Below are 144179 nucleotides of genomic sequence, written 5' to 3' on the forward strand. Positions count from 1 at the left end.
TGATTACCATTGCTGTAAACTACACCCGTATTATTGAAATCAGGCGCACAAAGGGACGGGTCATGCTCCGACTTACACTCTCGGGATTGCACATGTAGCGCCAGATTAGAACTCGCCTTCCCTCCCAGAGAATTAGAGTGCTCCGTCAGGCGCACATTTAGACATCTGCCTGTCTGCCCGTAGTAGCACCGGCCACAATTGAGCGGAACGCGGTAGACCACATTCTTTCTGCAGGTGGTGAACTTTTTCTTATGTGACACTGCACAACGAAAACTATCATGAGGTACATTGTCGAGCCCCTTTCTAACTCTGGCGCACAAGCCTCCTATCTTGTTTCTCGCTGTAAGTACAATGTCAACGTCGTACCTTGCCGCCAGTTTCTTAAGTCGGTGAGAAACGCCGTGGAGGTAAGGTATGGCAGCCACCTTCTTTCGCCGCGTCGCCACACCAACATCACCCTGCACCGTTTTGATCTTCCTCGACCGTGTTAAAACACGTTCTTACAGACGAGCGAGATGAACAGTTGGAAAGCCTGCCGCCAACAACTTCGAAATTTGTTGTGAAAATGCATCTTCAACACGGTGATGGCAAGATTTACGTAATGCGGACTTGATGCATGCGACCGCCAACCCATCCTTTACCAACCTCGAGTGGTCCGATTCAAAGCTAAGCAGAGGCTTGCCTGACCTGGGGCTGTAACTCCAACTCACGTGATTGTCTTCAAAGCACAGGTTCAAATCCAGAAACTGTATATGGTGATCTTTAGGAAACTCATACGTAAAAGACAGGAACTGACCTTGCTCTTTGAACATTCGTAACACATCTTGCGCCAAACTATCGAAACCATCCTTATCCTAGAAAATAAGGTAGTGATCAACGTAGCGAAACGCTACTATACCGATGGCATCCAAACCTGGCTCCAATGCAGTGTCAACTTTAGATAGAAAAATGTCGCTGAGCACAGGAGCGACCTGCGACCCAATGCATACCCCTGGCATGCTTTCTTCAGTGCGATGCTAATTCCGCTGCAGCATGTTCGAACTTTTCGACGTGCCGTGCAGATATTTTTGTAGTTTTTGGTGAACTATTTTCAGTTGAAAAACCACATTGAGGGAGCGCGATTCCTAGCGCCCGCGGAGTTGCCTGCCACGACGAGCTTGCTGGTACTGTAGGTCAGCACCGGATGTTCCGACGCTATCCGGGACGGTGGCCGGCGCCGACTGCAAATCCTACTTCGTGCGGTGAGCGGAGTAAGACCCTCCCCCCCGAGCCGATGTTTCCTTGCGACTGTGTGCACGTAACACTTTCTCGTGTAGTTGTTTGTTTCTTGGAGGTGGTCTTTGTCATAGTGGTTGTTAGGTCTAAGGCTTTCGTTGCTGTCCGCGACCGCGATGACCGTGATGTTTCAGAGCGGGAGCACTTAGGTGCCCGCTCGTTATTTTTACCGAACGTTTCAAATTACTGACCGTCAGTAATAGTTATTGCAGCGTCATAACATATTGGTGGCGATTGAGTAAAATTATTAGTCTCCATTCTTAAATTTGCACGTATAACCATCACTATAATCATACTCGAAACGAAACAGTGCTTTATAACACACAGAAGAAGTGCTTTCATTATTTTTTTATCTTCGTACCACGGAATTAATGTTTTCTAGCAATTTCATGTGTAGTTGCACTTTCCACTGCGGTATTTGCAGCGCGAATTAGTACTCAATATGGTGCGTACGTGCTTTTATAGTGCTAGCAAAACAAGCAAGCAAACAAACAAACAAACAAACAAACAAACAAACAAACAAACAAACAAAGAAACAAACAAACCCTATGTTTGATTATCTTTTGCCTATACCTTAATGTATTCGAGCGGAACGAAAGTGAAGTGTTCAGACAATATTGGTGGTTGCTTGTGTACCTAATTACAGAATGGGCTGCACAGGGGGGTTTATATGGGGTCTATAAAATAAATATTTTATAGACCCCCAATATTGTTTCTGCCAACAATATTGCTTTATCTGTACACTGAACTCGTAAACAGGAATTAGGATTATTTGTCCATAAGAAGGCGTCAATCCAATGAAAGGCATGAGCGAAATGAGCGGTGCCTTGTTGTATACACGCAATGAGGAAGAAAAAAATATTTAACTGTAACTTGTATATCGAACTGTGCAATAAATTTAGATGACAGCTGGCTCGCAGAAAACGAACTGAAATATCCCTTCCAGCTTTTACGCTTTCGGCGAACTCGACCCTTCGATCGAAATCCGCTTAGTGTGTTAAATCCCACTGGGGCCATTTTATCACTAGGTGGCGTCCCTAATTTGCCAAGCATTACAATCCATATAAACTGAGCACCAGGAGAATGCTTGTATACCCATTATATCAACGACAACACGCAGGCTGCCCTGTAGATTGGACACAGCAGCTCCCGCTCACAAGCCGAATGCTCCTACCACAACACCACCACTGACTGAATGCCGGCTGGTTTAAACACACACACACACACACACACACACACACACACACACACACACACACACACACACACACACACACACACACACACACACACACACACACACACACACACACACACACACACACACACACACACACACACACACACACACACACACACACACACACACACACACACACACACACACACACACACACACACGCACACGCACACGCACACGCACACACACACACACACACACACACACACACACACACACACACACACACACACACACACACACACACACACACACACACACACACACACGAGGAGGTGGAAAAAGAACTTTACATTTTTTACACAAAAGCTGAGCCATGTTTGTGACGTCGAGGCCCCTCGCGTATGAACCACCCTTCCTCCAAGAATTGACGAGGCGAACGGGAACACAGGCGTTGGTTCTTCCTGTTGCATTGATTGGTCGACCTTCTTCATTATACTTTAGGAAGATTCCGAATCGCCGGGACACTTGGCCTCTTGTGCACATTCTGCCTCTTCGAGGAGTGGCCCAGGAACAGAAGGCGAAGATGCGACATATTGCGGACGCTTGTCCTCAGCGCTTCTATAGGTGTGCATAATGATTCTCAGCACCAGCCGAAGTCGGATAGTCTGCTTTTGCACCGACGCTTGATGTCCTGGATTTCGCCAGCGCCGGGCTCCTCCTTGTGCCATTGCTGTCGGAGCCGGTCGACTTCCTCCATGCGATGGCTGGGACCTGCAGCTTCCAAGAAATTCGCGTGCCAGGTGATATGCCTTCCCCGGACGCACATGCGCTATCTTTGTCATCCAAACGGTTTTCTTTCTGGCGCTCGAAGAATCAGCGTCCTGAGCTGCTGACCAGCACTTGCGTGGTGGCAATTATTTGAAAAGTGACCCCAGTTCTTCGATTGCAGCTGCTCTATTCTGTGCACGTGGCAAGCACCCTTATTCGAGCGCTTTTTCATTTTCTTTCAGGTCGCTCCGCTGCGCTTAACGTCAGTGATGTGCATCACTATGTCAGTGTCAGTCGTTAGAAGAGCTGCGCAGTCAGTCAGTCAATTGAATAACCACACAGTTGTTTTCTACAGAACAATATCACTCATTAAGGCCCGTTTACACTAGGCCGATCTACGTCGGCCGACCATCGCCAGACGCGTTTTTTGCGTGGTCGTCGTGCTTGTCACACGGCGCCGACGCCGACAGCGCACCGATGGCCGACCGACGGGGATGTTGGTCTGCCGACGCTGAGAGCGAAGTCATTGCGTAGTCACACTACCCTACGACGACGCGATGCCTCACTGCCCACGCCGACCAATAGCAGTCGCTGCCTTCACCTCGCCCCGCCCACAGCCGCGTCTCTCGTCTGCTGCAGACCCCAGGGCTACTGATTTCGATACCTGCTTCTCGCTTTTTAGCACTTGTTCACCAAATAGCGCCCGCATTCGCTAAATGAATACTTCATGATAATAGTAAACGCTTTGCCATTTTTCCGCTTGAGCGAGAAATTTTATCGAGAATGCGCCGATGACGATGAGTGCATGCCATCGCTGCTGCAGTTTTACATCTCTTTGCATACACACAGGCTGCTAGTTTTCATGGCAAAACAACCGCCTGTCGGGCTGTACTTTACTCGGGTTTTTTCTCTTCTCGCACTACGGCTGCACATTGCGCATTTACGCAATGCGACAACTCCGCAAGAACCACCGATGAGGCGATATACCGCATGCGAAATGTTTGGAATTTGGTTGTTGACATCGCACGAGAGCGGCGCTTCCTGCTAATTGTATTTGCTTTCTTCGATGCCATCAGTGCTGGATTCTGGTTCCTTTTAACCGGAAGTATCTTCTTCAACAATTTGCATGAATTAAAACGGTGTTATTTGTGTCCCAAGAGTACCGCCGACTACTACCAGCCGCCCTCAACATTGCTCGGCAGACCGGATTACCCCAGCGCTTACCGCTTTCTGTACCGGCGTCCCGTGAAAAAAACAAACGTCGGTCTTAGGTCACTATAACCAAACTTACCCTCGATGACCGTTTGCACTCGTTAAAACATAATAATGTGCTGCCCACGATCGTCGAAGTACGATTCCTGCGGGCTCGCTAGGCCTACTCGCCTTCGACGAGGCCGGCGTCGACTCATGTTCAACGAAAAAAAGCACACCCGCGAGTGTCGAAGTGTGATAATATGAACCGCCATCCTTCATTGCCTATATTTTAGCATGTATATGACACAGGTAAGCGAAGGCATGCACAGTACATCATTCATCGGCATTTCATTTTCGCTTGCTCGACAATCTGCCGAGGACTGATTGGGCGACCGTCGGCCGATGCGTTTCGTCGGCGTCGCTGGTCTGGGAACTTGTCACACTACGGCGACAGCGGTCGTTGGTCGTGCTGGCGTCGTTGTCGGCCTAGTGGGACTGACCGGTGCATCAACGACAGGATCGGCCGACCGACCCGCTGACCACCGACGTCGCCGTCGCGTCGGCATCGGCGTCGCGTCGGCCTTGTAAACGGGCCTTAACGAAGCTCGTAGCGTCCTCGTGGTTGCGTGTTAGCCATAATGCGTCACATCTGGGATGCGAACGAAAATGAGTGCCTTTAAAAGTAACGCTCGCTTAAGAATAAGGCTTTATTTATTTATTCGTGCGTAGTTTCAGCTGTCGATGCTTATTACACATACATTCATACACACAGGCACTCATACACACACGCACACACACGGCTTGCAGTGGAGACAGGAGATTGGGTTGGCAGATGAGGAATGGCGACAATCCAAGAAGGGAAGGCAAGGAAAGTAGGTTGAGTAGGATGGTTGGGGAAGCCAGGGCAGGTGTGGTAGCGCAGTTGGGGGCAGGACTGGCACAGATCCAAGGTCTGCGAATATAGTAGGAACACAAACATGTGTGTTTCAAGCTGACAGCCTGAAGTTGCCTTTACCTTCCGTAGCATTCCATGCAGTTTGTGAAATGGATTATAAGGCAGACATGGATTGGGCGACATTAGGGTCTATAATTAGGTGGTCTAGAGTTGGGTTTTTCCTTTTGACATTTCGGCGGGCTTTTTAGGTGCCTATCTCAGCACAAAGATCTCGGTGCTTTTGGTTCATTTTGTTAACCAGGGATGAATTAGCGGTGCTTTCCAATGCGATGTGTGATTGAAACTCTCTGAAACTTTACCTTTTCATTTCTCTCCATATGAGCATTCGATCTGGCAGTAATTTAAGCAAGACTGGTTTTCCATTACTGTAAAAACACCTGTAGTTGTATGCTGGAGGAAGCAAATGCAATCCCCCCCCCCCCAAAAAAAAAAAAAAACAAAAACAAAAAAAACACCTGATATACATTCAAAAAGAAAAACGCAAGGCGAAGTTGATTTTCAAACGGTGGATTACAATATTGCATCGCTGAGTGTTTACACTGCGTAGGGCATCACGTGGTGAGCGCTTTGAAGTCAGTGACTGAAATGTCGCTTTACCCACCGAGTAGCCGAGACATGACACTTATTCGCTTTGCTTATGCTCGGTTTCAATTGTCCTTGCTGTGGAGAAAACTGCTTAACCTAGTCAATGCCCTAAGCGGTTGATGACAGTGACTGAAAATGAACGGCGACGCACAAGGACACAGACACAAAAGGGACACCACATGTCTTTGTCCTTTCTCGCCCCCCAGGCCGTTACAGTGATTGAACAATGCTGCGATGGCACACGATGTTTAGTGGCGAGATAAATCCTCCCAGACTTAGAGACATGCAATACAGTGCAGCAGTGCGTCAAAAGCACAGCCGCGCTACTTAATCCAACGATACACCAGCTCGCAGAACCCGTAGCTTAGGCGCTTATTTAATTTTCGGGTTTGATGTAAGTGTTTCTCTTACTGAAAGGCAGCAAATTACGGCACGAAAGTCAATTATACTGAATGCTTTTCTGTTGAAAACCATAATTAAAAAAATTAATTTGGAGTGCTTTTTTTAATTTATTAAACAAAGAAGTACAATCGCGGTGTAAAATCGACAAGCACCTGCAGAAGTGCCAGTGCATTTGGCTTTCCGCTGCCGATCCCAAGGTTGTGGGCTCGATGCCGGCTGTGGCGTCGTAATTCGCTACGAAACCGCATACGCTAGGAAAGCCCAGGTAGAGCCCAAATTAATATCGCTTCCTTCATTATAGTGGCCTTATGCACCACTTGGAGACGTTAAAGTTTAAACTCTGCAGTGTTCAAAAAATTAAGATTGAGCATAGGCGCCCAGAAACTCTCACTACCCCCCTCCTCTATCGCCTGTCCATCTTCCCCAGTTGTCTGCAGCGCGCTGAATAGAGTGCAGGTGGCAATGTCATCTCCTGTAGATTTTATGATTCAAATTCGTCGCCTTGTGACAATGAATAGATTTTGGGTAAGTGATTATCTGTCACAGTCGTGCGAGGAAGATCAGACTGTGCGCCACAAGACATTGGCAGTATTTTGAGCTTTGTCCGTGATGACCGTTGCATGGTCGCTGCACTCAAGATAGGTGAAATCCCCAAATAATGTATAGAGATGCGGATGCACTTGTGTCCACCCGGTACGCCTACTGCGTTAATTAGGTTCGACTTCGATGTGTCACAGAATATTGCCGCTCTGGGCTGGGTCTCTTCCATACAGTAGTAGTAGCAGTGTAGGAGTATACGTAATTTTGAATTCAACAATTTCTGCGGTTTTGCTTGACAATAAATGTAAATGAAATCGCTTAAGTGGTTACAAACGTCAGCTTTTGAGGCTAGGTTTCTTGGTACGCGAATACTTCGGTGAAGCATATTTCATAATTGTGAATAATTTATTCCTCGAGATGGTATAATCAGGGTTCTAATAATTTCAAGTAGCATGCGTAAAATAAAGTAGCTGGATATGGCTGGATATGTATTATGTTTGGAGCAATATATTCTAAACTCAATGGCTTTGTGAACAGGCATTTACTCGTAATAAGCGAGTGGCTGTAACTCCTTGTAGGACCGGCCACGCATGGTGTCAACGTATACTGATTAGTTTGGGGACCTTTGTGAAAGCAATCTGCCCCACGATATGGGATTAATCATTTTGTGGGCAGGCTGTAATCTCTGTATGGCCTACTATATCGCGCCGCGAAAGAAAACGAAGAGTTTAGCATTGCAATGGCTGCCCGGGGGAGATGACGTACGACCCATTTTGCATAGAAAAATTGCATATTTTGATGCTGTTCCAGCTGTGCTCCCTGGTTTGACATGGGCAAGTTCATGTGGCGGAGTTTGAATTGGGACATTAGCAAATCAATGCCAATTTTTTATTACAGCATCATGCTCTATTATGCTCAAGATCGGATCCGCTGAAATCGAGAAGAGGGAAAGGAAAAAAGGGGTGAAAAATGTCTAAAGTTCAGAAAAGTCTCTTCTTAACGAGCATACTCTCGCATATGGAAGTGCAACTAGAGCGGCAAAGTGCGGCCCAAATGAAGTCATCTCCATAACGTTTTTGTGAAAATGGCGGTGAGAGCTTCGTGCCTGAGATTACGTGGCTTTACAGCTGGGATTTTGATCGACAGCATTGTTCCAGCAGGCTGCGCAGCCTTACGAACCATGATCGTGTTGACCCAGCAGCAATTCTGTGATGTGGCTGGCCTTTTGAGGGATCATACGGGCTTGGAACGCGAGTTAGACCCCCTTATTTACACCGAATGTCGTTTATTATCCTCAGTTAGGGATCTCAAATCTTCATAAATTAGTGCTTTCGTCAATGTGCAACATGTTCTTGGTCCTTGGAGGACCTCATCTGTTGCGTTCAGTGCTAAGTATGTAGGCGCTGCTGCGCTAGCCTCCACGTTTCTGCCCGGAAGGTATGTACCTGTAAGAGAGATATTATTTTCTGTTGAAGGATACTGATACCTGTTATTGACCTGAGAGCACCTATGGTTAACGAGCTTTAATCATTTCGTGGTTTGGTTTGGCTTTGGGGTTTAACGTGTCAAAGCGACTCAGGCTATGAGAGATGCCTTAGTGGAGGACGCCGAAAATTTCGCCCACCTGGGGTTCGTTAACCTGCACTGACATCGCACAGCACACGTGCAGCTTGCTTTAGTTCCGCTGTCACGCGTGAGTGGATGAATAGGGTGCTGGTTTTGGGACGGCTCAACTGGCGCTTTATGGCGTGAGAAACGCTTTGGTGTCAGTGGTGGGTTTATCGAAGAGGGGGGGGGGGGGGAAGGGTGCGGAGAGTGCCCGCTTCGTTTAAGACGTTTCATTTAAGTACAATGGGAAACGTACCTAATAATTTTTCCGCCCTAGAGACCCAAATATTCCTTCGCAGCTATGAACGAAAAACGAAAATAAGTAAAGTGAGACTGGACTTACCACTGGCAGTACCGCCTCATGTCGATGGGGGAACCAAATGAGAATTCTTCTTCTGAGTCCACTGGAGTCGCTGCCAGCTGACTCGCCGACGGAGAACCCCCGGTGGCCTCTGGTAGTTCCTGACTGTCATCTCCCGCGCTGTCAAATAGCTCCCTTTGCTTACTCTCCTCGTCCATGTCATCTTCATGCGAAATAGGCCGAGTTCCGGAGCATCCAGGAGCATCGTGTTGCAAACCTGCCACCCCGGCTTTTCTGGACCGCTTGCCTAGCCGTGGCGGATGTGGAGAAACGGCTGGGTGTTGATTGCCGTCTCTGTTTCTTTTCATCTTCGGCGATCCTCGATTGACTGTCGCGGTGGTCATAGCCGGTTCCTCCAGCCCAGGTGCTGCAGATGCTGCGTCCCGAGCTTGTGAACGAGTCCACGTGCTCGTTGGCTGTTGGCTTTCCACACTCACAGAAGGCTTCTTTCTTTCGGCATCTTCTGAGACTAAGTCGAGTACTATCAACAGCAAAAAGGAAGACTCTTGGCTTAGGTGCGCGCTCGTTTTCGGGTGCTTTCACTTCCTCGCTTTACCCGTGACACTTACCTCCGATATTGATGGTAAGCGTGTAAAAAAGCTTGGTGGGTTATTCAGGGAGCCTGATGAGGAACTACTCAGTTAACTGCATTGGGGCATGATTTAAAAAAAAAAGAATGCAGGCTAACAGGCACAAATTTTAAACCGGCGGTATTCGTGCGCAGGCTTCTGAATTTTCAATAACAGCACGCGAACATCGACTGCCCAGCGCTCGTGTGGCGTAAGAAGAAGTAGAGGAGAAATAATTGCTAAGGCAAGGACATGCCTACGATTCGTGCTATAATATATAATTGCATAAATGACATGTTGCGACTATATCTCGAATATGTATATTTATCGATAGTAGGTAATATGTATATCTTATATGAATGAATATAAAGAAATCAGATTGATTTCCTCTGCTAGAATAATAATCTATTGATTCTTATTTTACTATTTTATTTTTCTGTTCAAATTCTAGTGGGAGACGCAAAATTATCCAAACTCCACTTTTTGCCCAAGAGTGTTTTTGTACCTGCAGTACACCCTGGCTCCGTGGCCAATCCCCCGCCGTGAGTACGTGGTGCTACGACTGATGACATCATCATCATCAATTTTTCTGATCTGGAAGGCTTCTTAACATTATTAAGAAGCAATTCCTGCCAGTCATCAGCTGATGCGCAGACGATCCCCAAGAAGTCACATTTTTACCGTTGCACGCAGTGTGGTTGATATCCCAAAAAGAATACCAATTTGCGATAAACAGCCTATGATGCCCAGAAAATGAGTCTGAATCATCACATGCTCAAAACTAATTGCACAGAAGACTCGTTTTCAGAACTATTATATAGTTCTAAAGGAGTAATTGAGCATTAGCGCACACTTAAAGGGCCACTGTCCAGGGAAGGACCTTTTAAGCAAAGGAACCCAGTGTTTCGATCAGGTACCGGAGATAGTCTGTGCAAAATGCTACTGTGACACGCGCGCCGCAAAGCAACTAAAATGCAAATCAAAGCTCTCTCATGCTCTCCTTCGGGAAGCCAGCTTCCCCGTTTCCTGCGCTGGCCCGTCGAGCCACAGTTACGACGTACTTCCTGAGAACGACGTCCATTGGTCCGTCTCGCTGACTGACGGGAGAAGGATGGGTGTCTACCGCTCGCTGCGCGCTTTTTCCTCGCCACGGCCAGACTGAATCCAGGGGCGCGCACTCCCTCCCCCGTTTTTTTTTCTTCTTCTTCTTTTTTTATTTTTTTTTTTTGGCGCACGCGGAGTGCCACGCCCCACCTCCCGCCAAACGCGGAGGAGGAAGGGGAATTTGCGAGGGAACGGAAGGAGAGAAGCGTGACAGAATCGGGTGATTGCGGTGGCTGTAACTGCGTTATTAGTTACTTTTTTCCAAAACATTTTGCGGCCTTGCGTTCTAGGGGCGAAGTCTCACAGTCACCGGGGAAGAAAATATTTTCGAGCGGAGGATGAACAGTGAGCCTTTAAGTGCGGCCATACGGCTGCAAAGGCAATGCATATCTATACGACCTTCGCAGAAAATTTGCACTGAAAGAAAAACTCCGTCAGAGGCGAGCATTGAACCCGAAACAATCGCCTATTCTGAGCAGTCGTTCTGCCATTTGAGCGAACCACATTGGCTTTGCAGCCGTATGGCCGCGCTGAAGTGTGCACTAAGTACATGATAGCGCTGCGAGAGCGACGTGACAAAATAAAAGTGAGAAGGGTGTTATTCTAAAGTCTAGCATGTCCATCACAGTAGAGTATGTTCTTAGTAAGGAGTAATTAATAACGTTAGCAGAAACAAACGCTCCGAATATGCTGTCCGTAAACGGATTGTAAAGTTCCTCGTTTGCATCAATCCAGAGCCCCTAAACACTCAGAAGATAAAAAAAAAAAAGAGAAAAAAAAATGATCTAGGATCTCACCGCGGCAGAGAAAGCAGGAGTGTCAAAGCAAACCTGTATATTCTGCACATAACTTGGACGCTTGTAATCGGTCGCATTCGGGTCGGCTATCGGTTATATAGTCTCTCTGTGAATCGGTTTCGTCTCTATACTGCAATACACAGTCCCCGGAGATTTGAGGGTTTTCGCCGTCGTTTCAGTCAACAGTACGCTGAGAGCGCCGGGCTTCGTCAAGCCGCAAACCTTAGCAGAAGAAAGGGGCCATCGAGATATAGTTTTGGTTGCAGTGAACTAAAATCGACAATTGCTTACATCGCACGACGCGCGTACAATAGACAGGAAGCGCCGGTGTGACCCGTTGCGAAGAGCAATTCTGCAAGCGGCCCGCAACAGTCGTCGGCGCTGCTTGGAGAGAGCGAATTAGGTCGATGGAGACGGTCGCCGAACACGCGTTTTATCGAGCTTACATTAGTAGGAGATGGGTGGCGTAGTCGGTTAACGCGCTCGGCTGGTAATCAGAGGGATATCAGTTCGATTCATTGTGAAGGATGGTTTTTTGTATTAATGTTTAGTCAGAACTTTAGTGAGCTAGACAGAACCCCGACACTATATTCCGCGAAATCTCGCGGACAGATCTTGCCCACGCGAAATTTTCACCTTGAGCAAAGTAAGGCTTTCGCCCAGCGGAGGAGTACTCGGCTGGCACCTATGTGTCTGGAACGTAAAAGTACTTCATATTCACCTGATGAAATGGCGCTGTAAAGCTTTGAACAGACGTAAAAAATATAAAGGGTTACCGTTTCTTCCCTGCGGCAGTAAATCTATAGGTTCTGACGAACTATTAGTTCTGAGTAAGAGATCTCGGTTGAGTGCTCCTGCATGATGACTTCGCTCCTGGAAAGCGCAAGAGGGCTTCCCGCCGTAGTTTTTCTAGAAACCGCCTGCTGTCCCGGAGATACAGCAGCGTGATAAACCGGGATTCTTGACGTTTGCTAGCTTAGATATTGAACCAAACAAGTAATGACTTGATGTGAGTTTGCTGAAGCCAATTATATTCGGTCCTTTAGTCGTGGTTGCAGGATTTTGCGAGAGCTGTTATATTTTCTTATTCATGACAGTCTACTCTTATGAGAGGGAACGCACTTTCGAAACACGGAATTATCCGCAGCGATTTTAACAAATTCCCATTGTGCTTTCGCAGCTCTTGTGCAGTACCGCAGACGACAGAAAAGGCCATAGAAGTGGCAATGTCAGACACCCACATCTTGGCCTAACAAATAAGAAGTTAACCTAACTTAACTGTGCATAAGATTGCCTCAAAAATCGCGTAACCTTAAAGCCATGAAGCTTTAGACTAAGCCTATCCTTCATTTTAATGACACAATTACGGGAAGGCTCCTGCATGACGCCGTTGCTTCAGGAAAAGCAGAGTATATGACTTCTCTTGACACTATACCTCCTATCTAGAAGGTGCAGCGGCAGGACTGCTTTCTCGACATTCATCGGCTTAATTGCTGAACCACAAAACACAATGGCCTGGTTTGAGTTTGCTGAACCCAAATATGATTGTTGCTTTAGTCATGGGTCCAGCAGTGTTGCAAGAGCTGTTACCTGTTTTTATTCACTAGAGTTTTTTGTTCACGACGCCGGCAGGGTCGGAGCCGAATGTGCCGAAGGCCAGCGAGGCCAGACGACGAGGCACCACGGAAGCGAGGAGCTGTGCAAATTTATTTACATGATGGTTGAGACTTCAGCGAAAGTCGCCCAGTGTCCCCAGCAATGGTCAGACCCCTGTTTTTCTACACTGTCTTGTCCCTAGGTGCTTAGATAGGGAATCCTTTGTCCTTGAGCACCGGCGAATGGAAGAACACCAACTGGCATTTTTGTACAGAGCAACATAAGGAACCGCCTTCTGGATTCTTCCACGTAGGCCCCGGCACGTCGACGAATACGTTACCGGCTTCCCACGGGTAAACATGGTTTTGACGCTGTGGAAGCGAGGGTATCATATTGTCGGTGAGTCTGTTCTCACAGGCGTGCTCTTGGAAACTGTAAACCGACCGCAATGCTGGGCAGGCGATGCATGCCTCTTTCTTCTACCGCTGCCCTTGGGAAGAGCGTAATTTCAAGGGCAGACTCCTGGAGCGTTCGCCGCAGCTGGGTATCCGATGCCACGCGAGCTTGTTGCGGCGCGCAGGGCCTTGCTGCGGAACCGCTGTCGTCGAGGCAGGCCTGTTGCTATGGCCAGGTTGATATCCGCTTCCTCAAGTGCCCCTGGCAATGAAGACACGCTGGCGCCTTCACAGACGTGACCGCACAGACATCACAATTGCTTTAGAGCAATCAAATTTTAGAACATTTCATTGTCAGCTAATGTCTTGCGCAAATGACGAATTTCTCTCTTATGTGGTACCACAGGCGACGGGAAAGGCCGAAAAAGTGATAATGTAGAAGGCACCTATTTTCGGTCTCGCCAAATGGTCCCAGTACTTGCACAGTATGTTATATGCTCTGCTCATAGCGGTCTTGGTGCCAGAGTGAGGGTAATAATGACTCAACGTAATGAATAATTTGGTGTCATTTTTGCTAACGATAACCCGCGCACAAAGGCCTGACACCTTGGAAGCCAAATCGATTGCGCCAGCCACTGTTGCCACGGCTAGAAGGGATTACGAGGTACTGTGAAGCTTTCATTCAGAGAAACAGAGCCTGATCATAATTATCAACACCGGCATGGGGCGTGCTTGGCACACTCCGGGGAATATGGCAACGTTTAGGCTTCATTTATTTCGCGCGGCACATGACGATGCGTTATGCTGCAGATAGTACGATTTGTAGTACTCTAGACGTTTTTTTTTTTTTTTCTCTTTCCATCGACGAATCGATACTGACTTACTTATTGCTCGTTTCAGCAGTACTACGGCAGTTTTGCGCCTCCAGCTGGAATGCATGGATGCTTTCGTTAATATGAAGTAATTCGCCGAATTAGTAAATGGGGTTCAGAGGGTGACAGGGGGAGGGGATACTGTGTCCTGAGATCTCTAATATGAACTGTCATTCTTTACGGTTTTCCCGCGCCAGCGACAAGCACCGCCATCTCGTGGATGACATTTGCTGCTTTCTCTCACAAAAGTGTTCGGCCTTATAACTTTAGCAACTCTATCGATTGATTCTGGAGGGGGAGTGCGTTTAGGGGCTGAATGGGCAGCTCAGATCACTGCGCAAATATACACGATCTCGTAAATGAAATTTGCTGCCGATCGGAACTTTCCACGAGCCGCTTTCTCCAGACGGCTTAGAGTGACCGCGTCATGGAATGCTGTCGCCAGGCTCGCTCATTCTGATCCTGGCTTCTAGCCGCTCTTTCTTTATAGGAACACTGTGGGGAATCCTGACGAATATAGCTCTGAGCAAAAATGTTTTTTTATAGCTTCCCATTTATAGGGTCATTCATCGCAAAGAAACTGTGGCTAAAAAAATCAAATGACAGTTAGCCCTGTGAACCTACCACTTTCCCATCAGCGGGGGAAGAATTTGTTTCTTCGATATATTAAAACAAGGGATTTACAGTCACATGAATCCTGAATAGTGCGTTAAAACGCACTATTTTACGCTTCCATTAATAATTACACAGTGAGGAGAAAACAAGGTTATGGGGCTTGAACTGCCGCCGTTTGGAACTGAGATAGGTCTCTAGCCTCCGTCAGCGCATGTCACCTCTCTCGCCATACCTTCATCCTGGCGCTGCAATATATTGCTTATCAGAGTTTTTCGCTCGCATCGAGTAGTTAAGACTGCTATAAAGAATCAATATAAAATGTTTTTGATGGTGGAAAAAACTGCGCATATATATTGGCTACTACAGTGTAACCATTAACATGCGGACAAATTGTGATAATAAAGAACTTAGCCTTAAATTATGCTCTTCTTATGAGTTGTGGGGTACGAGCAAATCCTCCTGCGATATTAAATAGATTTTTCTTGATTGCTCTTTGTAGTAGAATTAACTTATATAACGACTAAAGTAGAGTATGCCGTCATTGTATGGGATCCGTACACATCAACAACATAAACGCACTAGAGCGAATCCAAAGGAAAGCTGTCTGATTCATGTTTTCGCAGCACACTCGAACTGTCTCTATCTCTGCATTAATGCCATCGAATCTAATTCAATAGACAGCCTTCAATCCCGGCGAAAATTTATTCCATTCAAATTTTTATATTTATTATTTAAATATAATATTGGAAAAAATTCTTGACCGTACTTGATACTATCCAACACCAGACAAACCCGACACTCCCACCCCTTTCTCTGACCCCCTACTTTCCTAACACTAGCTTATTTCAGCACGATTTCTTGCCGCAGATCACCAGTGCTTGGAACAGCTTACCAGCCTCCGGCACCTTGACCTAATAAATGGCCATGTTAAGCGTTATTTCATGCTCTGCCATTATCAGTCTCATTACCTGCTGCTTGTGCTCTGTTTTGTTCGCTATTTGGTATTACTGCATACTTGTAATAATTTGTTTTTAACCTACTCTTGCTTGGGCCTCACGGCCTGCAGCATGCATTAACATAAAATATATACGACGATGGGGGGGCACTCAGACAGATCCGCGAAAGCCTTTCTGGACTCATGCGTGACGTCAGCGTTCTTCGCACTGGTACTTAACGAAACTATAACGTCTCCACCGGAAATTAAACTGCTATCGCTCCTACCCCCAGCCGAACGCGCAAATACCTACTCCACGCCGGGGTCGTATCAAACAAATCCTAATTCTTGTCTAGCATACGGATGATAGTAGCGACGACAATGACGATGTGGTTTGTGCTAATGGTGATAGTAGCAATGGAAAGGACGGAGAATTTGTTGATAAGAATAACGATGTTAGCAGCAGTAGTCATGATTATTATTATTATTGTAGATATGGTAATGACGAGGCAGTTAGGGATAATGATAATAGGTATAGTACCGATGACAATGACGGCACATTTAGTGCATAATGATAATGATGATGGTCATCGGTGGTGATGATAGCGATAACAATGAGATATCAATTAACGGAAACAGTCTTTTGAAATGGCTTTCGCAATTTCTGCTCTTTAGCAGACTTGACCGCACTCTTTTATTTTTTTTTTTTCCACCTGAGTTTAAAATAGTGTACACGCCAAAAATATTTGCTTGCGGGTTTACATCTTCCAAATAATACAATAAAGTGCCAATATATGCGCGAATCATGCCATGGTATTTGTTTACTGCAGGATAATAGCATTAATTGCATTTAATTTGACGCTGGTTCGGCTGACGTCGGAAATGATTACTGTGATGCGTTTGGAATGTACAAGTTGTGTGTGGCGTAAAAATAATTGCTATACAGTCACTGCTACTTCGTTGTAATTCAGTGCAATGCTGAAGCTAATATTCTTTGGGAACTGGAATGTCAACGAATAACACGTGGGCTCTTTATCGCAGCTGATTACACACCTCAAGGGACCTAAAGACACCTTAGACGCCATATGCAGCTTACAGGCGTAGTGTGTTTCATCTTCTCCTCTGCGTTACGTTTAGATCGCCCTGTTTTTCACGCAGAATATTAGTCAACTAGTCGAACCTCCTTCTCTAGTCAGAGCTGCCGTTCAGCTGCTGAAACTGAAACACTACGACAATAAGGGATAAAATATTTATCACTGACTATTTAGGAGGCGCAAGCAGTTTTCACCAGTGTGATCACTGCATCCCAAATTCTTACACACCGTTCGAGAGAAAGAGAGCCGCGACAGAAGATTTAATGTCCCTTGTTGCGTTTCGAGAGTCCTGTAGTGGCTGTGGCTCGGGGCCTCTGGGGCACTGACCCGCAGTAGCAAAGAAGACATGGGCTCAGTAACAGACAGTATTACAAGATCAATATTTTCATCATTAAAACAAAGAGTAGCTTAGAAGTAGACGTCACATGGAAACGACAGAGACCACATAAGGGAAAGAGAAGAACAATGGAGTCGGTCGCTGTTATATAGAGTTCAGCCCTTCACTTCACGCCCTTTTTCACCAATTAGCGGGGCTCCCTCGTCGGCGCTGGCGCTGCGAACCGTCGAAGAGGCGGATGGGGCTCTTGTTTAGAATTTATTGTTTTCATAACGAACACACGCGCAGCCATCTTGAGCCTCAAGCATTTCACGCCGGGAGGCAATCGCAGCTCAGGCACGTATCCGAGTTTCGTAGGTCCATGACGAAGGGAGAGGGGGGTGTGTTGTACCGCTTCCGTCTCGACGGCACACATCGTCCCAAGTTCTCCCAACATTTGTATACCCGTCTCGGATGGCTTTGTGGATGCGCTGCTGGAGAACGCAGCCATGAAGAATGGTGTTTTCGCTGCAGCCGCAAGTACCGGCCGCTGCTTCCACGCCGCCGCCTCGGTATCGACGGTAACGCTTGCCGGGAACGCTCGGGTTTCCGGGTGGAATTCGTCCGGCAAACAGCGGGGTCCACGAACTAAACACCCTGCTCGTTAAGGAAACGTTTTCTCCGAACAGCTCACGACTGCACTTGTGTGAAAACAGTAGCAGAAATGCTTTTAGTTTTTTTTTTTTTCATTTTCAAAAGATAACAGCCTGCACAAACGTGCTCGTTGAGTAAATGAGCTGTGTGGCAACATCAAGTCCAGTGAGTTCACGAAGTCACTTGGAAGCTTCTCACGGAAATTTAAAAAAAAAAAAAATGGAGTTCACCTGGTTAACTAGGTATACTACTCGCTGAGAAGTCAGCTAAAATAAACTCACGATGCTTTACAGAACGGCTCTTTCATTTTTATAACAAAGTTGCGTGAAAGTTTCCAATATATTGCTACCCCAACCACCACTAGAAATGCTACTATTAGGAATTTTGGGGCATAGCACGCGAATAATTCCGAAGGAAGATGAAAAGGCAGTAAATCAGGCATCACATTCAGAAGACGACGCCGAGTGCAACGAACATTCAGCGACGGTGATGAAAAAGAAACAATAATGTTTTCTGGGGATTTCGTGCGTAGTTGCACTTTCCGCTGCTGTATTCGCAATGCGATTTAGTATTCAATATGGTGATTGCATGTTTTTGTTAGTGCAAACAAAACAAACAAACCCCATGTTTGATTCTCTTTTGCCTATACCTTAATGTATTAGAGTGGCATGAAAGTGAAGTGTTCAGACAATGTTGGTGGTTGCTAGTGTACCTAACTACAGAATGGGCTGCATGCACAGGCATTTATTTAATAGACTTCATGTCAAAAGGAAAAAGAAGAAAATGGCGCTTCGTAGATTCGCCGTTTTTGTCCCATATGTCACATGCGCTGTTATTACCAGCAATATTGCTTTGATTTGTACACTGAACTCGTAAACAGGAATTCGGATACTTTGCACATAAGAAGGCTTAAATCCAATGAAAGGAATGAGCAAAATGAGCGGTGCGGATGCACCGCTCATTTTGCTCATTCGGATGCGGATGCACCTACCACTGCACCACCACAATAAGCCAGCTGGTGTAAAAAAAAAAAAGAATAGGAGAGGAAGTAGAAAGAGAACTTTACATTTTTTACACAAAAGCTCAGCCATATTTGTGACGTCGAAGCCCCTTGCGCATGAACCACCCTTCCTCCAGGACTTGACGAGGCGAACGGGAACACAGGCGGCGGTTCTTCCTGCAGCACTGATTGGTCGACCTTCTCCATTATGCTTTAGGAACATTCCGAATCGCCGGGAAACTTGGCCTCTTGTGCACATTCTGCCTCTTTGGGCTGCGGCGCAGGAACAGATGTGGCAAAGATGTAGCATATTGCCGACGCTTGTCATCAGCGCTTCTATAGGTCTGCATAAGAATTCTCAGCACCAGCCGAAGTCGGGTGCTATGCTGTTGCAGCGGTGCTTTATTTCCTTCATTTCGCCGGCGCCGGGCTGTCGGAGCCGATCGACTTTCCCCATGCGGTGGCTGGGACCACCACTAGAAATGCTACTATTAGGAATTTTGGGGCATAGCACGCGAATAATTCCGAAGGAAGATGAAAAGGCAGTAAATCAGGCATCACATTCAGAAGACGACGCCGAGTGCAACGAACATTCAGCGACGGTGATGAAAAAGAAACAATAATGTTTTCTGGGGATTTCGTGCGTAGTTGCACTTTCCGCTGCTGTATTCGCAATGCGATTTAGTATTCAATATGGTGATTGCATGTTTTTGTTAGTGCAAACAAAACAAACAAACCCCATGTTTGATTCTCTTTTGCCTATACCTTAATGTATTAGAGTGGCATGAAAGTGAAGTGTTCAGACAATGTTGGTGGTTGCTAGTGTACCTAACTACAGAATGGGCTGCATGCACAGGCATTTATTTAATAGACTTCATGTCAAAAGGAAAAAGAAGAAAATGGCGCTTCGTAGATTCGCCGTTTTTGTCCCATATGTCACATGCGCTGTTATTACCAGCAATATTGCTTTGATTTGTACACTGAACTCGTAAACAGGAATTCGGATACTTTGCACATAAGAAGGCTTAAATCCAATGAAAGGAATGAGCAAAATGAGCGGTGCCTTGTTGTATGTGCACAACGAGGAAGAAAAAAGTATGTTACTTGTATATCGAACTGCGCAATGAATTTAGATGACAGCTGGCTCGCAGACAACCGATTGAAATATCCCTTCCAGCTTTTACGCTTTCGGTGAACCCACCCCTTCGATCGAAATCCGCTTAGTGTGTTAAAGCCCACTGAGGCTTTTTTATCACTAGGTGGCGTCATAGCACCAATTAACAAGCATTATATCCATAAAAGAGCACCAGGCCAGGAGAATGCTTGTATACCCGTTATATCAACGATGACATGCAGGCTGCGCTGCAGATCGTATACAACAGCTCCCGTACACAGGGCGGATGCACCTACCACTGCACCACCACAATAAGCCAGCTGGTGTAAAAAAAAAAAAGAATAGGAGAGGAAGTAGAAAGAGAACTTTACATTTTTTACACAAAAGCTCAGCCATATTTGTGACGTCGAAGCCCCTTGCGCATGAACCACCCTTCCTCCAGGACTTGACGAGGCGAACGGGAACACAGGCGGCGGTTCTTCCTGCAGCACTGATTGGTCGACCTTCTCCATTATGCTTTAGGAACATTCCGAATCGCCGGGAAACTTGGCCTCTTGTGCACATTCTGCCTCTTTGGGCTGCGGCGCAGGAACAGATGTGGCAAAGATGTAGCATATTGCCGACGCTTGTCATCAGCGCTTCTATAGGTCTGCATAAGAATTCTCAGCACCAGCCGAAGTCGGGTGCTATGCTGTTGCAGCGGTGCTTTATTTCCTTCATTTCGCCGGCGCCGGGCTGTCGGAGCCGATCGACTTTCCCCATGCGATGGCTGGGACCTGCCGCTTCCAAGAAATCCGCGTGCCAGATTATGTGCCTTGCTTGAACGCAAATGCGTCATCTTTGCCATCGAACGGGTTTTCCTTCTGGCGCCCGAAAAATCAGCGTCCTGAGCTTCTGACCAGCTCTTGCGTGGTGACATTAATTCGAAAAGTGATCCCAGTTCTTCGATTGTAACTGATCTATTCGTGCACGGGGCAAGCACCCTTATTCAAGCGCTTTTTCGTTGTCCTTCAGATGTCTCCGCTTACCGTCAGTGATGTCCATCACTATGCAGCATCAGTCTTTAGCAGAGCTGCGCGGTCAGTCAGGAAGAAAAATAACAAGGCTAATTGAATAACCACAGAGTTATTTTCTACAGAACAATATCACTCATTACGATTTGATGTTCCTAGAAAATTTTATCAGAAATTTGATACGAAATTTGTTCCATCTGCGTCGATTGGTTGGAATATGGGAGCGCTACTTTTTCAAAATTTCGGCATGGGCCAACGCGGCCGCATTGTAGCAACCACTAACGAAGCTCGCAGCGTCCTTGTGGTTGCGTGTTAGCCATAATGCGTCACATCTGGGATGCGAGCGAAAATGGGTTGCTTTAAAAGTAACGCTACGCTTTAATAATAAAGGCTTTATTCATTCATTCGGGCGTAGTTTTCCTCAATGCTTCTTACACATACATTCATACACATAGGCACTCATACACACACGCACACAAACGGCTTGCAGTGGAGACAGGAGACTGGGTTGGCAGATGAGGAATGGCGACAATCCTAGAAGGGAAGGTAGGGAAGGTAGGTTGGGTAGGATGGATGGGGAAGGCAGGGCAGGTGTGGCAGGCATCGCAGGTAGGGGGCAGGACAGGCTCCACTCCAAGGGTCCCACGGTCTGCGAATGTGGTAGGAATGCAAAGATATGTGCTTAAGCTGACAGCCTGAAGTTGCCTTTACCTTTTGTAGCGGTGTATGCAGTTTGTGAAATTGATTATAAGGCACACAAGGATTGGGCGACGTTAGGGTCTACAATTAGGTGGCCTAGTTTTGGGTTTTTCTTTTTGATATTTCGGCGTCCTTTTTTAGGTGCCTATCTCAGCACACAGCTCTCGGTGATTTTGGCTCATGTTGTTAACCGGGGATGAATTAGCGATGCTTTCCAATGATACATGGGATCGAAAGTTGCTGACTCTTCATCTTTTTGTTTTCTTTTCCATATCAGCATTCTATCGGGCAGTAATAAAGTAAGAATGGTTTTCTATTTGCTGGAGGACGCAAATGCAATCCCCAATAAAAACACCTGATTGGCTTTCAAAAAAAAAAAAATAAAAACGCAAGGCGAATTTAATTTTCAAAATTGTGGATTACCATGTTATATCGTTGAATGTTTAAAGTGCGTAGGGCATTACGTCAGTGATTGAAGCACCGCTTTTCCCAGTAGTAGCCGAGACATGACACTTATTCGTTACGCTTTTGCACGATTTCAATCGTCCTTCCTGTGGAGAAAACTGTTTAACCCAGTCAATGCCCTAAGCGAGTGATGTCAGTGATTGAAAATGAACGGCGGCGTAACAAGGACACAGACAGGAAAGGGACACCACATGTCCTTGTTGCACCGCCGTTAATTTTCATCATGCACCAACTCGCCTTCCAGGCCGTTACAGTGACTGAACAATGCTGCGCTGGCAGATGTTTAGTGGCGAGATAAGTCCTCCCAGTCTTCAGAGGCATGCAAGATAGCAAAGAAATGCGTCAAACGCACAGCTGCGCTACTTAATCCAACAATACACCAGCTCGCAGAACCCGTATAGCTTAAGCGCTTATTGAATTTTCTGCTTTGAGTGAGTTTCTCTCATTGGAAGCCAGCAAATTACGGAACGACTGTCAGTTATACTGAATGCTTTTCTGTTGAAAACCATACTTCAAACAATTATTTCCGAGTGCATATTTATCTTGTTAAACAAAAAAATACAATCGCGGTGTAAAATTGACAAGCACCTACAAAAGTGCCAGTGCCGTTGGCTTTCCGCTGCTGATCCCACGTTTCTTGGCTCGATGCCGGCTGCGGCGTCATATTCCGCTAAGAAACCCTAGGTAGAGCCCAAATTAATCTCTAGCCCTTCATTATAGTGGCCCTATGCATCACTTCGAGACGTTAAAGTTTAAACTCCGCAGTTTTCAAATAATAAACATAGAACATAAGCGCCCGGAAACTTTCACTACCTCCTCCTCTATCGCCTCTCAATCTTCCTCAGTTGTCTGCAGCGCGCTGAATAGAGTGCAGGTAGCAATGCCATGTGCTGTTCATTTTATGATTCAAATTCGTCGCCTTATGACAATGGAGAGATTTCGGGTTAGTGAATATCTGCCACAGTCCGTGCGAGGAAGATCAGACTGTGCGCCACAAGACATAGGCAGTATTTTGAGCTTTGTCCGTGATGACCGTTGCATGGTCGCTGCACTCAAGATGGGTGAACTCCCCGAATAATGTAGAGAGATGGATGCCCATCCGGTACGCCTACTGCGTTAATTTATAAGTTCGGCTTCGATCTGTCAGTTACAGAAATTGCAGCTCTGGGCTGGGCCCCTTCCATGCAGTAGTAGTTGTAGGTGTACACGTAATTTTGAATGCAGCAATTTCTGCGGGTTTGCTTGACATCTAATAAATGAAAATGAAATCGCTTAAATAGTTACAAATTCAGCATTTGCGGTTAGGTTTCCCGTAACGTGAATACTTCGGCGATGCATATTTCATAATTGTGAATAATTTATTCCTCGAGATTGTATAATCGGGGTTCTAATAATTTGAAATAGCATGCATTCTAATAATTTGAAGGTTCTAATAATATGAAGCAGCATGCGTAAAATAAAGTAGCTGGGGTTGGATATGTATTATGTTTAGAGCAATATATTCTAAACTCAATGGCGTTGTGAACAGGCATTTACTCGTAATAAGCGAGTGGCTGGAGCTCCTTGTAGGACCGGCCACGCACGATGTCAATGTATACTGATTAGTTTGGGGTCCTTTGTGGAAGCAATCTATTCCACGATATGGGATTAATCATTTTGTGGATAGACTGTGATCTCCGTATGGAAAACTAGCTCGCGCGAAAGAAAATGAAGAGTTTAGCATTGCGATAGCTGCCAGATGACGTACGACCTATCCTGTACGGAAAAATATTTGGATGCTGTTCCAGCTATGCTCCCCGCCTTGACATATATAGGCAAGGCCGTGCGGCGGAGTTTGAATTGTGACATTAGCAAATAAATGCCAACTTTTTATTACAGCATCATGTTCTGTTATGCCCAAGATCGGATTCGCTGAAATCGAGAATACGGAAAGGAAGAAAAGGGGTGAAAAATGTCTAATGTTCAGAAAAGTCTCTTCTTAACGAGGATACTCTCGCTTATGGAAGTGCAACTACAGCGGCAAAGTGCGGCCAAATGAAGTTATCTCCATAACTTTTTTTCTGAAAGTGGTGGTGAGAGCTTCGTGCCTGCGATTACGTGGCTTTACCGCTGGGATTTTGATCGACAGCATTGTTTCAGCAGGCTGCACAGCCTTACGAACCATGATCGTGTTGACCCCAGCAGCAATTCTGTGAATGTGGCTGGCCTTTTGAGGGATCATATGGGCTTGGAACGCGAGTTCGACCCCCTTCTTTACACCGGATGTCGTTTATTATCCTAAATTAGGGATCTGAAATCTTTATAAATTAGTGCTGGCGTCAATGTGCAACATGGTCTTGGTCCTTGGAGGACCTCATCTGTTGCGTCCAGTGCTACGTATGTAGGCGCTGCTGCGCTAGCCTCCACGTTTCTGCCCGGTAGGTGTGTACCTGTGAGAGAGATATTATTTTCCGTTGAATGATACTGTTACCTGTTATTGACCTGAGAGCACATTCTTAACGAGCTTTCATCCTTTCTTAGTTTGGTTTGGTTTTTTGGTTTAACGTCTCAAAGCGACTCAGGCTATGAGAGACGGTGTAGTGGAGGACTCCGGAAATTTCGCCCACCTGGGGTTCTTTAACGTGCACTGACATCACACAGCACACGGACATCACTGCGTGTCGCTCCTATCGATACGCAGCCGCAGAGGCCGGGATTCGCTCCTGCTTCTATACCCAGAGTAGTCGAGCGCCGTAACCGCAGCGCCACACCGGCGGGTTTAATCCATTCTTATTCTTCCTGTTATTTGCGCGCCGTAGACCCGGATATGCGGTATCTGGCCTATCTAATGCATTACTTTAAGCCATGCAGCGCGCCGTTACACTCCGGATAATGTAGGGTTTCCTTTAGAGGCTGTTGAACATTACCTTTGGCTAGTTACTTCGGTTACCGCACGCCTACACTCTTAATCTGGTTCCACATACGTTCCGCTTATAAGTGGAACTTTTAAAAAAGTTCCAATTATTAAGCGGAACGTTTTTGAAACCTATGTGGAACGAGATTAAGAGTGCAGTTACAAATCTGATAGCTCTGCCAGTTATATTCTGCTTGTTTGGGCAGAGGCCTTCTTGCTTTGGTGCCCCCCTGTTAGATACTTTGTCTTCCGAGGTAACGCATTCGTATCCTGATTAGCTATATCCTAGCCTCTGATTCTATTGCGTGCTAAGTAAATATATCAGTGAGATTATCGTTCATTGTTCGCATTCTAAGGTCGTCGCCCAAAATTAAAGCCGGTTATATATTCTGAAGCGACATTCTGAGTTGTTCACCTTTCACTCAGTCCGCTAACTGACCAACGGGCCACATGTTTGCTAGTTTATTCCCTTTCTTGTTCACGTTCAAACAAATGCGATACCTGACAGTCATGTGGTCAATACATCTCACATTGCCGAGCGCCTGCTCATCCTGCAGGTTGCCAGGACGAGTGCCCAATATATCGTCTATCTTCTTTTACTCTACCCTTTCAAGCTCTTCTAGAACCTCTGTCGTTCTCTCACTTGCAAGAGACGGTATTTTTAAATATTTTTTAAAAAGAATACACTCAAATGGACTCCTTGATCACAAAGCCACACTATACAGCACTACCACCCAGGTTGACACTTTTACCCGTGCAGCAGCGCATACGTTAATTCCGACGCGTTTCATTGTCACCAATTCCAATTTTGAGATAAAAAGATGTCCCAATGATATCACGTGAGCGAGATTTTTTTTTTTTGTTAAAACCTAGAATTAAGAGGCACTTTCAGTGAGAACGGCAGACTGCTTTCCAGATTTATGTGCCTACAAGCAGTCTCCACTCGCTGCAGAGAATAAACAGGTTTCATGTTCAGAGCAAAATGTTTCATAGCGAAAATGGAGGATCAGTTATGGACAGTGCATTAATCTGATTTCTCCGTACACAGTGTACAGTTATCCAGGTTTGCTTAATTCTGCCGCTTTCGTGGAGGAGTAGACAGTGCCTGCTGTTCCAGCTCTGAGGCTGCTATGGGGCCAAAATCAGCAAAGTGATGCAACTTGGTGGGCAGCTGCTCTGCAGGAATTTTGTAGGAGCAATCAATCACGGGCACGCAACACGGCCGCTGCGGTTTACTGCTGTGAAGCTGTGCAGAAACGTCTTGTCGCCATATAGGAACCAATATGAATACCCTCCATGCGGCTAGTAGTAAGCTGGAGCTATGTATACCACGATAAATTCTGTGTTACTGAGCTTAAAGAAACTGAGTAGACCACATATAATTAATAATAAAAGTGTGCTTCCGCCCAGCTCTACCAGCGAAAAAGGAGAAGCTGCTGAATTTCAGGGAGAAAAATAATATTCAGTTTGAAACTTGGGAAACTATCACACTATTGGGTTCATTATCAGTGGCACTAACGACCTGAAAATTTTCCTATTGGCATCACCCATGCAGTTTAGAACAGGACTCTCAAATGAAGGCGAATGACGTGCCACCAACAAAGGCGAAAGTGTGAGAATGGAGTCAGCGAACCGAGCTTTAATGATGTCTCCATATGCTAGTGTTAAGAGTTTGAAATAAGCTATAGCGGCTTGAGTCCACCGCGTGCAATGTTTCCGCTTGAGGTTTCAGGTCAGAGAGCTCGTCGAATGTTGGGAGTCAGTGGGCCACAAGCGAAAACCCTTGCGGCTTGCGATGTATGTTTGGCTCCCCGTGCGTCGTTTGTGTCGGGGGGATGGATGATGCTGTATGTTTTGAGCTTTTTTCGCACCCCTTGGGATAATGCGCTTTCTTGGCAGCAGATACCCTGAAATGCGACTGGCGTATACTCGGGCAGCCATCTGTGGTACGTAATGAGAACCGCAATGGGAGACTCCAGATGGTGTTAAAAGATCTCGATTGTCTGTCATGTTCCACCCTCTTAATGTCCATTTGACTGAAAGGTGTGGTTTGGTCAATATGTTTTGATGAAATTAGATATCACAACGTTTCCAATATTTCGTATTTAAAGGAAAAGTCTGTTTCCCTGGGTCTATTATGGCTGATCCCATTTACTGAGGCCGATCAGGCTCACTTGTACAACAACTTCGCTTGCTTTGAGTTCTGCTGTCACGCATGAGTGAATTAACATGGTGCTTGTTTTCGGACGGCTCAATTGACGCTTATGGCGTGAGAAACGTGTTGCCATCAATGGTGCGTTTATTGAAGATGGGAGCTTCTTTTCAGATGTTTTATTTGAGTATCATGAGGAACGTGCCTAATAATGCTTTCCGCTCTTAGAGGCCCAAATATGCATTCGCAGTCGATGAACGAAAAACAAAAATAAGTAAAGTGAGACTGAACTTACCACTGGCAGTACGGCCTCATGTCGATGGGGGAACCAAATGAGAATTCTTCTTCTGAGTCCACTGGAGTCGCTGCCAGCTGACTCGCCGACGGAGAACCCCCGGTGGCCTCTGGTAGTTGCGTACTGTCATCTCCCGCGCTGTCAAATAGCTCCCTTTGCTTACTTTCCCCGTGCATGTCATCTTCATGTGAAACAGGCCGAGTGCCGGAGCATCCAGGACCATCCTGTTGCGACCCGTCCGCCCCGGCTTTTCTGGACCGCATGAGCCGCTGTGGCGGCTGCCGTGGTACAGTGGCTGGCTGTTCCAGGTGGTAGCCTTCCTCTTGCTTCTGCGGCGGAACTCGTTTGACCTCAGCGCTAGTTTCAGGTAGTGCCTGCAGCGCAGCTGCTGCAGAGGCCCTTGCATAGGACCGAGTCCAAATTCTTCTCGGAGGCTCGCCTTCCTCGTCTGAAGGCTTCCTTCGCTTCGGGGGCATTTTTCCAGTCCAAGGAACGAAGGAAAGGACGGGAAGGAACGCAAGCCGTTTGGCGTGCCACGCGCTTGTATATTGGCCCTTTCTCTTCCTCGTTTCACCCACGACGATGACCCGCGATATTGATGGTAAACCCGTAACAAAGTTTGGTGGGTTATTCATGAAGCCTGATGTGAAACCAAATCTTTCGAATTTTAAATCACTGAATTAACTAATATGGGGCGCAGTTTTAAAAAACGAATGCAGGTAAACAGGCACAATTTTTAACCCAGCGGTATTCATGCGCAGGCTCCTGAATTTTCAATAACAGCGCGCGAATGTCAACTGCCAGGCGCTCATGTGGCGTACGTAAGACGAAGTAGAGGAGAAATAATTGCTAGGGCAAGGACATGCCAACGATTCGTGCTATAGTATATAATTACATAAATGACATGCCGTGACTATATGTGGAAGAATATAATATTATCTATAATAGATAATATGTAATTCTATGTAATATGGTGGCGTCATAGCACCAATTCACAAGCATTAAGGACGCCACGTGGCGTCCCTAATTTCCCAAGCATTACAATACATATAAACTGAGCACAAGGAGAATGCTTGTATAGCCATTATATCAACGATAAAGCGCAGGCTGCACTGTGGATCGGACACAGCAGCTCCCGCACACAAGGCGCATGCTTCTACCATTACACCACCACTGAAGGCCGACTGGATTAAAAAAAAACACACACTAGAGAGGAGGTGAAAAGAGAACTTCAAATTTTTTTTACACGAATGCTGAGCCATATTTGTGACGTCAAGGCCCCTTGCGCATGAACAACCCTTCCTCCAGAAGATGACGAGACGAACGGGAACACAGGCGTCTGTTCTTCCTGCTCCATTGATTGGCCGGCGTTGTCCAATATACTTTAGGGACATTCAGAATCGCCGGAAAACTTGGCCTCTTGTGCACATTCTGCCTCTTTGGGGAGCGTCGCAGGAACAGAAGGCGTAGAAGCGGCATATTCCGGACGCTTGACCTCAGCGCTTCTATATGTCTTTATAAGGATTGTCAGCATCAGCCGAGGTCGGCTGCTCTGCTGTTGCAGCAGCGGTTTAGTTCCTCGATTTCGCCAGCGGCGGACTCCTCCTCGTGGCATCGCTGTCGGGGCCGGTCGACTTCCTTCATGCGATGGCTGGGACCAGCCGCTTCTAAGAAATCCGCGTGCCAGGTCCTATAACTTGCCCGGACGCAGATGCGCTATCTTTGTCATGCAACGGCTTTTCTTTCTGGTGATCGAAAATTCAGCGTCCTGTGCTGCTGATCTCTTGTGCTGGCACAATATCGAAAGATGGCCCCAATTCTTGTCTTGTAGCAGCTCTATTCCGCGCACGTGGCAAGCACCCTTGTTAAGTACTTTTCCTTTTCCTTCAGGTAGCTACGCTTATCATATGTGATTCTGTTTATCAGTATGCAGCACCAGTCGTTATAGGGCTTAGCTGTCAGTCACAAATAAAAGTAACAAAGACAATTTCATAACCACTCAGTTATTTTCTATAGAACAATATCACTCATTCCGCTTTAATGTTCCTAGAATATTTGATCGGATGCTTTGCCTCTGCCTCGATTGGCTGGAATAGAGGAGCGCTACCTTTTCTACGAAAGCAATACTACGCTAGGTAGCACCGTTCTTAACGGTAGTCCGTGTCCCTTAGCGCCGCGCGCCGCATGACCTTGAGCCACCGCCGCGCTTAACGGATGGCGCGCAGTCGCTATGGCAACGTGATGACGTTTGCTCCATTGTCTCCTCTCAGCCTTGCACTCGCTGCATAGCGGTTTCGTGTGTGTGTGTGGGGGGGGGGGGGGGGGGGGGCTCTGCGGGTATAGGAGCGAATGAGCCTGCCATGACATTTGAATCCACGTTGCCTCTATGCCACGGGCAGGAGCTGCCAACTCGGGTCGCTCCTTTCATATGAGAGGGTGATAGCAGAGCCTGCCACAAACGTTTGGATTCTCGTTACCCCTGCGACACGCAGGCACGTCCATGCGGCTTGGATGAAGCGTGACTTTATATGTGTGCTGGTAGCTTACGCTCTCGCGTCATACCCTTAAAGGAGGCACTGAAGTGTACCCAATAATATAGCACCTTAAACTGATAGGATGTGACAGGGGGAAAATGTTACAGGCAAAAGAAGATTCCACCGTTGCTTTCGCAATTCAACTAGGGTTCACCACAGCATATGTTTTCTAGAAACAGCAACCACTAACGAAGCACGTACCGTCTTCTTGGTGGCGTGTTGCCATGATGCTTTACATCTATGATGCGGACTAATATGGGCAGCTTTATGAGGAAAGAAAAAAGCCACGAAGTGAATGGATTTACAACACGGTGACATTTTATTTGAGACGTGCAGAACAAACGATTTCTTCGTGGGCAAACACACACACACACACACACACACACACACGCACGCACGCACGCACGCACGCACGCACGCACGCACGCACGCACGCACGCACGCACGCACACACACACACACACACACACACACACACACACACACACACACACACACACACACACACACACACACACACACACACACACACACACACACACACACACACACACACACACACACACACACACACACACACACACACACACACACACACACACACACACACACACACACACACACACACACACACACACACACACACACACACACACACACACACACACACACACACACACACACACACACACACACACACACACACACACACACACACACACACACACACACACACACACACACACACACACACACACACACACACACACACACACACACACACACACACACACACACACACACACACACACACACACACACACACACACACACACACACACACACAGGCTCGCGCTCGCGGAGGATTGCCAGTGCAGGAAGGGAGGCAGTCCCAGAAGTGAAGGCAGGTATAGCAGGTTGGGGTAGGGCGATTGGGGAAGGCAGGGCCGGAATGGAAGGCATGGCGGGCGGGGGGCAGGGCAAGGTCCACTCCATACGGCCGCAGTCGACCACGGTCTGCGAATGTGGTAGGAACACAAACATGCGTGCTTCAGTCTGACAGGCCGAGTTTTCCCTTACCTTTCGTAACGGTGCAAGCAGTTCGTGAAATGAATTATAAGGCACACATGGGTTGGGCGATATTAGGGTCAATCGATCTAGTTTTTGGTTTTTCTTTGTAACATTTCGTCGGGCTTTTTAGGTGTCTCTCTCAGCAAGCCAGCAAGTAGCTCTCGGTGCTTTTGGCTCATGTTGTTAGCCGGGGATGAATTAGCGTTTTTTTTTTCTCCAATAATATGTGTGATCAAAAGTTGTGTACTTTTCATCTTTTTTTTTCTGTCCCTATGGGCGTTCGATCGGGCAGTAAGCAAGCAAGAATGGTTTTCAATTACTGTAAAAACACCTGTAGTTATATGCTGGAGGATGCAAATGCAATCGCCGACAAAAAGAATCTGTTTTGCCTTCAAAAAAAAAAAAACGCAAGGCAACGTTGATTTCCAAAAGGTGGATTACCATGTTATATCGTTGAGCGTTTACACTGCGTAGGGCATCACGTGGTGAGCGCTTTGAAGTCAGTGACTGAAATGCCGCTTTACCCACGCAGTAGCCGAGACATGACACTTATTGGTTATGCTTATGCACGGTTTCAATTGTCCTTGCTGTGAAGAAAACTACTTAACCTAGTCAATGCCCTAAGCGGGTGATGACACTGACTGAACAATGCTGCGCTGGCACACGATGTTTAGCGGCGAGATAAATCCTCCCAGACTTCAGAGGCATGCAATACAGCGCAGCAATGCGTCAAACGCACAGCCGCGCTACTTAATCCAACGATGCACCAGCTCGTAGAACCGGTAGATTAAGCGCTTATTTAATTTTCTGCATTGAGTGAGTGTTTCTCTTACTGGCAACAAGCAAATTATGGCACGACTGTCAATTATACTCAATGCTTTTTTATTGAAAACCATACTTCAAACTTTTAATTCGGAGTGCTTTTATATCGTTTTAAACAAAAAAAGTAGAATCGCCGTGTAAAATTGAAAAGCACCTGCCGCAGTGGGGATCCCAAGGTTGTGGGTTCCATCCCGACTGTGGCGACGTATTTTGAGGGAGGCAGAACAAATCAACGTCCGTTTGCTGTGCGATGCTCGCCCACGCTAGGAAACCTCAGGTAGAGCCCAAATTAATCTCGAGCCCCGCATTATAGTGGCCCCATGCACCACTTCGGGACGTTAAAGTTTAAACTCTGCAGTCTTCAAATAATAAATCATAAGCGCCTGGAAACTCTCACTACCTCCTCCTTTATCGCCTCTCCATCTTCCTCAGCTCCCTTCAGCGCGCTGAATAGCGTCCAGGTACCAGTGTCATCTGCTGTACATTTTATGATCCAAATCCGTTGCCTTATGAGAATGGAGGGATTTTGGATTAGTGAATATCTGCCACAGTCCGTGCGAGCAAGATCAGACTGTGCGCCACAAGACGATGACAGTATTTTGAGCTTTGCCCACGATGTCCGTTGCAGGGTCAGTTCATTCAAGATAGGTAAACACCCCAAATACTGTATAGAGATGAGGATGCACTTGCGCACACCCGGTACGCCTACTGCGCTAATTTATAAGTTCGGCTTCGATCACATGTCGTCAGTTACAGAAATCGCAGCTCCGGGCTAGGTCCCTTCCATGCAGTGGTAGTGGCAATGTATTAGTAGACATAATTTTGAAAGCAACAAGACGTGAGCTTTTGAGGTTAGGTTTCCCGAAACGCGAATACGTCGATGAAGCATGTTAGATATTTGTGAATAATTTATTCCTCGAGATGGTATAATCAGGGTTCTAATAATATGAAATAGCATTCGCAAAATAAAGTAGCTGGGGCTGGATATATATTATGTTTAGAGCAATATATTCTGAACTCAATGGCTTTGTGAACAGGCATTTACTCGGAATAGGCGAGTGGCTGGAGCTCTCCTTGTAGGACAGGCCACGCACGGAGTCAACGTATACCGATTACTTCAGGGTCCGTTGAGAAATCAATCTACTCTACGATATGTGTACGATATCTGATGCAATCATTTTGTGGGCAGACTATAATCTCCGCATCACCTACTAGATCCCACTAAGGAAAATGAAGAGCTTAATATCGCTATAGCTGCCCGGGGGAGACGGCGTGCGACCGATCCTGCAGAAAAATTGCAAAATTTTCCAGCTGTGCTCCCCAGTTTGACATAGACAAGGTCGTGCGGCGAAGTTTGAATTGAGGCATAAGGAAATGAACGCCAACTTTTTATTACAGCATCATGTTCTGTTATGCTCAATATCGGATTCGCTGTAATCGAGAACAGGGAAACGAAAAAAAAGGGGTGAAAAATGGCAAAATTCAGAAAAGTTTCTTCTTAACGAGCCTCTCGCATATGAAAGTGCAACTATAGCGGCAAATTGCGGCCCAAATGAAGGGCTCTCCGTAACTTTTTTGTGAAAATGGCGGTGAAAGCTTCGTGCCTGAGATTACGTGTCTTTACCTCTGGGATTGTGATCGACAGCATTGTTCCAGCAGGCTGCACAGCCTTGCGAACAATGATCGCGTTGACCGCAGAAGCAATTCTTTGAATGTGGCTGGCCGTTTGAGGGATCATATGGGCTTGGAACACGAGTTCGATCCCGTTATTTACACCGGAAGTCGTTTAGTATCCTCGATTAGAGATTTAAAATCTTCATAACTTAGTACTTTCCTCAATGTGCAACATGTGCTTAGTCCTTGGAGGACCTCATGTGTTTCTTCCAGTACTAGGTATGTAGGGACGGCGCTTATAAGCTCCCCATTTCTGCCCGGAAGGTAACCTGTGAGAGAGATATTCTTCTCTGTTGAAGGGTACTGATACCTGTTATTGACCTGAGAGCACATGCTTAACGAGCTTTACGCCATTGTTATTCTTCCTGTTATTTGCGCGCCGTGGCCCGAATTATCGGTATCTGGGTTGTGTAATCTATCCCTTTACGCCATGCAGCGCGGCGCTACGCACCGTATAATATAGGGTTTCCTTCCGAGACTGTTGAACATTACCTCTGGCTAGTCATTTCGGTTACCTCACGCCTATTGACTATTTCGATCGCTCTGTCGCTCTGCAGTTCTGTTCTGCTTGTTGGAGTCAGGGGCCTTCTTGTTTTGATGCCCCCCTCCCTTCGTGAGCACGCAATACGACCACTGTGGTTCGCTGCTCTGAAGCTGCGCGGAAACGTCTCGTCGCCATATAGAAACCAATATGAATAACCCTCCATGTGGCAAGTAATACGCTGGAACTATATACCGCAATAGATTCTGAATTACTGAGCTTAAATAAATTGAGTACACCTCCTTATATTAATTCCTTGAGTACACCTTATAAAATTCTTTATTAAATGTGTGCTCCCGCCCAGATCTACTAATAAAAAAGGAGAAGAAGCTACTGGATTTTAGGGAGAAAAATAATAATTATTCACTTTAAAACTTGGGAAACTATGGCACTACTGGATCCATAATCTGTGGCACTAACGACCTGAAAATTTTGGTATTGGCATAACCCATGCAGTTTAGAACAGGACTCGCAAATGAAGGCGACTGACGTGCCACGATCAACGGCGAATGCTAGCTTAATTGATGTGTGAGAATGGAGTCAATCAGCGAACCGAGCTCTAATGATGTCTCCATATGCTAGTGTTGAGAGTTTGAAATAAGGCATAGTGGTTTGAGTCTACAGCGTCCAATGTTTCCGCTTGAGCTTTCAGGTCAGAGAGCTTGTCAAATGTTGCGAGTCAGTGGGCCACAAGCGAAAAAACTTGCGGCTTGCGATGTATGCTTGGCTCCCTATGCGTCGTTTGTGTCGGGGGGATGGATGATTCTGAATATTTTTCGCTCTTTTCGAACCCCTTGGGATAATGCACCTTCTTTGGGAGCAGATACACCGAAATGCGACTGGCGTATACTCGGGCAGCCATCTGTGGTACGTAATGAGAACCGCAATGGGAGACTCTAGATGGTGTCAAGGGATCTCGATTGTCTGTCACGTTCCACCATCCTAATGTCCATTTCACTGAAAGGTGTGGTTAGGTCAATATGTTTTGATGAAATTAGATATCGCAACTTTTCCAATATTTCGTATTTATAGAAAAAGTCTGTTTCCCTGGGACACAAAAACGTTATTAGGTTGACGAGTACGACGACCTTTCGATTAGAGACTCTCTTGCTCGGATGGTTAGAGACTGAGGGAGCTTACACACCGAAACAGTTACCTAACGCAGGTTCTTTTAAAATGAATATATATATATATATATATATATATATATATATATATATATATATATATATATATATATATATATATATATATATATATATATATATATATATATTGTAGGGGTGTGCTTATTTGGTAAACCCAGATAGATAGCAGATAGCACCCTCATTTCCCTTTAATTGATCTGCTTGTAGCTCACGGGGGTCTCGGTTCTGGCAGTCTTGAAGCCATAGGTAGCGTAAGAGGGTTCTAGCACAGCTTTCGCCCTCGCTCTTGATCACGTTCTACGTGACGCTGGCGGTAACAAAGGACGTTCTACGTCCGCCGCTATGGTTGAGGGTGGCGCTGGTGAACACTCTCAAGGTTCGTATACAGACAACATAAATACCCAAGCAAGTAGCAGAGGGGACAGCGGCCGATGTAGCTCAGTTGGTAGAGCACCGGACGCGTTATTCGGAGGTCGTGGGTTCGGATCCCACCATCGGCACGTTGTTTTTTCTTCTACTTTGTGTTTAATTATCTTTCCCCTAACAGATTACATTAATAGTTTCTGTGATTATCCAAGTGAACATTAAAAAAAAAAGACATAAAGTACCATCCCCAACGCTTTCCTTGGCCTCACCGACTGTTGGCTTCTTTCTTTCATGTATTATAACGAGCACCCTCATTTCCCTTTAATTGATCTGCTTGTAGCTCACGGGGGTCTCGGTTCTGGCAGTCTTGAAGCCATAGGTAGCGTAAGAGGGTTCTAGCACAGCTTTCGCCCTCGCTCTTGATCACGTTCTACGTGACGCTGGCGGTAACAAAGGACGTTCTACGTCCGCCGCTATGGTTGAGGGTGGCGCTGGTGAACACTCTCAAGGTTCGTATACAGACAACATAAATACCCAAGCAAGTAGCAGAGGGGACAGCGGCCGATGTAGCTCAGTTGGTAGAGCACCGGACGCGTTATTCGGAGGTCGTGGGTTCGGATCCCACCATCGGCACGTTGTTTTTTCTTCTACTTTGTGTTTAATTATCTTTCCCCTAACAGATTACATTAATAGTTTCTGTGATTATCCAAGTGAACATTAAAAAAAAAGACATAAAGTACCATCCCCAACGCTTTCCTTGGCCACACACATATATATATATATATATATATATATATATATATATATATATATATATATATATATATATATATATATATATATATATATATATATATATAGCGAACGAAATCAGCTGCGGCCGTGTATTCTTGGCCCCGTTAAAGCGGCAGGCCGATATGCCTGCGATGGCTTCTTCGTCCGCGTCAGACAGCCGGCCCACGTGACGGTGCAGTAGCAGCGAGAGCGGCGAGCCGACACCACCGACATTCCAACAAGGCCTCCTTCTCTCCCATCAGCGAACGTCACGACAAACGAATGAGCGATAAGGTATCAGCCACTGAATCTGCGCATACATGCTTGGGTAAAGGAGCGAGATGACATCATGTGACTCGACTAAAATTAGCGCTGCACCTTCATTTGCCGGTTCTTTATCGTCATCCGTCTGTCGTGATGTAGGCTGCTGCGGTGCGCAGGTCTGGCCAAAATTGCGGTGGCGAGGGGCGAGCTCGAGCTCGCTCGAACCATCGCCAACATTTCTGCCTGCCGCTGCAACGGGACCATCGGGCCACGGCCGCAGCTGATTTCGTTCGCTCAAACCACGACTGAGAGCACCACAATCGCGGCGCACAAATGCGCTAGTCACGTGGTATTATTTGTATTTCGCGGGCTTTCTTCCGAGCCCGGAAAAAAAGATGCACGTGAGACTTTCTTTATCGCAAATAATGGAATGAGGGTTTCTGAAGGTGCTCTACAACTTTCCAATTCACATTTTTGGTCTAAAGTCGATATTTAATAAATTAGAAAAATTAACATAATTAGCTAATTAAGTAATTGCAAAACAAAAAATTGCCTGTAGTGCGCAAACAGGCTGGCGGTTGTATGCAATTGGTTTCACTGACCTACCTCAAATATATTATTTTGTAACCCTTGGTTCAAGTTAGCTGGGACACCCGGTATATATATATATATATATATATAAAATTAGGAATAATCCCACTTAGTGAGGCTGATCAGCCTCACTTGTACAACAGCTTCGCTTTCTTCGAGTTCTGCTGTCACGAATGAATGGATGAAAACGGTGCTGGTTTCGGGACGGTTCAACTGGCGCTTTATGGCGTGGGAAACGCTTTGGTGTCAGTGATGCGTTTTTCGAAGATGGGGGCGGATAGTGCCCGCTTCTTATAAGATGTTTTATTTAAGTACCATGGGAAACGTTAAGTACCATGGGAAACGACAGCTGTAGGGGCCGGGCGACCTTGTTCATGAGATGACTGAGATGTTACGCTTTCAGAAGAACGCGTGCTCATTCGTGTGCCTTGGCCGGACACGGTTGCGGTAGCTATTCGCGTCATAAAACCGGTGATCATTCTAGCGCTCAAAAATCAGGGTCCCGATCTGCTGACCTACTCTTACGCGGTCGCATAGTTCCGAGCAATGACCCCAGTTATTCGTTCGCAGCTGCTGTATTCTGTTCATGCGGCGAGCAACCTTTCTCAAGCGCTTTTTCATTTTCCAGCAGTTGGCTGCGCTTACCCTTGGGAATGTTGCTCATCACTATACAGCATGACACATTTCATTAGCAGGGCTCTGCGATCAGTCAGGAAAAATAATACGGCGAATTGGTTAATCACTCAGTTATTTTCTACACCAATAACGCACTCATTTCGCTTCGATGTTCCGAGAAAATGTTATGCTGATTCTCTCGCCGTGCCCCGACTGGCTGGAATTATGGGCGCCACATTTTCTGGATTTCAGCACAGGTCAACACGGCCATGTTGTACAAGCGGCAGCAATCACTAATGAAACACGCGGACCCTTCGCGATTCCGTGTCATCCATGCCCGGCTCAACGTAAGGTGCGGACAGAAATCAATGGCTTTATGGGCAACGTAACGCTTTAAGAATGGTTTCATCAACATGATGTCCTTTTATTCGAGGCGTGCAAATGACAGGGACAAGCATTTATTCGCGCGTAGGTTTATACAGTCGATAGGCCTTTCACACACGCATACACGCACTCACGCACACGCACACAAATAAGGGCGGGCAGGTGGGGAAGGGTGGCAGGCCATTCAGGAAAGCTAGGGCAGGCATGGCCGGCAGCTGGTCGGGCAGGGTCCTCCCCGCAGTGTTACGCGGCTGTCGGCAACGTTCTGCGAATGTAGCAGGAATAAAAACGTGTGCGTCAACCTGGCTGGCCCAAGTTACCCTTACCTTTTGTAGCGGTACAAACAGTTTTTGAAATGGATTGCTATGCACATACGCGCTGGGAAACACTACAGGGTATAATTAGGTGCTCTAATTTAAGGTGCTTATTTTTTTACACTTCGGTGATCGTTTTTAAGGTTCATATTTCAGCACACAGCTCTCGGTGTTTTTCTGGTTCATACTGCTAAGCGGGAATGAATTAGCGATTTTTTCTGATCATTTGTGTAATCAAAAGTTACTTAGACTTTGTCTCTGTTTTTCTGTCCATATGAGCATTCCAACTGCTAGTAAGTTACCAAAAATGGTCCAAAATAACTGACAACGCACCTGTAGTTTTATGTGAGTAGAAGCAAATTCAAGCATCAGTGAAACGTACCGAAAGTTTCGTTCAAAAAGTGAGAGGGGAAATTGATTGCGAAAATATGGATTGCCATGTTGTTTCGCGGACATTTTGCATAATAATCTAAAAATACTTCGCTGGCACATGATGTTTAGTGCATGATAAAGCCTCCCAGACTGCAGAGGCATGCAAGATAGCGGAGAAATGCGTCAAACGCACAGAAGTAGCACTTAATACAGCAATACACCGACTCCAAAACCTCTGGCTTAAGCGCTTAGTTTGATTGAGTGCTTCTCCTATACCGGATAGCCAGAAAATTGCAGTGCGCAATTGCACTGAACGCTTTTCGGTTGAAAATGAGATTGAAAATTTTAAATCGTAGTGCTTTTATCGTTTAAAAAAATACACCGGCTGCAGTAGCACGGTTTTTTTGGCTTTCGGCTGCATATCCCAGGGTCAAGGATTCGATGCTGGCTGCCGCGGCTGTATTTCAGCGGAGACAAAACAAAAGAGCACCCGCGTGCTGCGCGATGACCGCCCCGCTGAGAAACCCCCAAGTAGAGTCCAAATTAATTCCGAACACTAAATTATAGTGGTCCTATTGGAACGTTAAAGTTTGAACAGGTATATTTAAATGTTGAAGATAAAACGTACGGGCCTCGATACACTCGCTACCCGTCGCCTCTTCTCCATCTGCTGCAATTGTCGGCAATGCACTGAATTGGCGCTGGATAGAACGCCATCTGCTGTACATTTTATGATTCAGGTTCCTTCCCTTATGATGATGAAAGGATTTTCGAATGCTGAATTTATGTCACCGTTCGTATAAGTAATTTAGAATGTGCGCCAAGAGATATTGCATGGTAGGATTTCGAGCTTTGTCCACGATATATATCGCATGGTCATTTCATTGAGAATAGGTAAACACCCCAAATACTGTAAAGAGATGCAGATGCATCTGAGGACACGCCGGTAGGCCTACTGCGTTAATTTACAAGATCGGCTTTCATGTTAGTTACAGGAAGTGTAGCTCTAGGCTAGGTCCCCTCCCATGCAGACGTAGCAGTGTATGTAGTAGATGCAATACTAAAACCAACAATTTATACAGTTTAGTTGACACCCATTAAATGAAAAGTTGCCTGGCTCAAAGATTTACAGACAGCAGCTTTTGAGTTTAGGTTGCTAGACAAGGATGGTACTTCGGTCAAGAATATTTGTAAATAATTCCTTCCTCATGAGGGTACAATAAAGGTTCTAATAATTTTAAGTAGTATGATTAGAAAACAGTTGTTCGGGCTGTTTGTAGCAGTATACTCTAGACTTCAGTGGCTGTGGGCGCCCCGGCCATAATTCGAGATGAGTTTTGCTGCATCAAGGGAATGACGGGGCGGCTTGCTTTCCTTGAGTGACAACCCGAGAATATAGAGGAAACCAAGTTTGTGCAAATGGAGGCCCATTCACACTCGCAAGTCGCGAAGGGTGAGCAACCGGCTGTCGTATGCGGCGAGGCAGCTGAGCATGTTCGGATGTTCAGACTTGCAGAAGTGACCTGCGGATGGCTTTCACGAATTCGTCTCATTCGGAGCAAGACTTCTCGATCTTGGCTCTTCAATAGCAGACGAAACCGGCTGTAAAACTAACTTCTGTTCATTTCAGCTGGAAAATCCAGCAATATTCGATTGGCCTCCAACCGTCGCTTTTCAACCAAAGCGACCATTTGAGACAGGCACTTTTCGACTAAAACAGTCGCACAATCTTTGGCAGTCGCAGGTGTGAGCGAGCCTTGGCTCGTAACGTGCGAGTGGCTTGCGCTGCTTGTATAGAGAGGCCAAGTACGATGTCAGCGTACACTGACGACTCCGGGAATTTGTGTGGGAGCAATCTATACCAATTTATGGAATACAATCAGGTGTTGGGCAGACTGTAATCTCCCTATGGCTCACTAACTCACACGCAAGCAAATGCAAATATTAGTATCATAGCTAGTGGACGCCGGCGGAGATGGTGTGCTGCCCATTCTACATAAAAAAAGTCTTGTATTTCGAAGCTTTTCGAGTTGTCCTCCGCGCCTTCACATAGGCAAGGTCTTGGGGAGGCTTTTGAATTGGGATCGATAACAAAAATAGATTTCTTAGTTCTTCACCACATAGGAAATGAACGCTCGAAGTACAGCGTGATCTTCCGCCCTGCATGACATCAGACCCGCTTAAATGGAGAACAGAGAGGCGCACACAAAAAGAGGGGGAGAAATGCCTTCTCTATAGAGTGGCAAAGTGCGGCCTATCTGAAGTTATCTTCATGATCTTTCCTGAACGCAGCGGCCAGTGCCTTCGATTCAGTGGCGTTCATCGTACACAAGTGCTGTGATTCGCATCGACAGTGTTGTTTCCGCAGGCTGCGCGGCCTTGCTAATCGTGTTCACGTGTTTCTTCCTAATGCTATCGTTTGGATGTGGCTGGCACTATTCTCTAAGACTGGCTTTTTGATGGATCTTGTGCGTTTGGCACCCGAGCTAAACTCCATTATTTGTTACTAAGCTCGTTTAATATCCTCAAAGAGAGTTCTTAACACTTCATAAAGGTAGCGCTTGCCTCATTGCGCACCATATGCTTGGTCCTTGCAGATCCTCATCTATTGCGTCCATCGCGGCGTATATAGGCGCTACACACAAAGATAGCATGAAAAAATATTTTTGGTGGGATTCTTATCTAACATGCCTGTAGTGATTGGTTGTCTTTGTGAATGCTCGAGACAAGTTTAAAAGCTCCACGAACACCAGATAATTTGCAAACAACGTAAAGAAAATATCTTGATCAGGGCAACACCTCACACCGCGTTCTTAGTCGCCCTTGCCTCATTGATGCTAATGATCGATCGGGGTGCACCGTCGTATTGCGCGCGCCCAATTATCTCGGTCGGGACGCGGAGGGCTGGGGTCGTAAAATATTTGCTCCATTTTTCTTGCCTGCAGACGTGTGGTGAGTTGAGGGAAGATGGAAGTAGTATAGCTTATCATCGCCGATGTCTTCAGTGTTACTCAGGTTAACCCAATTTTTTGTTTTGAGGAGACGAATGAGTGAATACTTATCCTCCAACTGCGTTTCCTGACCTCCAACTCTCTCTCTCTCGTGTGTGTGTGTTGCGCGCGTGCGAGTGAGTGTGTCAATAACTTCAGCCATCAAGAAGTTTGCTGATGGGTTCTGTGCCAGCAAGAAACAAGAGACCAAAAGATTCGTTGTTTCTAGCCTGCGATGCACCACCATGAGACAATTACATTCCATGTTAAACATGCCCGCGGATTCATACGAACAAACCACTTTCTTGGCCGTTGTGCTGGTTTCTGAAGTTCTCATTTTGGGCTGCACTTGAGCTGATCATTTGCACCTTCTGCCACAGAAGTTCCTAGCATTGGCAAGCGCTCTCGTAAAGTGTAGCACAAGCCGGTCAGTGTCTGGTTTCGGTATGCACATTGCGTTGACTTGACGTCCGTACAAGGGCGCGTGTTGTAAACAGCGGCAGTGGAAGGTAAACTAGTTCTTCTAAAACAGTGAGCTGGCTCTAGTTTATCTGCAGGCGTGGCACAAATTCATGTGCTCATGATAGATTGGTTGAATGAGTGAATCCATTTCGAAGCCGTGTTTAAAAATAAATGTTGGTGGAATAAATATTATTCAATAATCACATCATTACTACAATATGATGCGACAAACGATGGGACGCTAGCGACCAACGTAAAAACAATGTTTGGTGAGTCCTAAGCCCTCTTTGCCAACAAGTTACGGAGGCAGGAAGTTTTTTTTTTCTTTATCCTCCAAGTTGAACCCTGTTAGCCTCCACGCTTCTGTCTAAAGGTGACTACAGGTGACACACATCTGTGATATAGGTTTCTGTTGAAGGATACTGATAGATGTCTGTTCTTGATCTGAGAGCACATGGTGCGCGCACCACCCTGTTCTTATTCTAGATATTTTACTGCCGTCCTAAAAATACATCCAGCGCGTCGCGACGCAACGTAATGTACAGTTTCCTTCCGAGGCTAGTGAACATTACCTCTGGCCGGTTATGTTATTTATTTAATATTTGTTTACTTGAAATACCCTAAAGGCCGAGTAGGGCATTGCATAGAGGGGATATGGAAGCAAAGTAGGGTAAAAAACAATCAGGATAACAGATGATATTATAAGGGTATACACGAGGGAAGTGAATAACTGGTCAGGTAAGCGGCAGGGCTAAAGCCAATAGGACGCTCAGTTGTGGATGTGTCGGGAAGCGACCGGAAAGTCCGATGTTGCAAGGAGATATATCATATAGCAACATGGAATGTAAGATCTATGACGCAAGGTAAACTGGATGTCGTCAAGCGAGAAATGGACAGATTGAACATTGATATCTTGGGTATCAGCGAGCTCAAGTGGACCGGAATGGGAGAATTTAACTCCGGCGACCATTACGTCTTTTACTGTGGGCACGAATCCAAGAGAAGGAATGGGGTCGCCCTCACAGTAAACAGAAGAATGGGCAAAGCAGTGCTAGGGTACAACCCCAAAAACGACCGAATGATTTCACTTCGGATCCAAGGTCACCCTTTCAACATAACAGTTATCCAAGTCTATGCACCGACCACTACTGCTGAAGAAGCTGACGTTGAGAGATTTTATGCGGACCTACAATGCCTTTTAGACCGCACCCCATCATCAGACATCGTTTTTCTGATAGGAGACTGGAATGCTAAGGTCGGGAGTGAAAAAATATCCGGAATATAGGCAAGTTCGATCTTGGCGAGCCAAATGAAGCTGGGCAGAGGCTAGTAGAGTTTTGTCAAGAAAACAACCTGACAATAGCGAATACTCATTTTCAACAGCACAAGAGGCGCCTGTACGCATGGACTTCACCCGACGGTCTGTACAGGAATCAGATCGATTATATTTTTTGCCGGCAGAGATGGAGAAGCGCTATACAAGCAGTAAAAACAAGGCCTGGAGCCGATTGTGGCACCGATCATCAGCTTCTTGTTGCCAAAATTAAGCTTCGATTGAGGAAAACGCAGAAAACTAGAAGGGCTTTCAGGTATGATCTGGATAAAATTCCATTAGAATATGCTGTGGAAGTGAGGAATCGATTTCAAGAATTAGACCTAGAAGACAGAGAGCCAGAAGAGATGTGGACTGATGTTCGTGATATAATACAAGAAGTTGCTACTAAGGTAGTTCCAAAGCAAACGAAATGCAAGAAAGCAAACTGGTTATCTGAAGAGGCTTTGCAAATAGCTGAGGAAAGGAGGATGGCAAAAGTTATGGGGAAAGAGAAAGATACAAGGTTCTCAATGCGGATTTTCAGAAAATAGCAAGGAGAGATAAGAATGCCTTCCTGAATATACAGTGCCAAGCAGTTGAGGACAACAGCCAATTAAGGAACACAAGAGCTCTGTATAAGACAATCAAAGATATCAAAGGAAGCTTCTGTGCTAAGCTGGGCTTGATAAAGGACAAATGAGGCAAGGACCTCAATGAAGCCTCAGAGATAAAGAAGAGGTGGCAGGAATACACAGAAGAATTGTACAAGAAGGACCCGAATGTGCAAACCCAACATAAGACGGTTCTGATTACTGATCTCAAGCCGGGCATCCTGAAGAGTGAAGTTGAATGGGCTTTAGCGAGCCTTGCTAACAACACAGCTAGCAGAATTGATGGCATAACAGCTGAGTTGCTTCAAATCCTTAACCATGATGCTGTTATCATTCTGCATACATTATGTCAAAAGATTTGGACAACCCTGCAGTGGCCACAGGATTGGAGGAGGTCAGTTTACATCCCCATTCCAAAGAAAGGCAGTGCCAAAGATTGTTCCAACTAGCGCACGATCGCGCTTATTTCGCATGCTAGCAAGGTGATGTTGAAAATCCTCCAAGGTAGGCTGCAGCAGTACGTGGATCGGGAGCTTCCAGACGTGCAAGCTTGGTTTCGCATGGGCAGAGGAAGTAGAGATCAAATTGCTAACTTTCGCTGGATCATGGAAAAGCAAGAGAGTTCCAGAAACCCATCGACTTCTGCTTTATTGATTATGCGAAAGCGTTTGACTGCGTAGATCACAGCAGATTGTGGCAAGCTCTCCAAGAGATGGGAGTTCCAATTCACCTCATCTGTCTCCTCAGGAGCCTGTATGAAGGGCAAGAGGCCACAGTCAGAACTGGGCATGGTCTTACTGATTGGTTTCCGATCGAGAAAGGAGTGAGGCAAGGCTGCATACTGCCGCCCTGCCCATTTAACCTATATGCAGAGTGCATCATGAGGAAGGCCGGTCTGAACGAGTCTTCAGCTGGAGTGAAGATTGCTGGAAAACGTATCAACAACCTTAGATATGCGGATGATACCACTTTAATGGCAGAAAGTGAAGTGGAACTCAAGAGACGTCTGATGCGCGTACAAGAAGAGAGTGAGAAGTTTGGGCTTAAACTGAACATTAAAAAGACAAAGATCATGGCGTCTTGCCCTGTCAAGTCCTGGAGCATCAATGGACAAGAAGTGGAAGCTGTGACAGATTTTCTGTTCTTGGGCTCCAAGATTACCTCGGAAGGAGACTGCAGCCATGGAATTAGGAGACGCCTGCTTCTGGGAAAGAGAGCAATGGTTAGCCTTGACCGCCTAGTAAAGAGCAGAGACATCAGTCTGCCAACCAAAATCCGTATAACTCGTGCTATGACCTTTTCAGTTGTGATGTATGGATGCGAGAGTTGGACTGTGAAAAAGGCTGACCGCCGAAGAATTGACGCGTTTGAATTGTGGTGCTGGCGAAGACTGTTGGGAGTTCCTTGGACTGCCAGAAGATCAAATCAGTCGATATTGTCGACCATAAACCCTGACTGCTCATTGGAGGGTCAAATTCTGAAGTTAAAGCTCAGCTACTTTGGTCATCTGATGAGAAGAGAGCAGTCGCTGGAGAAAGAATTGATGTTGGGAAAGGTCGAGTTTCGCAGGAGAAGGGATAGGCAGCGAACACGATGGTTAGATGGCATCCTCGAGGCACTGCAGATGAAGTTATGTGATGTTAGGAAGATAGTGAGAGACCGGAAAGCGTGGCGTGACATGGTCCATAGGGTCACGAAGAGTCGGTCACGACTGAACGACTGAACTGAACTGAATCTTTATACAAAAGTAGGAAAGACAGTAGTCGGGGTAGCAGTATTCCAACATATAATACAGAACTCTAGAAATGGAAACATTAGTTACATCTTGACCTCTAATTCTGTGGCGTGCTACGCAAATATATCAGACATTATTGTTCATTGTTTCAACTTGAAACTCTCCGTCTTCTCACAGGGCGCTCGGGATCCGCTCACCGAGCGACGAATGACCACAAAAGAATGCTGCCTCAGGAACAAAAACACTTTAATTAGGTTAGAAAACAATAAACAGAAGCAATCAACTGGGCAAGAGTATATCAAATGATGAATACAAAAGAAGGGTTCTAAGGGTACGACAGACGCTGCACCGGCGAGTCAACAAAGTATCAGTGTTGACGAAGGTAAAAAGAAATACGTCACTGGCGGATACACACGCGGAACGTCAAAGCGCACGCGAGCCGAGGGATAAACAAAAAACGCCCCCCCCCCCCTCCCAGGCGAACTCTATCACGTAGGCTGTACCTCCGGCAGGACGCACCCTTGACGCCGACTGAAACACACCGCCACGCAGCTCGACACAACGCCCGACCAAGAAAAAGCCCCGGTGCCGATCGCTCCATTTAGTCTCGGGTAAGGGCCATGCGCATCCACCTGTGCCGTCGTGCCCGGCTGGTGTGACATGCGCAGAAGGTCGCCGCCGGCTCGGTCCCGTCGGGCGCGCTCTCTCGAGGTTACATGGCCCGCAAACTCAAAAGTCGCCGTCGTCGATTAAAGCCCGATATATTAGTGCAGAGCGAGCTGGCTGGCTGAATTATTGGTCTCATCCAAGCAATTCATAAGAGGGCTCGAAAATGAAGGCGAAGGACATCCTACCAGATGCCGCGAATGGTAGCTCGAAATATGGCGGTGGCGCCAATCAGCGAACCGAGCTCTAAGGACGTCTTGGTGTGCTGGAGTTCGCTGTTTGCAAGTTATAACGGCATGCGATACCAGCTTATAATGTTTCCGCTTGAGTTCTAAGGTCAGAGTGCCCTTAGAAGGGCAGAAAGCTGGGCAAATTGGTTGACATTCATGGCTGGAAAAAGCGCGATCTGGAAATAATAGCGCCTGTCCTTATCGTTCTTTCCCGTCCTTGTTTCCAGTTCGCTCTTTCTTCAGCCATGAACGTCAGAGCGCCCATCAAATGCTGGAAGCCAGTGGGCTACAAGCGAGAAAGCCTTCGGCTTGCGATGCACGCCTGGCTGCCTATACGTTGCTTGCGCCATGGGGATGGTGCTGAGCCTTGTCGGTACTTTTTGCAACCACACGACCAATACGCTTTCTTTGGCCATAAATACAATGCATATGCGAATAGCGTATATGAGGACAGCCGGCTGAGATAGGTGGCTGGAGCCCCAAAAGGAGACTCGAGACGACGTAAAGTGAAATTGTTTGTCCCTCATATTGAACCATCCTAATGCCAACTTGGATAAAGGTGCGCTTAAGACAGTGCACTTTAATATGATTAAAACTGATCATCACTTTTCCGCTATTTCTTATTTAATGCAAAGTTCTTTATTTCGTTGGGACACAGAAAGGTTATGTTGACCAGTACACCGACACGACTGGGTGTTACCATCACTCGAATGATTGCAGACTTAGTGAGCTCACACCCCGATCAGGTTCTCATCGCCTTTCTTTAACTACCCTGCACGTATATAAATGTATATACGTAATAAATTTTAAACCATTCTTGTTATTGAGGTTTATCAGCGCTTGCTGGTGTCCCTCGCTTTCACAACTGCTTAATTTGCTGCGAGTCCTGTTGTTACGCATGGGTGAGTGACCGTGGTTCTAGTTTTGGGCGCTTTATGGCGTGAGCAGCGTGTTAGTATCAACAGCGGTTTTATAGAAGAAATGGATGGCAGCTTCGCGCTTTTTTTTTATACGTTTTATATGAAAACCATGGGAACGCGCCTCATAAGGTTTTCGGTACTTAGAGACTCATCAATGTATTCGCAGTCTAAGAACGAAAAATAAAAATAGGATAATGTGTACAATGAGACCGAACGTACCATGGCCAGCCAGCCCTCAGGTCAATGGGCGCTGCGAACGTGAACTCGGGTTCGTTCGATTCCACTGGGGCGGCGGCCGGCTGGCTCAACGAGGGTACAGAACCGGCCTCTGCTGGGCTCTGTGCAGTGCCATCTTCTACGCGACGACCCTCCGTTCCCTCGCTTTCATCCTTAAGTTCAATGCGTCGTTCCATTTCTGTCGAAGCAAGCCGAGTGCCTGCTGAGTCCGCGCCTTTCTCTTCGGCCAGCTCACCCTTCTTTGGCCGCTTCTCTCGCTGCTGGTGGCGTGCAGCCGCGGCCGTCTGTCCGGTCGGCAGATCTGGAGCTTGCGGCTCCGCGGAGTTTTGGTCGGCCGCTGTTTCTGCCAGTGGGACCCGTTTCCTTGTCATCATCCGTGTTCGAGGTACGTCGTCGTCTGTGTCAGCAACTTTCTTCTTGCTTCTCGACAGCATCGCTCAGCTGAAGAACGAAGCTCAAGCGATAAGACAAATAAGACGCTGGGCTGCTCTTCGCGCTCGTGCTCAGAAGCTTTCACTTCTTTATTTTGCGCGTAACGCCTACCCGCGATGATTATGGCGTGCTAGTAATAAAGCCCGGTGGGTCAGTCAGGAAGCCAGCTTTGAAACCAAATCTTTTGAATTTTAAATCACTTATTTACTAGTAACCATGGACCAGTAAAAAAATGGAGATAATTAGGTACAACCTTTAACAGGGCACAATTGATGTACAGCTTTAGCAATATTTAATTATATCTCACGAGCGTCCACTGCTCAGTGCTGCCAGCTACTCTCGAAGAAGAAAGGAAGGAGAAAGCGTTCCGAGGGAAGGGGTATACCCACAGTTCCTGGTACTGCTAGGCGGTTCCGATTAATGAAAGCAATTGTTGCCAATCATCGAATGTTATGCGTCGGAGCCCCAAGAAGCTGTGACTGTTTTCCCCCGCTGCATGCCGGGTGGGTGATGCTGAAAACAACACAAATTTGCGACAAACAGCCTAGAATGACCAGAAAATGAGTTTTAATCATAAGTTACGAGAAACTAATTGTAGAGGACACTCGGCTACCCGAGCTATTATTTAGTTTTAAGGCAGTAATTGCTCATTATCGCGTAGCTACTCGCAGTGGTACGGAAGCAATGCAAAGGCATATATTTCGCAAAATATTGGCAGTGGAAGAAAACTTCTACCGAATGCAAGGCCTGGGATTGTCGCCTATTCGGAGCAGTCGCTCCGTCATTTCAGCTAACCGGGAAGGATGATAGATAAGATGACGCTGCGAGGGCAAAGTAACCAACTTAAAGTGGGAAGGACGGTGTTGGTTCAATGTTTAGGAAATTCGCCCAAGCTAAAGAAGGCCTGTACTAAAGGGATTATTAAATGGCATCAGAGACAAATGGTCTGGAGACGCTATCCGGAAACGAATTGCGGCGTTACGGTTTCCTTTGGTGCAGAGCATAAACGCGCAGCAGACGAAACAAACAAACAAACTGTCTAGGACCGGCCCGCATGCTTGTTTCCTCTCCCGATCTCTGCTCTGCTTCGTGTTAGCACCGCTGTACCTGTAAATCAAGACTCGCGCCATATTGTTAAAAATGCGGGAGGCTGTACGCTACTGGGATGATAAAATGTACAGATAGTGTCCACGCCCATTGACTGCGTCAAGGTGAATGATCTCGAAATCTTCCATTTTCGGAATGCTGTGAACTTCGTTTCGACATCATATACGAAACCATGCATATACGAAAAATGCTTTAGGTTCGCCACTAGCATCGTTCCTTTATAACGAAGTGAAGATGTGCAGCATCAAATAGTGGTTGCAACAATGTGATCAAATCGTCACAAGGCTTCTAGTAGCGACAATAGTGTTTTCTTTTTTATTCGAACGCAAGAACTCCTAACCTGCTGAACATCTATTCCGGACTGATCGATGCTATTCAAAGCTGTTCCTCTTTATTTGCTTTGCGAAAACAGGCGAAGATTTCCTTCTTCAGTTATGTTTAAGCCAGCTCATGTGTGTAAGAAAGCAATGCCAGTATATTTCTTGTTTTTTAGAAGATAATGTATTGCTTCTTTGGATATTTTTTCGTACGCTCTTGCAAGTGACCTTATTTGTGGTTATTTCATACTTTCATTTATTTGTTTTTTAACAAAGGTGCTCTTTACCGACTTATCTTTTTGCTATGTTAGAAAAAAAAAACGCCTTTCAGTCTTCTTGTAATATTGTGTATTTTGTCCGCGATATAGTATTAGCATTACGCCCAAACTGTGTATGATTGCAGGAGCCTAGTCAGGTGGATATGTGATGTACCTTTAGTCTTCTTCACCCAGAGAATTGTATTTGTCCTAATTGTAATAAACCACCTGCTCCTTCCAAGCTCATTATACTGTATGCTTGGTCTAAGCTACCGTGATAAGTAAATGACCGTGAAGGAGACACTCCGTTAGATAGTGTGTCTTGGGGGGAAAGTCATGGCACCTTGGATACTTCATCCAGGGACGTATGTAGTGCTCGGTGATACAAGAAATTGGAGAGCAAAAGGCCTTATTATATGTATCACCACCTATATAACGCGTGCGTTCGACACGCAGGGAGAAGTGGCAAAGTTTACGTTGCATTGATTACGCGGGGCGCGCAGCCTGTTCCTATATTTCCGATAGTACTGTTGGTAGTACTCTCGGGATTTCGCCATCGATAGTTCGATACTGACTCACTTAGCTCTACTTTCGGTTGTACTAGCGATATTTTTGCTTCCCCCCACCCCCCCCCTCCGCCCCCTACGCTACTACACGAAGTTGTTGCGTTGAATTATATAAACTGACTGATCAATTAAATCGGTCTTAAATGAGTGAGGAAGGGCTCCTATAGCGCTCTTTTATCATGGGCACTCTCGTATGTACGGTAGTTCTTTATATTTTTCCCCGCCCACGGCACGCGTCGCCGCACCCTCATCCGCTTACTGGCATTTGGTGCTTCTTTTTCAGGATTGTTCTGCCCTAGATCTTAAGCAGCAGTAACGATTTTAGAAGGGGAGCGCGTTTATGCGGCTATATGGGTAGCCTATACCTTTCGAAAATATACCTGCTCAGTAACGACAGATTTGGTGCCAGTAGAGACTTTCCATGAATATCTGCCCTGTTATCCAGACGGTTCAAATGGACACTGTAAGGGAGAGTTGCCAAGAAGCTCGGCAATTCATATCCAGGCTTCGTCCGAATGCGTCCCGGCTTCGCCGTTGCTCATCCAGGTCTTGTTCTACAGTAACAACGAGGAAAACTGTGTCCAATCATAGTTCTCAGTGAAAACGTATCATCTGGCTACTTCTGGCTACATTTTCTGTCAGGGAGTCTTTACGAAGGTTGAGTTATGAATTGAACCCGCCGGAAACCTTGGATCCCGAGCCAGACATGCTCTTTCTAGGCCACACAAGCATGTTCGTACGGCTTGGCTAAAGAGGGAAGTGCCGGTAGGTCTTTATATTAACGGAGTGCTTATTGCTATGAATATATGTCAGGTAAAAGGGGAAGAAGGGGAAGGGGAGGGGGGTATCTGTTCGTTAAAGAAACCTTCACCCCGTATAGCTGGCTACGGTACTTGTATGAAAGCAATAACAGAAGCTGTCTCTTCTTATGTGCTCAAAAGATTGCAGCCTGCACAAGATTTCCGGAACAAATGAGCGATGTGTATGTCTTAGTATACATGTAATAAAGTTAAATAAAATCAATAATACTTAGACTGACAATGCCTCAGACAAAATGTGTGTTTTATTGGGATAATGTATTTCCGATAAAATTGCTATACTATTACAACAGCAAGAACAACTACCGTGCTAGTGTTAGGGGTACTGAAGTGGAGCGCGCGGCTGATGTGGAAGGAAGATGAAAAAGCGTTAATTCGGATACCACATTGAGAAGACGACGGCGACGGCGACGAAGATGAACACAGCGGATGATGATGATAAGGATGCACTCTTCAGTCTCTTCTCGGAATTTCATGTCTAGTTGTACTTTGCGCCGCGGTATTGGTAGTGTAGTTTATAATTTTTGATACGGTTCATTCTTGCGTGTGTTTCTAAAGATAGAAGTATGAACACATGGTATGGGGGATTGTCCTTAGTCTATTATTGTGAAGGGCTTAACGAATTTTCTGGTCGCTTGTGTGTCTTACGTGCTATAAAAGCATTTAATGGACCATATTAGAAAAAAAAAGAGAAGCAAATGATGCTTCGTAAATTGAGACATTTTCCACACATGTTTCATGCGATATTTCTACCTGCAATAACCTTTTCATCTGTTCATTCAAGTTGAAAACACAAATTAGCCTTGTGTGTCTGTTTGAAGGCTCAAAGGCAAAGGAGGGCGCGAACACAAAGCCTGGTGCTTTGAGATATACACGTCACAACGAAAATACAGTTGACTGTTCAGATTGCACAAAACATTTAAAAGATAGCTGCCGCGTAGCATACTAATCCCTTGCAGGTTTTATGCCTTTCGGTCAACACACGCATACCTCGATGTAATATATCGTTTTCCCCAAGGAGGCGTCAAAGACCTATCTCCCAACAACAGCACTGTGTATAAGCTGGTCACCAAGCTGCTCACCAGGGCAGGGGAAGCTTGTATACCCCTTCTGCCACCGATGAGATCCAGGCTACTAGGAATCGAACCCGGTGCCTTCCACTTGCAAGGCCGATGCGCGTACCACTAGGCCATTACTATAGGGCAACAGGCTTAAAAAATTGTATATGGAGGAATAGACCAGGTGGGAAGAAAACGTTTACTTTTCACACAGAAAACTGCGCCGCACTTGAGACTTGTGCCCTTGCGTAAGAACAAGTCCTAGGTAAACATGTCAATCGGCGGAGCGAACGTGAAAAGGGGCGTCTCTTCCTCCGGGTCCGATGGCTTATTGTCTCCGGAGCTGTTTTAGGAACATTCCTGAAGACCTGCAACCTTTTCTCTCCTGCCTCTTGCTCCCTTTCGAGCAGCGGCATCGAAATTGACGGCGAAGCTGGGTACTTGTCCGTAGCAGAGGTGGGCATTTGACCTCAAAAACCTCGACCTCACCTCAAACTCAAAAAATATTTGGCGACCTCACTCAACCTCACCTCAAACTCAAAATGTGAGGTTGAGGTCGGGCGCTTGACCTCAAAAAAAAAAATAAATCATTAAATTAAACTGTAACTTAAAGCAAATATACATTTCTCGGTAATCCTGGGGTATATATAGGCTAGCCAGAATTTTGTCGTATGAAGACTGTATTTTACTCCTAATTTTATACTACAATTAATATCCCGGATAAAAGCAGAGAAGCTCTGGACACTACATGTCCAACTCTGCACTAAAGTGGCAATCCTCTCCCCCTCCTCGCCTGCCCTTTTGTGGTCGGTTTCAATCTAAGGCCTGCATGGGTACCACGTTACTACGCATAGGCCCATAATGCAATACAAAGAGTTTATCCCATCTGACCCACGTGAATAAGATTCGTATTAGAAATAAAACAAGCCAGTTCTTACTATAAACTGAAAAGACAAATGCTGTTGACCCTAGTGACGACGACAACAATGACGATATGCTCTTTTTCTTTTCTTGCCGCATAGCGCTAAACAGACAGGGACACAGCGAGACACACGGAACAGGGCGCTTTTTTTTTATCGCCCGTCCAGTATGTGTGGCTGTGTCCCTGTCTGTTTAGCGCTATGAGGCAAGAAAACCGACACCAACACGCCCAAGCTTTCATCCTTTCTCTTTTTCCTAATTCGAAAAAAAAAAATTGATGATTGCCTAGCTTTTTTTTTTTGTTTTGCGACAGAATACATTAAATTAAGAAAAAATAGTAAGACAGTCGTGCCTCGTTAGTATGGACGCTTTGGTTTCCGACCAAAACTGTCCATAAAGCGAGTCATCCATAATAACGAGTCATGAATAAAAACGAAAAGTATATAATTGAGAAAAAATTTATATATAATGGCTGCTGTTTTAAATAATTTGGGTATATAAACACAGCCGAGATGTCGATGCTACCCTCTTCTTAAATCCGTCGACCCGAAACGTCATGTCTCTTCTCAAACCTTGTCAGCCATCCTCTTGAGTAGCTGAAGTCAGTAACGCCTATACAGAGCGTAGAATATTTCTCAGTAAACATCCCCCTGTTTTACTGAACAAAAATTCCGTAAGTCATCACAGGTAAAACCTATCAAGACGGAGGAGAAGAAGCACCCATAATGTTGAACAAAAATTCCGTAAGTCATCACAGGTAAAACCTATCAAGACGGAGGAGAAGAAGCACCCATAATGTTGCCGAGGCAGCGAGCCTTCTCTTGAAGCATTTCGTCGCTCATGACAGCACCATTCGCGAGCACATTCCCGAACCACATTAACAAGGCTGACTCCATTTCTTCGAACTGTGCTGGGTGCTGTCGGACTGTGGCTTACGCTGTGATGTTGACGTTGAGCCATTTATCGGAGTCCGGTGGTATATATAGATGGTATACCGTCGACCTGGCGAGGCTGAGGCCTAGTTGAACTTGCGTCCAGTCTTTCACGGCTTGGATTGACTGAGATTGCTTTTGCCGCTTGTATTCACAGATTTCCCGCTTCGCGCCTAAGTTCAGCTCCATTCTTTTGCGTTTAACTCTCACCATGCCAAAAGTCAGACTAAAGTTGAGAGATACAGGCTCCTGCTTCTTTGCACTCTTTTTCCCTAGTTAACCTACCTGACTTTCCGTTCTTCTGATTCTCTTTCTTGCCTTGTATAGTTTCTGTAAGGAAGCGAGGGAGTCAAGTTGGCAGGCTACTATACACAGGGCTATCAAACAGCCCTTTCCTATGGCGTTTGTATGAGTTCCTATGAAACAAACACTGCAAGCTGAAGTACAGTTTATAACGACAGCTAGCCGACTACGAAGAGCTCAGACCTTGTCAAGGCCGCATCGTTGACTCAAGGCGAAGCCGACATGCTGATCGCTGTGGTGCAAAATGTGGTAGTTCGGCAGCGAAACAGTGACGAAAACCAGGAGCATGGGAAGGAAGGGCGTCCAGGTCGGGACGCCCGGTCCTGGTTGCGTGGTCGTTGCGTTTCTTTTGTCGCTCTACTTCATGAGTGTGTCTTAACTGTGACCGAAAAGCGTTAACGGCTTCATGGAACACACTTTGTGTTCTGGGATGGAAAAACTTCTTTTCCCACCCCCAATTTTGGCGCTTGTCTTTCTTCTTATTGTTTCTTTCTTACGCTTTTACCGGCCTCTCTTCTATTCACGTACAGCAGAATTTATTGCGACCACATGTTGCTGTTTTCCCGACTGCGGCCTCTACTTGCGGCGCTGCCGCTGCACCCAGAAATCTCCCGGTTCCCTCCTTTTGGGGTCTTTCTTAGTTAGCTGACCCTCGGTTTGCTGTGTACGATCCCTGTCATCCACCCTCCTTTTCTCCTCCTCCTCCCTTCCTTTCCGCTCTTGCGCCCCCCCCCCCCCCCCCCTCCCCTCCTAAAACGACGATACGCCCGCTTTGGTTCTTTCCAACTCCACAGGACTCGTTCAGGCATCCGACCGTATCGGCTGTCGCATAGGTTCCCGGCCTGCGCACCCTTCTTTAACTTGCGTTCGGACTCCCCTGCTTTTCTCAAACGATGTTTATATTAACGAGACAAAATACATGGGCCGAATAGGCTGTGTGCATTCATCCCATCTCCATTGTTCAGAGAGCGAGTTTCTATATTAACGAGACATAAATACATTGAAAAATCTTTGCCCCTAGAAAAACTGTCCATAATTCGGGTCCTCCATATTAACGGATGTCATATTAACGGGGCACAAATTTTCCATAATAGCCACTCATGAAACGACTTCTGAAGACTAAATCCCCAACAAAACAAACAAAAGAGGAAAAGACAGCAAAACACCAATTAATCATAAAACTCGGCCAACGCCGAATAAACCTGCAGAAAATTTCGAAGAGGAATGCTGCTTATCTTATGAGGTTCCAACCGGCCACTCCTGGGCGTTAGTTTATAACTCTGTGATCCCGTGGTGTATTGCAAGAATTGGCGAAATTGCTTCTTCGAACACCACGCTTACATTAAAAAATTACAAGGGTCGGAACTGCTAGGAAAAAGGGTTAAACGTGAACCCCTTTGCTGTCGCGAACATCGACTCGCCCGTCAAATTTCGTCGGAGCAAAATGTCCAACTCCCACCCGCCTAAAAAAAAAAAAAACAAAAAAAAAAACACACACACGATATAAATACTTGTACGTCCGAACCGAATACTGGATGCCATTTCGCCAACAATTCTGAGACGAGCTTCTTTCTGATATTCACTTGTTTTCCTTTGAAGACTGAACTAATAAATTGCACGGTGGTGTCTCCGAAGCTGCTTCGCCGCGTGCACCGTAGGTGAATCTAGAGAAACCTTTTCCCCGTTAGTGTCGTATAGTTACAGCACATAAACGTAAAATAAAGACAAGAACAACAGAAAGGAGGCGAGCAAGCAGCCCGGAGGGACCGCGCCCCCCGCTGTGCACGCGCTCCTCCCTTCGCCGTCCGTCTGTAGGCATCTGGTTTTGCTCATGCGGTGAATGCCGAACTGTCACCAATACCAGCGCCTCCTCTATACACACCAAAAGGCAGTGGCGTATGTGTGCCAGCTCCGCTTTCAGAGACTAGATCGCGCTTTCCAATACTTGCAAAAAAAAAAAAAAACGAAAAAAAAAAAAAACTAAATGACCGCGCGGGTAAGTGGAAAGGAGGGTTGTGCTATGCGCCTCTGAAAAGATGCCAAAGAAAGAGCCTAATGTGAGGGAAGAAGCCTGTTCTCTTTTCGGCAGTGTACGAACTTAATTGACATACAAGAAAATATATATAAATAAATACCATGTTGACGAAAATAACAAATATCGCACACTAAAAACACAAGAGAACTGCGCTTCCCAGAGCGTATAGAAGGTTTGAGACATCGACTTAATACTGCATTCCTCAGTGCTAGCATGTAATTGGCTTCATATCACGTACATCTAAATTGATTTTTAAAGAAAAAAAAACAAATATCTGAAAAAATTATTCCGACATCTGGCCACAAAAATTTTCATCCGATTGATTTGTCCGTCTCGAGCAGACGGGAGCACAAAAGAGACACGTTCAGTTCGCCACACCAATTCGTCCGTCTAGACACCAAAATGTCGAGCCGGAAACCATCTCAATACTTTCTAGCTCATAAAAACATGTAGGAGAACGCTTTTCTCTTTTTTTTTTCTGCGCCTGAATAAGAGATTTCAAGAGAAACCTGATATTATGAAGTTAAGAATCCCTTACTCTCCTCCTTCCTCCTGCATTGCTTGATTTCACTAGAATTTGAGAGAGAAATAAAGGGCCTTAGCGGAGCGAAATCATTTTTTTTTTCATTGCACTTTACTGCATACAAGCCCTATATATTTTTTTGTCTCTTCTATCTCGGCAAATGGTTAACATGCGCAGGCTTCTTTCCTGTATACCAGTTGCGTCTTATAAGCTGTGCCGTCCGTCCCATCTTGTTGCATGTTTTACCGCTACACTAGCACCTTCATCCCATTGCAGTTATTCGGGACCACCTGTGAATCTGTTAGAAGAAACAAGCAGCACAAGACCAAAGAGAGGTTGTTCTGGTGAATACAAGAATATAAATTTACAGGACCGGAATATAGAACAATGACGTATACAATTCGAAAGGGAGGACTTCGATAAAATGTTCAGATGGTATTGTGCCGGTTTTTCTGGTTTGTTCATGTTTTTTTTTATCTGTCAGTATCACGTCCTCTAACAATTTCGCTGCACCATTTTTTGTTAAGTTTCCGTGTAATGTACAGCGGGGTCCTTTATCGAATGTAAGGAAGCAGCCGTGACGTTAGCGCCTGGAAACGGGCATGCACAAGACACAGTTCTGCTCCGCGCCGTCTGCGCAAAGACAATTTGCTTCGCTTTTTAGTTTGCTGGTTTCTTTGCGGCATCCGACAAAAGCACCGCAGGTCAACGTGAGTTATGTGCTTTGCGCGCTCCTGGGTGTTTGTGCCTGCGGCAAGCATCGGCACAAACAAGTCAGAGAAAATCGGGGGTGGCGGGCGGGGGGCATGAGGAGTCCGTGAAGTAAAAAAAAAATATCTCCTTCCAAGTAGATCAGAGGGAAGCGTCCTCGGGCTGCGGACATTACGGTGGAATGCCGAAAGCTGGGCAGGGGCTGCGGCATCCGGTCGTCCGATGGGGGGATAACCAAACACCGAGAGCCGGCGGGCACAACGCGGCAGTACGCTCGAGCTCCGCGTAAAAAGGGGCGCTCTTCGAAGAAAGCCGCGGCAACAGCAAAAAGCCTGGACCTCACGATTTCGACCTCACACAATGACGACTTCACTCAACCTCAAACTCACGCGTGAGGTTGAGGTCCAATTTCGTGACCTCACTCAAAAAATTTCCAGCTGTCACCGACCTCACCTCAACCTCACCTCACTCCGTGAGGTTGAGGTCATTTTGAGGTTGAGGTCGACCTCATGAGGTCGAAACCTCATGAGGTTGCCCACCTCTGGTCCGTAGGCTTCTCTTCTACACCTCCTGATGTCGCCTGAGTATTTTCAGCCGCAGCCGATGCCTGTAGCTCTTCCGGAGCGGGCGCATTCGTAATCGGATTTTGCCGCCGCCGGCCGCCTTCTTGTGGGAAAACTGTTGGGACCGGCCGACGTAGTCCTTGAGATGGCAGAAGAGATGACCAGCTTCCAGGAGAACGTCTGGCCATTTTAGTGCCTTAGACGGACGCGGGTGCTGAAGCCATTCTGATCATTGAGCGGGTTACCCTTCTGGTCATCTCAAAATCAGCGTCCGGAGCTGCTTTTCTGCATGTCTTTCGTGGTGGCATTATAATTGCGAAAAATAGCGTCACTTTGTGAAATGCAGCTGTACAAATCTGTGCACGTGGCGCGCGTCCTTTTTCAAGCGCTTTTTCTTCTTCGATCAAATGGCTGCGCTTACGCAAATGGATGTTGCTTACCATTCTGCAGCCTGACATGAGCAGCGCTTCGCGGTCAGTCAGGAAGAAAAATAAAAGGTCGAATATGTTAACCACTCAATTATTTCTATGCAGTTAACTGACTTATTCCGCTTTGATGTCTCAACAAAACTGTGAGCTGATTACATCGCCTTGCCTGAATCGGCTGGAATATAGAAGAGCAACCCTTCCTTGATTTCAGCACAGGCCAACATGGTCACATTGTAAAACTGATAGCAACCACCAACGAAGGACACTGCGTCAGGGTGGTTGCGTATGAGCCCCAATTCACAACATAAAAGTGAGGGAGAAATTGTGAGGGTGAAGGACAAGTTTCTAGGAGCAAACGTTTTAACCGCCGTTCTGCCCAACCAAGGGTTGGCGCGAACCGGTTCATTCTCCAGACAGAGGTCTGTTACACCAGCGGTGCTCCTCCGTCAGGGACGGATGTCTTGGGCGAGGCAGAAGGGTCTTGAACGGTTGATCTTAATTATGAACTTTATGTACATCTATTTACATATGTACACTTTTACAGGATTTCAAAGATATAGCAAACATGGGAACTGGTTGTCCTGTCTTCCTGGGAGAGACTCCCAAACTCGGCCGAGCCGGTGGCGCAGGGCACCGACCTAAGACAGGACTCAACCGAGAACACCCAACGAACCTTCGTCAACTTCCGTTTACACCTCGGGTTCACACCCCTTAGCCCGAGCTATCCAATCACTGGCCCTAAGCGGCTTGATTGGGCCAAGAAAATTCACCCTCGCCCCGCGCCCGGTCACCCCTGTCCGCAGAGCTGCTCCCGCACTGAAACAGTACAGACAGGCGACCATGGAGCTTCTTTTCTTTTTCTTTTTTTTTTTTTAGTTTGGGGGAAGCTGACCCTGTGAGAACTCGCGAAGATGTTCGTTCTCACGCATCTGGCACGCACCTGTCTGACCATCCGCCGCCGACGCTTGTCTCCTCTTCCACGCAGAAGTGATTAAGCTTCGACACGGGCGTAATTAAGAGATGCTGTCGACGCTTTGCGGCGCATTCCTTCGAACGAGACACGGAGCGGTTCCCGCTTCCCATTCAGGGACTCCAAGGGGATTAACTAAACAATGCCCCGCCGTCTGAGCGCCATGCGCCGGCTTACTCCTCAGCCGCGTCAGCTTCTGTCGTCTTCGCTGACCCATACCCGCTACCGCCACATGATGATTTAGAGCCGTTGTCGTCGCTTCGAGGTACCCTTATCCGAACGGCGACACGGAGGGGCATACGCGTCCCATTCCGGGAATCGAGGGGGGATTAAACCGACAATGCCCTTCTGCTTGGGCGCTAGGCCGCGCGCGAACTGACGATCCCTTACACTAGGCATTGTCTTCAGTGGCATCGCAGTCGGGACGTGTGCTCGACCCGTGTCTCTAGTAAATACCCATGCGATACTTGCTGGAGTCGCCGGGTAATCGGCCCTGGAGCTCCGTAGCTGCGCTCTCCCAGTACCTGCCGTACCTAAAGACGTCCAGCACCAAGCTGGGAGAGCAGATCCCGCTGTGAGCTGCGTCGGCCGGCTTCCTTCGCCAGCGGGACCCTGCTATATATTGGGGGCCGATCAGCGTGACGTGGAATAATTGCTCAATTCTTATGAAAGGGTAGGTCTCTAAAACAAAAAGGAAGGGCGGCAGGGAGCTCAACAACGTAATTTCTATCTCATTGGCGCAACTATCTTGTGCTAGCGTAACCACAAGTGCAACATCTGCACTTCAGCTGTCTTTTAAACGAAATTCTCAGAAGTCTTTCGTCACCCGGCTGCTAGGAAATTGTGCCCCAAGCAGAAGTTGTATGAATGATTGGAACAGGTTGGCGAAAGCTTCAGACGAAAAAGCAAACTTGTGAAAGAAAACATATCGGAGGCTGACACGATTAAACACATTTTTTTTCATTTTTTATTATTTTCTTTTTCCAAGTACTGTTAGCCCTTCCAGGCTGTTACATGGTGGGTAATGTACATTTAAGCGGCACAAGAGATTTCCAACTCTTTCTCAAAAGTTTCTAAACAACAAGTTTTTTCAAATACGCTTCGGTCAAGGTTGTTCCATTCAATGATTGTTTTAGGCAGAAACGAAAATTTAAATACATCAACTCTTGGCACATACGACATCACTGCAAAGGAATGATTAGTGCGAGATGACTCCCGGGCTGCCGCAAGTACAAGCCGGAATCCAAATTCAGTTTATTATTATAAAGTTGATAAAGCAACTTGAGCCTAGCAATATTTCTACGAATAGCCAAGGTTTGTAGCTCAGCAAGTGAAATAAGTTCGGTTGCGGACTGTGTTCTTCGATAGCGAGAAAACACGAACCTCACTGCTAATCTCTGAATCCGTTCAAGCTTATCTATGAGATATTTCTGGTTTGGATCCCAAATTATGCTCGCGTATTTCAGACTTGGCCTTACCAGTAATTTATAAGCTTTTAGTTTGACAGCCGGTGGCGCATCTCTTAACTTTCGCCGTAGGAATCCAAGCTTTCGTTGGGCTGCTCCACAAATGTTCTGTACATGATCACTCCAGTTCAAATCATGAGAAATCGTAACACCTAAATATTTTAATCTATTGGAACGTTTTATTTCAATGTTATTAATTGTATACGGAAACACTAACGGGGTTTTCTTGTTCGACACAATCATAGCAATTGACTTTTCAAAATTGATTTCCATGTCCCACTTAACACACCATTCATACACAACTTTTAAAGAGTCATTCAAAAGGACTTGGTCTTGCAGGCTTTTTATGCGACAGAATAATACGATGTCATCAGCAAATAATCAAGCTTCAACAAGAGGGTGTGTGTCCTTTACAATGTCATTTATGTACAACAAAAATAATATGGGACCAAGAACGGACCCCTGCGGTACACCGGATGGCACTGGTGATGTTGATGAGTAAACGTTATCAATAACCACAAACTGTTCTCTGTTCAACAGGTAAGCCTGAATCCAAGTGATAATTTGCACGTCGATACCAAACTCTTGCAGCTTGTGCAAAAGTTTCGTATGACACACTCTGTCAAATGCCTTCGACAGGTCCACTGTAATAACATCAATTTGTTCTCTCGAGTTTATGGCTGTCGCAAAAGCATGAGTAATTTCAAAAAGCTGTGTTATTGTTGATAGACGACTCCGGAAGCCATGCTGCTTACTGTAAAAAAGTCTATAACTTTCAATGTATCCTACAAGATACTTACATATTATATGCTCAAGCATTTTGCGTGCACAACATGCGATAGATATTGGACGATAATTGGAAACAACAAATTTGTCGCCAGATTTGAAAACCGGAACAACTCTTGCTAACAGCCAGTCACTCGGTACAGTGCAGTCACGTAACAATGCTACGAATATCTTCTCTAAAAAATAGGAAACCCATTCACAGTAACGCTTCAAAAATTGATTAGATATCTTATCAAGACCAGGTGATTTCTTAGAATCCAGCTTTTAGAGCAAGGAGACTATACCTTCCCGTGATATGACAATACCATCATTGTAATGCCGGTTTGACGCTTTCATCGAAGGTTCGTCTCTTTTTGGAGTAAATACATATACAAAGAAGCTATTAAAGGCTTCAGCGATTGACTTAGGTTCACAGCTTAAAGCGCCATTTATTAGTACTCCATTTATTCCTTGGCTGGAGCCAGAGAGATATTTCCAAAATTTCTGCGGAGCGCTCTGTATGTACTCCGCCAACGTGGTAGAAAGAAACTGCGATTTGGCTTTCTTCAATTCCCTTCGCACTTGCGAACTGAGAGCTGCAACTACACTGTCACGTATGGGTTTCTTTTTGCGAGCACGTTGTAGACGGCATTTTAAGTGAATAATACTGCTCGTGATCCACGGATTTTGTTTTCGTAACCGTTTTCGTTTCAGTGGAATAAACTGCTTGAGTGGAATAATAACTCAGGGGAATAAAAGGTATTGACGATAAAACGTTTAGGATGTTGTTAACACGCATCTTTTTTAGCTTACCGAAGTGTTCACGTTCTGCCAAGCTTTGAGGAGCTGTCGAAACGGCGAGTGTTCACGTGGCAGCAGCCAGCTCAAATTCAATTACTTACCGAACTGACACCTACAGCCACCAACTCCTCTCTACTGCAGCAAAACAAAGCCTTCGTTGATGAAGAGGTGGCTCGTCACCTTTCGCTGCTGCCTATAGCCTTTAAGAGCAACCACCATGCATAGTTGGCCTCGGCCTTCAGGCTTCTGTTCATGTGAAGGTTGCCGAAGCGCTTACGTCGGCACATCCGGCGTCAGCTGTTCCCACTGCTCCTCTGTAGCCGACGACGACGTCAACCAAAGACCTTTCGCCACTCCCTTGATTTCCGCCGACGTGGTTACACGACCTTGGCAGCCTACTTACCCTACACCGTGAGTTCACGCACACGTGCCGGCGGTTTCTAATCGACCGCCTATAAGATCAAACAATTTCTAGCCTACTACGACCGACCGATTTGCTACACTCGGATTGCCAAGTCATACTGCCTGCCAATTCTCCATCGACACCTTCCAGTGTCAGCACCGCTTGGCCAAGCTTCTGGTTAGTCGCCTTCGACCCATGCCTGCTGAGCCCCCACAAGTCATTTCTCACCACACCGTTCAGCCTTCTACGGCCCTCGTTCACCTTCGCCGCGACGCTGCTCTGTCTCTCCGATGCGACATCGACCGAAGGTTTCTCGAGAGTAAAACTAAATGCCACAGCTCTATAGACAAGGAAGGCGCCCCGCCCCTATCGATATTTTAAAGTCGTCATCTCTACACTGCCAAACTTATTGAAGTTTCGGTTGTATAGGCCTCCCCACCGACTGACTCCTCAGCGCACTAGCAGTGCTCTGCGCGCTATCACGCGCGCCTGCTTTTCCGAGTGCAAGTGGACTCCGGTGCGAAGCGAAGGCGCATGCCCGTCCGTTGCGTGGCCGTGCATGGATCGCGGAGGCGACTCTCCCGCGCAGCAAGCAGATAAAGGAAGGATTTTTCCCAGGATTCCGGCTGCGACGCCAACACGTTGACGGAGGACGCTGTCGTTGCGACAGCCCATCGAAGCCCGTGGTGATGTTCCCGGACAACATTGGGGAAATGTCGTCCATCTGGCCCTACAGCGGAGGAGCACCGCTGGCATGCCACAAGACGGAGCCTGTTGCGGTACCCGGCGTGAGTGGCTGCTTCCCCCCCCCCCCCCCCCCCCCCAGATTGTCTTTGTGACGCGCTATGTATTCTTTGCGTGAGGCTTCTTTTTCTGACAATCGGACCCGCCTTGTAGGCGCAGCTAAGCAAATATTTTTGCTAGTTCTTTCGCTACATATCTGTGTAGCCCTTTCTACTGGTTTTTGTTGCCCCGGAATAAACCGGGGTTTTATCCCCTATGCTGGTGTCGATTTACTTATATTGGGATTACATGGCTCAGGAACCAAACCTTAAATGTCCTGGCCTTTATTTAGTGCCTAACGTTGTTTTTTTTTTTATTTTTTATTTGAGCCTTGGTTCGCCCAGGGAGTGCCATTACTAATTTTCTCTTCAGCGGAAGCATGATGCGTTAACTTGGGAGAATATTGGAAGTCGCTTTTTCCCGCACTTCTCCCAGAGACTAAACGTGAGCCTTGTTCGTTGCCTGCGGGGTTGGCTGGAACAGAGTTCAATATTACGGAATCACCAACCAGAAATGTAGCTTCGATCCCACAAAAAGTTCAGCTGTTTTCTCACCTCATTGAATCGAAGTCCCAGATTCTAAATGCATTAGAGAGCAGGCATCTTAATTTAAGTACCAGCTACTAAGCTGTTGGATGAAAATTTCCCTGTGCCTCAAAACGCAGCACACCCATACCGTGATGAACGGCTTGAGAGTAATTTCCCAGTACCTAAGTACAAAGGCTACGCTTACAAAACACTATAGCCTGCGATTTCATCGCAAACTCAATGACTATCAGCTAGCAATGGCAATATCTGATGATGATTTGCTCACACGGATCTTTTCTGTAGCATAGTGGGCTCCGGAATAGTTTGGAGGAGATCTCAGCGCTATATAAGTTTGATGGATAATTTCTGGAACACTTAATTCTAGAATTTCTGCGATCAGGCTAAGACTTCGGTATCAAAGATGAGCTTCACGCAAGAATTCTGGGTGAGAATGAGAAACTGTGGATTACTTCGCAGTTTCCAAGAGCTCCATGACCATCCTGACCCTGGAGTGCCGGAGGCAAGCAATGTGGCCCGAGCTCTCTCTCTATGTCACCTGACGTTCCAGGTCTTTTTCCAGCGTCCGCCGTACAATGGCTTCTATGAGCTGGCCAACGAGGGGTCTCGAATTGCGGCGTTATTCATGGTCGCGCTGCGCAGCACAGCTAAGCCCTAAAGCGTCGGTTGAGAGAGACGCAAAGCAACGCCCCGACCAAACACCACAAATTCCAGCCAGTTATAAAGTCGGTAAAGGTTGATTTGATGAGCAATGTACAGTCGCGTCAACCTTTTACCCCAAGCTGACAGGAGAGAATCGCGACTCAGATATTCATATCTGTTCCGTCGCCTATAACATCAGTGTTGATCAGAAAGGGGCTCTAACGTCAAGCTAAGTGCCGGAGAAAGCTTTTTGCCTAAAAAGCCGAAGCCGCCCCAAAAAACAAAACCGACGGTTGCATCATGTGGTAACCAGGAGATATGAAAGAGTAAAACACATGCAGCAGGCAAAAACTGCGTACGCTGAGAAATATGTTGCCTACCTTCAGCTTTTTATTGCAGGTTTTTCAGCCCAACAGTGTGCCCTCAGTAGAGTTGAAAATAGCCGGAACATCCTTCACTGCTTTATTAGACACGGGTGTCATTGTGACAGTTTTCGGACACGATATTACAGACTGTTGCATAAGGATACGGCTCACACTAAGGGAAGTAAACACAAGCGTTCGCATGGCTTCAAATCAGTTTCTAAAAGCGATAAAAGCAGCCAAGCTCCAAGTGCAGGTCTACGGCAGGAAGGTTGAACACTGATTCTTATGTCTTCCAGGCCTTTCCTGTCAGGAACTCTTTAGACGTGATCGTATTTCAAAAGCTCGAAATATATTAAATATTCGGGCGGGTCTTTATAGCTATGGCGAGATATGTACGTACACCACTGCTTCAATTCTGAAAACCTCAACAGCCATCCCGACAACTGAACGCTGCAGCAGAGTGTTCCCACTCTAAAACTAGTGGCATAGACATCGCTTTGAGATTAGTCAAAGATACCTCTTCACAGGAGGCTCAAATAGAAACTTTTATAAAGCTTTTTTCAGCTATGCTCAAAGGTCCCAGGGGAGCTAAACGTGCGAGAGCACCAGGCCTATACGCTCAAACCCAAGACCCTTGAGCATTCACAAACGAGCTCTCTTGGACGAGGACCTCCGGGAGATGATCGACACCGGAGCATAAGTCCTTCAAAAAGATCTTGGGCGTTTCTATTTATATTTGCTACAAAGATGGCAGCACTTTCTTGTGTGTAGACTATCGGAAGCTAAACGCTATAACTACAAGACTCGCATCCTTTCCTGTTCATTGATGCGGTCATGTACTCAATTGGCTCGGTACAAATGTTCACGGCATTTGACTGCAGCAGTGGGTAACTGTAGGTATCTGTTGTTATCCAGGACATCGAGAAGACCGTATTTCAAAGCTCAAGAGGTTTGTTTGAATTTGAAAGTCAACCTTATGGTTCTTTTAATACTCCGGCCAAATTCCAAAGTGGGACGGGCATCGTCCTTGGAAGTGCAAAATTTAATTACCCCATGGTATACATGGAGGTTCCAATTGTTTTCTGGAATATGGAGGCCCACCTCACGTATTTGTAGGACATTTTGCATTGGATGCATAAGGCAGGGTAGACTGCGAATTCAAAGAAGGTTCAGAGGCAGGCAACCGGATCGGAGCTCCTGGGAATCATCGTCGAACAAGACACTGTGTAGCCAAGGGGAAACCCTAAGCCATCCTGCAGTACTCTCAGCTGACTAACGTGAAACGTCTGCAGCGCTTCCTCGGTATGATGGGTTTCTACCGGCATTAATTCTACCGCCCTGTTCACCAGTTGTTATGACAGGGAGTTGCTAAGACCTGAATTGCCTCGGAGGAATCCTCATTCCGCGCTCTTTCTAGCATTGCTCACACAGCGATATTGCTGCTGCCGCATCTCAAAGGGCCCTTTGTAATTGAGACTGGTGCAAGTGAGTATATGACCTCGGTACTCTGTTGCTTCCAGAACACAGTGGTGACATCTGTCCTCTGGAATTCACAAATCACAGTCTTTCGGGAGCCCAAATCCAGTAACTGAGAAAGAATGCTTGGTGATTGCTTTCGCCCTCAAAAAGATTGATCTCCGCTTGGATGGAGCCTAGTTCATAATTCCCATCGACCAGCTGGCTTTATCCTGGCTCTCGCGGTTACGGAATCGAGCAGGACGTTTTGATTGCTTGGCGCGTCACTTAAATATATCATTACAGGGTCGAATAGCGAAAAGGCACGCGCAACGTGGTGGCAGGTGTCCTGTCACGTGCTCCTATACCAGGTCACGACCAATCAGAGCCACAAGTCCTGGCCGTGACTAAGAACGACGGGTGCACTTCACAGACAGCAGCAGCTGCTGGAGGCTCAGCTGGCAGATGCACAATGCTGACGAATTCTATAGCACGTCAGTCTAGCGGCCGAAGATCGAACGACAGTATACGGACTGGATTACGACTTTCGTGTGCATGGGACAGATGGTCTCCCCGTGAGTTAAATCGCCGCAGCAGACACAGATAACGGTGAGTAAACTTTCCGGGTACTTGTACCTGCGAGCCTAAGGTATCATTCATAGATTATTTTTACGATAGCGTGCCGGCTTTCCATAGCGACGACAGAATACTTGCAAAAAGAGTTGGCGCATTACTGTGTGGCCGCATATTCGAAATGATGGCATGAGTAATGTCCGCACCTCTCCAACATACCAGCTTGTTATACCTCGAGGTGGGAAACCCCCATGTCTGATGCAACCCGCAGAGAGCCGCTGTCCTTTCTAAATTGCTGCGTGTGACGTGAGAGGCCCCTGCCCAAACTCAGGAATAGACAATCGTTACCTCCTTGTCTGCACTAACCACACTTTTAGGCTGGTGGACCTATACTCATGCTTATAATCGACTCAAACGTGATTTTGGACAAACTTCTTAAGGCCTCATCGAGCTTTGGTTTTGCGGCACAGCTGACGACGGATAATGCCACGTATTTTACAAGTGGAATCTTCGTTGATGCGTGCGTGATACTTGGTATACAACACAAATCCGCCGCCTGCCACCCACAGACCAATATCACAGATCGCGTCATAAGGAACTCCAAGAAAATACAAGTAGCACTTACAAACCTCCACAGGGTCTGTGAGTTTCACCTATACGTCACTGACTTCGAGTGGAAATCAAGAAGAAATAGGCAAGGGCAGGACATCTAGCGCGAAGAAAGGATAACCGATGGTCGCTTAGGGCAAAAACTGGGTTCCAATGGAAAGAAAGCGTAGCAGGCGGCGGCAGAAAGTTAAGTGCGCGGATAAAGGTAAGAAGTTCGCAATGGTCAAGTGGATGCAGCTCGCACAAGACCGGGTAATTGGAGTAATATGGGAGAGGCCTTCGCCCTGCAGTGGGTATAGTCAGGCTTAGGATGATGATGATGATGTATATCGTTATCGTGAGGCTCTTTTTTCCAGCTACCGGATCCACCTTGGCGCAGCTCTGGACATTGTTTTGCGAGTCCTTTCGCTACAATAACAGTGTAGCCCTTTCTGCTGGTTTTTGTTGTCCCGGAAGAAACCGCTGTTTCATCCCCAGTGCTCATATTGTTTTACTTTTAGGGTGACACCATGGATCACGAATGCAACAATAAAAGGCGTGGCCTTCACTGTCCAGGGCGTTCATGTCCTGACCCTGATAGACACCGGTGCGCGATTTCGATAATAGGCGCAAAACATTTTACCTCTGAAAATTAAGACATCAATTACAAGACTCTCGCTGCGCACGACCAGCGCTCAGTGCATCAAGTCTTTAACAACGTGCACCGCTAGGACTCGCTTGTACAGTCGATCGAGTTCGTCGTGCAGCCTAGTTGCTCACAATATGCTATCTTAAGCTAGAATTTCCTGTTGCAGCATGCCGGTATGATCCATTGTGTTAGCACTGAAGTCGAGTTCTCCGCTCTGCCCGAGCCTTTGTCACAAATGTTGCTGCTAGCATCGGCGCTAAACCTCCATTCGCAGAAGACATCATTTTTCCTTACTCTTCGGTGCTTGTAAACACCTCTTCTGATTCTGTATGCGAATACACTGTCCTGTTCACGCCGGCACATACTTTTCTGCGCCGAAGCTGCCTTCGGCTGCCACATGCTGTGCTTACTATTTTTGCTCCCTTTTCAGTGCTATGGGTTTCTAAAACGTTTACCTGATCCACTGTTTTCTGGCGTGGTCAAAGTCTCGGCAGTATTCAACCCATGATATTTCTTCTCATCCGTGAGGAGCCTACATGACGACGCGCCACTCCTCTTCATCACTGCAATAAGCTCGTTATCTTCGGCACCCTATCCCTCCTCCGTAGACCCATTCCTCTACTGCATCGACGCCGACCTTCCTACACAGCAGCGAAGACCAATATTACAGATCGCGTCATCAGGAACTCCAAGAAAATACAAGTAGCACTTACAGACCTCCACAGGGTCTGTGAGATTCACCTACACGTCACTGATTTCGAGTGGAAATTAAGAAGAAATGGGCAAGGGCAGGACATGTAGCGCGAAGAAAGGATAACCGATGGTCGCTTAGGGCAACAAACTCGGTTTCAAGGGAAGGAAAGCTCCTGCTTTGCAAGTGCAAGTTTAGGCTACCTGAAACATAATGTTACACTATATGCAATGAATACTTAGTCTTCAAGAAACAGCATAACCTTACCCCCAAAAAGGTGTCAGCGCAGCGACGGGCAGTTTACTCCCCCAAAAGACCAAGATCACACTTTTTTTTTAAACCACAACTAATCTTTTTTTCTTTTCAGTGTCAGTTCGCGCGAACATTTCGTGTGGTTGCCTCCGGTCGTTTCGTGCGTACATTTCCTGCAAGCATTAACGCAGTTCATTAGCCATAAAAGGGTTTCGTCTTAATATAGCCGGATCCCGTTGACGCAGGGAGTCGGTGCTGATGACAGCTGGGCCCGCTTGCACAAATTGGTATTGGACGTTCGAAGGTATCGAATTTAGAGCGCGGCTACGGAGCTCCAGGGCAGGCGTTGTAACTCGGCGACTCCCCCAAGTGTAGCATGGGGTTCTTTTGCAGAAACTTCGTGCTACCTGAGGAGCAGCGGCGAAAACAGTTCGCGGACACCGAGGTCGAGCACACGACGCGATAGCGATGCCGCCGAAGACAATGCTCAGTATAATCTTCATTATCTTCACAAGTTCTTAATTTCTTCATCTTTCCACTATGCACGAAATAATCTTTAGCATTTCCACACCTCAAAAAAAAAAAAAGGTAATTGTGTTGATAAGCTCATTCTTAAAGCGTGGCCTTGCCCATAACACCGCCCATTTTCGTTCGCGTCTTTCATGTAGCACATCGAGGCTCATACGCGGAAGCGGGCACGCTACTTCCTTCGTTAGTGGTCGCTCGAGTTGTGCATTATGCGGCCACGTGGTGAAATCAAGAAAAGGTAGCACTTTTAATTTCCAGCCAATAGCGGCAGGGCGACATCAGCAGCTCAAACGTTTCTCGGAACTTCAAAGCGGAATGAGGAGGCTAATTCTTTAGACAATAATTGAGCGGCTAACCAATTCGCCTGGTTTCCTTTCTGAGTGACCGTGAAGCCAGCTGCCAACCGGTAATGTTCCATAGCGATAGAGATCATTCAGTGTATATCGCAGCCAACTGAAGTAAACAGAGAAAAGGCTTGAATAAAGGCGCCCGCCACGCGCTCAGAAAGAGCAGCTATAATGCAGGAACTGGGGCCATGTTTAGAAATTGTGCCAGAAAAGATCAGCAGCACAGGACGCTGATTTTCTATCGCCAGAAGCATAACCCATTCTGTGACAAAACAATTACAAGGGTTCAACACTGCTGAACCAAATATTGAGCGAAAGCATTAGCTGCGGGTGATCGAGCGTTCTTCTTCTTCTTCCTCAGCCCATATATAAAGCCCCGCTTTAACCAACCCGTATGAACGTGCCTTAGTGGCCTGTAGGGGTAATATGAATGCCAGGGTCCTAGCAGGCTGATTCTGACATAACCGCCCTATGTGAAACGAGAGACCCAAGTTGGCAGCTCCTGACAGCCCATATATAAAGCCCCGCTTTAACCAAGCCGCATGAACGCGCATGACGACACGCATCAAGTGAGCACCAGCTGCGCCTCTAGCGCGCCACGCCGACCGCTTTTGTGTCACGTGGGGTGTGACGTCACGCGCTGCGCCGTGGCTGCGACCGCGCTACGCCGACCGCTTGATTTGGTAGCCCAGCTCTCATCCTAGTGTCACGTGAGTGTGACGTCACAGCGTCACGTGGGTGCGGCCGCACTACGCCGACCGCATGAGTTGGTAGCCCCGCTCTCACCGTAGTGTCACATGCGGTGTGACGTCTCATCTTCACGTGGGTGCGGGCGCGCCACGCTGAAGGCTCGAAACCTATAGTAGTATTGCTTTCGCAATAAAAGGCGTGCGCATCCGCGTCCAGCCAAAGCACAGCACTGGGAAAACGGTCTCCTCCAAGCGGGGCGTTTCAGGCACTGCATTGACAATGTTAAACGAACCCAACAGGAAAGAAACAGGCAGGCGCTAGCCGCAGGCGAGATCCAGGGACCGCGGCGCCTGCGCCAGCAGTAAATCGGCCGATTTCGGTTGCTGTTCAAAACCGCGCAACGGGTCTCGCTAAGGCAAGCGTGTGGTATAGGGTGCCTCTAGGCGAGGGGGGCGTGCGCATCGAAGCACCCTAGCGTGTGGAAGAATCCAAGTAGTCGCCATCCATTTCTGCGCCCCTTCCCGAAGGGGCGCGAGGATCAGAAATAATGCCAAGGTTACCGGACATCGGCAATTCGCCTAAAATAACGGAGACTGGCAAGCTACACGAGCCCGAAGAGACGCCTTTCTTCACATTCGCATGTTCGATTAACGTCTTGATGGAGGACTAGTTCTTAGTAAGAGCCCTTGACATCGGAAGGACATGGCAGTTTTTTGTGTTAAATATAAAAAGTTGTCTTCCCATATATAGTCTGTTTTTTCAAGGCCATTTTTGGAGTCATTTAGCCTTGTTGTGCCAGGCCAAAGCCGCCCAGCAATTAGCCGGACGCCAAACTTCTCCGGAAAACACCTCCTTCACAAAATCTGGATACTGCTCTGCAAAGCACCAGTGCACTGGAGGCGAGCCGTGCCAAAGGGAGAGAAGCGACGTGTTTCCTCATGAGCTGAGCGTCCAGACGGCGCCGTGGCCCTGACGGTGGACCCCTTCTCGCCCCGCGGCATATTTGAAGCAAGGGCGCAGCAAGCTCTCCCATTGGCCCTGCGAAAGTGCTGCCGTCGGATTGGACCATTTGAGCGTCAACGGCTTCTCGGTTACGGAGACTCAAGTGCTTCCGTTCGAGACTCCGAGTGTGAGTTCGTCACTAGCGTCCATCGGGAGCAGTTCGCCCTTGAGAGAGCGGACGCAGCGGAATCTCCCCGGCCGTCGCTTCGCGAGAACAGTCGCGTATGGATATGTTAGCTTTCGGCCCCAGAGCCGAAATTGTTGTGTAAATGCCTGTAAATAGTGTATAAAGCTTTTTCTTCAGCTCACCAGCGCCGACTCGGATTCATCGCTACCGCCCAGGGAGCTGACAGCCCTCGTTCACGAAACGGGTGACGAGCGCTGCGCAACCAACTCCTTGGCACAACCCTGTTGGCGGTGGGCTACTGTGTGATAACCCCACCGGCACAACAGGCTACAGTGGTGGTCTAGTGCATGGTATGAGCATCCGCCTTGTACGTGGGAGGTTTTGGGTTATATTCCCAGTACCGTCTCATAATGTGGTAGAAGGGGTATAAAACATTTCCCCTGGCTCAGCTTATATGAAGTGCAATGTTTGAAAATGAGTGTTAGACACCAGCCTGTGAAAAAACTGCCACACTGGGCTTTACCAAACAACGCGTATTTCGAACCCCCGATGACAGATTTTACATCACGTGAGGGGTGGGTTGAACGAAGGCGTAAAAGCTGGAAAAGATACCACTTCGTTCACTACGTGACAACAGTCATTTGAATGCATTGTGCAGTTTGATATTGAAGTAACCGTAGGCTATTTTTTTATTCGTATCGTGCATACCTCAAGGAACCTAGCTTTCGGATCGTGCCTTTCTTTGGCTTTGCGCCTGCTTACGGACGAAAGAAGCTAATTCGTTTTATCAAGTTCATTGAACAAATGAACGCAATATTGCATATATAGAAACAGCGCATATTACATGTGGATCACAGAGAGTATCAGTTTATGAAACACCATTTCCTTTCCTTATGAAGCGTGGTGCATTGAATGCCTTCGAAACACATTGCGAAATTATCTCCTCAAGCGACGAGGAAATTTGCCTAAGCACTTCGCAATCCTGGTGCTCTAATACACTAAACAATAGGCAGAGCTAATCAGATATACTGTGTGTTTACATTGCTACCTATAGGGAAACACGCAAGCACCGTATTAAATACTAAAACACACTACCATGCAATTAAGATAATGCCCAGAAGAGAACGAGCAGTGCTTCCTAATCATCATGAACCGCTGTGGGCTCGCCGCAGTCGATGCCGTCTCCTGACTGTTGTGAGACTGTTGTCCTGTTGTCCGATTTGTTACTTTTCCTTCTCCGTTCAACACGAGCTGCGTGCTCTAATTAAGCCAGTGCGTAGTAGTAGTAGTAGTAGTAGTAGTAGTAGTAGTAGTAGTAGTAGTAGTAGTAGTAGTAGTAGTAGCAGTAGTAGTAGTAGTAGTAGTAGTAGTAGTAGTAGTAGAAGTGGCAGTAGTAGTAGTAGTAGTAGTAGTAGTAGTAGTAGTAGTAGTAGAAGTCGCAGTAGTAGTATTAGTTTATTTTGCACTGCCACACTTTAGTTGAACTATACTGTACATATAAAAAGTGATTTTGAAGGTCGACAGATGGCGGTCGTGTAGATTGCCTGGATAATCACCATTATCTTCATTTATCTCATGTGCAATTGTCGTGCAGCTGCGCCGCTGCTCCTTTTTAATTTTGCTTCTTTAAAGTAATAAACCTCACTTGCAATAAAGACTTGAATAACTGCCGTGTGACAACGGCATTAAAGATTTTGTCTGCGGCTAGCTTTCGCCTCCATGCAATTTGCTACTACCGTTGATTAGGAATTACTTGATTTGTGCCTCTATTTTTTCAAGAATATTTACTGGCACGGAGTTTGAAGCAATAACATTGTGCAAAATACAACTACCCCTAGATATACTGTGTCTATTTAACCAAGCAGTATGATCATGCCCGCGCGTGGATTTGCAGTAGCGCGTCTGGATTGGGATCCAAGGGTCCCGGATGGTTGTATTCCCATCTCACCCTCCCGTTTCAAAGAATGCCCGAACTCGCAGCTCTTTCAAGACTTGGCCATGTCATGCGGTCTCATGACAGTGTTCAACACGCCTGTCAATTAGTGTCCGAACATGGCATCAGCCAACTACAACGTGCCAGGGGCAAGCTCGTGATGTTTTTCATATAAATACCCATCGGTGACACCGCCGACGCCAACACCGAATTTTCTGGAGAACTGTGTATTTAACCCTGTTGCTTTAAAATGCGCTAACGGCAACGCAACTGAGCCCGTAGCACAGACTAGCGTCGCTGTTACATGTACACAAATTCATACCTGGCTGAGAATGGAGGCAAAAATTAATGATCACTTCCAGCCTAAGCATATTATAAATAAACTGCTCTAACGTCATATATATTTCCGCACGGTAGCTGAAATAAATGCACAAGCCTAGCCAGCCCCAGAATTTTGGCTACCCTGCATTATCATTTCCTATGCAGGTTAAGCGGTCGTCACAGGAAGAAATAATTAATATTCATTTTTGACCGAAAAGAAAGCGATCACGTTCAAATTTCAGGGGAACACGTTCTGTAGTACAGCCGACATCGAGTCACAGGCAAACTATACCGATGTCAGACTCGGCTTCGTCAATCACGGCCGACTTAGGTGCAGAATATTGTGAGCCTTCCGTGGATCTTCTTTCATATGTACATGCCACGATCTTCTTTCATTTGTACATATCATTGTCATCGTCCCGCGGCGCAGGCTCCGGCACGCGCCTGGGTTTGTTATCTGATTAAAACGCTGTACAAGGCATCGCTGGCCTTGCCGTCACGACCTTGCCGTCTCGACCTAGCTTTCTTTCACAATATATTAGGTTTACTTTGATATTGATGTTTTCGGAATTGGACTACTTGCCTATAGCCCCTGCAAGTGTGACAAATTGAATCTGGGTATATAGAAGCTTCCACCCCTCCGTCTTCACGCAATGGCAATACCAACAATGCAAATAGCAGTATGAAAAAAAAAAAGGAGTGCCAATGGGTTTGAACTAGACAGAGAGAATACACTTTTTATTGCAAGCTTGAGTTAATTGCTTCCGCACTACGTAGAACTACTTCATTTGACTCAGGTGTTGACCAGTCCAGACCTTCAGTCTCGATAACTATGTTAGCATATCTTGCCCGGCAAGTGTTTGACAGCCCTTCTATATGCCTAGCTCTCCCATGGTGAGGAATAACAGCCAGAATCCAAAAACAAAAATAAAGAAAGAACGCTGGGACGTAGAATCGCGCGAAAGGCACATAACTGCTCATTTTATGTGTGCAAATTTACCAGTCTAACTCCATTTCGATGCAACCGTTTGCTACATCTGTCACTCATTAAAGAAAAGAAGAAAGGGAAGCTGGGGGTGAGGAAGGAATCGTTTAGCTTATAGCGGCGGCTTAGACAAGGAGCAACGTAGAACATGCTTAGCAGATGCGGATGGATTCGGACATGTCAAACGCTTTTGCCGTGACTGTTGCCCCCTGTGCATCAAGCCCTGAGAAGACTCGAGACAATTTGCTCGTGGTGTTGCAACCGCCGTTTGGAGGAGAAAGTTTTCTCTTCCTTAGAAAAGAACTATGCTAGTGGCGAAACTAAAGCGTTGCTCGGGCTGACTAGACTCGAAAACGGTTACGAATATGGTGTCATAACTAAGTTCACGGAACTGCGGCTGTGCGAGATTTCGAGCTCATGGACCTTGAGTCAGAAGGCGTGGGCACAAGAAGAAAATTTTCTCGTCACGGCAACGTATAGACTTCCGCATTTCTAGCAATATGGCTCGGGCCTCGATTTACAGGTACGGCGGTGCCGATACCAAGTATAGCAGAGATCGGGAGAGGCAACTAGCATGCGGACCGGTCTTATACCGCTGGACGAAGCGTTGTGTACTTGGCTGCACCGCTTCGCGCGAAGCTACACCCGCGAAGTAAGCTCTATCACCGAGCTCTCGGAGTGTTTTTTTTTTTTTTAACTTTTGCATGTCGATGCCTCCAGATTGATAGAGACGTTGCAATCCGTTTGCAGATAGCACCTCTAGAGAATTTGTTTCTGACAACGCTAATTATATATCCCTTACTATAAACCTACTCTACTCTGGTGGCCTTCCTATGACACAAAAGCTTATCAGCTCGCTCTCGCAGAACCTTTTCATCCAGCAGCCTTCCTGGTTAGTTTAAATTTCAGAGAGAATGCCTCGAGTAGGCGGTTTAGTACCGGCTTCAAATCCGCATCCAATAAGAAAGAATTTTTCTCTAACTTCGAAGTTTCTGCGAACATTATACATTTGCTTTGAAGCCGTATGCCCGTTCTTAGGTGCGCGCTATTTAGTGATTATTTCCTTATAACTAAATTAATACCTACGATATTGACAGTCCTCTACGATTAGTAACTCTTCGTAAGTAACAACTTCAACTCATTTTCATGGCGCCGTAGGCTATTTGTCGCATTTTGTGTTCTTTTCGGCATCATTCGCACTAGGTTAAGCCGGTAAAAGCAGTTATAGTCATTTCTCTTGGGGCTCCAATGCATAAAAGACGGTAATTGGCAGAGACTGCTTCTTCATTCCCTAACCTATACATTTTTTTCCAAATTCCTTAATTCAGAAATTAGTCCAGCCTGTCACATTTGCAGTGAAACTGCATCATTAAATAATATAATTCGGGATTGTTGGGCCCATAAACCTCCCAGAAAACGCATGCCTTATTCCTCTCTTGACAAGTGGAGTAAGGTAATGACCAGCGACGATCTAGGCATTCAGTCCTGAGCCGTGACATGGAATTGTGTCGCCTGGGATCTTCACGGCCTCGGAGGCACGTACTGATCGCCATCCCAACCCATAAAGCTTCTTTCAATAATAAAATTGTACTTCCTTCTTTCCTTCAGGAGTAGTAGCGACGGGCAGTCAGAGCTCGCAATTCTGTTGAAATCAGAAAGGCTGTTCATAAATTGCGCTCGACGAAACAATGTCCTATTTGTCTTTGTTATTAGCGTGTCGTGAGTATCGCGGGGTGGCGTCGCGCGTAAAACGAAGTGAAAGGTGCCAAATACGAGCGCGCACCTCGTGCATAGGAGCAAAGCAGCGTACCCTAGCTGTCGTGATGTGTCCATATCTGAGAGTGTTAAGATGGCACCGCGAAGGAAGAAGCTTTCTGGGACCACTAACGAGGCGCCTCCCACGAAGAGGCTCGCCAGGCTCCAAGCAAGGCTGGCATCTGCAGCAGCAGCTCCGCTCCCGGCGCCAGAGAAGAAGAGCGTAGCGGCCGACAAACCTTCGGAGGAGACGAAAGGGCACCGTGAGCCGGCTGAACAGCCGACCGCGGCCACGCAGCGTCAACAACGTGGAAAGCGCAACCGAAAATGTGCCGCACAGGTCTCACTGTCCGGAAAGAAAGTTTCTTTACAAACAGCAGGGAGTCAGCTTTCTCCGATGGGCGAGGAGGAGGTGGCAGTGAGAAGCATGGAGGAATGTTCCTTCCTCCATGGTGAGAAGCCCAGCGGAGGTCCTTCAACGTGGGCAGGAAAGCGTTGAAGAGGGACAACTGTATACCGTGCCTTTCACGTCGGTGAGCCAGCCGACGGTGGCCCCAGCGGACTCGGACGACCCCGAGTTTTCCTTTTCTTCACCCATCGAATTGGGGGCTGGCTTTCCGTAGTAAGCTGAGCCTCACTCTACCTATTTTATTATTTTTATTTTTTTGTTCATAGACTGCGAATGCATATTTGAGTTTCTAAGCGGTGAAAAAATATTAGATTCATTCGCATGGTTTTCGTGTCAACAATCTGAATACAAACGGGCACCTTCCGCCACCCCACAATAAATTGAAAAAAAAAGAAAAAAAGACTTCCTATTGTGCACTCATCCTGTCGCCGTGCATCATAGGGAGGGGCTAGGTGAGGTGTGGTGTGGTGACCATAGGTCTCGGATTCACCTAGACTAAAACGAGGGACGGAAAAAAATGCTACAATTGTGACCCGTTAGCGAGCCAGCGGTAAGAGGAAACAGAAGAACCCAGAATGTCGCTTAAATATAATATATATATATATATATATATATATATATATAGGTTAAAGTAAAAGTTAAAGTAGTCAAAAAGTAGTCAATCAGCGTAAGGGCACTGATATAATCGGCGGGAGGATAGACTAAACGCTCAGATCTCAAACGGCTCTCTATCAGTATCCTTGAGGGGAAAAATATATACGGCTGTGTCTCGCCGGTACTGCTTAAGGGAGTCTAACGAGGGAGTCTAACATGAAGTCTAACGAGGAGTGTTCAGTTTGAAAAATGAAAATAAAAGAGCCCCTCCTGCTCAACTTGTTGGCACAGTGGCCTTCGGATACATTACATCGATCATTGCTAGTTCACTAATCGCAAATTAAAACTGTTTTTTTTTTATTGATCACTCGTATCACTAGTCATTGACTGCATGCCAGTAACGATTATTGTTCGTATACGAAGGTTTATTCGGCGTCATTTTTTTTTTCTAATGCTGTGATGACGTCCTACTAACGTGATATGAGTAGTACATCATTTTATCGCAAAATATAATTGAGGGCTATGAATGCACGCACACACACACATGGAAGGGCCAGGAAAGAATAAATGATCCGGTTAGGAAACTTGGACGGAGGTTGTTTTATCATTCGTCTCCTCAACGCAAAAGCTATGCCCGCTGACGCCGAAGGTATCGGCCGTCAAAGGTACGCCGATAGGCAAGAAAACATTAAGGAAATAGGTGAAGAAAATGATTATCTTGGCCAAGTTCGCTTTGAGAACTCAGTTTGCTTCTGGCATGTGAAGTGGCAGGGCAGTAGACTTCAGAGTTGCTCTATTATCGAACTTAACAACGTAATATTGGCCTAGTTCTGTGCCATCTGTTCTGATCCGCCGGGCTCGCGAAATAGCACTGGCACTAATACTTAACGAGGATTCTTTGATAAGCACGTCCATAATTTTATCTTCGGACTGCTTTGAGGTAATATACCAAGTTTTCCTCCGGAACCTGACCTCAAGATCACTCAGTCTAGCTTTTAGTTCCTCATTTTCTGTTTTTAGCGCCTCGTTAGAGAGCATCACAGAAGATATGTCATTCCGACATGAGCCGAAAGTGTATACAATTTGGCTTCAACCGAGTGAAACCGAGCGGCGTTGTTGCTTTCTCATTAAGTTCCTGCTAATTTGAGTATTCGGTTCACCGAGTCAAGCACTTTGGACTGGCCTTGCTCAGCATTATTTCGGCGGTCTTGAAGGTCGGGCAGGATATCAAGTACTGGAGTATAAGTCAATTACGCACGATTTCTGGCTCTGGTGACAGGCTATTGCTGTCTCCTTACTAATTTGTTCCGCGATTAAATTAAACATCACCCGAAATCAATAATCTTACCTCGCAAAAACACTCGCAAGCATTCAGCATAAGGACTTGCGGGCATAGGAGGACAAGAAAAGGATTGTCAGAGCATTTAGAGGACTCACAACCACCAGAAAAAAAAAAGTGGGAACTAAGCGCGTTTTTTCAGCGACATTCTTGCGCCATCGCAGTCCACGCCCATAACAGTCGTGTTGAAGAACGGTGAGCGTTTGTATGCAGGCCGATGACTTTCTTCGATGTCGATGCGACAGGTAGTTCCAGGTTAGCCACAGGAATGTCCTTCATGTTTGCGTCCCAATGGCCATCGGAGAGCTTGAAAATTTCTGTCGGCCAGTTTAAAACTTGAGTAGAAGGGGAACTAACACGGCCTTGCTGTCGCGGCCATGTGGTTCGCACACCTATAAAAGCGGCGAACTGAAAGAGCTGGAAACAGCGCGCATTTTCGGCGGCACTGCTGCGTCTCTCCCACAACCACCTATGTGGACAGCAGTGCCAGCTAAGCCTAAAGGATTGCTTCGGGAGTAAGCACGATCGCGATTCGCAAAGCACTGTAGCCTACGGAAATAACATTGTCGATAGGCAACATACAGGCAGCAAATCTCAATTCCAATAGCAGCCGGATGGCCCACTCCCATTCAAGCCTAGAAGATACTGCTCCAGACGCAATAGATATGCAGCGCATGTCACTTTATTCAGTGCGTACTAGAAACTTAATTATACCATCTTGGTAATTATTATTCAAATTTCACCAGTATCCTTGCCCGAGTTATCCACCTAGCAGGCAACCTAACCTCGAAAGGTGCGGTCAGTAACTCTGACATAATTTTATTCAGTGTCCACTAAAACTTCATTAGTTGTTTTTAGTACTGTTATTACTACTGCATGAGGAGGCTCAAGTCTGGAACTGCAGTTTCTGCAACCTAACAATGCGTGGTCGAAGCCGTTCTTGAAAAATAACGCAATACGCATGCCGGCGTGTCCGCAAGTGCATCGGCATCTGTACAGTATTTGAGAAGTTCCCTCCTTTGATCTGAAAATAGGGCCCATGCACTGGTCATCATGGACAAAGCTAAAACTACTGCCGACGTCTCGTTGCTTAGTGTACAATATTTCTTATACGGACAGTGATAGAAATTCATCATTCTAAACTCCCCCCCCCCCCCCCCCTGTCATAAAGCGAGGAACTTTATAAAATATCTAGCATACGGCGCTGCTATCCTTCCCGCTGTTTATTGCATTGCATACTGTAGATGCAGATGGAGGAGATGCGGCAGAGCGAAAAAGGGGCCAGGCACTTACGCTTTATTTTCATATATTGTAAATCGTAGTGCTTAATCTCCCGAGTCGGCACACGGCCTTTCTGGCCCAATATAATGGAGACAAATGTTTTTTTTTTATTATTATTTATATATCGATTTGATCTTTGATTCAAACTGCTTGCTTGGTTTGGTAAGTGGGGTTTAATGGCCCGAACCGACTCAAGCCGTGAGCGACGCCGTATTGGAGGGTTTTAAAAATCTGGACTACCTGAGGTTTTTAACGTGCACTGACATCGCACAGTATAGAGGCGCCTAACATAGGGAGAGTCGACTATACGCAGATGAGGACAACTGGATGGTACGTGAGCCTGCCATGCAGCCTTCACCTACCCTTCCGCTACCTGGCCGCCTCCGCGGCCACTTGCCCCGTCGCGTAGCTGCTGTCGCCTGCGCCTCCTGCCTTCCCGATTACCTCGCCGCCAACATTACCGCTGGCCCTCGCCTCCTACCCTGCGCCGCCTGCCTGACCGCTTCCCTCGTAACCTGCCCTGTCTCCAACCTCGCACTTGCACTGCCGCCTATCTTACCGTTTGCACTGCCGCCTATCTTACCGTCTCTTTTGTCACGTACCCTGCTGTCTATACTTGCCGCCTCCATCTCGCCTGCCCCGCCACTTACCCTACTGCCAAGACTGCCACCTACCTCGCCGCCTGCCTTGATGCTTTCTCTCACGTCTACATTGTCGCCTACCCCGCTGCCTACCTTACCGACTGCCCTGCCATCTGCCTTGCATCTTGCACTGCCGCCTATCTTCTCGCCTCTTTTGCTTCCTACCCTACTACCTACATTGCCGCTTACCTTCCTGTCAGCTCTGTCGTTAGCCTGCCGCCACTTTACAACCTACTATGCCAGCTGTCTTGCGGCCGATCCTGCCAGCTTCCCTATCATATACCTATCATACTACCTGCGTTGCCGCCTGCCTTCCTGTCTGCTCTGCTAGCATGCGTAATAAAAATATCCTGAAACTAGTATATGCAGCATGGAATTTCGCCTGCAAACGACAATGTTGATTGAGGTTCCAGTGTGCAATACCTGTATAAACACTATTTCATTAAATCTCGAACCTCCTGCACATTAAACCATCTTTTTGACCCGTGCTACTACTCAATATAAGATAACCATTTCAAATAAAAAATCTGGATGCTCTTGCTTGCTGTCGCTAGCAAAATGCCGCCTACATTACTGCGCCTTTTTCAGTTTTATGGGGTGACAGGTCAGCTGTGTTAATCCCTTAAGAAAATTAGATCCCCTTACCCAAGCAATGGGTACAAGAGCAGAAGCGATGAAATTTTATGCAGAATAAGACCACGCTATAGCACCACAAGGAAGCTTTTCTCTCGTCTTGGAGCGTATGTGGACACCATATTTAAAAGGTTCCTTCAGCTTCGCCACGCCGCAGCAAGGAAGTGCCACTCCAAAGATATACAAAACCAATTTTCTCATCGCCTCCCTGTCAGCAGAACACAAGCTTTGTATCTGCTTTAGAAAGAAAATTAAATTTTTCTCTTAACGGCTAATATTAATATGCTTTCTTCAGACAAGAAAAGTGTGCTTACCTTTTTCCAGACAGCTGACTGTAGCGAAAGGGCTCTGTCCACATATTTTATCCGCTATTTGCAGGCAGAGTGTAAAATCGAGAGATATGGATTTCGGTTCATGGGTTTTAACGTCCCAAAGCGACCAAGTTTATGAGAGACACAGTAGTACAGGTCACCACAAACTTCGGCCACCTTGGGTTCTCTAGCGTACTCTGGTATTACAGTAGACGGGCGTCTACAGCTTTTCGCCCCTGCCGAAAACCCGTCGCCGCGACTGGCTTTTGATCAAAGAAATGCGTCGGAGATATACATTGTTATCATGGTTTTTTTCACTAGCTGCGCTGGAAACCATGCCAATGCGGCACATCCACGTACCGTAAGTATCGTTTATATAGTCGACTACAATCTCAAACACCTAGCATACAGCCGCTGAGAAGCAAAAAACGCATCATTCCGTATAGGAGCGGGGGACTACATCGGTCGTATCTGCACTGTTTTCACCAAATAATATAGGATATGGAGAAGTCAGCCACACAGTGAGCACCTTATTTATAACAACGCTGAGGAAAGTATGGTTGTAAGTGTCCTTTAAACTCTACTTCTGTTTTTACAACCTGTCAACCTGTCCTCGTTACGTCACGGTCCACACATCGCATGAATATGTTCGCAGGCTATAGTAACACGCGTCCCGTTATAACAAGATTAACCCCGGCATCATTACATTCGCGATCGACGTCATGATTGGAGGGCCTCCTTTGAGGGGTATTTGGCACGACGTTTCCAAATTGTATCGAACTATAGCTATATTTTATAGCACGCATCCCAGCAATCCTTAGACGATGTTAAAATGCATGATAGCTTAATAGCTGCAAGCAACTGCGCCATGATGATGACCTCAGTGCAATAGGCCACAAGTTGTGTAATTTTGTCAATGGAAGGACTGAATCAAAATTTTAAAGCATAGCTCTCGAGATATTGCGTTTACTTTAAATGTTTCAACGCCAATGTCTGGAGCATTCGTAGAAACGTTTAATTCAAAGGTTATTATTGTTATTTTCACTGCCCGTGCCGTTTCACCCCTGCTTCCCCCCCTCCCCCCTCCCGCAGGCTGAAAGGCAAGCACGCAAAGCATGAAAAAATTCCAGGAGACGTCTTGCTGTCGCGCGCCTTGGCAGCAGCACACTCAGACACGTGAACCTCGCAAAGTGTGATGTTCCCTACAGCTTCTTCATAGCCTCCCACGTTATCCATGCCCGGTTCTTCGCTTCGGAACGGCTGATATTAATTAGCATCTACATGTTTTTTTACTAGCTTGAGTGCCGCCGTTCCTTACGAGGCCTGCAGAAAACTAAGTTGCCGTCGTGCTAAGGCACTTTTCCTCAACGAGGCGCTACCATCGCAAGACTTGCTGCTCTACGCGCTGCGCTACGCTCTGCATGTGCTCTGCGCTTCGATCTAAACGTTTGATGGTCCAGATCCCTGATTTCTGTCTCGCGCAGAGCGTATACACAACGAGACATATAATAAAACTGCACAAAACACAATACCAAGAAAGAAACGCAGACACGGGCGCGGTCCTGTGCCTGCGTCTTTCCTGGTCCTCGGTTAAACGCGGTTTCATTGTTTGTCAAAATGTACCAACTGATCCGGCTAATGCAATCCTTAAAGTGCACGCCTATTTCATCATTTTTAACTAGTATTTTATTCCTAACACGTTCGCTCCCTTTCTGCTCTCGTGCATATTTATGTGTCATCCTGGTGTTTAATTTATTTTTTCATTGTTTACTTAGTGGATCTCCTCTTTATGGACCCTCCGCGCCAGCCGAGTTGTGCTCCTGCCCCCGCCTCCCCTCTTTATTTAATATTAATGCTATGTCAATCAAGCCCTTTGCCAAAGCGTGGTCCATGGACTTCGCTATTTATTTCTGCCGCTTCAAAAGCTTTCTCGAGGCTTAACTTCTTATCTCTGGATTATCACTTACCGCCTCCTTTGCGTCCTTTATGTTCTCTACTAGCACATCAAGCACTGTGCACATCACGATTTATTCATTTATTTACGATGTAGCCTGCAGTAACAAGGCGTTACAGCAGGGGAGGAGGCTTCGCAGTTAGCATCAGGTTATACAACACATAAAAATATAAAAGTGCAAGCAGGTCTTCCGATTAGAAACAGAAACACACAAGTTCAGTGAAGCTAGCCAGGTATCAATCAGCAAAAAAATAAAAGAGTTGCTACTGGCGCCCGCCACATGTGCTGGAAGCGCATTCTATTGGTGTGCTATCACCTATATTCGCTGTGCAACCACCCGTTTATATCGTCAATGTTCCCATATAATGTGTGCAAACCTTTTCCCTACTTCTGCGCGGTTGCCATTGAGCACACCGCTCAGTCCTGCTGCTACCGTCACCAGATCGCACCCTATGACATTCTTTCGATTCCCGAAGCAGGCACCATTTCCATCCTAGGCCTGAAAACATCAACAACAAATGGGTCAACGCGAAAGCTATCAGACAACACCGAACGACGTGTGAACAAGTCAGCAGAATGATCCCATTTGCTACGACAAAGAATAATGGTATAAGAGAGAACTACACGCTTCGACTTATTCAAGCCTTAATCGTTAACCGCACAATCCATGTAACGCTGTACATCGAGCTACGGAGGAGCGACCTCAAACACTTCGACACCATACTTCGAGTGGCCTACAATCGGGCGCTAGGGCTACCCCTCACCACGTCTACCGACCGGCGCCACATTTGGCGTCGACAACAACATCGACGACCCCTAAAGTGACCCTTTTTTACGCAAACTTTCCGCCTCTCTGGTACCGCCACCGGAAGGCATGCACTTAGAGGGCTCGGCGTTAGTCTTCCCAGCACCACGCATCGGAGGAAGGGCATACCTAGTGAATCGAGGGTTAAACTCTGCACCATGCCCCTTCCGAATACCACGAGACATGACGCAAGGCACGTGCTAGGACTACTGACAAGAAATACACTACTGGAACTGGAGCACTCCTGGTGGATGCTGCAGATCCCTATGAATGCATCGCAACGGTAGCCGTCACGCTCTTAGGCCGTACGATAGAGGGGCTAACGGCTAGAAATTCAGACTTCGCAAAAATGAAGAAGGCAGCGATCGCATTGGCCGCAACACACACTGAATCACTATACATCGCTACCGACTCCCAAACGAACTACAGATACTACTTGCGAGGCAAGGTTTCTCCCTTGATCTGAAAAATCGTATCCCAAGCCAGACACCAGACTTAAGACAAATGCGTTGTGTGAGTGCCTGGAAATCTATGCATAGAAGGCAACGAATGTGCCTACGCCACAGCCAAAGCATTCCTCCCGCAGGATCCCTCATCACTCCCCTGACATGACCATCCCCAGCCCCTCATAATATACCTCTAAATGCTGCAAATCCTCTGCTTAGCGAGACAAGCATTCCCAGTCACATCAAGTGGTTCCAGGCAGTGTCCCAGATAGACTGAGTGCAGTTATCCCTATTATTTATGTGCAAAATGAATGTTTTGTTTTGCACCCCCAAAGCAAACCTTTACCATTTGGCTTGGGCTTGCCAAGAACACATAGTCATAGCTCGCAAGGAAAACCATACTTGGGCGGATTGGGCGGTGGGCCTGTCTAGCTCCGACCTCGCGGCACGAACGAGCTCGGGCAGACGCTTCAGCCAACGGAGTCCTCGAGTGAGGAACCGATCCATGGTAAACCAGCGCACATGAAATACGAAGACACAGAGAACAAGAACACCGCGGAGAGGAGCGCACCTCGCTCTTGAAGTCGCAGACGCCAAATGTGAAGAACAGATTGCTCACTGAGCAGAAGGGTACACAAAAGAGAGCCTTAAGGTGGAGACAGTTCAGTAAAGTAGTGCGATTTATGTGCACCGTATTAACATGGATCAATACGAACTGGTACAGCTTTCTACTTTACTAAGGAACCGGTCAACGGCGCGCATAACCCGTAAACCATTTTCCCAAACTAAGGTTTTCTACTACTTCTACAGCCTGTTCTTCGCCTCTTTGACCACAGCACTCATGGTCCTCCCAGGGAACGTTCCGACTGATACTCACGTATTACCTTTTACACGCTCTGTTATATCTCGTATATACCGGTTCATGTTGAAATATACGATTCTCTACGGTTCATGATGAGCACCCGGAAAATCCACCTCTCTCCCTTTAAATTTCAGGTTCCCGCTTGCTGATATCGTGAGTCATAACTCCGGTACTTATTTTGCTCACTACCTACCCCTCCATTACGGGATTGCTACCGGCTACATTTGGATAGCTTTCCCGATCCTACCCTGCCTGACCTACTTTGCTTTCGCTATCAAGGGCTCACCTCTATCGAACGGCTGACCGCAGCGGTACAAAGGTCATCGTGGTGGCATCATGAATTGACTGAGGGCGCTTTCATTGCAAACATGTCGGCGTTGGCGCCCCACAAGAGGGTTTTAACCTCCCTGGCGCCACCACAACTTCCAGGCGTCGTCGAAGACATCCAGCGGCAGCGCTGCAAGCAGTTGGAATGCGGTCGCCCGGCGTTATGTCTTTTCGCCGTCGTGTTACTCCGATGGAGCAGAGCTGCGAGCCGTCGTGGTTGTCGGTTTCGCGTATCTGCTCTTTTGCCTGCCGCCATGGAAGAGGTTAAAACCATGCTCGCTGTGCGGGGCGTCTTCAAACTACCTTAATAAAACAAAAACACTCGTAAAGTCGGTACAAAACGTTGATAAGCAGTCGGCGCGGTGGAGAAAAAGGCGAAAACAGGCTAATCAGGGAGGAAAATGGCAAAGGCAGAAACCGTCAGGTAAAAAAGTTTTGATGAGATTGAAGGACTTGGAATTATGTGTGGTACCGCAGAGGCTAACAATTTCATGATAAAGAGCTCGGTAAAGCATTAATGCGGATAAAGAAAGTAAACACTTTGAAAACGTGAATGGAATGAACAGGGTAAAGCAGCGAGCAGGAAACGAATATTGTGAGAGAAACCAGAGAAATCCCACAGATGAAAACCTCCCGATGAGAAGAATGCTGCAACCACGAAGAGCTCGAGAGAGGCCGATACAAGAATGAAAACCAACGGAGGAATGGTTTATCAACGTCGAAATTAAGCAATTACGAGTAATCATGGTCGAGTAATCCCAGTAACCCGAAGTGAATAATAGAACTATTATAAAACCAAGGGATACATTTAAACTGAAATGCATTGCTTAATTACTTAATGTGTTGCACGCACATTATGATTCAGTATATCTCCTGAGTGTGGAGCAATTACGGAGTACAAATATTCAAAGCAGTATTTTTTTTTTACATTTCTTATATACATTTGCACGTTACAAAACTGAATACGTCAAGTTAAAAATACTAAAGTTGCAGAACACTGTCCGTCACCAACCAAAAACAATTTTGTTTTTCACTTTGAATGGGTTCAAGTACAAATGCAAACAATAGCGAATTTTTTTAGCAGTTTACCGTTTTTCATTTCAGAAATTTTATTCGTGGTTACTTTTACATAAAGCTAGAAAAAAATATTTGGAGGTTCGCTCACATTCTCCACCAAAAGCACGGCAAATGTCATGAGATATCTGTGGCCAGATAAACACTTCAGCTTACCTTCGCTTGCAGCCGTGCTAGTTTAGAGCTGGTACCAAAGCAGCCGCCGCTACAGCATGGCAGTTGCCGAGTGGAGTGGTGCCATCTGACAAGGTCCTGTTCATAACACAGAAACGCGGTAAGTGAGAATATTTTCGCTTTCGGCCAGAAAATACGGGCTTTGGAGCTCGGCAGCCTTGCATGCAGAAGAAAAATTAGGGTATTGAACGTGATGCCTCACGTGGACCACGAAGAAAGAACAGCCAGCCGGAGGAGAAACCGCAAAATTAGTGCATTAAAGGAGATACCATTAAGGTTCTGGCTAGACCGAAAATCCGGTGTAATCGGCAGAGGCCTCCGCCGGAAATAATTCCAGAATCAGAAAATGAGATCAGCGAACCAGAGGAGAATTCATATGAAGCTAAACTTGGCGGTGATGAGGGTGTTGATACTGTCATCAGCAACGTGGTATAAACGAGTTATTTCCATAGAAAATGACTGAGCACATAAACAATTAGTATTACATTTCCTTCTTCACTAGCCGCGAAGTTGTGCTATTTGGTTATGCTGCATAACAATGACCATCATCACTGAGAGCGAGCGTAGCCATCTGAACGAAAAAGAGCTTGGATAAGGGTGCACGCCTCGTGCAGTAAACACAACAGCTGTCATGGCGTCACGAAAGAAAATGTCGACCAGGCGCCGATTCTGCTAGAAGGATAACTCGATCTATGGCCAGGATGGGCGTTCCAGTAGCACCAGCCGTATAGCCTTCTGGGAGCGGCAGGTCCCGTCTATCTCGAGAAGCGAACAGCGAAAGGTGGCACACGCTGCCAGCGTCGTCCGGTAATCGCAGCGTCCGGTCAAGCGGAAGAGCGCCGGACTTCCATTAATGATGCCAGCCCTCTTCCGACACCCGAGGATGGTGAGGACAAGCGCCATGGAACGGCTGCACCTCCGGGTAGCGGCTGCCCAAAGCTACCAAATTCTGCGGATCTGCCAGAGGGTGAGACAAGGGCTAAAGACGAGCCGGGGGTACTTGTCATCAATGACCCTGAAGAAGCGGACGAGATCGGCAAAAGAGTGGAACCACACAACGACGACTCGCCGCCCTTCGCGTTTGGAGCACCAATTAACGTTCTTGAGGAACTAGCTGTTCACGCAAGGGACCTTGACATTCTTTAAGATGAAAATAATGTTATCGTTGCACCTCAGCTGTTCTTCCATGTCGTTATTAACACCAGATGACCGAGTTATGGCCTAGCGGTATTACAGCTTCCCTCTTACATACGGAAGTTTAGCGGTATGATCTTCAGTGCCGCCGCACATCCCTTTGTGACACAATGGTTGCAGGGACTCCTTTGTCTGGCGTTCGGCTTAGATGCGCCTAAATGCTTGGTATGGGGGCTTTAACGCCACCTTGTGAAAATTATCAGTGTGAGTTTCACCGGACAAAGCAAGTTTCAATCCATAGCAGATAGATTTTATGTCACGGAGGCGTGAGTTAGCCGAATGAAACGAGCTGGAAGGGATTTCTTTCGCGGCAGCTCTCGTTTAAATGCCTCGTGCAATTCATTATTATGTAAACTTTATTTTTCTTCGCGGGATATTTATCTGAAGGCACCGGGAATTACACTCGCGCATTGTCGTCGATTTGAGCCGCGTGACGAGCGAAGAATGCAAATTCCTGTTTTCGAGATCAATGCACAAACGAAAACAGTATTGAAGGTAGAACCAGCACATATGGCATTCGGTGCAGAGAGTGTAAATTCACGAAGTGACATTTTCCACTCTTTCCTTTGCAAACGTAGCCCAATAAATTCCTTTGCAAAGTTCCGAAATTACGCGCACAAGTGAGCGACAGATTTGTCTAAACACTTTACACTCATTCCGATTTAATACAGTAGAAAATATGCAACAGTAATCGAGTATAGCTTGCATTTGTATTGTTATCCCTACCAAAACACACAATCAACTGATTGAAAACCAAAAACATACTACGGATTATGCAGCCGAAAATTGTAGTTTTTATGAAATAACATGTGGCACATACCCAGACAGGATGATCGGCCAAGAATTGGGCAGCAGAGAAAGTTTGTTATGTGTACTTATATGTCCAAAGAGAACATGATTGGAGGCGTAGATGAAAATAAACGAAAAGATGAATTTAATGGATTAAAAATAAAAGCTTAACGCACATCGGACATAGGTACTGGAATTTTTAGAACAAGTGATATTGGAAAAATTTAGCAAGAAAAATGATTTGATTCCTGTAAAAAAAAAATTTGCAAGGCGGTAAAAACAGACCTCTGACAGACGCCACAGACGCCAAGTATGATGGCACAAAATGGTAACTATATACAACTGGAACGATACCCCAGTATCTGTAGTAGTTCTTGTAATATCAGTACCTAGCACTAGTAGCTGTAATAGTAGTAGATACTGTAGGTGTGGTTTTTGCTGTTGGTAAAATAGTAGTAGTTGCAGCAGTCGCGGTAGTATTAGTAGTAAGCACAGTCGCAGCAGGAGTATTGGTACTTCCCGTAATGGTAGTATATTGACAACTTTGCTGTGAAATTACTATCAGTCTTGGCCTCACGCTGGGAGTTAAAAGTTTCCTGAATTCCAAGCCAGTCGTGCTCGCTCACCAGGGTGAACTTTCTTTCCTGATTTGTGCGAGCAGCTTCAATGCCATTTAGAGAACAGACTGGAAATGATGTCCCCATAGGCTCTTTAGGGTGGCAAGCGTAGCAAAGGGTGCCAGAAATTCAATTGAGCGGATGATGTTACGATGATTGCAAGGGCCAAGTTGATACAACTATGACCGCAAAGGGTTAATTGAAGGAGTAGGAGAACGAAATTTTCCCAGAATTCGGTGTAGTCCAGCTAATGATGATGATATCTCATTTGTTCCGGAACGCCTGTACAGGCTACAGTCCTTTCAGCGCAGAAAAAAGGTCGTCTCTGCTAATGTTTTCACAGAACTGCATCGATGAGCAGTTTGGAGAAGAGGTTTCTGTGACGAGCAGGTACGCTAAATTGTTTCTCGCGCTTGTCTCTCTTTGGGACGATGCGTAAGTCTTTATGATACTAAGATCTAAGAGGTGGAAGTGGCCTGTGCCTGCTAAATAATCTACAAATTCATACATCTTGTCTTGGTTTATTTCAGCAGCGGAAAGGTGCAGTAGAGAAGAGATTCGGATACTTAGTGAAGATTCGGGGTGAAAAACAGAGCAGCCTAAAAGAGAATACTGCGGGCAAGAAGGAAACCACCGCACGCGTAAGCTCCATATGGTGTGCTTAGGTCCCGTGAGGGGTGTAATTATTGGCAACAAAGCACCCACATGCTGTTTGTTGAGATTACGGCCCTTAAAGCAGACTAGCTTCTGCGGTGCATGGAATTAAAACGAAGGAGCAGTGATTGTATATCAATTTATTTCATTTCATGGCTCACCTGACTTAGCACTCCTTACACATCCCAGCCTTGGTTAGGTTTGTGGGTGTGTGAGAGGGGGGGGGGGGGGCGGGGTCAGTATCTTAAAGTGAGTCAGGCTTAGACACAGGAACGTATATTGAAATACTGGACATTTTACCACGTTAGGTTCTTTAACGTGTTATGGCAGCCCACACAGCAGGTGCCTTCTTTTCGACTTCAAAATTCCGCCACCGCTGTCGGGATTCAGTCCCCCATCGCACATGATTAGAGCGCCCTAACCAGTGCACGATCACGTCGGGGCATCCCTGCCTTCGTTGGGTGTTGAAACCGAAAGAGAAGCAAAATGAATTATATTTTAAGTAGTTTATTCACAGTAGCAGAATATCATGGCATGATCCACATTGATGATGTCGAAAGTATTACAAAATTGTAAACATACAAGCGATGGCGGATTTGTAGTGTAGTTTACTGCCTTATTATTACTGCAATTATCACGGCCTTACCAAAACTTACCCCTATCCCTATTCTCCAAGAGTTTGCACAGATAAATCAGTTCAGTTCAGGCGTTCAGTGTCCGACTCTTCGTGACCCTATGGACCATGTCACGCCACGCTTTCCGGTCTCTCACTATCTTCTTAACATCACATAGCTTCATCTGCAATGCCTCGAGAATGCCATCTAACCATCGCGTTCGCTGCCTACCCCTTCTCCGGCGACCCTCAACCTTTCCCAACATCAAATCTTTCTCCAGCGACTCCTCTCTTCTCATCAGATGAAATACGTTGACAGAATTAATTGAACAACGAGAGGCAACAAGGGATATGAAGCGAAAGTACGTTATGCCCATAGCATCCTTGTACAACGAGGTGGCAGTTCGAACACCACTAATGGCTGACCCCCCTCCGTGGGAATTCACGACTATTACGACAAACAAGACCACTCGGCTTCGTCGCAAAGAAAAGCTGACATCTCGACCTCTGGTTGATGCACTTACAGGTACCTGCATTGCATATACGGACGCATCAATTATAGAATATGGCGGTAGAACAGCAGCTACTAGTCCAACACACAGCGAACTAAAGGTACATAAAGAATACGTTTCAGAATACCCGGACCCGCTTGTGATGGAACTCTGTGCAATCCGCGATGCTATGGAGTCCATAAATAAAATAGATTCGATAACAGAAGCCCGCATCTATACAGACTCTTTAGCCGCCATAAAACAACTGAAGAAAGTGACGAAGACGCTATGTGTTACCCAGGAAATCCACGCACTCAATAAAAAAACAAAGATAAGCATCCAGATACATTGGACACAAGAAAATGTTGAGAACGCTGAGCAGAGAAAAGTTGACCACCTCACACACGAAGTTCCAAACACTAATGCGCCCCCCACCAGGCTCCCTTTCGATGCCCGCTCCGCTGTTCCCATCTTAGCATCCTCTTTAAGTAAAAGTACACGTGCCCTCATTCCCCCGTGTACATTCCCACTCCCTCGTAACTTAACGAGATTGGAGGAGGTTTCCCTTAGAAGGATAAGAGCTGGGGCGGCCCTTACTCCGTCGGTAAAGTGCCGATGGGAATCGCAAGCAGACATCGGACCAACGACATGCCCGAAGTGTTCCACACCAGCTGCAGAGGTGGATGTTCGCCACCTGCTATGGACTTGTGCAGGGACAAGGGCATCAAGGACACAGGTTCTGCGCGAAGTGGGACTAACCACAACAAGGGAAGAGGACTTTTCTAAATAGCTCACCGACAACGCTTAGAGCGGGAGCCTGCTCCGGTTCCTCACGGAAAACCATTTACATGAGTTTATATAATATGCCTTACGGCAAGCTTGCGTACAAAAAAAAAAAAAAAAAAACTTGTTTCCAGCTCGAAAAAATTCCTCTTCACGAAAAACATACATGAAACATGTACACACATAAACCCCTTCAGTTTGGCGTCTCTTGTTTTAGAGTCGGTGCTGAAGGAACCGCTGATACTGAATTAGTTTCAGTGGGTGGTGTCATCTGACAGCCACCTGTTCGTAATGAAGGAATGCGATAAGCGAGATCGTTCTGGTTTCAGTTCGAACGTACGCGCCTTCGCGTCAGGCAGCCCTACAGCGTAAAAATTAGCTGGTGGGTTAATTTTGGTTAACCCTGGAGGGAAGCAAAAGTTTCATGTATGTGGCTACGCTCATTGCTAGCTTGGATTAAACACATTGTGCGTTTGTCCAAACGAAAAGCCTGTTCTTCATTGGTCCCTTCGGCATGCCCCCTTTTCAGGACCTCATTCCGACGTGCCTTCTTAGCGTTCTGACGCGCTACTGTAGCACGATGTTCGTTCTCATCCATCTCGCGCAGTGTTGTAACTTAGGCAGGGGCCTGGGGCTCCTATTTATACAGGCATCGCCCCTCTAAGCGCCCTCTACTTCCACGTCACACTGACGCCAACTCACGTGACCTTGACATTGAGAGTGTCGCTCTTCTAGCGTCCTCTACTTCCACATCACACTGACGTCACCTCACGTGACCTTGACCTTGACAGTGGTCACGGGCCACTTAGTGGTCTATGTGACTATGCCCCAAAATCACATGGCGAGCACCAAGCTTAACATGGAAGTTTGACCTCTAAATCTCCCTCAAGGTGAAAACCGAGCAAAACGACCGCCCGAACTCTAAGTGGTATCAGACTATAGATTTTATAGTTTTTTTCTTCTTAATGTTTTGTGTAGGTTTTACTATTCTTTCTCATCCCCTCCCTCTTGTCTGTGGTGTCGGCACTTTCTCAATGTTTTTTGTATGATTCTTCTGCTCCTAAAATTAGTATTTTTTCTCTCTTTGTGAATTTGTGGACCAACGATTACAATGCCGTAGGAGACTGCAATTCTCTATTGTTCACCTGAATTTTATTTCTCTGTTGGGGACTGTCCTGTTTACTATTCTACCTCAGTCTCCCTTTTATTTGTTTGGGTTTTCTACGTCTGCTTCTCTCTCCGTACGTTGTTTGTCATTTCGTATGACCGTTGTTTTGCTGGTGTTCCCTTCTTTTCTGGTTCTGGTTCCTGTTTTTGTTTCATTTGCAGGTCTGGATGCTACCTTCTGTTTTTTTTTTTCTTTTTATTCTTCTTTAAGGCAGCGTGGACCACCTTGCATCACGGACCTCATTTTTTTTATACCTTCTTTCGCTTTTAAAAAGGTGTTTTTTTTTTTTTTTTTTTTTTAATCTCGAGCTTCTGCTCTCGTTTATTCATTTTTAATTGGTTTTAGGCCTGACAAAGCTTTTGCTGGTCCGGGCTCCCTCTCCTTTTTTTTTTTTTTCTCAGTTCGAGAGGACGAACTAAAAAATATGGCGTAGTGAAGCTTTCTCGTCTAAAACAAGGGTATTCAACGTGATGCCTCATCTGAACCACGGGCAAAGGACAACGAGCAGGCACGGCCGCGACAACACTTTGAGCTGCTATCGACCGAAATCCTAGGCATAGTAGCTTTGGCGTATGTTATAAAAAATGCTTTGAAATACTGACAGCGAAGCAACAAACAAGGAGTGGGTCCAAATCAAGTGAAACTTTGTGAGGGCATTTCTGCAATATGGATACTCAAAGAAAATTGAAATAATAATCTTAGGAATAGAAACCCATATCCTTTCGTTCTCGTATCAATACCCTTGACCGGCCTTTATTGATATTGCATCTGTTTCTGAAACACTCTCCTCACGGAGTTTGCTGCGCCTTTATTTTTCATCAGGACACTTCGAAATCGCTAGTTTCTCTGCAACAAATAGGCTCCAAGATCGAGCCTGCACCTTGGGCAGGTTATTTTTCAAGTGAAAGGAGGATAGATTCCCATTTCAGCAAAGCTATTTCCGAAAACGAAATTCTCCCATTCTTTAAACCACTCTCCTCTTACCCCTTACCTCACCTCTTTACTTTTTTCCATCCGAGGCAGAAGCATATACAAACCACGTCAGTGATGTACCACACTGGCCAGACGAACACAATTCTGCTTATCGAAACATTGGCTAGCAGAATGAGGGCCCTCGTCAACTTGTGTTGTGTTGGTTTTTGTGATACATAAGCAGCTAAGGGTATCATACGCCAAGCACACTGTTACACCTTGTCAAGTATTCAGTCTCCACTGACTTTGCCAACACCGCGACCGCATCTTGTGCAGATTTCTAATGCATCTGCTGCTGACCCGCTATCATTATTTTATTTTTCAGGTGAGGGGATCATAGCTTTCCAGTTCAAATAAAGGCACCCCCCCCCCTCTCCCGCCCCTGCCGTTTTTCTTCGGAAGCAAAATTGAAATAAAGTAAAAAAATAAGTGAGTGATACCCAGATGAAGACAAGTAATGATGATTGCCTGAACTCTTCTTCAGTTTCGTTTGGTTGCGGAAAATAGTGTGGGGCAATCCTCGACGTACGGGATGGAGCCCAGTCAGCCTGCGTGCTTGAAGGATGCACTACATATATGCCACAAGTGCGTTAGAGAGGGCCTTAGTGAATAGGTTGATATGTGTGACTTACCACCAGGCATATGAGTACTGTAAGATACAGTTCCAGTTTGAAAATACGGGCTTTGGCGCCAGGCAGCCCTACAGAACAAAAGCGAGATTATTCAATGTGATGTCTTGCGTGGACCACGAGGAAAGGACAACCAGCCGGGATGGAAACCCTAAAGTTACTGCTTTAAACTTGAAGGCTTTAAGGTTCTGGTTAGACCAAAAACCTGGAGTAGTTGGCGGTGGCTTCCGTCGGAAATATAATTAGAAATCTGAAAACGAATTCAGCAAACCAGGGGAGCATCGATATGAATCTAAACTTGATGGCGATGTGGTTGAAGGCTCTGTCATCATCAAAGCGGAATAAATGAGATAGTTCCATGGTGGAGCTGTGGAGTTGTGAGGACATCTGTGCTGCACCCCACTTATCATTGTCTTGCCCGTCGTGCCTACGTCTTTGAATGCGCGGCGCTGCCCAGGGAGCGCGTTGGTTTGGTCCTCCTAGGGAGGGATAGTCGCGGTCGGCGAAGGGCATGGCTTTTAAAGCACGTTTACAATTATGGCTCCCAACTTCGTTGGGAAGCGCAGGTGGCATTTGCTTCTGTTGAGTCGAATTGGGTGTGCATGCGCAGCAGCACCCATGCTTTCACCGCCCCCTTTCGAGCCTTCCGATGGCAAAGGGCACAAAGGGCGAGAGTAACGTAGATTTTACAACAACCCTGCATAAATAAACCTAAGAATTCACACCGTGTCTGACAGCGTGTAATTATACACCGTGAAATTATACCATCTTGTTAATTATTATTCAAATTTCACCAGTATCCTTGTTCGAGTTATCCACCTAGCAGGCAACCAACCTCGAAAGGTGCGGTCAGAAACTCTTACATAATTTTATCCAGTGTCCACTAAAACTTCATTAGTTGTTTTTAGTATTGTTATCACTACTGCATGAGGAGGCCCAAGTCTGGAACTGTAGTTTCCGCAACTTAACTATGTGTGGTCGAAGCCGATCTTGAAAAATAACGCAATACGCAAGCAAGTGCATCGGCATCTGTATAGTATTTCAGACGTTCCCTCCTTTCATCTGAAAACAGGGCTCATGCACTGGTCATCATGGACAAAGCTCGATATACTGCCGATGTCTCGTTGCGTAGTGTACAATATTTCTTATACGGACAGTGATAGAAATTCATCATTCTAAACTCCCCCCAATGTCATGAAGCGAGGAACTTCATAAAATATCTAGAATACGGCGCTGCTACCCTTTCCGCTGTTTAGTGCGTTGCATACTGTAGAGTTACATGGAGGAGAGGCGGCAGAGAGAGAAAGGAGCCAGGCACTTACGCTTTATTTTTATATAGTATTGCAAATCGTAGTGTTTCATCTCCCGAATCGACACACGGCATTTCGGTCCCAATATAATAGAGCGAAATGTGTTTTTTTATTAATTTATCGATCTGATTTTTGGTTTATACTACTTGCTTGGTTTGGAAAGTGGAGTTTAATGGCCCGAAGCGACTCAAGCTGTTAGCGACGCCGTATTGGAGGGTTTTAAAAATTTCGACTACTTGGGGTTCTTTAACGTGCACTGACATCATACAATATACAGGCGCCTAATATAAGGAGAGTCGACTATACGAACAGGAACAGGAGTTGGCCACCCTGGTGCAGTAATTGGCCGCAACCTCTCATGATACGCTCCACAAAACCACGGCCCTCAGTCACCAGCGGCTGCGGAACAACTGACCACGGCGGCGGTCAGACCTGTGACGCAGCAGGGGGTGCTAAGAATTCCTGGCTCCGCTGGACAGGCCGCCATTGGAAACTGACACTGGCAACGTTTAATGCTAGAACCCTAGCTAGTTAAGCTAGTTTAGCAGTGCTGTTAGAGGAACTAGAGGGTATGAAATGGGATGGGGCTTAGTGAGGTTAGGAGGCCTGATGAGGCATATACTGTACTGAAGGATGGGCATGTACTGTGTTATCGAGGTTTACCAGAGAGGCGACAACTAGGAGTAGGTTTCCTTATCAATAAGTATATAGCGGGTAATATAGATGATTTCTATAGTATTAATGAGAGGGTGACACGCATCGTAATTAGGCTTAATAAGCGGTATAAACGGAAGGTTGTACAGGCCTATGCACCTACATGAAGTTATGATGACCAGGCAGTTGAAAGCTTCTACGAAGATGTAGAATCGGCAATGCGAAAAGTAAAGACGCAGTATAATGTACTAATGGGCGACTTCAATGCCAAGGCAGGGAAAAAGCAGGCAGGAGAAAAGGCAGTAGGTGACTATGGCATCGGTTCTAGGAATAGCAGGGGGGAGTTACTAGTTGAGTTTGCAGAGCGCAATAACTTACAAATAATGTATACCTTCTTCAGCAAACGGAAGAACCGAAAATCGACATGGAAAGTCCTAACGGGGAAACTAAAAATGAAATCGACTTCATAATGTGTTCAACCCCCGCCATTATGCAAGATGTAGAGGTAATTGGGAAAGTGCGATTCAGTGACCACAGGATGGTGAGGTCCCGAATTAGCCTAAATCTGAAGAAGGAAGGCAGCAGATTAGTAAGAAAGAAACCTATCAACGAATTAGCGGTGAGGGGGAGGACAGAAGAGTTCAGGATCTCGCTACGGAATAGGTATTCAGCTCTAACCGAGGATGGCGACATTACCCTAGAAGAAAGGAACAATAATTTCATAGATATCATTGCTGATTGCGCGGTAGAAGTAGGCGGTAGGATAGTTAGAGAGGATACCGGTAAGCTGTCTAAGGAGACGAAAGATTTGATTAAGAAACGCCAGAGTATGAAAGCTTCCAATCCAACAGACCAGATCGAATTGGCCGAGACATCAAAGATAATCAATAAGCGCAAGTTGGCCGATATAAGGAAGTATAATATGGAGAAAATTGAGCATGCTGTAAAGAACGGGGGATGCCAAAGCGGTAAAGAAGAAATTGGGCATAGGCAAAAACCAGATGTATGCGATAAGGGACAAGGCGGGCAACGTCATCACGAATATAGACAAGATAGTCAAAGTAGCCGAGGAGTTCTATACAGATCTGTACAGTAGCCAAAGTAGTCAGGACCGTAATGAGATTGGCGGTAGGGAAAAACAGTCAGACATTCCACCAGTGACGAAGGACGAGGTCAAGAAGGCACTAGAAACTATGAAAAGGGGGAAATCAGCTGGAGAGGATCAGATATCTACAGATTTGCTGAAGGACGGTGGGGATATCGTGCTAGAAAAACTGGCCACCTTGTATACGGAGTGCCTGGTGTCATCGACGGTACCGGAACCATGGAAGAATGCAAACATTATCATCATCCATAAGAAAGGGCAGTCTAAGGACCTTAAAAATTACAGACCAATAAGCTTACTGTCTGTTACGTATAAGGTATTTACTAAGGTAATCGCTAATAGAATCAGGAAAACCTTAGACTGCCAATCAAGCAAAGGATCAAGCAGGGTTTCAGAAACGGTACTCTACTAACGATCATATCCACACCATCAATCAGGCGATAGAAAAATGCTCGGAATATAACCATCCCTTATACATAGCATTCATTGATTACGAAAAAGCATTTGACTCGGTTGAAACCTCGGCGGTGATGCAGGCATTGCGAAATCAGGGGGTAGACGAGCTGTACGTGAAAGTGCTGGAAGTTATATATAGTGGCTGCACAGCAACCATAGTTCTGCATAAAGAAAGTAACAAAATTCCCATAAAGAAAGGTGTTAGGCAAGGAGACACAATCTCCCCAGTACTATTCACGGCTTGCTTAGAGGAAGTATTCAGAGACTTGGAATGGGAGCAGTTAGGGATAAGGGTAGATGGAGAACTCCTCAGTAATCTGCGATCTGCTGATGACATTGCCTTGCTAAGCAACTCGGGGGATGAACTGCAAATAATGATTGATGACCTAGACAGAAGTAGAAAGGTAGGCTTGAAAATCAATATGCAGAAGACTAAGGTAATGTTCAACAGCCTCGGGAAGGAACAGCAGTTTACATTAGGTAGCGAAGTACTGGAAGTGTTAGGCGAATATGTCTACTTAGGACAGGTAGTAACCGAAGATCCGGACCATGAAAAGGAGGAAATAACAAGAAGAATAAGATTGGGATGGAGCGCATTTGGCAAGAACTCGCAGATTACGACTATCAGCTTACCGGTATCGCTCAAGAGGAAAGTATACAACAGTTGCATCTTACCTGTATTCATCTATGGGGCTGAAACGTGGAGGCAAACCAAGAAAGTTCTACTTAAGTTGAGGACAACCCAGATGGTTATGGAACGAAAAATGGTAGGGGTAACATTAAGAGATAGGAAGCGTGCCGAGTGGGTCAGAGAAATAACTGGGTTGAATGACATTCTATAGTGGAAATTAAGAAGAAGTATTGGGCATGGGCAGGACATGTAGTGCGAAGAGGGGATAACCGATGGTCGCTGAGGGTAACAAACTGGATTCCAAGGGAAGGAAAGCGTAGCAGGGGGCGGTAGAAAGTTAGGTGGGCGGATGAGATTAAGAAGTTCGCAGGGGTCAAGTGGATGCAGCTAGCACAGAACCAGGTTAAGTGGAGAAATATGGGAGAGGCCTTCACCCTGCCCTGGGTATAGTCAGGCTGATGATGATGACTATACGCAGATGAGGACAACTGGATGGTACGTGAGCCTGCCATGCAGCCTTCACCTGCCCTTCCGCTTACCTGGCCGCCTCCACGGCCACTTGCCCCGTCGCGTAGCTGCTGCCGCCTGTGCCTCTTGGCTTCCCGCTTACCTCTCCGCCAAGATTGCGCTGGCCCTCGCCTCCTACCCTGCGGCTGCTTGACCATCTGCCGCGTAACCTGCCCTGTCTCCCTCCCCGCCGCTTGCAATTCCGCCTATCTTACCGCTTGCCCAGCCGCCTTTCTTGCCGTCTCTTCTGTCACGTACCCTGCTGTCTACCTTGCCGCCTCCATCTCGCCTGCCCCGCCACTTACCCTACTGCCAAGACTGCCACCTACCTCGCCGCCTGCCTTGCTGCTTTCTCTCGTCTACATTGTCGCCTACCCCGTTGCCTACCTTACCAACTGCCCTGCCATCTGCCTTGCATCTTGCACTGCTGCCTATCTTCTCGCCTCTTTTGCTTCCTACCCTACTACCTACATTGCCGCTTACCTTCCTGTCAGCTCTGTCGTTAGCCTGCCGCCACTTTACAACCTACTATGCCAGCTGTCTTGTGGCCGATCCTGCCAGCTTCCATATCATATACCTATCATACTACCTGCGTTGCCGCCTGCCTTCCTGTCTGCTCTGCTAGCATGCGTAATAAAAATATCCTGAAGCTAGCATATGCAGCATGGAATTTCGCCTGCAAACGACAATGTTGATTGAGGTTCCATTGTGCAATACCTGTGTAAACAATATTTCATTAAATCTCGAACCTCCTGCGCATTAAACCATCTTTTTGACCCGTGCTACTACTCAATATAAGACAATCTGGATGCTCTTGCTTATTATCGCTAGCAAAATGCCGCCTACATTACTGCGTCTTTTTCAGTTTTATGGAGTGACAGGTGGGCTGTGTTAATCCCTTAAGAAAAATAGACTCCCTGACCCAAGCAAGGGGTATAAGAGCAGAAGCGACGAAATTTCATGCAGAATAAGACCACGCTATAGCACCACAAGGTAGCTTTAATTTTGAATGGTATGTGGACATTGTCACGTAGGGGTAACAAGGCCGCACACGCAAAAGGAAAACACAGGCGTGATGGTACTGAAATAACTCTTTATTGGGGCTGACTTGCGCCCGCAAAAGAACTATGCAACTCGGCAGCGGCGATAGCAACAAACGTCCTCGTCGGTCGTCGAACAAAGAATATTTGTCACACTCGTCAACGCTCAATTTAAAGGCTGCACAGAACAATCTAGAAACGTCGCAAACAGCTACCAGCACGGGCTGGAACGTTGTGGAAAGACACACGAGTGGCCGGAATCTTCGAGATAAATCTCGGTGCATCTTGCGCTACAACGAAACTGATAAAGGTGTGACTCGCGACATCGAGCATTAACAAACAAAGATTACGGAACTGATACGCGATCCAGAATCAGAGTAATAAGCCTGTATGCCGGCGGCTGTTAAAAAACTAAAAATACAGTTTTGAAGTTTTCGCGGCATTCTAAAAAAAAAAAAAACATCGCCTCGATGTTCCAAAACAATGCAACTTAAACATAAACACTGCAAAGTTTAAACGCCACAGATCCTTTAACGCGCGTAATATGGCTTCAGTCGTACGCCATGTACAATTTCTGGGCGTGCGCGTCGCCGTTGTGATGCTGAAATTACGTCGGGAATGACTTCATAGTCAAGTGGTCCGACGCGGCGAATGATTTTGTACGGCCCAAAGTATCGACGCATCAACTTTTCACTTAATCCGCGACGGCGAATTGGTGTCCAAACCCACACTTGGTCTCCTGGATTGTACTCTGCGTAGCGTCGTCCTAAGTTGTATCGTCGGCTGTAGGTACGCTGTTGGTTTTTAATACGTAGCCGTGCGAGTCGTCGGGCTTCCTCTGCACGCTGCAGGTATAGGCGGCGACGTCAAAGTAATCCTCGTTGGTTACGTGCGGCAGCATTGCGTCGAGCGTCGTCGTGGGCTCCCTGCCGTACACAAGCTTAAACGGGGTCGCTCTGGTCGTCTCCTGGACTGCCGTGTTATACGCGACGATCACGTACGGCAAGATGGCGTCCCACGTCTTGTGTTCAGCGTCGACGTACATGGCGATCATGTCCGCGATCGTTTTATTTAGGCGCTCCGTAAGGCCATTGGTCTGGGGATGGTACGCAGTTGTTCGTCGATGGCTTGTAGGACTGTATTCCAGGATGGCTCGCGTCAACTCTGCCGTAAACGCCGTTCCCCTCTCCGTGATGAGCACTTCTGGGGCGCCATGTCGCAGGAGAATTTGTTCGACAAAAAATTTGGCAACTTCTGCCGCGGTACCATTTGGTAGTGCTCTTACTTCGGCGTAACGGGTAAGGTAGCCAGTGGCAACAATGATCCACTTGTTACCCATAGACTAAGATGGAAAGGGGCCGAGAAGATTCATCCCAATTTGTTGAAAGGGCAGGATTGGGGGCGGAATCGGGTTTAGTAACCCTGCTGGTCTGATCGGCGGCGTCTTGCGTCGTTGGCACTCATGACACGTCTTCACGTAGTGGGCAACTTCGGCAGGCAGTCGCGGCCAGTAATACTTCTGGATTCGACGCAACGTGCGCGCAAATCCGAGATAGCCTGCTGTGGGCTCATCGAGCCATGCCTGCAGAATTTCCTGCCGGAGGTTTTTAGGCACTACAAGAAGTTGCGCGGTCTTTTTGGTTGCGAAGTTCTTCACAAGGAGGCCATTGCTTAACGCGAACGATGATAAATGTCGCCTGAACACACCAGGAGGGGAAGTGGTCTTTCCTTCTAAGTAATCGGCTAGCGCTTTCAGCTGATCGCTATTATTCTGCGAAACTGCTGGCGCTTACCGGTCCCATAAAGGCGTTGCCGTCATCGTCCTTTGGGGGAGCGTCGACGGGAGCGCGTGATAAGCAGTCTGCGTCGGAATGCTTCTGGCCCGACTTATAGACTACAGTCAAGTCAAATTCTTGAAGTCGTAGGCTCCATCTGGCAAGGCGGCCGGAGGGATCTTTCAAACTAGCCAGCTAGCAGAGCGCGTGATGGTCGCTTACCACCTTGAATGGTCGGCCGTATAGGTATGGACGAAACTAAGGAGCAGCCCAGATAATTGCAAGGCACTCCTTCTCGGTCGTCGAGTAATTGACTTCGGCTTTTGTGAGGGACCTGCTAGCGTAGGCGATTATTTTCTCTAGTCCGGCAATCTTCTGGACGAGAACAGCCCCTAGGCCCACACTGATCGCGTCGGTGTGAATTTCGGTCTCGACGTTTTCATCAAAGTGGCCACGTTCAGGAGGGCATTGCAGGCGGCGCTTAAGTTCGTCGAAGGCTTCTCCTTGCGGCGCTTCCCATTTAAAAGGTACGTCAGCCTTTGTAAGCTGCGTCAACGGTTCGGCAATCCGCGAAAAGTTTCTGACAAATCGTCGATAATAAGCGCACAGCCCAAGGAATCGGTACGCAGCTTTCTTGTCGGCAGGCGATGGGGATGGTGCAATTGCAGCTGTTTTCTCCGGGTCTGGGCGAATACCGTCCTTGCTAACGATGTGACTTAGGAACCGGATGTCTTCGTAGGCGAAGTGACACTTCTCTGCTTTTAGCGTTAGTCCCGATGACTTGATGACTTCCAGCACTGTCTGTAGTCGTTTTAGGTGGTCATCAAAGTTTGACGAGAAGACAACAACGTCGTCCAAATATACCAAATACATTTGCCACTTCAAGCCTGCCAGGACTGTGTCAATTACTCGTTGAAATGTGGCTGGTGCGGAGCAGGAGCCAAATGGCATCACGTTGAACTAAAAAAAAAAAACCGTCCGGTGTGATGAATGCGGTCTTCTCGCGATCTCTTTCATCAACCTCAATTTGCCAATATCCGGTCTTCAGGTCCATCGATGAGAAGTACCTTGCATTGCAGAGCCGGTCGAGAGTGTCGTCGATGCGGGGAAGCGGGTAGACATCCTTTTTAGTAATGCTATTCAAGCGGCGGTAATCAACGCAGAAGCGACGTGTGCCGTCTTTCGTCTTCACCAAAACGACTGGTGCCGCCCAGGGGCTCTTCGATGGCTGGATTACCTCATCACGCAGCATATCCTGAACTTGATCGCGTATGGCCTGGCGAACTCGCGGCGATACACGATGTGGGCTTTGGCGCAGAATGCGAGCCTGTTCGTCGATTATAATGCGGTGCTTGGCCAGTGGTGTTTGTCGTACCTTCGATGATGACGAGAAGCACTCCGCGTAGCTTCGAAGAAGACTGAGAATCTGGTCTTTCCTGCTGTGGGTCATTGCCGGGTTGATGTCAAATGTGGGCTGAAGGAATAGGTCCGGTGTGTCTTCCAGCGTTTGTTCGTGGAGGGCGAATACATCTTTGAAGTCCGCTAATTCGTCGAGAACAGCGATCGTCGTGCCCTTGTTGAGATGGCAATATTCTTCGGTGAAGTTTGTTGCCAGCACCTGAGCTTAACCTCTCCGAAATTTCGCGATGCCTCTTGCGATGCAGACACCTCGTTCTAAGAGCAATTGGATATTTCCTTCGACGATGCCTTCAGTGGTTTCGATGTTTGCGCTACCTACGCAGACTGCGATGCTTGATCGGGGCGGGACGGTCAATTCTTCATCGAGGACGTTTAGAGCGATGTGTTGCGTCGACGTCGTCGTAGCAGGAATGGCTTTGTCTGCAGAGAGCTTGATGAGCTTGTATCGCAGGTCGACGATAGCCCTATGTTCATTTAGGAAGTCCATGCCTAAAAGCACGTCGCGGGAGCACTGCTGCAAGACCACAAAGCTGGTGGGGTAAGTGCGCCCATTTACGGTTATTCTTGCAGTGCATCGTCCCGATGGAGTACTCAGGTTGCCACCTGCGGTGCGAATCAGCGGGCCATCCCAAGCGGTGGTAACTTTTCTGAGCTGAGAGGCTAACGGTCCACTAATCACTGAATAGTCAGCTCCGGTGTCTAGTAGGGCAGTGACTCTGCGGCCGTCGACATCAACTTCAATGTCACTTGTTCGCTTGCAAGTTGGCCTTGGTGTCCGATCTCGGCTCCGTCGTTTCTTCAGGTCATGGCCGGGGCATACCGTTGTTACTACGCTGGGCGACGGTGTCGGCTTGCACTCTGGTCGTGTTGTCGTCGATGTCGTCGTGTGGAGCGGCAATGAAATAGCTGCGTCGTCGTTAGTGGTCATCAGCGGCGGAGGATCTTCGTCTTTTCGCCGTTGAGCAACATCACCTCCAAGGGTTGCTGCCTTTAGTTTACCCTGCGCGGGCTTGGGGACCTTCCGCGCAGACTCTCATCATAGTTATGGACTGACGACGCAAAGCGGGCCCTGTACGGCGATGTTGGTCTGAACCGACGGCTTGGTGGCGCAATCTCACCGCTACGCAGATAGTTGTCGATTTCTTCCGGTCGTCGTGGAGCGTCGACTGCAAATCCGCGGAGACCGATTCGTCGGTAGGGGCAGTGCCGCAGAATGTGACCGGCCTCACCGCAGTGGAAGCATAATGGCTGGTTGTTCGCTGTCCTCCAGGCGTCGCACTTCCTGGGGCTTGGGGGTCGTTGGTAGGCTTGGCGGGCGGGGGCCAAGGGGCAGCTTTCAGGAACAGGACGGTAGCGGCGAGGGCTTGGAAAGTCATCACGTTGGGGCGAAGGGCGACGTACTGCAGCAGCGTAGTTCATCGCTGTTGCCTCTTGTGCTGGAACTGTCGCAGCCATCGCTTTAGGAACGCCCAGCGCCTGCTTGACTTCTTCACGGACGCCGTCCGCGAGCGTCGCCACCTGGGGTTTTGCGATGATGGCATCAATCGGCGGAGCTCCTCTCGCACTATCTCCCAGATGAGGTCCCGAAGGTTCTTTCCGCTTGCAGATGCGCTGGGATAGTGGCTTGAGTAGTTTGGCTGAAGTGTCCGCTCGTAGTGGCGCATCCGGGTGTCCAACGTCTTCTCGATGGCAGACGCATCCGTTTCAAATTGCGCCACGGTTTTTGGCGGATTTCGGACAAGATTTGCAAAAAGCGATTCTTTAACGCCTCGCATTAAAAATTTGACTCTCTCACCTTCAGTCATGTTAGGGTCGGCGCGGCGAAAGAGGCGCTTCATCTCCTCAACGTACGCCAGGACAGGTTCGTTAGGAAGTTGAAGTCTTGACTGAAGGAGGGCCTGGGCTCTTTCTTTTCGGACGACGCTTGAAAAGGCAGTCAAAAACGCTTCCTTGAAAATCTCCCAATCCTTTATAGCTGCCTCATAATTTTTGAACCAAACTCGGGCATGTCCTTGAAGAACAAAGTAGACCTGCCTGAGTTTCGCAGCATCGTTCCAGCCGTTGAATTCTGCCACACGGTCGAAAAGGTCCATCCAGTCTCCAGCATCTTCATCCGGTCGTCCATGGAAGCAAGGGGGCTCACGGGGATGGACAAAAACAACCGGTGCTGTAGGCTGGGCCATTGTCAGCGTCGATGCCTTCCGAAATCGAATGGGGTCAGGCGGCAGACCATGTTCGGGTTGTAGGCCTTGAAGTCGGCGGCTGGCTGGGTGACCTGTAGGCTGGTCTTCCAGGGCGACAGGAACACGGCTTGGGTCTTCGATTGAAGGATCGAAGGCAGCACCACCAGATGTGACGTAGTGGTCACAAGGCCGTACACGCAAAAGAAAACACAGGCGTGATGGTACTGAAATAACTGTTTATTGAGCTGACTTGCGCCCGCAAAAGAACTAAGCAACTTGGCGGCGGCGATAGCAACAAACGTGCTCGTCGGTCGTCGAACAAAGAATATTCGTCACACTCGTCAACGCTGAATTTAAGGGCTGCACAGAACAATCTAGATAACGTCGCAAACAGCTACCAGCACGGGCTGGAACATTGTGGAAAGACACACGAATGGCCGGAATCTTTGAGATAGATCTCGGTGCATCTTGCGCTACAACGAAACTGATAAAGGTGTGACTCGCGACATCGAGCATTAACAAACAAAGATTACGGAACTGATACGCGGTCCAGAATCAGAGTGATAAGCCTGTATGCCGGCGGCTGTTAAAAAACAACAAATACAGTTTTGAAGGTTTCGCGGCAATATTTAAAAGGTTCCTTCAGCTTCTCCACGTAACAGCAAGGAAGTGCCAGTCCAAAGATATACAAAACCAGTTTTCTCTCCGCCTACCTGTCAGCAAAACACATGCTTTGTATCTGCTGTAGAAGAAAAAAAAGTTTTTCTCGGAATGGCTATTATTAAGGCTTTCTTCAGGCAAGAAAAGTGTGCTTACCATTTTCCAGCCAGCTGACTGTGGCAGAAGGGCTCTGTCCACATATTTTATCCGCTATTTGCAGGCAGAGTGTAAATTCGAGAGATATGGGTTTCGGTTTATGGGTTTTAACGTCCCAAAGCAACCCAGTTTATGAGAAACGCCGTAGTACAAGTCAACAGAAATTTCGGCCACCTTGGGTTCTTTAGCGTACTCTGGTATCACAGTACACAGGCGTCTATAGCTTTTCGCCCCTGCCGAAAAGCGGTCACCGCCCCTGGCTTTTGACTAAAGAAATGTGTCGGAGATATACATTAATATCATGGTGTTTCACTAGCTGCGCTGGAAACCATGCCAATGCAGCACATCCACGTACTGTAAGCATCGTTTATATAGTCGACTACAATCTCAAACACCTAGCATACAGCCGCTGAGAAGAAAAAAAGCTCATCATTCCATGTAGGAGCGGGGGGACTACATTGGTCGTATCTGCAGTGTTTTCACCCAATATTATAGGATATTGCGAGGTCAGCCTCACAACGAGCACCTTATTTCAAAAAACGCTGAGGAAAATACGGTTGTATGCGTCTTTTAAACTCTATTTTTGTTTTTCAAATCAGAATATGTGAGTGGCCATCAGTGATATCATCGGCGCAGTTTCAAAGCACTAAATCTAATGCTGACTGTAGTGGAATAAAACTCCAATTTACAGCGGCGAATATATCAGAAAAAAAGTCCCTCTAGACGCCGTCAACCTGTTCTTGTGACGTCACGGTCCACACATCGAATGAATATGTTCGCAGGCTATAGTAACACGCGTCCCGTTAAAACGAGATTAACTCCGGCATCATTACATTCGCGGTCGACGTCATGATTGGAGGGCCTCCTTAGAGGGGTATTTGGCACGACGTTTCCAAATTGTATCGAACTATAGCTATCTTTTATAGCACGCATCCCAGCAATCCTTAGACGATGTTAAAATGCATGATATCTTAATAGCTGCAAGCAACTGCGTCATGATGCTGACCTCAGTGCAATTGGCCACAATTTTTGTAATTTTGTCACTGCAAGGACAGAATCAAAATTTTAAACTATAGCTTTCGAGATATTGCGTTTACCTTAAATGTTTCAACGCCAATATCTGGAGCATCCGTAGAAACGTTTAATTCAAATGTTATTATTGTTATTTTCACTGTTCGTGCCTTTTCACCCCTCCTCCCCCTTCCACCTCCCCCAGGCTGAAAGGCAAGCACGCAACGTATGAAACAATCCCAGGAGACGTTATGCTGCCGAGCGCCTTGGCAGCAGCGAACGCATGCACGTGAACCTCGCAACGTGCGATGTTCCCTAAAGCTTTTTCGTAGGCTCCCATGTTATCCATGCCCGGTTCTTCGCTTCGGCACGGCCGATATTAATTAGCATTTACATGTTTTTTTACTAGCTTGAGTGCCGCCGTTCCTTACGAGGCGTGCAGAAAACTAAGTTGCCGTCTTGCTAAGGCACTTTTCCTTAACGAGGCGCTACCATCGCAAGACTTGCCGCTCTACGCGCTGCGCTACGCTCTGCATGTGCTCTGCGCTTCGATCTAAACGTTTGATGGCCCAGATCCCTGATTTCTGTCTCGCGCAGAGCGTATACACAACGAGACATATAATAAAACAGCCCCAAACAAAAGACCAAGAAAGAAACGCAGACACGGGCGCTGTCCTGTGCCTGCGTCTTTCCTGGTCCTCGGTTAAACGCGGTTTCATTGTTTGTCAAAATGTACCAACTGATCCGGCTAATGCAACCCATAAAGTGCACGCCTATTTCATCATCTTTTAATTAGTATTTTATTCCTAACCAGTTCGCTCCCTTTCTGCTCTCTTCCATATTTATGTGTCATCCTGGTGTTTAATTTCTTTTTTCATTGTTTCCTTTATGGACCTCCTCTTGCCCGTTTCGTTGGGTTCACCCTCCGCGACAGCCGAGTTCTGCTCTCGCCCCCGCTTCCCTTCTTTCTTTAATATGGATGCTATGTCAATCAAGCCCTTTGCCAAAGCGTGGTCCATGGACTTCGATGTTTATTTCTGCCGCTTCAAAAGCTTTCTCGAGGCTTAACTTATCTCTGGATTATCACTTACCGCCTCCTTTGCGTCCTTTATCTTCTCTACTAGCACATCAAACACTGTGCACATCACGATTTATTCATTTATTTACGATGTAGCCTGCAGTAACAAGGCGTTACAGCAGGGAAAGAGGCTTCGAAGGTAGCATCAGGTTATACAACCCATAAAAATATAACAGTGCAAGCAGGTCGTCTGATTAGAAACAGAAACACACAAGTTCAGTGAAGCTAGCCAGGTATCGCTGAGCAAAAAAATAAGTGTTTCTGCTGGCGCCCCCCATATGAGCTGGAGGCGCATTCTATTGGTGTGCTATCACCTATATTCGCTGTGCTACCACCCGTTTATATTGTCAACGTTCCAATATAATGTTGGCTAACCTTTTTTCTGCTTCTGCGCGGTTGCCATTCAGGACACCACTCAGTCCTGCTGCTACCGTCACCAGATCGCACCGACATTTTTTGATTCCTGAAGCAGGCACCATTCCCATCCTAGGCCTGAAAACATCAACAACAAAGGGGTCAATGCGAAAGCTATCAGACAACACCGAACAACGTGTAAACAAGTCAGCAGAATGGTCCCACTTACTACGACAAAGAATAATGGTATAAGAGAGAACTACACGCTTCGACTTATTCAAACCTTAATCGTTATCCGCACAATCCATGTAACGCTGTACATCAAGCTACGGAGGAAGGACCTCAAGCACCTCGACACCATACTTCGAGTGGCCTACAAGCGGGCGCTGGGGCTACCCCTCACCACGTCTACCGACCGGCACCACATTTGGTGTCCACAACAAAATCGACGAGCCCTAAAGTGACCCTTTTTTACGCAAACTTTCCGCCTCTCTGGTACTGCCACCGGAAGGCATGCACTTGTGGGCTCGGCATTAGCCTTTTTAGCTCCACGCATCGGAGACAGGGCATACCTAGTGAATCGAGAGTTAAACTCCGCGCCATGCCCCTACCGAATACGAGACATGACGCAAGGCACGCGCTAGGACTACTGACAAGAAATACACCAATGGCACAGGAGCATTCCTGGTGGATGCAGCAGATCTATATGAATGCATCGCAACGGTAGCCGTCACGCTCCTAGGCCTTCAGCGAACGGAGTCCTCGAGTGAGGAACCGATACATGGTAAAAAAGCACACATAAAATACGAAGACACAGAGAACAACAACAACAACAACGACACGGAGTGGAGCGCACCTCGCTCTTCAAGTCGCAGACGCCAAATGTGGAGAACACATTGCTCACCGAGCAGAAGGGTACACAAAAGAGAGCCTTAAGGTGGAGAGAGTTCAGTAAAGTAGAGCGATTTATGTGCACCTTTTTAACATGGATCATTACCAAATGGTACTGCTTTCTACTTTACTGAGGAACCGATCAACGCCGCCGATAAGCCCTAAACCATTTTCCCACACTAAGGTATTCCACTACTTCTACAGCCTGTTCTTCGCCTCTTTGACCACAGCACTCATTGTCCTCCCTGGAAAAGTTCCGACTGATACTCACTTATTACCTTTTACACGTCCTGTTATAGCTTGTGTATACCAGTTCATGTTGAAATCTACGGTTCTCTACAGTTCATGTTGAGCACCCGGAAAATCCACCTATCTCTAAATTTCTGGTTCCCGCTTGCTGATATCTTGAGTTATAACTCCGGTACATATTTTGCTCTCTACCTGTCCTTCCATTACGGGATTGCTTTCCCGATCCTACCGTGGCTGACCTACTTTGCTTTCGCTATCAGGTGCTCACCTCTATCGAACGGCTGACCGCAGCGGTACAAAGGTCATCGTGGTGGCATCATGAATTGACTGAGGGCGCTTTCATTGCAAACATGTCGGCGTTGGCGCCACACAAGAGGGTTTTAACCTCCCTGACGCCATCACAACTTCCAGGTGTCGTCGAAGGCATCCAGCGGCAGCGCTGCAAGCAGTTGAAATGCGGTCGCCCGGCGTTATGTCTTTTCGCCGTCGTGTTACTCCGATGGAGCAGAGCTGCGAGCCGTCGTGGTTGTCGGTTTCGCGTATCTGCTCTTTTGCCTGCCGCCATGGAAGAGGTTAAAACCATGCTCGCTGTACGGGGCGTCTTCAAACTACATTAATAGAACAAAAACGCTCGTAAAGTCGGTACAAAATATTGATAAACAGTCGGCGCGGTGGAGAAAAAGGCGAAAACAGGCTAATGAGGGAGGGAACTGGCAAAGGTAGTAACCGCCAGGTAAAAACGATTTCATGAGATTGAAGGACTTTGAATTATGTGTGGTACCGCAGAGGCTAAAAATTTCATGATAAAGACCTTGGTAAAGCGTTAATGCGGATAAAGAAAGTAAACAATTTGAAAACGCGAATGGAATGAACAGGGTAAAACAGCGAGCAGAAAACGAATATTGTGAGAAAAACCAGAGAAATCCCACAGATGAAAACCTCCCGATGAGAAGAATGCTGCAACCACGAAGAGCTCGAGAGAGGCCAATACGAGAATGAAAACCGACGGAAGAATGGTGTATCACCGTCGAAATTAAGCAATTCCGAGTAATCATGGTCGAGTAATCCCAGTAACCCTAAGTTAATAATAGAATTATTATAAAACCAAGGAATACTTTTAAACTGAAAAGCATTGCTTAATTACTTCATGTGTTGTCCGCACATTATGATTCAGTATATCTCCTGAATGTGGAGCAATTACGGAGTACAAATATCGAAAGCAATATTTTTTTTATATCTCTTATAAACATTTGCGCGTCACAAAACTGAATACATCAAGTTAAAAATCATAAAGTTGCAGAACAGCGTCCGTCACCAACCAAAAACACATTTTCTTTTTTTTTTTTTCACCTTGAATGGGTTCAAGTACAAATGCAAAGAACAGCGAGTTTGTTGAGGAGTTTACCGTCTTTCATTTGTGGGGATTCTCAATTCCCTTCCTCCATTATAACGCCCACGCGTATTAGCCTCCACGCTTCTGTCTAAAGGTGACTACAGGTGACACACATCTGTGATATAGGTTTCTGTTGAAGGATACTGTGTGGGGATTCTCCACCCCCTTCCTCCATTATAACGCCCGCGCGTAATTAACACGCGTGATTACGCGCGCTGGCAGAGAGGTTGGCGGAGGAGAGGGCATGCTGGCCACCCCCCGCCGCCTCCCGGGCCCTGCGGCGACGCTGCCGCGGGCTTCCCTCTTTCCTGCCGGCGTAACCGGGAGGCCTCCTCTCCCGTTCCGTGTCGAGAAGCGCGACTGTAGCAACTCGCTCGGGGGTTCTTCTGCGATTGGGCGCGCACGCGCGCGGTTCATGATTTCCGCCGAGGAGACCACCGCCGTCACCGAGAATCGCCCACTAACCGTAGGCACCTACCGCAACGGGATGTGAGCGCGAAGCCGTGTCAGGTGAGAAGACTCTTCCTCTCGCCTCCTTGACGCGCTTCCCAATTAGGTGGTTTTTATTTCACCCCCGTACGCGGCGTTCGCTCGCTACACGGTGGTTGTTCTGGATTGCTATTCCTTTGCCGTGTACTCGAGCACAATAAACTCTGTTCGAGTACGTAACTCGGTGTTTGTCCCCTCTGGCCCGAACCCGCCGCAGTGGCGACTTCTCGCACCGCGGGTTGGTGGTCACAGCTCTGTCTGCTAGGGCTGGCACGTCGGGGCTAGAAGGCGACTGTAGCGTCTAGCCCCCCCGTGGCGCATTCTTGCCAGAATGAACTCCCATACATTTCAGCAATTTTTTTCGTGGTTGACGTTGACGCAGCTTGTCGACTTCGTTCCTTAGCGGCGGAGCTAACGCTTTCAGCCTGGAACAAAGGAGAATTTTCCAATCGACGCCTCAGGGAACTAGACCTTGGGCTGCGCCTTCGTGTTCCCTCTAACAAAGGGCGGCGCGAAACAACACTGATGTGCCGTATGTGGCTCGGTGTTGCATTCACCAAAAAATACGCTTATGTGATGAGAATGGCGGATAGCCCTAACTGTGAAAGATGCGGCTGCGAAGAGACCACACAGCATCTCCTTTGCGAGTGCCCTGCTTTTTCAAGCGAAATATATGCGCGGCGTTCGGCTCTGGAACATCTTGACAACCGTCCTTTCACAGAGGAGAAAATCCTCGACCCATGGCCACAGAAGGCGTCTAACGGCAAAGCCTTCAAAGCACTTATGTGTTTTATGAGAGACACAAACTTGATTGAGAAACTGTGACTGTGCTCCTCGCCGCCTTACCTTTCCAATCATTCTCTTCTATCTTTCTCCTTTAAACTTCTCATTCCCCTTCCCCAGTGCAGGGTAGCAAACCGGAAGCTTTTCTGGTTAACCTATCTGCCTTCTCGCTCTCTCTCTCTTTTCGTGGTTACTTTTGCATAAAACTAGAAAAAAACATATTTGGAGGTTCGCTCACATTCTCCACCAAAAAACACGGCAAATGTCATGAGATATGTGTGGCCAGATAAACACTTCAGCTTAACTTCGCTTGCAGCCGTGCTAGTGTAGAGCTGGTACAAAAGCAGCCGCCGCTAGAGCATGGCAATTGCCGAGTGGTGTCATCTGCAAGGACCTATTCATAATACAGAAACGCGGTAAGTGAGAATATTTTCGCTTTCGGCCAGAAAATACGGGCTTTAAAGCTAGGCAGCCCTGCATGCAGAAGAAACATTACGGTATTGAACGTGATGTCTGACGTGGACCACGAAGAAAGAACAACCAGCCGGAGGGGAAACCGCAAAATTAGTGCATTCAACGAGATACCTTTAAGGTTCTGGCTAGACCGAAAACCCTGGATAATCGGCGGTGGCCTCCGTCGGAAATAATTCCAGAATCTGAAAATGAGGTCAGCGAACCAGAGGAGAATCAATATGAAACTAAACTTGGCGGTGATGAGGTCATCACCAACGCGGTTTAAACGAGTTATTTACATAGCAAATGACTGAGCATCTCAACAATTAATCTTAGATTTTCTTCCCCACTAAAAGCAAAGCCGTGCTATTTGGTTATGCTGCATAACGATGACCATCATCACTGAGAGCAAGCGTAGCCATCTGAGCGAAAAAGAGAAAGAGCTTGGATAAGGGTGCACGCCTCGTTCAGTAAACAAGCTGTCATGGCGTCAAGAAACAATATTTCGAACAGGCAAGGCGCTGATTCCGTTAGAAGAATAACTCGGTCTATGGCTAGAAAGGGCGTCCCACTGGCACCAGCCGTACAGCCTTCTGGCAACAGGTCCCATCGATCTCGAGAAGGGAGTCGGCCGGACTCAACAGCGAAAGGTGTTACCCGCAGCCAGCGTCGTCTTGTCGCCACAGCGTCAGACCAAGCAGAAGAGCGCCTGCATCCCATTGATGATGCCGGCCCTCTTCCGACACCCGAGGATGGTGAGGACAAGCGCCCTGGAATAGCTGCACCTCCGGGTAGTGGCTGCCCAAAGCTAGCAATTTCTGCGGATCTGCCAGAGGGTGAGACAAGGGCTAAAGAACAGCCGGGGGTACCTGTCACCAATGGCCCGGAAGACGCCGACGAGACCGGCAACAGTGCAACCAGACAAGGACACGCCGCCCTTCACGTTTGCGGCACTCATTAACGTTCGAGAGGAAGTCTGTTCACGCTAGGTTCTTTGACATTCTTTGAGATGAAAATGAAGTTATCTTTGCACCTCGTCTGTTCTTCCATGTCCTTTTTACCACAAGATGACCGAGTTATGGCCTAGCGGTAAGACAGCTTCCCTTTTACGTACGGGAGTTTAGCGGTATGATCTTCAGTGCCATCGCGCATCCCTTGGTGATACAATGGGTGCACGGACTCCTTTGTCTGGCATTCGGCTTAAATGCGCCTAAATGCTTGGTATAGGGTGCTTTAGCGCCATCTTGTGAAAATTATCAGTGTGAGTTTCTACGCACAAAGCAAATTTCGATCCACAGCAGATAGATTTTATATCACGGAGGCGTGAGCGAGCCAAATGATACGAGCTGGAAGGAATTTCTATTCGTGGCAGCCCTCGTGTAAATGCCTCGTGCAATGTAATATCCAGGTAAATTAACTTTATTTTTCTTCACAGCATATATATCTGAAGGCACCGGGAATAACACTCGCGCATTGTCGTGGCTTTGAGCCGCGTGACGAGCGAAGAATGCGAATTCCTGTTTTCGAGATCAATGCACAAACGAAACAGTATTGAAGGTAGAACCAGCACATATGGTATGTGGTGCAAAGAGCGTAAATTCACGAAGTGACATTTTCCCCTCTTTCCTTTGCAAGCGTAACTCATTAAATTCCATTCAAACAGGTTCCGAAATTACGCGCACATGTGAGAGACAGATTTGTGTAAACACTTCACATTCGTTCCGATTTAATACAGTAGAAACTGTGCGCTCGTCCCAGTCACCGTCGTCTTCTCACTATGATGCCCTATATATTACTTTTTCATCTTCCTGCCAAATGAACTGGGAACGATACCCCAGTATCTGTAGTAGTTCTTGTAATATCAGTACTAGGAGCTGTAATAGTAGTAGGTACTGTAGGTGTGGTTTTTGCTGCTGGTAAAATAGTAGTAGTTGCAGCAGTCGCGGTAGTATTAGTAGTAAGCGTAGTCGCAGCAGGAGTATTGGTACTTTCCGTAATAGTAGTATATTGGCAACTTTGCTGCGAAATTACTATCAGTCTTGGCCTCACGCTGGGAGTTAAAAGTTTCCTGAATTCCAAGCCAGTCGTGCTCGCTCACCAGGGTGAATTTTTTGCTTTCCTGATTTGTGCGAGCAGCTTCAATGCCATTTAGAGAACAGACTAGAAATGATGTGCCCATAGGCGTAGCAAATGGTGTCAGAAATTCAAGTGAGCGCATGATGTTAAGATGAATGCAAGGGTCAAGTGGATACAGCTACGACCGCACCGGGTTAATTGAGGAGTATGAGAACGAAATTTCCCCGGCAGTGGGTGTAGTCCAGCTAATGATATCTCGCTCATTTTTTCCGGAACGCCTCTACACGCTATGCTCCTTTCAACGCGGAAAAAGGCAGTACCTGCTAATGTTTTCACAGAACTGCATCGATATGCAGTTTTTAGGAGAGGTTTCTTTCACGAGAAGGTACGCTAAATTGTTTCTCGCGCGTCTCTCTTTGAGACGATGCGTAAGGCTTTATGATACTACGATCAAAGAGGTAGAAGTGGCCTGGGCCTGCTGAATAATCTGTAAATTCATACATCTTGTCTTGGTCTGTTTCAGCAGCGGAATGGTGCAGTAGAGAAGAGATCCGGATACTTTGTGAAGATTTGGGGTGAAAAACAGAGCAGCCTAAAAGAGAATACAGCAGACAAGACGAAAAACACCACACGCGTAAGCTCCATATGGGGTGCTTTGGTCCCGTGAGGGGTTTAATTAGCTGCAATAAAGCGACCACATGTTGTTTGTTGAGATTACAGCCCTTAAAGCAGACTAGCTTCAGCTGTGCATGGAATTAAAACGAAGGAGCAGTGATTGTATAGCAATTTATTTCATTTCATGGCTCACCTGACTTAGCACTCCTTACACATCCCAGGCTTGGTTTGGTTTCCGTGTGTGTGAGAGGGGGGGCGGGGTCAGTATCTTAAAGTGAGTCAGGCTTAGACACAGGAACGTATATTGAAATACTGGACATTTTGCCACTTTAGGTTGTTTAACGTGTTATGGCAGCCCACACCGCACATGTCTTGCTTTCGACTTCAAAACTACGCCACCGCTGCCGGGATTCAATCCCCCATCCTTAGGCACAGGATTCGAGGGCCCTAACCAGTGCACGATCACGTCGGGGCATCCCAGTCTTCGTTGGCTGTTGAAACCGAAAGAGAAGCAAAATGAATTATATTTTATGTAGTTTATTCACAGTAGCAGAATATCATGGCACGACCCACATTGATGATGTCGAAAATATTACAAAATTGTAAACATACAAGCGATGGCGGGTTTAGTAGCGTAGTTTACTGCCTTATGATTGCTGAATTTATAGACATTAGTATTTTTGTTTCCAGCTCGAAAAAAATCTGCAATTAGGATCAAATGTCTTCACGAAAAACAGGAACTGACATGAAACATGTACACACATAAACCCCTTCAGTTTGGGGACGCTTGTTTTAGAGTCGGTGCTAAAGCAACCGGTGATACTGAATTAGCTTCGGTGGGTGGTGTCATCTGACAGCCACCTGTTCGTAATGAAGAAATGCGATAAGCGAGATCGTTTCACTTTCAGGTTCGAACGTACGCGCCTTCGAATCAGGCAGCCCTAAAGCAGAAAAATTAGCTGGTGGGTTAAATTTGGTTAACCCTGGAGAGAAGCGAAATTTTCATGTATGTGGCTACGCTCATTGCTAGCTTGGATGAAACACATTGTGCGTTCGTCCAAACGAAAAGCCCGCTCTTCATTGGTCCCTTCGGCATGCCGCCTTATCAGGGCCTCATTCCGACGTGCCTTCTTCGCGTTCTGACGCGTTACTGTAGCAGGATGTTCGTTCTCATCCATCTCGCGCAGTGTTGTAACCTACGCAGGGGCCCGGAGCTCCGATTTGCACACGCATCGCCCCTCTAAGTGCCCTCTACTTCCACGTCACACTGACGCCAACTCAAGTGACCTTGACATTGAGAGTGTCGCTCTCCTAGCGTCCTCTACTTCCACATCACACTGACGTCACCTCACGTGACCTTGACCTTGACAGTGGTCACGGGCCACTTAGTGGTCTATGTGACTATGCCCCAAAATCACATGGCGAGCACCAAGCTTAACATGGAAGTTTGACCTCTAAATCTCCCTCAAGGTGAAAACCGAGCAAAACGACCGCCTTAACTCTACCTGGTATCAGACTAGATTTAATAGCTTTTTTCTTCTTAATCTTTTGTGTAGGTCTTACGATTCATTCTCATCCCCTCCCTCTTGTCTGTGGTGTCGGCACTTTCTTCTGCTCCTAAAATTAGTATTTTTTCCCTCTTTGTGAATTTGTGGACCAACGATTACAATGCCGTAGGAGACTGCAATTCTCTATTGTTCACCCGAATTTTATTTCTCTGTTGGGGACTGTCCTGTTTACTATTCTACCTCAGTCTCCCTTTTATTTGTTTGGGTTTTCTATGTCTGCCTCTCTCTCCGTACGTTATTTGTCATTTTGTATGACCGTTGTTTTGCTGCTGTTCCCTTCTTCTCTGGTTCTGGTTCCTGTTTTTGTTTCATTTGCAGGTCTAGATGCTACCTTGTGGTTTTTTCTTTTTATTCTTCTTTAAGCCAGCGCGGACCACCTTTCATCACGGACCTCATTTTTTTTATACCTTCTTTCGCTTATTAAAAAAGTGTTCTTTTTTTTTTTTAATCTCGAGCTTCTGCTCTCTTTTATTCATTTTTAATTGGTTTTAAGCCTGACAAAGCTTTTGCTGGTCCGGGCTCCCTCTCCTTTTTTTTTTTTCTCAGTTCGAGAGGACGAACTAAAAAATATGGCGTAGTGAAACTTTCTCGTCTAAAACAAGGGTATTCAACGTGATGCCTCATCTGAACCACGGGCAAAAGACAACGAGCCGGCACGGCCACGACAACACTTTGAGCTGCTATAGACCGAAATCCTTGGCATAGTAGCTTTGGCGTATGTTATAAAAAATGCTTTCAAATACTGACAGCGAAGTCAACAAACCAGGAGTGGGCCCAAATGAAGTTAAACTTTGTGAGGAGTTTTCTGCAATATGGGTACTTAAGGAAAATAGAAATATTAATAGATATAGAAACCCATATCCTTCCGTTCTCGTGTCAATATTTTTGACCTGCATTTTTTGATATTTCACTATTTTTCAAGCACTCTCCTCACGGAGTTTGCTGCACCTCTATTTTTAATCAGGACACTTCGAAATCGCTACTTTCTCTGCAACAAACGGGCTCCAAGATCGAGCCTGCACCTTGTGGAGGTTATTTTTCAAGTGAAAGGAGGATAGATTCCCATTTCAACAAAGCTATTTCCAAAAACGAAATTCTCTCATTCTCTACAACACTCTCCTCTTACCCCTTACCTCACCCCTTTGCTTTTTTCCATCCGAGGCAGAAGCATATACAAACCACGTCAGTGATGTACCACGCTGGCCAGACGAACACAATTCTGCTTATCGAAGCATTGGCTAGCGGAATCAGGGCCCTCGTCAACTTGTGTGTTGTTGGGGTTTGTGATATATAAGCAGCTAAGGCTATCATAGTTTGCACTGACTGTGCCAACACTGCGACCGCATCTTGTGCAGATTCATAATGCATCTGCTGCTGACCCATTATCATTATTTTATTTTTCAGGTGAGGGGATCATAGCTTCCCAGTTCAGATAAAGGCACCCCCCCCCCTCCCCCCGTCTCCTCCTTTTTTCTTCGGAAGCAAAAGTGCAAATTAATTGAAAAATAAAGTCCCTGCTACCCAGTTGAAGACAAGTAATGATGATCGCCTCAACTCTTCTTCAGTTTAGTTTGGTTGCGGAAAATAGTGTAGGGCAATCCTCGACGTACGGAATGGAGCCCAGTCAGCCTTCGTGCTTGAAGGATGCACTACATATGGCCACAAGTGCATTAGAGAGGGTCTTAGTGAATAGATTGATATGTGTGAATTACCACCATGCATTATTAATATAAACAGCAGGAACACGAAGACAAAGGACAAGATAAAAGAAAGCCACAGTACAAGCGCTGACTCACAACTATGCCTAAGCCCTTTACTCCAAGGCCCAGAAAAAACAAACATGAAGAAAACGAAACAGTCACGTGAAACAACCCCTTGGTTCACCTGCTCCTCAAAAAATCACTTAAAAAAGACACCTCTTTGCTTGAAAGAGCAAGAGAAGTCTTGCTGACACACTTATTGTCCGTTAAAATAAAATATGATTCCACTATCTCTCTCGTCATCTTCTCTTTGTGGCGATACAAAATCCTCACACTGTCAAACTTAGGAGTGCACTTCTTCTTCTTCATTATTTCACATGAATGGCAAAGTGATACCAGAAACGTTTTGTCCTTTCCACTTTCCAAGTTGTTCCAGTGTTCCTGTAGTCTCTTATTAATACATCGTCCTGTTTGTGCAGCAGGTGAACCAAGGGGTTGCTTCACGTGACTGTTTCGTTTTCTTCATGTTTGTTTTTTCTGGGCCTTGGAGTAAAGGGCTTAGGCATAGTTGTGAGTCAGCGCTTGTACTGTGGCTTTCTTTTATCTTGTCCCTTGTCTTTGTGTTCGAGCTGTTTATATTAATAATGAATAAGTACCAACTCGCCCAACAAAGTATCTTGGTTACCACCATGCATATCAGTACTAGAAGATACAGCTCCAGTTTGAAAATACGGGCTTTGGCGCCAGGCAGCCCTGCAGAACAAAAGCGAGATTATTCAATGTGATGTCTTGCGTGTACCACGAGGAAAGGAAAGCCAGCCGGGATGGAAACCCCAAAATTACTGCTTTAAACTTGTAGGCTTTAAGGTTCTGGTTAGACCAAAAACCCGGAGTAGTTGGCGCTGGCTTCCGTCGTAAATAATAATTTTAAATTTAAAAATGAATTTAGCAAACTTTGGGAGCATCGATATGAATCTAAACTTGATGGTGATGAGGTTGAAGACTCTGTCATCATCAAAGAGGAATAAATGAGATAGTTCCATAGAAAATGATTGAGTGCTTAACCAATTAACCTTTTTATGTTGCTTCATTCCTTTGAGCGAAGGTGTTAATGGGTTATGCTGCAGAAAGATGACCATCATAACAAGAGTAAGTAAGCGTAGCCGTCTGAACGGAAAAGAGAAAGTGCTTGGATGAGGGCCGGTGCACGTCTCGTGCATTAAATCGAACAGCTGTCATAGCGCCACGCAAGTAAATCTCGACCAGGCAACACGCTGATTCTGCTACAAGAAGGATTACTCGATCTATGGCCAGAATGGGCGTTCGACTAGCACAAGCAGTACAGCTTTCTGCGAGCGGCAAGTCCCAGTTATCTCAGGAAGGCTGTCCGCCGCCCACTACAGCGATGACATCGCAAGGGGACACCGCCCGCCGCCAGCGTCTGGACACTACCGTGTCCGATCAACCAGCTGTATCTGACAATGGTTGGCGGGGCAAGCCCTCATCCGACAAACGAGAACGGCGAGAACAATTGCGCTGGAACGGCTGCATCTTCGGGTAGCGGCTGCCAGAAGCTATCAATTTCTGCGCCGCTGCCAGAGAAGAGACGAACCTGGGTTACCGGCCATCAGTCACCCTGAAGAAACGGACGATGCGGGGAAAGAGCGGAACCGGACGACGCAGCGTTACCGATTAACGTTCTGGAGAAAATCAGTTTGTGCAAGGGGCCTTGACATTCTCTGAGATGAAAATAAAATTATCTTTACACCCGTCTCTTTCATGCTCGTTTCAAAACCAGGTGACCGAGTGCCGGCCTCTGCGCAGTATGATCTTCACGAACAGGCCTTCATTACAATTTCTACTCCAAGCGGCTGTTGAAGCCTGTTTCGTTTCAGAAAGCAACCTCCACTCGAATTTTTTCTCCAATGGCAGAGAAAACCCGAATGTTTTCGAGAATCTCGAGTCTGCAACGACGCGACCTTGGCCGCTCCATATGTCACATAGTTGGCTCGCGTTTTGGACTTCGTTCTAGTGGTATACCAAGTTTTCCACGAAAGTGGATATAACGAGGATGCACCGAAGCTTTGTTAAAGCATTAGCTGAGAGAAACCGCGAGTCAGAACTTCAGTGTGTTATCGTTTTACGGTTACGGCCGTGGTTTGCCTCTTGTCGTCCTTGCCGCTCACGCCGAGAGTAGATAACCGTAATCAGCCACCGACACCAGGGCTGTAGTTGAACATTGCATGACGCTTCTGCGGTGCAGGCACATTTCAAGGCATCACTGCATAAATGAACGTTTCGGAGCCTGCCGAGTGCAGAGTTGAGGCGGGCATCTTACGGCTAATGGTAAGCTCGCCCGTGACCGGACTCGAGCGGCGGCGGGGCGCTCCCTCTGTGGCTCGCTCTGCATGGTGGCTTCCGCAGACGGCGACGAACTTGTGGGGCAACAGCGTGCTGCATGCAGTAGACTGAGGGGGGGGGGGGGGGGTAGGCGCGGTGGAGCTGTGGAGCTGTGATGACATCTGTGCTGCACCCCACGTATCCATGTCTTTCCCGTCGCTATAGGGTACGTGTCTACGTATTTGAACGCGTGGCGCTGCCCAGGGAGCGCGTTGATTTGGTCGTCCTACGGAAGTATAGTCGCGGTCGGCGAAGGGGATGGCTTTTAAAGAGCGTTTTCAATTCCGGCTCTCAACTTCCTTGGAAAGCGCAGGTGGCATTTGCTTCTGTTCAGTCTAATCGGGTGTGCATGCGCAGCAGCACCCATTCTTTCACCGCTCGCTTCCTAGCCTCCAAAGGGCGAGAGTAATGGAGATTTTACAACAACCCTGCATAAACAAACCTAAGAATTCACACCGTGTCTCAGAGCCTACGTCAGGTTTTCTCTCTGCGTCACCGGCGCCCCCTGCGTCACCAGCGGCCACCTGTTGCCAGAAGTAAAAGCGATTTCGGCCATCTTTTCGGTCGCCTTTTTCATGTAGCTCGAAAAACAAGTTTTACTATGCTTTAAACGTCCAGGTTGTTTACGAAGCTTATTTTGAAGACTCGACATAAAAATATGAGCGCGTTACGAACTGCAGAACGCAGTTTTCGACCAAATTCTGTCCTTACTCTCATTTCCATAAGCCTTTTCCGCTGCTTCGACTGGAGGCGGTAGTTTTGAGAAGACGTTGTCGGAAGAAACGCCGAGGGGCGTTCATGAATCCGAATTCACCCTGGAGTGGAGGAGCGGCTGTTTCCTCCACTTCACAGAGTTGAGGAGAAACCTCGAGTCGAGGCGCGTTTGTGAACGTGGGCGTTATCCTCCTGAGGAGCGTAGAAGGCTAATTACTTTTTTCGAGTTCAATGTACAAATCAATGCAGTATTGCAGGTAGAAACAGCGCGTATGAGATTTGGTGCAAATAGTGTAAATTTACGAAGTTCATTTTACTTCTCTGACTTTAACAAACATTGCCCATGAAATTCTTCCGCAACGCGTTCCGAATTTACACCACGGGAAGAAAACTTCCTGTACCTCCCAGTCCCAGCGTCCACAAATTACAGCGCTAGCGCCAACTCCTCATTCAGTTAAGCCCTATAGGAAACCTGCGCTGGAGTTTGGATGGATGGATGGAATATAAGAGCGTCCCCTTTGAAACGGGGTGGTAGCAGTAGCTATCATGCTCATTTTTCTCCCTATATCCTAATTATTGATTTAGAATGGTTAACTAAACCATCATTCTATTTATTAAATTTAGTTCCTACATTACTAACATTATGTCACTTCTCTGCTTTTAAGCCACCAATCCTCCAGTCGTTTCTTGCTAGTTTCCACCGCCGGTTTATTCACCCGGCCACTGTTACCTCTAAACCCCAGAGCTTCAGGAACAGTGATTGCGCCTGCATCAACTTCCGGATGGATACCATTGCATTCGAGTATAATATGGTCAATTGTTTCACTGGAGCTTCCACATACAGCGCATGAGTCATCTCCATTGTTAAATTTCTTTTTGTAGCTGCGTGTTCTAAGGCACCCTGATCTAGCTTCAAAAAGTAGGGCACTGCCTCTTGAGTTATCACAGAAATCTTCCTTCCTGATCTGCATTTTCCACTTTCGATATAATTCCACACTCTGTTTCTTTTCCATCGAATTTATCCAATTTTTACCTTCTGTGTTTTTCACCTGTTGTTTAATGCTCTTTATTTCTCCGTCCTTGTTACTAGCATACTTACTAGTTAGTTTCCTAGTTCTTTTCCTCCATTGTGAGTCAACGCTTTTTAGGTACAGGTATTTAAATACTTTAGCTGCCCATCTGTTACTGTCCAATTTCCTCAGGCGTTCCTCATATAATATTTTACTTCGAGCTTCCCGTACTTCGAAAGATGCCCAGCCCATATCTCCCTGTACCGCCTCATTTGTAGTTTTGCCGTGGGCACCTAGTGCTAATTGTCCAACGGATCTCTGATTTGTTTGTAATGTCGACTGTACCTGTGATTTTAGGCACAAAACCGCATTTCCGAAAGCAAATCTGGGCGCCATAATTCCTTTCCAAATACCCCTCAAAACCTCATACCTATTGTATCCCCACAATGCCTAATGCTTCATTATCCCGGCATTCCTTCGCCCTTTGGTCTTAAGTGATTGCTCATGCTTTCCAATGTATTCCAATCCTTCGTTTACCCATACCCCCAGATATTTATATTCTGCTACTCTAGGTATTTCAAGGCCTTGTATTTTAAGACCCTGATCAGTTGAGCCGTTGAAAATCATCAGACCCGACTTAACCGCGCTGAAACTGAAGCCTGGAGCGTCCCCTTCGTCTCCGCAATACTTAACTAGAGTTTGCAATTCTTCCAGACTCTCAGCTAGCAGCACAATATCGTCTGCATACATCAAACCGGGGAGGCGCTGCTCTACAACCTTTCCACCTAATCTATATGGCAGGTTAAAACCTAGGTTACTGTCTTGTATCCTCCGTTGCAGGTTTATCACATAAAGCATGAACAGCACCGGTGATAGAGGACAGCCTTGTCTTAATCCTTTGCATACTTTGACATCCTCCGTACTTCTTATCCCTTCCCACGTAATTTCTACTTTGTTATCCCGGTATATTTCCTGTAGGAACTCAATTATCTCATAACCGATACCTTCTTCTTTTAATATTTTCCACAGGAGTTCCCTGTTTACGTTGTCGTACGTCCCGTTTATGTCCCGGAAGGCCAAATACAAAGGTCTATTTTCCACTCTAGATATTTCGATGCATTGGGTAAGCACGAGCAGGCTATCATCTAAGCGCCTACCATTTCTAAAGCCGTTCTGAAGTTCTCCGAGTATGTTGTTACTTTCAACCCATGCTTGCACCTTTAATTTTACCGCCTGCATGGCTAATCTGTACATAACAGATGTTATGGTAATCGGCCTGTAGGATTTTATGTGCATCCTGTCTCCTTTCCCTTTATAAATCAAATTAATTTTACTCTGCCGCCACCTGTCCGGAATTTGCTTATTCGTTATGACTGTTTCAAGAGCTTTTAACAACGTTTCCTTACTTTTTGGACCGAGTTCATTAAACAGCTTGATCGGAATTCCATCTATTCCTGTAGATGTGTTTTTAGGAATATTTTTTTCTGCCTTTTTCCAGTTTAGATTGGTCAGTTCTAAGCTGCTTTGTATTCTGCTACCTTGTGTTGCTTCCTGATTTGCGGAGATTACCCTATCGTCGCTCTTAAATGACTCGGCTATAACTGATGTAATATAGTTCACTGCGTTATCTCCCTTTAAACAATTTCCCTCGTTATCTTGAATCCGATCCTGCTTTCTTTGATTCTTCTTCTCTAGCCAGCTTATATGGTTCCAGAATTTCCTTGCTCCGCCTCTGGAGGCGTCGTGTATATCAGCCATCCAGCGATCGGTGGACTGTCTTATTTTACTTTGGACGAGGGCCTGCACTTGAAGTTTCTTTTGTTGATATGATTCCCATTTTTGGTCGATTTCCTCCTGAGATACTTGTGCTTTCTTTGCCATTCGGTGTTCCCTTGAAGCAGCCCGTCGTTGTTCAATAGCTTCCCTGATTTCCTTATTCCACCAGCTACGTGGCTTCCTCTTTCCATTCCAGCGGTTTGCTACTTTAACCTCCTGAATTTTCCTCCTTATGAGTAGTTCTACCTGTTCATAATCCCAGTCTTCCATGGGGCTTTTCTCTATTGATTCCTCTATGTCTGCTGCTATCTGCGCTATTTGATCGTCGTTTAATTTTGCGTTTACGTTTCGTCTAAGTTCCATTTCTCTTTTCATCAAGGGCCCCATCTGCAGACTAATACGTTTATGATAACTTCCCAGACTTACACTCCCCTTCTTCGTCTATTTCCATTTTTTTGACCTTGCTATAAATTTCCTGCGACATTAGACAATAGTAAATGGTCGTCTGCCTGTTGCGGAATTCCCACGTGATTTGGCCTTCACATTTTGTTTCTCTATTTACTATAACTAGATCATGTCGCTCACAGAAATCTAGCATTAGCTTGCCTTTACAATCCGTGTATCCATCCAGATCGCCGATGTGGCCGTTCATGTCCCCCAGTAGAATAATATTGGCCCCGTTTCCAAACTGGCTTATATCGTCACTGAGACATTCAACAAGATCCCTGTTTTCTTGCCTGCATTGATGTCCTGTTCCTAAATAAACCACCCCTAGCCATGTCCTTATGCCGGCAATTGTTCCTGAAACCCAGATATGTTCTTTACAAGATGATTTAATTCCTTACCAATTTGTTTCCTGGTGTATCGACATACCTACCCCTCCACCCTTTTTTTTTCGTTCTCGTTCTGTTGCACCCTTCCCAGACGTAGCCTTCTATAAACGGCGGATCTTCTAGATCCCTGAGATGAGTCTCGCAAAGAGCGTACACACCTATTTTGTCATCCTTCAACTGCTGTTCTACTTCTAGCCATTTCGCTCTTTTTCTATCTCCTTGCATGTCTATGTAGCTGATCCTAGTGTTAAATTTCTTTTTTGTACTTTTCCTTCTCGGCTTACTCTGCCATTTTTGGGGGCTCAGCCTCCATTATTGCACTTTCTTCTGCTTCTCTTCTTACTACCTCTTTGCACGGAGTCCTCGCGGACCCCCAGGCGGCGCTGGGTGTCTGATTTTAGGCGCGCCCCCTGGACAGCGCAGATTCCCTATAGCCCCTTCAGCGCTGCGTCCACATATGTGGACGCGATCCAAGTTTCACCATACATTTTTACAGAGTGCGAATTTCCACCTTTCAGTTTGGCATCGGTATAGCATCGGTAACACGTGGACCCTCTGGATGGATGGATGGATGGATGGATGGATGGATGGATAGTTTGTCGCCTTCCCCTTTGTAACGGGTGGATATTACATTAGAATAATATCCCGGCCTGGCACACTTTCACCTTCTGCACACGAAGACTTTAATTCCTAGCACAAGCACATAGATACACGTTAACAATTTCAGCTACTTTTTTGGTCGCACTAGCTTCCACCACTCTCTCAAGCGGCTCTTGGTCTTGGCCACCTCTTTGAATTGTTTTGCACTGTCGGAAGCGTCACGTACACTGGAGCCAAGCGCTTGTGGGAGTGTAGTGTCCTCTGTCGGCGCTGGTGTGAGGCCAGCACAGTCGAGAATCAGGTGATCGATAGTCCTGTACATTAACCTTGAGTCCTCCTTGCTCATTGCGCACCCTGCCAAGTGCGCGGCGCCATCTCTTATTGCTACAGCGAAATGTGTTTGTAAACAGCAATTAAAGATGTACCGTCTGTTGCAGAAGTTTGCGGCCCAACGCGCCGGGCAGAGGAGCAGTATCGCTCCCGAGAGGCGGCGCTGCGCCCGCCGGCGCTGCCTGGTGACGCAGCTATAAAGAGTGAGGAGACCTGTTCTCTTCCCTTCATCCCGCGGCTGAGAGCAAAGATGTGCGATATCAACCGCGGGATGAGGAGAAGAGAACAGGCCTCCTCACTCTTTATAGCTACGTCACCAGGCAGCGCCGGCGGGCGCAGCGCCGCCTCTCTGGAGCGATACTGCTCCTCTGCCCGGCGCGTTGGTCCGCAAACTTCTGCAACAGACGGTACGTCGCTGCGTTTTACGGCGGGACGAATCAATAGCTTTTATTTTTGCATGCCTCTGTCTAAACCGATGCCTAATATTACGGTTTATTGTAATGACTGTGTAAATAAGGAAATGTAGATGCTGCATGCCAGATTTCAATTATCTTATACATAAAAAAGTGCTTCAGCGGACTTTCAAAGTTTCGCAACCTGAAATGTGGACATGGGGTCTCAATACCGAAATTGTTCAAGTGCCCGCGGCGCTTCGTTATTTTGTACAAGAGCAGTACGTAATGCCGCTGTCACACGGGCATTTCGAAGGCCCTCGAACCGACTGTCTATCGATTCGATATCCTTCGAAAGCTGCCAAACGGGCGTTTTCAATGGCCATTGAGTCGATAGTCTATCGAGTCAACGGAACAGCTCAGAACTCTATCGAGATCTCGAAGGCCTTCGAAAGTCGCGCAAGGTTGCTAGCGTTGACCCGAGGAGCGTCACGCACACACGTGCACAGCGCGTTTACGATACAAAAACGGGAACAAGTGTTATTATTTTATACCTTCAATTTACGCGGTAAAATATTAATATCCGTAATAATTTTAAAATAGCATCGCTCTTTTTTAAGGTGCGTTATTTATGTACTCTCTACCACTGTAAACTGCGCAGCTGAGAAAAGCAAAGGCAACAATTTTCTTGAATAACAACTAAACACCTGTAGTTACTAAAAAAATGTAATTTTATTTTGAATTTATAGAGATATTTCAGTTCTTTAAGCAAAACCGAGAACTACGATAGTGGCGCCACAAAAGTTCGGCGCCAAACACCAGAACTATATTTCAATAGCCTGCGAGGTTTGCCATGTAGCAGCGGCACAACTCTTTTCGAGTTCGATCGCGGCTGAAAATCTCGAAGGCTATGGGCTCAATTGCCTCTGAAAATGACCTTGTGACTGGGGTATAATGCACTGATTTGCGTGCAGGCGTTTCAATCTTGAAGGCGGAAAGGCATTCTCAGAGGAAAACATTTATTCATGCTTATTACTTGGAGTTATGTTTCGAAGCTGCTGTCCAAACGGTCACCCGCCGTGCTCGTCCAAAGGGCGACGGTCTGTTTAGCTACTGGCATTCGAAAGGGTTCTCCTCTAACCCGCCGTGCTCGGTTGCGCTGACCGGCTGTCTGTTGAGGTGTGCCTGCTGAGCACCTTGGAGAACTGCTCGGAGTCGAACCAAGTTTAGAGCATGTTTATTGCAACTGGTCTTTTCCCCCCAAAGTCACCCCTGACACCTCGTTAAATAGGCTCGCTGAACATCATAACGCTAAGCCAATAGGGACGAAGTAAACTCGCTGGGCGGGGCCAATAGGCTCCAGCAGAGTTCCTCCTCACACCAGTAGTGCTGTACGCACATCACGCGTGCACATTCCATGGAGTTGAAATCCGCGGCCGTCATCACGTGCGCCCGTGCCGGACAGCCCGAGTCCCGTGGGAATGAGCTTCGTGGCATCCGCTGCTCCTTTGCACAAGAGTCCAGTACACACACACACAACCTCCACACACAGTGGATGATCTCCTTACCTGCGGTCCGGAATACTGCTGCTCGCCTTGCCGACGCGCGGACATCCGGAGTCGTCTAAGGGCGGCGTTGCGTCGGCGACTTAAATCCGCGCCAGCCAGGCATTCCGCAATCCAGTGTCAGGGGAATGAACGAAAAGGCACGCACCGCGCTCCGGCTCTCAAGTGCGCAGCTGCGCTCCCGACGAGCAGGCGCCAGTCCAGAAGCCGGCGGGGTGGTATTTCGCGTTGATGAGCGGAACACTTCCCCACTAAGTGCCCTGCATGAGTCTTTACACTGCAGCCACACACAACACACAAGCGAACAACGCGACGCGGCTGGCGTCAGGTTCAATAGCCACCGCCATCCGCGCCCACACGCAATGACAAAGCCCAAAACGTCCCCAGGACATCTACCTTTACCTCGATTCGCTAAACTCCATTTAGTTGGCCGCCACCAGCCTTGACATAGCATCGGCGTTGGCATTTTGAGTGCCCCTTTTATGTTCGATCGTAAGATTGAACCTTTGGAGAGCGAGAGCCCAGCGAGTTAGCTTGGCACTATGCGGGCTGGTAAGCGTAAGATACTTGAGGGGATTGTGGTCCGTTACCACACGCACCTGTGCACCAAATAGCCAAGCCTCGAGCTTACCGAATGGCCATATGATCGCGTAGGCTTCCTTCTCGATTGTGGCCCACCGAGTCTGGACTGGACTGCTCTTCTTGCTTACAAATGCGATCGGGCGTTCATTCCCCTCCTCGTCGCACTGTGCGAGACATACTCCTACGGCGTAGTCGACGGCATCGATGGATAGTATAACCTCCTTACTAGGATCTGGTGCATACAGCGATGTCGCGCGCCCTAAACACTCTTTAATGCTCTCGAACGCCTTCTGTGCCTCGCTGTCCAAAGGTAGCCGATGAGGGGTCCGCCTTTTCGTCAGGTTAGTCAACGGGAGTTAACGGGAGTGAAATGAGTTTTACAAATCAACAAAAAACCCTTTCGAAGCAGAAGCAAATAATGTGTGCTCTACCCCGGTTAGTGTGCAGTACATTGCCAGTTAACGAAATGATTAGAGAAGGCACAGCGATGGCCCGCGCACTGTGAAAGAACTAATGGTAAAGGGACGTACAGAACACTAGAATTTATTTCTCAAATTTTTTCGGCGCAGCGGGAATAAATATGTCTTAAATGTTCGATTCTATCACAAACTTTTCACCAATAATTTTTCGATCAGTGCATGCGCCCATTTTTATGTAGTCGGATGCTGGAAACCATGAGCAGCGACCGCGATGACGACTGGTGGTCGACAAAAACAGATGTACCAAAAACAAAGATAAACTTCACTTCCCAGGCAGTAATTCGACATTTTTTGCTTAGAGTAACGTCCTTTTCAGTGTGGAGGCTTTTACGGCACAATAACGCACGCCTCGTGCGCCTCCTGCCGGCGGTCTTCCTCTTGCTGCGCGCCAGCGTCGCGCAGCAAGGGGAAGACCGCCGGCATAGCCTTGATGTGGGCGTGTCCAACTCGGACCACCCTTACTGTTTTCCCGTCTCCTTCATCATACCGGACTCTATCATCACGTGGCTTATAAACATGAGTGCAGGGGTCTTTTGCGAGACCTTGCCCCCGATATTACTCCTGCGATCCCTTCCGGTCTCTCTCGTCCTGCCCAAGTTCTAACTCACAAGGCGCGAGCCGGTGCAGCGTACACACCGGACATCCTGAGTCAATGGCGCCGAACCAAGATCAGCTGCCCCAACTGCCCTGCTGAATCAGTTGACCTGCAGCACTTGATGTGGACCTGTCCTGGCACGGCTGGCTTCCGCGCCCGCTACACATCTGCTCACCACATTCAGGCTTACGAAGACTGGAAAGCCCCCAATACCAACGCCAAGCGCAAGCTTAATGCCCTGCTAGACTTCATGTCGGAGTCTGGCACCCTCAACCTCACCTAACCCACCCCCTTCCTCTCTAGGCCTCAGGTATCCTCATGAATAAAGGTTTATGAATGAATGAATGAAAGGAGGGGTGGTTTTTATTTAAGGACGCAGTGGAGAGAGCGCAAAATATAATGAACTATGACAAGCACTCCTAGAAGAAAAAAGAACAGTGTGCACTTACCAAAATCAGCGATATTTTGCAGACATGTTGTTACGTGGGGTACTACACTAAAAGTAACAGGATTTCTCCGCTAGATAGCGCCTCAGTTGTTTTTATGTGATTTTCAATGGCAAATTAAAATTCTAAAGCCTCTTTTCTTTGATATTGTAGTGCTCGATCTGTACCATACGACGCAAGGTCTTTTCATCTCCACCATAATATCCTGACATATTTTGGCCAGTGTTCTGTCCCTTTTAGGTAAACGCATTCTATGGTACGCCAAGAAGAAGAAGAAAAGTACGGAGAAGCACATATAGTGCAACTAAATATTTGCGCCAGGGTCACGCTTCAATTCGACGAACATTCGTCTGTCGCGCCGTGGGAGACTTGCACAGCCCAGTTGTCGATATGAACACGGTAGGGAGCCTACATGTTTTGCCGCAGCGCCCGGCTTAGGCCCGTTTTACATGCTGCGACTGCAGCGAAAATTTTTGGTGCAGTCGGTGACGCCGCAGTGCGATTTCGCACAGCGCTTTCACATGCAGCGAACCCGCGTGTGAATTCGGTGAGAGATACCGTCAGGGTTTGATGTTTTGTAGAAAACGCGTACGCAGAGCGTGTTTGATTTATATTCTCTGATGTATTTTTAAATTCTAAGTGATAATTCATACGTATTTATGAAAATGCGCAGTCTTTCAGCGTACAAAAAGCGCGTTGCTGGGCCGAATGAAACCACTCAGATGTGAAAACAGGGGTTTTATGGGGGCGCGCGCTCTCCTTCAATACTGGGCGTGCCAGCCCGTTTCACGTCACCGTACGTTACTTGACGTCGCGGCGCTCTTCGGCTCCTCATTGGTCAGTCGCAGAACGACCGCGCCGACGCTGCGACTGAATTCCAACCTGTTGAACACGCCTCTGCGGCTGGAGCGACGCTCGCTCTGCGGCTAGACCGACAAGAATCGCAGCGTCGCAGGGCAAAAATCGCCTGGTTCACATGCAAGCGAAAACGCTAGCGATTTCTGCCGCGGCGACACAAAAACCTGTTCTGAGCTGTCGCGGCGGCTCGAGCAGCGAGAGCGACGTAGTTCCAACTCGTTGGAAATTTTTCGCTCTTGTCGCTGCCGCTAGCCGCTCAGTTCGCTCAATCGCTTGCATGTGAACCAACCTTTAGGGTGGTGCCATCCTTTGTGCGAGCACATGCCGCCGCCCGCTAAAGACCAGTGTTGCCAGATGATCTAGCGGCGCCATTTTGGTCCCCAACAGAACCAGCGCGGCCGGGTGCTTCGCATGAAGAGGAGCGTTGGCGCTCGTACATTGCGGCGGTCTGATTTTTTCTTCGCTGCTATCGACATGAAATGTTTGCGCACTGCGGTAAATATTAGGTGATGCATTTTATACAGCTTGTTCGGTAGAAAAGCCGTCGGCATAGTATAAATAGTAGTAGTAGTTGTAGTAGACTGAACCACGTGCTGGAAATAATTGGGGGCCGCGTAAAAAATCGTATCATGGTAATTTGTGGTTCTAGTGATTGATGATTGATTGGTGTATGATAAACCATGACGAGTTAATAAAGTGCAAATAATTAGTTAATTAAAAATAAAAAATGAAAAAATGGGGTTTAAAGGTGTCAAAATGCTGAGAATGTTGATGCTTGATGATGCTAAATTAGAAAATTTAAAGCACGTAATTAATGAAACAAATTATTGAATTAACAAAACATGAGACACCAAAAAAGGGGTTGCAAAGTTGTGACAATGCTCATAATTAAAAACCAATTCTTGATGAGGCTAATTATAAAGTTTAGACTGTAGTTGAACAATTAAGTAATTGAAACAACTGGAACATTGAAAGCTTGTAAAAGGGGATTCAAAGGTGCGGATATGTTCCGAAAGAAATGTCAATGCTCGATGAGGCTAATATAAGAAAAATTAATAATTATATTTAACTAATTTAATTTATTTTCATTAAGGATTGAAATACTCTCAAAATGAAAATTAGTAAATAGGATTTAAAAAGTGTCAAAACGCACAGGATGAAAATCGAATGCTTGTTGACACTGATTAATACATGTATAGCGTGTAACTAATCAGTTATTTGAAATAATTTGGAAAAATAAAAATTTGGAAAAAGGAGGTTCAAACGAATCAAATTGCTCAGAATGCAGAGGCAATGTTTGTTGATGCTAAGCATCGATGTAGAAAAAATGAACACGAAAAATGCACTTAACAATTTCAACCTTCTCAAAATGAAAACCCAATGTACGCTGATGCTATGTATCGGTCTATCAAACATTAACAAAACTAAAATAATAAAAACAATAAAGTAAGTTAGTGTAACACATTGTCCATGTGTGTGAAACGCCCTCAGGTCATACCCTTAATCGTGCATCTTTCTAAATCTATAATATAAGGTGTGGAGCATATGCTGAGGTCAGGGTTCAGTCACCCCCCCCAACATGACTCGTACTTATAACTATATGCCGCGTGACTCGTTACAAATATGGAACAAAGCACGGCTCAGCTGTTTAAGAAGCAACGTACAGCTTCATAAATCTTTAACTGGCTTGCGTGACGGCCGCGTCTTCTGTGATTCTTAGCGTTGCAGAGGAGCTAACATCCGAAAAGCCCAAGTATAACCAAAGGCTCACCAAGTCCTAGCCTAATCTTAACTTTCCAGCATGTTTTATTCGCCCTAAGAGCAGAACAGAAAAGGCGGCAGTCCCACACGCCAGTTAAATATTTGGGTGATTGTACTGTGATATGTAGAACCTGTAGAAAGAAACGCTATCTTTTGTAGTCTAGTCATGACTGATGATTTGTAGTCATCATGCAAAGTAGCATGACTCAGCCCCTTAAAAACTAGCCCATTGCGAGCGGTGGAGCGGGTACAACATTACGCATTGCTATAACTCATAGTCATAATCATAACTCATGATCCGTAGTCGCAATGCAAATTAGCAGTATTCAGCGCCTTTCAAAGTCATAATCAGCCTCAATATACCCACAGCAGGGCAAAGAAAGGCCTCGCTCATATCGCCTCAATTAACCCTGTGCTGTGCCTGCTGTGTCCGTCTTATCACAGCAAACTTTGTAATCTGGTCCGTTCACCTCACATTCTGCCGTCCTCCGTTACGCTTGCGTTCATTTGAAATCCAGTCTGCTACCCTTAATTAAGGAGCTGGTTGTTCTCTTGCCTTCTCATTACATATCGATCAAAATGTTATTACTCGCGTTTGTTCCCTGATCCGCCTGCCCGCTTCTTATCTGTTAACCTGCCTCAGTTCAGTTCAGTTGTTCAGTCGTGTCCGACTCTTCGTGACCCTATGGACCACGTCACGCCACGCTTTCCGGTCTCTCACTATCTTCCTAACATCACACAACTTCATCTGCAGTGCCTCGAGGATGCCATCTAACCATCGCGTTCGCTGCCTACCCCTTCTCCGGCGACCCTCAACCTTTCCCAACATCAATTCTTTCTCCAGCGACTGCTCTCTTCTCATCAGATGACCAAAGTAGCAGCTTTAACTTTAGAATTTGACCCTCCAATGAGCAGTCAGGGTTTATGGTCGACAATATCGACTGATTTGATCGTCTGGCAGTCCAAGGAACTCTCAAGAGTCTCCGCCAGCACCACAATTCAAACGCGTCAATTCATCGGTGGTCAACCTTCTTCACAGTCCAACTCACGCATCCATACATCACAACTGGAAAGACCTTAGCACGAGTTATACGGATCTTGGTTAGTAGACTAATGTCTCTGCTTTTTACTAGGCGGTCAAGGCTAGCCATGGCTCTCTTTCCCAGAAGCAAGCGTCCCCTAATTTCATGGCTGCAGTCTCCTTCCGGGGTAATTTTGGAGCCCAAGAAGATAAAATCTGTCGCAGCTTCCACTTCTTGTCCCTTGATGCTCCAGGACTTCATAGGGCAAGACGCCATGATCTTTGTATTTTTAATGTTCAGTTTAAGCCCAACCTTCTCACTCTCTTCTTGTACGCGCATCAGAAGTCTTTTGAGTTCCACTTCACTTTCTGCCATTAAAGTGGTATCATCCGCATATCTAAGGTTGTTGATACGTTTTCCAGCAATCTTCACTCCAGCTGAAGACTCATCCAGACCGGCCTTCCTCATGATGCACTCTGCATATAGGTTAAATAGGCAGGCCCACAGTATGCAGCCTTGCCTCACTCCTTTCTCAATCGGAGACCAATCAGTAACACCATGCCCACTTCTGACTCTGGCCTCTTGCCCTTCATACAGGTTCCTGAGGAGATAGATGAGGTGAATTGGAAATCCCATCTCTTGGAGAGCTTGCCACAATCTGCTGTGATCTACGCAGTCAAACGCTTTCGCATAATCACTAAAGCAGAAGTAGATGGGTTTCTGGAACTCTCTTGCTTTTTCCATGATCCAGCGAAGGTTGGCAATTTGGTCTCTAGTTCCTCTGCCCTTGCGAAACCCAGCTTGCACGTCCGGAAGCTCCCGATCCACATACTGCTCGAGCCTACCTTGGAGGATTTTCAACATCACCTTGCTGGCATGCGAAATAAGCGCGATCGTGCGGTAGTTGGAACAATCTTTGGCACTGCCTTTCTTTGGAATGAGGATGTAAACTGACCTCCTCCAATCCTGTGGCCACTGCAGGGTTGTCCAAATCTTGTGACATAATGTATGCAGAATGTTAACAGCGTCATGGTTGAGGTTTTGAAGCAACTCAGCTGGAATGCCATCAGTTCCGCTAGCTTTGCTTTTAGCAAGGCTGGCTAAGGCCCATTTAACTTCACTCTTCCGGATGCCCGGCTCGAGATCAGTAATCACAACCGTCTTATGTTAGGTTTGTACATTCGGGTCCTTCTTGTACAGTTCTTCTATGTATTCCTGCCACCTCTTCTTTATCTCTGAGGCTTCAGTGAGGTCCTTGCCTCGTTTGTCCTTTATCACGCCCAGCTTAGCACAGAAGCTTCCTTTGATATCTTTGATTGTCTTATACAGAGCTCTTGTGTTCTTCAATTGGCTGTTGTCCTCAACTGCTTGGCACTCTATGTTCAGCAAGGCATTCTTATCTCTCCTTGCTATTTTCTGAAAATCCGCATTGAGAACCTTGTATCTTTCTCTTTCCCCCATAACTTTTGCCATCCTCCTTTCCTCAGCTATTTGCAAAGTCTCTTCAGATAAGCAGTTTGCTTTCTTGCATTTCTTTTGCTTCGGAACTACCTTTGTAGCAACGTCTTGTATTATATCACGAACATCAGTCCACATCACTTCGGGCTCTCTGTCTTCTAGATCTAATTCTTGAAATCGATTCCTCACTTTCACAGCATATTCTAATGGAATTTGATCCAGATCATACCTGAAAGGCCTTCTAGTTTTCTGCGTTTTCCTCAATCGAAGCTTAATTTTGGCAACAAGAAGCTGATGATCGGTGCCCCAATCGGCCCCAGGCCTTTTTTTTACTACTTGTATAGCGCTTCTCCATCTCTGCCGGCAAAGAATATAATCGATCTGATTCCTGTACAGACCGTCCGGTGAAGTCCACGTGTACAAGCGCCTCTTGTGCTGTTGAAAATGAGTATTCGCTAAGGTCAAGTTGTTTTCTTGCAAAACTCTACTAGCCTCTGCCCAGCTTCATTTGGCTCGCCAAGACCGAACGTGCCTATAATTCCGGATATATCTTCACTCCCGACCTTAGCATTCCAGTCTTCTATGAGAGAAACGACGTCTGATGATGGGGTGTGGTCTAAAAGGCATTGTAGGTCCGCATAAAATCTCTCAACGTCAGCTTCTTCAGCAGTAGTGGTCGGTGCATAGACTTGGATAACTGTTATGTTGAAAGGGTGACCTTGGATCCGAAGTGAAATCATTCGGTCGTTTTTGGGGTTGTACCCTAGCATTGCTTTGCCCATTCTTCTGTTTACTATGAGAGCGACCGCATTCCTTCTCTTGGATTCGTGCCCACAATAAAAGACATAATGGTCGCCGGAATTAAATTCTCCCATTCCGGTCCACTTGAGCTCGCTGATACCCAAGATATCAAAGTTCAATCTGTGCATTTCTCGCTTGACGACATCCAGTTTACCTTACGTCATAGATCTTACATTCCATGTTGCTATGTGATATATCTCCTTGCAACATCGGACTTTCCGGTCGCTTCCCGACACATCCACAACTAAGCCTCCTTTTGGCTTTAGCCCAGCTGCTTCATTCGTCCTGGAGCTACTAGGAATCGCCCTTTGTTCATCTCCAGTAACATGTGGGATGCCTTCCAACCTGAGGGGCTGATCTTCCGGCGCCATATCAAATTATGGTATTGTGACTGGCCATAGGGTTTTCTTGGCAGGAAATACTGGAGTGGGTTGCCATTACCTTCTCCAGTGAATCACATTTTGTCAGAACTCTCTGCCGTGACCTGTCTATCTTGGGTGGCCCTACACAGGAGAGCTCACGACTTCATCGAGTTTCGCAAGCTCCTCGGCCACGACAAGGCAGTGATCCATGAAGGGGGTTAACCTGCCATACAGAACGCTATAGAATGGAATATGGTTAACCTGCCTACCATATTCCATTCTATAGCGTTCTGTGTTGTCTTCAGTTAGCAGAGCCCTTTGCGTTAGACTGCACATTTCTGCCCCGGATGTCAGTCCTGCAAGTTGCAGGTGTGTTATACTTTCTTCTTGAGGATGCTGGTGGCTGCTATTCATGATCTGAGAATATTGTAACGTAACGTTACAGAGAACTCTGGCACTCTGGCACCGAAGAACACCAACATCCAGTCAAGGCAGCACAAAAGCGCAGCACCGTATTGCTTCGTCGTCTTTTTCGAATCGCCCGTTCAAATCTTCGTCGTCTATGAATGACATGTGTCATTGCCCCCCTTCTTGGCAGCATCGCCTCGATGCTGCAAATGCTGCTTGATGCGATGAGCTGACAGATAGTATGCTAGGTTGGTATGGGATACCACAGCACAAAACGGGGCGCCATCAGTCTCAAGATTAGTCAGCGGGGCGATCGTGGTAGGGTTTCATCCGGACGACGTGTACAACATCAGTGAACTTGCGTCGTCTGCGGCTTGAGGGATCTTGGTTCGCGGATTCAACTTCGTAAGTAACGTCGCTGAGGCGGCGGAGGACACGGTATGGGCCGAAGTACCGACGCAGCAATTTTTCAGAGAGTCCACGATGACGAACGGGCGTCCAAATCCAGACATAGTCTCCAGGCTCGTAGGCAGCGAAGCGCCGTCCCTTGTTGTAACGGTCAGCGTCTAGTTGCTGTTGTAGGTATATGCGCTTTCTTGCCAGCTGCCGCGCTTCTTCTGCGCGCTGAGTAAAACTAGCAATGTCCAGGTCAAGCTCATGCTCGTCGTCGGTGTATACGGGCAGCATTGTATCCAGTGGAGTGGTCACTCGACGGCCGAAGACAAGCTCGAAGGGTGTGAGCCGCGTCGTCTCCTGAAGTGCCGTATTATATGCGAACGTGGCATATGGGAGGATTTGATCCCAGGTTTTATGCTCTATATCCACGTACATAGACAGCATGTCCGCCAGAGTTCTGTTTAGCCGTTCCACCAAGCCATTAGTTTGCGGGTGGTATGCCGTGGCCCGTCTATGGCTAGTATGTGTGAGGTTCAGTAGAGCCTTAGTCAGGCGGGCTGTAAAAGCTGCCCCGCGGTCGGTAATGATAACAGCCGGAGCGCCATGACGCAACACAATGTCGTGGACAAAAAACTCTGCTACTTCGGTGGCAGTTCCATTTGTGAGCGACGCGGTTTCAGCATATCGGGTCAAGTAGTCTGTCGCGACAACAATCCAACGCTTTCCATTAGTTGACTTCGGGAAAGGACCAAGAAGATCCATTCCCACTTGTTGGAATGGAGCTTGCGGTGGAGCGATCGGCTGAAGAAATCCAGCTGGTTTCACGGGTGGAGTCTTTCGGCGTTGACAGTCACGGCAGGTTTTAACGTAGGATCGTACTGAAGGTAATAATTTCGGCCAATAGTATTTCTCCCGAATTCTTGCAAACGTACGACTAACTCCCAAGTGGCCGGCGGACGGTTCGTCGTGACAAGCGCTCAAGATGTCAGGCCGTAGGTGCGTAGGTACTACGAGTAGAAATGTCTCTCTTGATCTTTCAAAATTGCGCTTGTAGAGAACTCCACTTCGTAAAGCGTATGACTGCAAGCCACGACGAAAAACAAGCGGTACTCTACCACCGCGTCCTTCCAGATAATCGATGAGCGGCGCCAGCTCCGGGTCCTTGCGTTGAAGGTCAGCCATATGGGATTGAGTAATGGCCCCAATAAAGGGAAACTCGTCTGCGTTTTCTACTGCGGTGGAGTCCAATGGCGCGCGTGACAAGCAATCCGCATCTTGGTGTTTATGTCCCGACTTATAGACAACAGTAACGTCATACTCTTGAAGACGGAGGCTCCAACGAGCTAAACGTCCGGACGGGTCTTTAAGGCTTGCCAGCCAGCACAAGGAATGATGGTCGCTGACAATACGGAAGGGTCGTCCGTACAAATATGGTCGAAACTTGCTGATGGCCCAGATTACCGCAAGGCACTCCTTCTCCGTTGTCGAATAGTTCGCCTCTGATCGTGAGAGTGTTCGGCTCGCGTAGGCGATAACCCGTTCTACTCCGCCTTGCCACTGAATGAGTACCGCGCCGAGGCCAACGTTGCTGGCATCAGTATGTACGTCTGTTGCGGCGTCTTCATCGAAATGGGCGAGTATTGGGGGTTTGTGTAGGCGGCTTCTAAGCTCCTGGAAGGCTTGCTCTTGATCGTCTCCCCACAGGAAATGTATGTCATCTCTGGTTAGTGCTGTCAGTGGTTCAGCTATCTTAGAAAAATCTTGGACAAAGCGTCGATAGTACGAACAAAGACCTAGAAATCGTCGAAGTGCCTTTTTGTCGGTAGGACGTGGAAAATTTGACACTGCGGTAGTCTTCTCGGGATCAGGGAGAACGCCCTGTGCACTGACAACATGGCCGAGGAAGCGTAGTTCTTTGAAAGCAAAGTGGCATTTCTCAGGCTTGATCGTTAGTTGCGCGCCTTTAAGTGCTTGAAGCACGATGCGCAACCTGTCCAAGTGTTGCTCGAAAGTAGGCGAGAAAATAACAACATCATCTAAGTACACCAAGCACGACTGCCACTTGAGACCTGATAAAACCGTGTCCATCATACGTTGGAGCGTGGCCGGGGCAGAGCAAAGACCAAACGGAAGCACCTTAAACTCGTATAGGCCGTCGGGCGTCACAAATGCAGTCTTCTCTCTGTCTCTCTGATCCACTTCGATTTGCCAGTATCCGCTTTTGAGGTCTAATGAGGAGAAGTACCTGGCATCGCGTAGTCGGTCGAGGGCATCATCAATCCTGGGCAGCGGATAGACGTCCTTTTTGGTCACGCTATTTAACTTTCGGTAATCGACACATAATCTCAAGGTGCCATCTTTCTTTTTGACAAGTACCACTGGCGACGCCCATGGGCTCGTCGAAGGCTGGATCACGTCGTCCGCAAGCATTTCATCCACTTGCGTTTTAATGGCGTCACGTTCCTTAGGAGAAACCCGGTACGGGCGCTGGCATACCGGTAACGTGGTCTCATCGGTGATGATGCGGTGCTTGGCGACAGGAGTACGACCGACCTTCGAGCCTGTGGCGAAACAGTCTGCAAAATCGTTCAGAAGAGCCGAGAGAAGATTCCTTTGATCGGGCCTCAAGTCGGGGCTAATTTTAACGGTTTGCAGAGCATGACAAGGTGCAGCCTCCTCTTTAGAGTTCGTTCCGGCGGTGCATAAATGAGGTAAGGCAGTAACATCGTGAAGGACGGCAACAGCCGTGTCCTTGGCGAGATGCCGCATCTCCTTAGCAAAATTTGTCAGGAGGACAGTAGCACAACTGTTCTGGAGTTGTACGAGTCCTCGAGCAACGGCTAATTCCTTCTCGAGTAGTAGCGGAAGGTGCCCATCTGCGATGCCCTCGTAATCGTGGAACAAATCATGCTTTACAAGAACCAGCACACTAGAACGTGCCGGAACCCTCACGTCATCGTCAACTATACGCAAAACGTTCAGACCCGGATCTTCGTTTTCAATGCGCGCCACAGCTCGTTTCGTCGAAAAGGAAACACGCGCTTCTTTCAGGTCAATGACAGCGCCGTTGGTCTGCAGGAAGTCTAGACCAAGGATCAAGTCTTTCGAACACTCAGGAAGCACGATAAATTCTCCGACATACACAAAACCACGGATGCCGACCCGCGCCGTGCACTTGCCTGCAGGTTCAATCAAGTGACTTCCCGCCGTACGAATTTTCGGGCCGGACCAATTTCTCAAAACTTTCTTCAATTCTCGGGCGAGACCACGGCTCATTACAGAATAATCGGCACCAGTGTCGAGTAACGCGGTGACATCCACTCCATCAATCGTTACACACAAATCGGAGGTAGTATGCCGGATGCTGTCGCTACCTGACACAGGTGAAATCTCGTCGGGTCGGCCTGACGATGACGGAGGATCTTCACATTTCCCGACATCAGCGACCTTGCCTCCGAAGGCCGCTGGTATTAGTTTTCCCGTCCAGGGCTGGGAGAGCGGCGTCGGGAAGAGTGGGGACTTGTCGAACGGTTGCTCGTCGGGGACGTAGACCGACGCTCTTGGTAACCGGATGTGACGGGGTACTGTCGCGCTGCAAGCTCGCTTGCAATCTCAGTAGGCCGTTCTGCATTCCGAGGGTAGAGGCCCTCCGAGGCGAAACCCCGCATGTTGACGCGGCGGTACGGGCACGCCCGGTAAAGGTGACTGGCTTCACCGCAATGATAGCACAGGGGCCGACGATCCCGGGGCTGCCATACTTGACTTTTACGGGGTGGCTGGTAGATTGGCGGAGGGGAGTAGCGAGGCTGCATGCGGCTCCATGCGAGGTGCTCCATGCGGGGACCCTGCGGCTCCATTGCTGGAGCTGCGGCGTTGATACTATGGTCTGGCGGGGGAGCCTTACTCAGGACGGACGCGTAGGTGGGCCTGGCGTCAAACGTCTGGTGAGGAACGCGCTTCTGGGGAACAACGTCAGCAACTTGCTGAGCTGCCATACGCACCTCGTCCCGGACGACTTCAGCCAATGAAGGAAAAGATGCTGTGTTGCAAGGCATCCGGAGCGCTTGCAGTTCCTCCCGCACGACAGAACGGATGAGATTGCGTAGTGAGTCCATGTCACTGCTGACATGTACAGGGGGTGCGTCGGACCTAATGATGTTCACGTCACGGTTGTACTGACGGGCTCGGTGTTGCAGCGTTGTCTCCATGGTCGCTGCCTCCCTAAGAAACTCCGCCACAGTGCGTGGTGGACTGCGCACCAGTCCCGCGAAAAGTTCTTGTTTAACGCCCCGCATCAGGTGACGCAGCTTCTTATCTTCTGGCATTTGTGGGTCTGCACGGTTGAAAAGGCGTGTCATGTCCTCGAAGAACATACGCACGCTCT

General features: G+C 46.9%; 1 protein-coding gene across 26 annotated transcripts; it reads left to right on the forward strand.

Annotated features, from left to right (window-relative positions):
* Positions 1 to 3083: 3083 nt before the first annotated feature.
* On the forward strand, positions 3084 to 117904 carry LOC146202081 (uncharacterized). Of its 26 annotated transcripts, none has more exons than XR_014703613.1 (5): positions 3084 to 3258; positions 9892 to 9986; positions 12974 to 13102; positions 61831 to 62031; positions 117648 to 117904. XR_014703613.1 is itself a non-coding variant. In XM_084587928.1 (4 exons), exons 1-4 carry the CDS (start codon positions 3145 to 3147, stop codon positions 117664 to 117666), a joined length of 357 nt encoding a protein of 118 aa, XP_084444054.1. In that variant the 5' UTR covers positions 3084 to 3144; the 3' UTR covers positions 117667 to 117904. The 26 variants fall into 26 exon arrangements, 3 of the variants coding, with proteins under 3 accessions (XP_084444054.1, XP_084444056.1, XP_084444057.1); XR_014703620.1 differs by lacking the exon at positions 12974 to 13102 and adding an exon at positions 57630 to 57808; XR_014703616.1 differs by lacking the exon at positions 12974 to 13102 and adding an exon at positions 57630 to 57788.
* The last annotated feature ends 26275 nt before the right edge of the window (positions 117905 to 144179 follow it).

This window comes from Amblyomma maculatum, chromosome 1 (assembly GCF_055883805.1).
Source record: "Amblyomma maculatum isolate TAMU_Amacu chromosome 1, ASM5588380v1, whole genome shotgun sequence".
NCBI classification, from domain to species: Eukaryota; Metazoa; Arthropoda; class Arachnida; order Ixodida; family Ixodidae; genus Amblyomma; species Amblyomma maculatum.

Excerpts from the sequence above, each read along its gene's own strand:
- LOC146202081 (XM_084587928.1), top strand. The coding sequence starts at position 3,145 with ATGTCCTGGATTTCGCCAGCGCCGGGCTCCTCCTTGTGCCATTGCTGT. Across the intron at positions 3,259-9,891 it reads CCAAGAAATTCGCGTGCCAG|TGGGAGACGCAAAATTATCC; the intron begins GTGATATGCCTT and ends TTCAAATTCTAG. Across the intron at positions 9,987-12,973 it reads TGGCCAATCCCCCGCCGTGA|GGTCGGAGCCGAATGTGCCG; the intron begins GTACGTGGTGCT and ends CGACGCCGGCAG.